At 47.4% G+C, this 142,140-nt stretch overlaps 6 protein-coding genes and 1 non-coding gene across 9 annotated transcripts; 2 read left to right on the top strand and 5 right to left on the bottom strand.

Annotated features, from left to right (window-relative positions):
• Positions 1–15,430: 15,430 nt before the first annotated feature.
• LOC115321803 (glutaminyl-peptide cyclotransferase-like) lies at positions 15,431–26,012 on the bottom strand. The gene is made up of 8 exons (XM_029982074.4): positions 25,896–26,012; positions 23,697–23,849; positions 23,063–23,221; positions 22,114–22,224; positions 19,318–19,503; positions 18,918–19,017; positions 18,228–18,350; positions 15,431–15,671 (listed from the first exon to the last, which is right to left on the bottom strand). The coding sequence occupies exons 1-8, from the start codon at positions 26,010–26,012 to the stop codon at positions 15,526–15,528; spliced, it is 1,095 nt and encodes a 364-aa protein (XP_029837934.2). The 3' UTR covers positions 15,431–15,525.
• A 12,314-nt stretch (positions 26,013–38,326) lies between these two features.
• On the bottom strand, positions 38,327–69,434 carry LOC8033385 (transcriptional repressor protein YY1). Of its 3 annotated transcripts, none has more exons than XM_029982072.3 (7): positions 68,928–69,433; positions 63,390–63,516; positions 60,550–60,645; positions 59,887–59,944; positions 45,645–45,803; positions 42,830–42,999; positions 38,327–39,735 (listed from the first exon to the last, which is right to left on the bottom strand). In XM_029982072.3, exons 1-7 carry the CDS (start codon positions 69,403–69,405, stop codon positions 39,666–39,668), a joined length of 1,158 nt encoding a protein of 385 aa, XP_029837932.1. In that variant the 5' UTR covers positions 69,406–69,433; the 3' UTR covers positions 38,327–39,665. The 3 variants fall into 3 exon arrangements, with proteins under 3 accessions (XP_029837932.1, XP_029837933.1, XP_040061668.1); XM_029982073.3 differs by having other exon boundaries at positions 63,390–63,510; XM_040205734.2 differs by lacking the exon at positions 38,327–39,735 and having other exon boundaries at positions 42,826–42,999; positions 68,928–69,434.
• A 297-nt stretch (positions 69,435–69,731) lies between these two features.
• On the top strand, positions 69,732–87,709 carry LOC8033384 (sphingolipid delta(4)-desaturase DES1). The gene is made up of 5 exons (XM_002403931.5): positions 69,732–69,928; positions 76,231–76,553; positions 77,039–77,246; positions 79,044–79,255; positions 82,597–87,709. Exons 1-5 carry the CDS (start codon positions 69,847–69,849, stop codon positions 82,825–82,827), a joined length of 1,056 nt encoding a protein of 351 aa, XP_002403975.2. The 5' UTR covers positions 69,732–69,846; the 3' UTR covers positions 82,828–87,709.
• On the bottom strand, positions 87,689–113,309 carry LOC8033380 (kanadaptin). Its single transcript, XM_029982076.4, has 14 exons — positions 112,518–113,309; positions 103,442–103,578; positions 101,626–101,791; positions 100,263–100,382; positions 100,086–100,146; positions 98,838–98,980; positions 97,613–97,770; positions 96,462–96,534; positions 95,247–95,436; positions 94,514–94,613; positions 92,089–92,338; positions 91,156–91,235; positions 89,992–90,061; positions 87,689–87,807 (listed from the first exon to the last, which is right to left on the bottom strand). Exons 1-14 carry the CDS (start codon positions 113,140–113,142, stop codon positions 87,758–87,760), a joined length of 2,223 nt encoding a protein of 740 aa, XP_029837936.2. The 5' UTR covers positions 113,143–113,309; the 3' UTR covers positions 87,689–87,757.
• Positions 113,310–114,198: 889 nt separating this feature from the next.
• On the bottom strand, positions 114,199–119,551 carry LOC115321809. The gene is made up of 6 exons (XM_029982091.3): positions 119,469–119,551; positions 118,972–119,057; positions 117,957–118,038; positions 117,078–117,251; positions 116,146–116,256; positions 114,199–115,124 (listed from the first exon to the last, which is right to left on the bottom strand). The coding sequence occupies exons 1-6, from the start codon at positions 119,484–119,486 to the stop codon at positions 114,927–114,929; spliced, it is 669 nt and encodes a 222-aa protein (XP_029837951.2). The 5' UTR covers positions 119,487–119,551; the 3' UTR covers positions 114,199–114,926.
• A 3,644-nt stretch (positions 119,552–123,195) lies between these two features.
• Trnap-ggg lies at positions 123,196–123,269 on the top strand. The gene has a single exon. It is a non-coding gene; the product is annotated as a tRNA-Pro (tRNA).
• A 9,479-nt stretch (positions 123,270–132,748) lies between these two features.
• On the bottom strand, positions 132,749–135,147 carry LOC8033378. The gene is made up of 2 exons (XM_029982088.4): positions 134,639–135,147; positions 132,749–133,087 (listed from the first exon to the last, which is right to left on the bottom strand). The coding sequence occupies exons 1-2, from the start codon at positions 134,963–134,965 to the stop codon at positions 132,749–132,751; spliced, it is 666 nt and encodes a 221-aa protein (XP_029837948.2). The 5' UTR covers positions 134,966–135,147.
• Between the last annotated feature and the right edge of the window lie 6,993 nt (positions 135,148–142,140).

Raw genomic sequence — 142,140 nt, 5'->3', positions numbered from 1 at the left:
AATGCAATGATATTTTTGCTCATCATGTTCATAGATATCATGGCGTTAATTTGGAAGAGTTAAAAACATCTAAGATAGCAATTTTTTTTTTAAAATTGATTTGCAAAAGTATGCATATTTAGTAAAATGCCTCCATTTAAGCGTTTCTCGTAAACTTTTCTTGCTAATCAGGACAACAATATTTATAGTCAGATAGAGGACAACACGCTAGCAAAGTTTGAAAATCCGGGCTTGAATAAATGCGGAGAAAAAAAAAAGTTAAAACTTAGGCAGTATGGCTCAATGTGCCGTCGTCTGTGCGATTTTCTATTTCAAAATAACGACGTCAATACGTCGTGATAAATAATTTAGGTCAACCATCCCCATAGGGGCCAGTAGCCACAGCACATTTTGGGGGAGAGCTGCCTGAAATGCCAATTTTGCGAAATCCACAAACAACGCTTCAGATTGAGCAGGTGTTTCTGACTTTTTTTCTTGAAGGCAAGTTTGCTTTTTCCTAAAACAAAGACCGGTTCCGTTTTTCGGGGCATTGAGGCAGCAAGTTGCATTTTTCTGGTCAAAATTAAAAACTGTCACCGCGGACACGGTCGGCCGTTCTTATCTGAAGACGGAGTCGTCTTAGAGAAAACTGCCGCGGCATAACATAACACAACTGCGTGTATATTTGACAAACAAATATCAGTAAGCTAGGTGGCGTCTGTACGTTTTATTTATGTAGAATACGCATGCACCATCACATTTTATTGCGTTCTTTTAGTGGGTAGAGGAAAATCGGACCCTTCACGTAACATATTTTAGTAGCTTTACTTTTTCGAGTACAAAAGAGGGATCTTAGTAGTCGAGGAGAAGTAATCAAACTTAGGAACGACTATAGAGACACGACAAGAAATGTAGAAACGAAAACTGGTGGTCAGTCAAGTGCAAAACAAGCACCCAGGAGACTTTATTCACATTGCGCGGTCGCATTTTAATATTGCAATTATGAAATTCATCTAAATTTGGAAAATAGACGCAAGTGGAAACGTTCTCAATTGAAAGAACGCATGTTCTTCCTGTCCTCACTCAGAATACTGTAGCGGGACTTCGTCCTTCCTCCAAAACACCAACACAGTGAAGACGATAACGAGTTGATGTTTGAAATGCCTGTGCATAGAATGATAACATCATGTCCCTTGATTGCAGATTAGCGCAGTCTTCAGGCACGAAACCGCCCAAGTTGAAGCACTGGAGGCGGTCACAAACTGGAGTCGATAAGACTGTTTGCCGAGCCGACCAAGTCTTGCGCTAGAATGTATAAATAGCAGATTGGTTAAAAGCAGAGTCAATAATTATGTTCAACGCAGGACACCAAGTAACAGTTGCGAGCTTTCATGAAAATTTCAAACTAGCTAATGATAGCGACGTACTTCGTCCCTCGAACACATCCGAATCTGGAAGCAATCTGTTTACAATAGATGTTATACGTTTATTCAGTGTGTGGTTCGCACCAACCTGAAGTACACAAAGTGACTCTGAGTTGATCGTGGCAATCGCACGATTTTGATCAAGTGAAAATGTACATCACTTGCGACAGAAATCATAACTGAGTGGAGACGTCATAAAAAAAAGTTCTTACCTCTTGATTTTGCTTCTCTTCGGGAAGGCTAGCCGACTGACATATCGCGACTGAAAAGTCTAGGCCTTCTCAACCAATAACGACCAAAACAAAGCGGTCGTGCGCGAACAGCCGTCACCGCCGGACGGACAACATATCGGCGTTCAGAGTTCTGCGAATCCTCCGGAGAAGTCACTCCCCGCGAACATTCACCGACCGCACTCAACACCCCTCTAGCCCCTCAGGGCGACTGCCGACCGCGGCCCGCCCGCCGCCGCCGCCGTGAGCGACTCGGCACGAGCCTCACAAACCCGCCAATCCGCTGTGAGCATCGAATGCGACGTCATCACGTGTCGTTTACGTCACCCTACCGAAGGAGACGTGAAGCGCCGTCCGCGAATTCCTCGGGGCACGGAAGCACTGTGAAGGCTGTCACTAGCGGCGTTTTGGTTGCGTTTCGACTACACTGAAGGAAATGCAACTGTAACGAACCAAAATGTGGTTTACGTTCTTTCCCGAGGAGTTTTAAGGGACACGAGCTCTCATTTCGCTGCTAGACCCAGATACGTTACGCACTCATTCGCCTCGGAGGGAGAGCGCCTTTTCACGCCTTCGACGCGCGCGCCATCTGGAATCTTGAAAAGTTCCTATCGGAGATGAAAATCGAGGAGCGCTCCCTCTTAAGCGAGACGATTAGGTCATTAAAGAGCCCAGCCACATGGCTGAACATGAACCGCTGACAGCCGCAAAGCATGTACACACGACCCGGTTCGCGACATTTAAACCATATTACCAGCATTACAGCCGTACCGAAATAAGGGTACTCACATAAGCCTTGGCGAAACAGCAAACCTGACGAAGAAAGACAAATGAAGAAGTTTCCGATTAGAACTTAAAACTCCGCAAGGAGGCGACCGGAACCGAACGAACAAAAAAGAAAGAAAGCGCCAGCACGTGCGCAAGGGGAGGTTAAAGTGCAAGAGAAGGAGAAGGCAGTTCCTGTCTCGCTGACGGTTTTTTGTTTCGTTGTTGTTTTTGTTTTATTTTTTTTTGGGGGGGGAGGGGGAAGGGTTAGTTTCTTCTAGCGTCCAAGCAAAGCCACGTTTCTAAAAAGAAAAAAAAAAAGGAAACAAAATGCTATGCTATGCATGCGCCATTCGCTTGCGCGGGGAAAGGGTATTGTTCTGCTGTGGGGTGGGCTTGGCTTCTCTTTTCGTCCTTGGGAGTGCGCTACGGGCGTTCGGGATTGCGGGACAGACTGCTTGCGCGTGCGTGTGTATGTGTGCGTGCGCCAGCGCGTGGACAAGGGAGGTTAAAGTGCAAGAGAAGGTAACGGAGAGGGCAGTTCCTGTCTCGCTGACAGCGTTTTTTTATGTCGTTTTTGTTGCCGCTGTTGTTGTTTGTTTCTTTGTTCGTTTGTTTGGTTTAGGCGTCTGAGCAAAACCACGCTCTTACAAATGTATGCTATGCGTCCTAATCGAGTGGCCGTGGCTATGCATACGCCCACCCGTTTGTCCTTGCACGGGGAAAGGGCGTTGTTCCGCAGTGTGGGGGGCTCGGCTGGCTTGGCGTGCCTTTTTGTCCGGCCTTGGGAGCGTGCTACGGGCGTGCGGTACTGCGGGACGGGCTGCTTGCGCGTGCGTGTGTATGTGCGCGTGAGGCTAAGAAGTTGCTCTGTCACTGCGCGTCCGTGCGCGCTGGCCTGGTTCGCCCAGATGTTTCGTGTTTTTGCCGGGGGCGAGGCGGGCGAGGGTGTCGGCCTTCGTTCGGGGACGGTCGCTCTCAGAGCGGGAATTAAGAAGGAAATCCTGATAAGTGATAACCCACGAACGACGCGAACACTTTACGTTAGACAATTTTGACCCCTAAATTCTTCGTTTCCCCAGCACAAAAAAAAAAAAAAAAAAAAGCCCGCGAGTTTTTTTTTTTTTTTTTTTTCACAACACTCGGAGAGCCATTCACCGCATTTAACGGAGACAGCTCAGCGAATGACGATGCCGACACACATGTTTAGACCAAAAAACGCCGTCTGGGTTTAGTCAAAAAACGCGACATCGTCATTCGCTGAGCTGCCTCCGTAAGTTGCGATGATTGGCTCTCCGAGAGTTGTACGGGAAAGTAGACGCACGGGCTTTTTATAGAGTGCAGGACTTAACCAGGCTGTTCTGGTTCGCTGCTTAGGTTTTGTTTCTGGTTATTCCGAGAGATAATTTTTACTACGATTGCTCTAACCCGATACTAAGGCAGGAGAGAAAAAAAAAATGTTCACAGCATTATAGAAATGTACTGTAAAAGAACTTGTTGTTGGGCTAGTTGGTGTTGACTGTATTGAACCGTGGTTAAAGGCGCTAAAAAAAAAAAAAAGACCTAAGATAGAAGACGTGTTTGTCTTCTATCCTGTGTACGTCTTTTTTCAGCGCTTTTAACCATGGCTCAATACATCATAGAAAAATATACAGGAACAGACAACATTTCGCTTCCCCAAAGAGGAGATTGGAAAGATGTGGCCTGTCGTCCTGCCTTCTTCGCGTGTGATCACTGATATCTTGTAACCGATGACTTCGGCCCCGGAGGCGGCATGTTAGATGGAACGTAATTTGGCCGAACGAGAGTAGGCCTCCTGCGTTGCCCTGGAGCCGCTGCGAAAAGCGACTTGTTTGCAGCTAATGGGTAGAGGCAGTTCGACGACGGAGCCATAGAGTGCCCGGTCGCAGATTTGGAGCTCGAGGATCTTGCTTTGTATATACGCTCGCACTACATGTTCACAAAAAGTTTGTTTTTCCTTAAAGAATTCCTCGTAAAATTCGACAAGTTTGCGCTTGATACCTTCTTGTTGAGTAAACCACCGATTTTCCCTTTCGGACGGCCGTGATTTTATTCGTTATTGCTCGCTCGCGCTTTTTTTACTTAAAAAAAAAAAAAAATTCGTCGGTTCTTCGTTTGGTTTCAAAGTTTACACCCTGCAGCGGATAATTGCGCCTTTATATTCTTCTTCTTATTTGGCCAATAGCAGACGTTTTCGTGTCTTTATGTCATCGCCAAACAAACCCGGTGTCTGGATTCCAGCACGAATAAGCGTCTTCAAGGTCCTCGTTAAAAGTTTTTTTTCTGCCCGCTTTATATTCGGCTTTTCTTGTTCCCATTGAAATAAGCTTCATTTTAATTTCTGCTTTCAGCAGCTCCCAGTTCGCCGCGTTCTTCTCCTGTCTTTCGGCTAGCTTTATAATGAGCTCTTCCACGTTGTCCTGGGGCCCTAAACTCGCCGAACACAAAGTTGGAGCCCAAAGTTCGCGGAGCGCGCTGATTGGACGCCGGCGAAAAAAGTGCCAAGTCATCGTCAGGATAGTCCAATCGGTGCGCTCCGTGAACTTCGGCCAGAACTTTGGGTTTGACGAGTTTAGCGCCCCTGGAGCAGAGATTCGAGAAGTTTCCACGGTTACCAACATGAGTCATGTTGCATTGGTTCCGTCCTACCGAACCGCGCTTCGACTAGCGCGGAGAAAACGACAGGTTCCGAGTGATAAAAGGTGACAAATCACGCCAAAGGTCCGTTCACACCCTTGCAACCGAGTACTACTGAGAGAGACCAGACCGGTTTTTAAGCCTCTTGCGACTTCTTAGGACCAGCTCCGCTGCATAGCATCCGGTCCTAAGAAATCGCAAAAAGGCTTAAAAACCGGTCTGGTCTCTCTCGGTCGAAGTCGGTCGCAAGAGTGTGAACGGGCCTTAAGCCTCTTGCGATATCTTAGGACCAGCTCCGCTGCACCGCATCCGGTCCTAAGAAGTCGCAAAAGGCTTAGAAACCGGCCTGGTCTCTCTTGGTCTTACTCGGTCGCAAGAGTGTGAACGGGCCTTAACTCTCTCGACGCATAGACACGATCTAAACGCGAGTGACATTTCCCTTGTCAGTGTGCGTAGCCGGGCTCCGAAACATTCGCTGCAGCAGTTACATCTTGCAAGTCATACTCTCTGAGAAAGAATTCCTAAGTGGCCCAAGGCTCGAATCTTGTTTCAAACCACGCGAGCAGTCTTTGGCGTTTGGAATGCGGAGAGCAAGTCGTCTGCTTCGTGCGCAGGAGTTGCGGTTACGTCAGAGGCGACACCGAGCTCTGGTTGGATTTAGTGTTGAAGATAGTGGGCAGACATCAACGCCATACTTCGTCTCACCAAATACCGTGGAAGCCAATACTGGCAACTCCCGCGGAAAACGGGCGAAAAGTGATCGCAGCGCCCCTGGCGAGCTCGGAGTCTCCGCTGGCAGACAAATTCTCCAAAATGCATTGGTTTTGCCTATCTCCGTGCGAGGTGACCAACGAAAAAAAATTGTCACGGACATTCGCTGCTTTGAAAGTTAAAAAATGGCTGCCAGCTCATGAGTGAAGGACATTCTCTTCGCGTGGGAAAGATGTTACAGCTTTCTGGGTGCAATTTCGGAGTTCTCCCGAAGAAAACATTCTGTCACAACTTATGTAAGCCAAGCAAAACACGAATGTATGCCTTCGCGCTGTTTCGTGAAAAGGGGAAATGTACAAACATTTCAGAACATATATCTTCGTTTCAACTTTATTGTTCTTATCGGTTATTCGCTTTGTCGTTGCCATTCCCATTTCTCATGAGTGTCTTGCTTATAACCGTTTCGTCGAACAGGCGAGCTGGCTAATCCCGTTAAGATCGTCTCCGGATGAAGAAGCAGAAGTCAATTTCGAACGACGTACGTTACGGCGATGTCAGTATGCTCCGAAAGAAGGCGTTGTGTATATGCAAATCTGACGCGATTATAGATTAACAAAAGACGAAAAAAGCAGACTTCTCGCGCTTGCAAAGAAAGAAGGGGAGAGCGTCGTAGCCCCGCGAAAAAAGATGATTTTAGTCACGTTATTTACAGTGCACAAATTCCGATTGTTAGCGCGGAGACGACCAACATCTTCTGCTTCGCTGCTTCTTTACTTCTACGATAAAGGCCGACACCCGTTGAACCGTCTCCCCTCTTTCCATTTTTGAGTCTTCTTTTATATTTTTGAGGCGACGCCACTCTGCCGCCTTATTTCTTCCTCCTGCTTATATGTTGTGGTACATATTTTTGTTTGCTTTTTGCTTTTTTTTTTTTTTTTTTGCCCGACGTGTAAACCATTGCGTATTCTTGCTTTGTTTGGCTTAGTTTTTACTCCCTTTCCTTCGCTTCGGCGCTTACTACCCCCGGTTCGTCTGCGCTAGGCCCGGGCATTTTGAGGGCCGTCTGCAACTTTGCTGTTGTTGTTGTTGTTTTCTTCCACTGTCGTCTGCGATAACCTCCCAGTTTCGCCTTCGATTGAGTTTCTAATCCAAAATCGTCATACGTGCTTTTTGGTATTTATTAAATATATTAAGAAGCGTAAGCTCGTTACCCATTTTTATTCGAATTTTATTTGCGTACTCCGACCGGCACGTCTGCTACGGGTCATCGTTTGTTGATCAACCGGCCGCATTCAAGAACAAGTTTGTGCGATGTGGTGCCTACCATTGAAAGAACAAGTTTGTGCGATGTGGTGGAAAATCTTTCTTCTGCTTCCTACGTCAACCTACGGACACCTACGTCAACAAGTACTTGAATGCACTTTTAAACTGCTTCGTCAAGCGAGCGAACGAACAACCCGCCAAAGTCACTGGAAAAAGAAATTCGAAAGCAAAAAAAGGTTACTCACTGCTAGCACATATAGAAGATTGCTGCCTGCGACCAAAACATTTCTGCGACTCTTTTTTACCGGACAGTGTGAGCTGCACTGCGTTATTTATTTCCCCTGTTTTGTTTTTAGTTCGAACCTACGCCGCGAAAGCAAATAAAGAATTAAACAACAAGCAGCTGAAAAAGAAAAAAAAAAGGGTCGCTTTCTTCTTTTTTTATTAGTTTCGTCTGTTGCTTCCGCTTTGTTTGTCGTGAACTCAACACCGGTGGCGACCACCAGCTATTCATTTGCTGCTTTCCATTTTTCTTTCTTTTGTTCTATAAGCGCCGCAACGATCGTCGTCGTTGAAATAGTTTTTTGCTAGCTTCTTTGTTTTATTCGCCGTTGTTCGCTTCTCTTTCCCGTTTCTTCTTATTTTCGTCGGGAATGGCGACACCATTTTTTCTGCAAAGTTCGGTAAGTGTTTGCACGTTCATTTTATCCTTACTTTTTGTTTTGTTTTTATGCTCCAGCAGCTCGTGCGCCTGCTCCGGTAATATTAACATGTCGTTTTTGCATGTTTTAACGATTACGACGTAGTTCGAGTAGCTAGACGCCTTTTTTCCGCTTCCCAGACGCGTTTCAGACGCGTGTGATCCCCTGAGAGGCGTTTGAGACCGCTATATAAACTGCTCTATCTTTGTTTCTGCGCGCGTTGTTATTCGATTGTCGTTGCAGTTGCGATCAGTGGATTCCGCTTTGCAAGCGAACTGACCGTAATAAATTGTTTCTGCTAATAGGGTGACGATACGGGGCTCGTAAAGCTCGAGGACGTCGGGGAGCCTATACTTTTCCATTGCGACGAATGCTTCCGTAGACTCCGAGTCCGCTAGAGGCGCCACTGTCACGTTCGCCGCCGCTCCTATGTGTTTTCGGAGGAGTTTCCAGTATTGGCGAAGCTATATCGTATTTGGTCTCACCCTACGATAGCTCTGGTTGGATTTAGTGTTGAAGATAGTGGGCAGACATCAACGCCATACTTCGTCTCACCCTACGATAGCTCTGGTTGGATTTAGTGTTGAAGATAGTGGGCAGACATCAACGCCATACTTCGTCTCACCCTACGATAGCTCTGGTTGGATTTAGTGTTGAAGATAGTGGGCAGACATCAACGCCATACTTCGTCTCACCCTACGATGGACTAAAGGCAAAAGCTACGAGCCTCCAGATCCAATCACGAGGCACTTAGAAATTGCGTGGTATTTTGCTTCAACGCACGTATCGGTGCCCGCGTCTTGAATTACTGATGGGGATGGGCGGACAGCGGCTCGAATCGAAGAACACTGAGTGACTCAACAATTTGACATTGCCAAGAAAGCCTCGACATACAGGCTCTTTGCTGTGTCGCAGCTATAGAAATGATGCAGAGCTTTTAGATTCGGAGCCTGATTCGTCGACCCCTAATCAATGTTAACGTGTCATAGTTTAGCGTGGAACGCTATTGGACCTGGCGGCTCGCGGCTTTGGCCTTTAGTCCATCGTAGGATGAGACAAAGTATAGATGCCTCGAGGTGTACCCACTATCTGTTTTCAATCAGCCAATGAGAGCTCGGCGTTCTTACATCATCGCAAGTCCTATGCAAGAAGCAGACGAACTTGTGCTCCGCATACAATTAAAATTCCCGCCGATTATCACTTTTGCTGAGCTGTTTCAGTTATGTATTGCTCTAAGTTTTCAAAAAATGGTTTTCTTTCCGCGGGTTCGTTGGGAGCCTGCACTGACACTACTGTCAATGCTTTGCGGACAAGAATTTCCGTGCCAGGGCTCAAAAAGACTCTCAAAGAACTTTGTCGCGTGCAGCGTGCTCGACATGTACGGGCTTTGTTTCCTGTAATAAGACAACATCAGCTCGCTCGGCGTGTTTAGGAGCCACTGTTTACTCAGTTTAATTGTCCGGCTTCGGACAATTATACTAACGCAATGTTGCGTTACAACTTTGAGTTTGGACACTGTGTGAAAGAAATCTCAAGACTCAAAGTCATCCAATAAATACGAAGCCGGCTGTCCGGCTTCGTAATTATCTCTGCCAGCTCTAGAAGCCACTGTTCGTGGCGCCGGTTGAGACACCCATAGCAGTCTCGTCGTATAGTCCCCACTGTTTCCACCGCGCTCTTTTGCCGACGTCTTTCTGTTCTGCAGCACCTTGCCACGGCTGCAGTCTGATGTTTCGTCTCCCTTCGCAGCGCTGGTCTAGACGAGTGTTTCTGGCGACTGTCCAGGCGTGTGTGACGACGTGCCCGCTTGTTCCGACCTGCTGGTGTCATGCTGCTGCCAAAGCACCTATGTCGGAGGTTTTGCCCCACTAACGGTGGCTTCGGCCTCTTCTTCATTCATAATGAGATCTAAAGAGAGATTCCCACGAGTATCGTCAGTGACCGAGGTGTACGTTTGCACGCAGTCCTCCGTGAAGTGCCCGAACCTCTGACACGAATCGCAGCGCGGCACCCGTCGGCATACGTGCCCAGTTTTTTGGGCCCTCAACCATATCAGAGCCATATACCTGGAACGATGACCAGCGCGTTTGCGTTGAGGACCCGCAGCTTGTGGGGCAGCCGGTCCGTCGTCACACCGTCCCTGAGCGTCAGGTGTATGTGGTCGATTCGACACCGCTGAAACCTTCTTCGCGCCAGGACTCCCTTCCTTTCCACTCAGGGGCGGATTTAGAGGGGGGTCCGGATGTCCTGACACCCCTTTTGATTTCTGCATCTGTAAAATTGAGGGCGTGAAACGAGGGAGAGGGGGAGGGGGTTCCTAAACAAATGGTACGCTGGCCAACACCTGACCCCCCCCCCCCCCCCCCCCCCCCAGGAAATTCCTGCATCCGCCCCTGTTTCCACTCCTTCCACCCTGCCCCCGAAGGGCTCCAGGGACTTCCGCACGATATCGTCCGGAACCTGATTGGGCAGTGTAGTTTGAGCCGAATTTCGACCTTGTTCGGGTCCAGATACCAGGCAGCGCCGGCTCTTCACCTAGCGTTCGTTCAGTTCCAGCAGCGGGTTCTTCGAAGCCTGGGTATGAAATGTGACCACACAGAAATGGTTCATGTGGTACGGCCCACATGCCTTGAGCGGTCCTGCAGAAAGCTTGAAGTCTAGAGACCCGTTTTGAAATCCGCAATCCTGTACGGCCTCTCGGCAACGTCAAATTGAAGAAATGGGGCGTTCAAAAAGTCAACGTCCCTTGGTAGCGTAGGGCAGGCAGAACAATGGGATAATGCTGGGCCACGTGAGCAGCAGCAAAACCGCGGCCCGAAGGAGCCGTTATTGCAGCTCCATCGGAGCCGGCCATCCTTACATCCGTGCTCTGCAAGCGCCAGAAACAGAATCCCGCTACGGACTAGGACGCTCCCGACTAGGCCACGCAAACTCGCTTGCACGGCTTGGGTTTTATATTGCAACCGGGACGACATCCACGAGTTGTGTAGAACAATTACTCGGACCATAGCATAATCACCCCCCTTGCCTCGTGTGTGTGTAAGCGGGTGTGTGTCTGTGTGTGTACGCGTGTCTGTGTATGTGTGTGGATGTGCCTGTGGGTGTTGTCTGTGTGTCTTCCTTTACCTTTTTGTCTAGTCTAGTCTTTGCTCTTCATAACGCCGTCCGGTTGGTGAAGGGGGCACAATTTGTGAATGGGCGCAATGGCTTTCCCTCCTCGCCTGCACACCAAACGGCACCCCAAACTTTTAAGTGCAATAAAGTAGTATCACTATCACTATCAATATAAGCGCGCCAGCATGCACAGACGTGGTGGGCGCTGTGAAAGGCCTTTGTCTGCAGGCTTCGCTCCAACCCCCCCCCCCCCCCCCCCCTTTTTTTCCGGGACGGGTGTGCGACTTATACTTCTGTCAGATAGGCATTTTATAAAGGCCTTCAGAACAAGCTCCTTTATAAAATCGGCGAACCAGCGCACGCCGTAGAGCGCGTGCGCACTCAACATCGCGAGCAGATTCCCTGATTTCATAAAGGAGCTTAGTGAACAGAACCTTTAGAACACCGTCTGACAGGGGTATTAGCATATCATCAACTAACGCGTGACCACCAGGTCTCGGCCACTGTTGACTGGCGACAACGCCCGGCGCCGTGTTGGTGTTGAGACGCACCTGAACAAGGAGGATAACAGCGCATGAAGGCGTATCAACGATGTCGTCATCAAAAAACAAAGATATATCATAAAGCACTTTATTTTTATCGCTTATGCTGATAGAGTGGGCAGGGGGGGCTATGTTGCACGTTTTGGACTCCCAGGAGACTAGGGAGAGGGAAGTGACGTCAACGATACAGCAAACGCAGATTGGATGTTGACAGAAGAAAACAAAATCAACATCCAATCTGCATTTGCTGCGTTGTTGACGTCACTTCCTTCTTCCTAGTCTCCTGGGAGTCCAAAAAGCGCAACATAGCACCCCAGGACACTCCTCGAGCGGGCCGTTCTATGTTGCGCCACGTGACTAGCTTCACCAGTCCAGCGCTCCCCGGAGAAAGCCGCTCGCTCGCGCGCTATAGAAAAGTGTGATTAGGACATACATCGTCAGTGAGCACACCCTTGCAGCAGCTAGCTACTGCATTTTAAAAGGTCTTTTTTCCCCACATGTAGAGACTTCTGGCAGCAAACTCTACATCCAGTGCCAACGAAGCGGCAGTTCCAAGTGTTCGAGCCCAGCCCAAATTCATTTTCCAACACATCCAGCTCACACGCAGACGACCTTGACCTTGTGGCGCCGTGTCACTCTTGGGCCGCCACCGTTGTTGTGGAGTCCGGATCAAGGAGTGAAAGGATTCCGAAGTCAAGAGCTGATCCCTGAAGGTCCAAAACGCGTGAGGCCACACTTCTCCACCATATGAAGCGGAAGGTGAAGTCCGGCAGTCCGTTTTCTCTCTGGACACCACCAGGCAAATACCACGGCTTTGTTCCTCACCTCCGCCGCTTTTCCTTGACGTTAGTCCTCATCAGAGTTGACGTCACACGGCACCTGTCAATGGTGTGCTTGTTGCCAGTCCATCTGTTCTGCCGCGCCGCCTTCGTATACTTCCCTTTCCCGTTTTCGAAGCAGCGGATCCTTCAGCGATGGACCAACGGCCAACAGAGCGTATGATCTCCGGAGCCACGTGAGGAGCACCCTCTAGGCCTCCTTGAAGAACAAAAGCGGACTTCGCTGAAGGCCTCCGCTGCTTTACCTTTCCCCCCGGCAAGAAAAACGCACGGAGGCGGATCGCCGCACTTAATATGGCGGAGAAGTGTCGCTTCACGTAGACTTCACGCGTTCTTGAGGTGACCGGTTCGGACAGCCTTTTAGACGTCCCGGCATCCTCGCTGAAAGGTACAAATACCGGTGGCTTCTCTAGCGGAAAAAGCACTTTACTCTGTTTATTGTTCGAGCAATGATGTTTGTAAAAAGCGTGCGAGCAGCCTTCCGCGATCGCCGCCAGCTGATAGAGTGGGCAGGACGACACCCCTCGAGCGGGCCGTTCCATGTTGCGCCACGTGACTAGCTTAGTTACCGCGAATGGCACCAGTCTAGCGCTCCCCGGAGAAAGCCGCACGCTAGCGCGTTATAGACAAGTGTGATTAACACTGTACATACTTCTGTAAATATGTTAAGTATGGAAAGTACAGTATGGCCCTCCCCATAGGCGTAGACTTCGGGGGGGGGGGGGGGGGGGGCATCGGGGCTCGTGCACCCCCTAATAAAATTCGAGGGGGGGGGGGGGGGCTCTGCCCCCCCCCCCTTGTGCTTGGGCCATGATCCTAACCGAGACGCTGTTTACGTGCCATGTAACGAGCTTCTAGTAACGGGTATAACTAAACAAAATGTCGCCCATGTCGCCAACTTGCCTTTAGTGACAAAATACATGGGAAGTAGAATCCCAGCAAGCTTTCGTTAGCTTCAATGTCCAGTTCTGGCGAAAAGATAACGCTCAGCCCTCCACCCCCCTCCTTTTCCAGAGAACTTCTCAGCCTCAGCCTCCTGGGAACAGTTCGAAGTGTATGTCGGCCATTTCTTATAAATCTGTACTACCAGTTAATCACGATAGCAACATTGTTAATACACTATTTCAAAAACATAGCACCGTGATGTAGTGTTTAAAAAAATAACGAGATTTCTGAAACCTTTTATTCGCCGTCATGCTTTTCTTTCAAAATTCTTTCATCATGGAGCGTAACAAAACCTTTGTGTTGTTGTTTGATGATAAACATAAAATTAAAATTATCCTGCAACGAAGCCCGTAGCCATCCCATCCTATTCCATCAATCTAGCCGGCGGCCGAGCGAGGTGGAGTGGTTGACGATGTAATAGAAACGTTTCAACTGCCTCTCTTCCCTATTTTATACAATCTCTATGGTTCATAGCTTTTACGGTTACAAAAACATAACCTCTCCTTTCTCTAAAGCACAAATTGCATGGCCCAAACTGGAAACCAGAAGAGTGACTTTTGTCGTGACCCGAATGTACAATGACTTGTTGCCCTGAATCAACCTTGACGGGATAAGCTTTAAGTCCCCTCTTGACAACGGTTCGAGATTTGAAAGATAATGAAGGTTGCATTTTCCCAAGACAATTTACCCTGTGCTAAACCAATTGTAATAAAAAAAAAAATCTCTTCTTTTTTCTTGAGGGGGGGGGGGGGATTCCGAGTCAAGAGGTCCAACGAGTCAAAAGATCCATTATTGGACCTTCTGACTCGTTGAACTTCTTGACTCGTTGGACCTCTTGACCCACATTGGATCTCCTGACTCGTGTTTGGCGAGTCAAAAGACCCAACGAGTCGAAAAATCCATTATTGGACTTTTTGACTCGTTTGACCTCTTGACTCCCTGTCCGATCCCCGGGAAAGGGGCGGATGGGCTGAGAAGAGCAGGAAAAGAAAGGAAAGCAAAACTACGATGAATGACGGCTTTCGGGTAACAAGGAGGGGCGTTACGGTCATTGCACTGCAGCGGGGTGGGATCCCGCGACTAGTAACAAAGCAACAAAAAAAAAAAAAAAGAGGGAGATGAGAGAAGAGGTACAGTGGGCCTTGGGGACGAGACGTTTTGGGATCTTGATTGGCTGGCTGTGTCACGGCGTTGTGCGTTTTCCATTTCAATCGGCTGGTTGCCCACGCCATCTCTTCGTGCGGTATGATTGCGACCAGTCCTGCCTGGCAGATGCCGGCGGCGACAGATGCATTAAAGGGATGGTGAACCGAAATTTGGTTTTGAAAAAAACAATGCAGGAGGTGTAGGCGGGACGCTACAATCCCTACAACACTACTCGCAAGGCGATATCTCGAATGGACGACCGTATTTTTGGAAAAAGAGGTCGAGATTGAACCAGGCCGACGAGGCCCGTGACGTCAAGATACCGTGTTCCCTCCTCTCTTTGCTTCGCTCCCTGAAGGCCGCGAGGCGGAGAAGACGCGAGGCCGTTCCCTCTCCTTCTCAGAGAAACTTCACGTCAACATTCCTGCAAATGCGCCTCCTTTTTTTGAAAAATACGGTCATTCGTTCAAGATATCGCTGTATGAGTGATGTTTTGGTGTTTGTAGCATCCCGTTGCACGCTTTTGCCGCGTGTTTTGGGAAATTGAAATTTCGGTTCAGCATCCCTTTCAGGCGGTTAGCCGCGCTACACACGTGTTTTTGCAGCCGGCTCAAGCTAACAGCAAGGGGCCGTAAGAGACGGCGGGAATCCCGCCCGGGAAGGACGTATACATAATGTTCTTTGGGTTTACTAGACTGCTTCTAAAGCGTTTTCCTACATTCCACCGCTGCCTCTTGAGTACTCGAATGCGGGTTCTACGACGAAACAATCAGTCAAGTCTCGAGCAAAACTCGCACTTCATTCCCGAAAAACGACGGGGAACCTGTTCTCAGATTTCTCGCATGCATGCTGCATGTTATATAGTCTATGGGTGCGGCGGGCTGCCTCGCTTTGCTGGCGGAGCATTGTTTCCTAGCCATAAGCAAGAGAAGTTAATTTACTTACACTGCAAAGTCTGCACGAAAAAAAAAAAGAAAAAAACTTTCAGTGGGACAATCCGGATTATATGGAACTCGCAAGAGTTAAAGAATATGAGAATGTCCAAGGTCTAAACGGAATCCCAAAATAAATATGAGGATAACGCATCGGCCCATCAAGTACATTCACTGCAGCTTGTTCTGTGTTGTTTTAATTTGGCTTTGTTTCTCTGTGCTCAAAACATCAAAAAGAGAGGGGTTCTAAAAAGACTCCGATGCTGTTGTCTTCGATCAAAGTTTGAGGTATTCCGCGATGAACGCCGCGAAAATCTTGTTCAGGTTGGTGATGACTGCGTGATCCAGAATGTCTCCGTTGTCCTTTACGGTGTGCCACTCTGGCGGGAACGGGAACGTGATGAGATGCAGGATGGGCACGTCTGCGTCCAGACAAACAAAAGAAGGGCATAAATGAAGGAACTGTTGCATCAAGTATAGACTTGGGAAAAAGACGTACAAATCAGTTACGCTTTTTTTTCTTTTTACTTCTATGAAATCGAAACGTACACATGAAGCATATTTCTGTACGATTTAAACCTCTGAAATCTACTTTTAGTAGACTTCTAACGTGCTTTGTGTATAGTGTTGTGTTAAAACTTTAAATTGGGCTAGTTTAGGGGTGGCCAAGCTGCGGTTCGCGAGCCGCATGCGGCTCTTTGCGTGTTAAAGTGCGGCTCGCGGCTCCCTCCCTTACAAAAAATTTATATCAGGCCAGATCTGAAGATTTCAGATATGGCCATATCAAAAATTGGCCACATATAACCTGATATGGTATATCTGCCAGATATAGCCTCATAATGCCAGATATAGGCTATATCTGGCAGATATACCATATCAGGTTATATGGGGCCAATTTTTGATACCCCTGGCCAGGTATGGAAATCCCAGATCTGGCCAGGCATTTTAAAAGGACACAAGCCTGAAATCAGCACTTTATATCTTTTTATTGTCTACAGTTCTCCCAAGTGCCCCGGCCCGCACTCGAGGAATTATGGGAACGATGATGCTTTAGCTCCCTAGTGATCGCTAGTTCAGAGCGATTCCATGGTTACACAGTTTCGAGTGTAATTCGTAGTCACCCTGAACAAGCGTTCCACCGGGCTCAAGTACCTGTCATATCACTTTTAAATTTTCTCGTAAATGGCAGCGTTTATGATACTGTGCATTTTGTCCAACCTTCAACCAGGCTGAGCCGCCGAAATCTCTTACCATATTATCATTCTCGTGGTTGTTGTTTTAGCAGGAATTACTTAAAACCCGAAAAATCACAACCCAAACCTGAATTTAGCTCGGATTCAGCGGAGCTTTTCATGACATTTTTAGCGTTTCTAACTTAATATTATCGTCTTTAAAGCTGTACGAGAATGATAATAATCTAAGAGATATGTCTGCAGCCCATCCAGGTTGAAGGTTGGACGGAATGCACAGTACTGACATTGGCGGGACATTTTAAAAGTGGTATGACAGGTACTTGGATTCTGTATGACACTTGTTCAGGGTGACTCCAAATTACACTCAAATCTGTGTAACCATAGAATTGGTCGAAATTTTCGATCACTGAGCAGCTGAACAAACACCGTCCCCATGATTCCTCAACTACGGGCCGAGGCGCTTGGGGGATTTAGCAAATTGTCTATTCGGCCGTAATGTTAACACTTTGAAATAATTAAGCTACATTGAAATCCTCGTGAAAACTAACACAAATAATCTGAAACTTAAGCTTGTCAAAACTGAAGTTTTTGATTATTTGTGCTAATATTTAGCTCGCGAACAATGAGTCATTCACAGTTTGCTAACAAAGAAATTTTTAAACTTTTTTTAACTTCTAATATATTGAAAACCGGCCGCTAGATAAGTCTGTATACACGCCAGATAAGTCTGTATATGCGCCATATCAGGCTGTATATACGCCAGATAAAGCTGTATATAAGCCGCATATAATCATATAATGTTTGATATGGCCAGATATGACCCAGATATAAGATTTCCATACGGGCTCCCTTCCCCCCCACACCCCGCACTTCCCCAAAAAGAGAAATGGAACGTGTTTTAAATCGAAAGGCAGTTTGCGGTTTGTTAGTCTAGTGCCAAGGTGCTGCGTGCCCATGCCGGAGCAGAAACGGCGTAACCGCAGCGACGTTTCGGCATGGTGACGTTTCGGCACCGTGCCGAATTTCGTGATCCCCGTGAGGTCCCGTGACCCCCGTGACGTTTCGTGACCCCTGTGAGGTCTTGAGGGTCACGCGACGTCACGAGGGTCACGTGACTTCACGGTTACGCCGACGGCGACGGCGTAACCGTGAGGAGGGCGGGGTAGCAGGCAGAATGAGGAGGTGAGGAGGAGGGGCATACCCTCCCCTCAATACCCTTCCCTCTTCCTCCTCGAGAGCTGCGCTCTAATTCGGCGCTACTGGAAGTTTTAAACGACTTTCATATATTTTTTGAAGATTGGCTTTAGAAGAAAAATTAAATTGTCTTGTCAAACTCCCCACACGCCGTCACATTGTACATTGAACGCTACATTGTTTTCGTTTGTCTTTTTTTTTTTTTTTTTGTCGGAGAGCATTCCCTGTATAGTTACTACATGCCTCTGCAGATATGAAACTCCCCTTGCTGACAAATGGAGACGACGTGAAAGTTAGTTCGAGCGTGGGTTTCTTCGTCAGATTCGGCAAACCTTCGTACTTTTTTTTTTTTTTTTACAAGTTCGACTTCAATAGTGTTGCCCGACTTCCACATCAAAATTTCCGATCCTGGAGAAAAAATAACTTAAGTTGTAGAAGGGTTTGTTTTCAATTTCAAAAGAATAATTCTCATAGTCTTCAGAATGTATACAATTTTAAGCTACTGACAACTATATATTCGGTGGATGGGTTGCACCGAATATTCGAAAAGGCGATTCGACAAGGGAGTTCGCCGGGTGTCTCAAGACTTACTTTTTTTAAGAAACGGAATGTGGTCGTCTTGGATGTTTCCGAGAGCTGGCGAGTTGGTGAAGTAAGATGTCTTCTGCTGAGACCCTGATACCTCCAGAAGGCTCGCGTCGTTCAGTCGCTTTTCTTCAAGTGCGGCGAAGAGAGGAAAAAAGACGCTTCACTTTAATGTCGCAAATAAGCGCATTCGTCATTTTTGTCTCAACAACACACAGGGTGTTTCTCCTAGCGAGGAAAGCGTAAAATGCGAGAAAATACGCGTATGAAAAAAAAACAAATGCTACAACCAAGTGCTCATTACAAAACCAGTGTGTTTTTAGTTCAATTTAGCGATCTGTTTGATAATTTGCATTCTTTCTGCGCAGCGTTTGAAACAGTCGACGACGTACTTTTCTTGACAGCTATACGAAAAGTCATCCAACTTAACTTTTTAAATATAATAAAACAGGCAGTACTTCTGACGCGGGGATTTAGTAGTCAAGATTTTCTTTGTACGTAATCCACATTTCTCGAACATTTTACAATACAACATCATTACAGAAGTCTTCGTACTAATTACAGTGATGAGTATAAGGAATTAGATGAGCCTCGTTTTTCATAAGCAATTTGTAATTAGAAAGATTGTTTGTAGACACAGATTTGCTTCTCTTTACCGGCGTGAATGGAGCTCCAAAATATTTGAAAACAACTTACCAATGTCAGAAAGCCTCAGGAATAAAGGCTTCGTGTTTTCAAAGTAGCTATAGAATGTAGGACCGGAAGCACCCAGCAGGTCAAGCAACGCCATCGACTCCTGCACCAAAATAATGTTTCGTAAGCGTACCGTGATGGTCTAATACACGCTAAAAAAAAATTTACCAGGACATATACTAAAACTTTCACTTTCAAAACGACACCTGCGAAAGCACGACGCAACTATCGAATGCATAAGGCGAAGAATCGATATGTTGGCACCTGCCCTACACTTTGCGGCGCACTGCAGGCATTGCGTTGTGCAGTTGGCGGAGCTCGCGGGGGCGTAGGTTTTATGGCAGTTGGCCATAAAACCTACGCCTTCTCCCCCAGATCTTCAACCATGGCACAAAAGGCTCACCATGCGGTCGAGCTGGTGCGTGACCGGGTGCTGCGCGACACAGCCGTCCAAGGTCTCCTGAGAAACCCTCTCCTTGGCCCATTTCTCGGCGAGGTGCCTGGAGCCGTACAGGGAATCGGTCGAGGTCCACTCAACCAGCGCCTCTTCCCCGTCGAAGAAAATCAGCTGCACCGTCACACCGTCCTTCTGCGAGGAAATTCAGCTCTTAGGCTTCATTGGGGAGGAAGGCCGAAAATCACACGAGCTCGCTCGTGCTGAAAAAAACCGGCGAGCACAGAATGAGCGAGGCTGATGAGGGCGAGTCGGGCCTAGCGCAAAACGGCCACGTCATGTCATAATGTCATGACGCCACGGGGCATCGCGCAGCGTGACGCCATACCACACGTCACAGAGTCACGTGATAACGTGGCGTCAGGTGACATTATGATTTCACGTTACTCGATAACGTCGCATGACTCCGTGACGTCGCACGACGTCATGGTATCCTGACGTCACGTGATCTAGTCACGTCACGCGTTTTGTAAGCTATGATGTAACGGTGTAACATGTCGTTCAAATCTAAAAGTCAAATCAAAGTTGTTGTTTTTTCCTGGGATTGGGTCAATAAAACACATTCTCCGTTAAAATTAATAGTGTTGTTTGTGTGGGCTTAGACAGCTGGAATTGAGGTTGAAACAATCCCAATAGGCGTCTGGTGTATTTGCTGTAAACAGTGGTGCACCGGCCCGTGGGGGGGGGGGGGGGGGGGGATTTGGGGGTTCGATTTCGCCCCCCCCCCCCCCTTCTCCCCCAGAGCTCTTGTTTTGTTTTGCTTTTTACACCAAGGATTCGTAGAGTGAGAAAAAAAAATGCCCGAAAGGGCCCTTAGGGCAAATAAATAAATAAATAAATAAATAAGTAATTAAAATAGGTATTTCTGCCTCACGGGTTAGAGCTCTTCCAAAATTAAGCCTGCTCACTTCTTTCGCTATCATCATCGGGGTGTTGGACATTTGTGAGAACTAGTGCCACTAAATAAGCTAAGCTTCAGGGTAAAGACACTTACCCATCTTGTGGCTTAATATCATGTTTGCCAGTTATCTGAAGCTTTATCTGAAATCACAGGAAACGCTTTTCCGCCCTCCACAAATGTTCAAACAGTTCGCGACAGAGCGGAGCGATGACATATGAGCTTCCCCACACCGAATCTAATGCTGAGGAAGTCGCACATTTGAACCATGACGATCGGCAGTCGCGTCTGCTCTGCACAAGCACCAGAATGATGGCGCCCACAACAATATCGAGGAACAGAGTGCCGATACTCTAAGCGTAGCTCATTTAGTGACTCTAGTGAGGGCATGCTACACCTCATTATGGCTAGTCAGCATAAATGCATAGTGCTTTGTTTTGTAGGAAGAAAAAAATTATCCCATGGGTGCCATGAAAATAATGCACAGCAGGGTGAATTCCTTCGATTAAAATATAAGCAGCTTTAAACTTTTAACAATTTTTCTTTTTTTACTTGGAAACGATTCTACGCTAAGCCTTTTTGTTAAAAATCATCAAATGGCATACTGGGCCATTGTTTCGTCTATAAAAAAAATGCAAGAAAAGGTCCAATAGAAAGCAAGCTAAATTGACTTAGATATCCTCTCCAGTTTGTCAAAATAAACACGGTAGTGACCCAAAAATCATTTGTTGTTTACACGCGATCGCAGTATATAGGAAATGCAGGTTTTTGTTTCTATGCTCCTTTACTTAGTAAACCACATTTGATACTTTTACTAAACAAATGCACTACCTTCCTGTGTACCCATGTACACCGAAATTTGTTTAAAAAGTCGATTTAGCACTCGATTTAAGAGTTTCGCAGCATTCAAATGCTCCCTGTATATTTCGTATGCTTCATTTTTATTCAATAAATGTTCATTATAAACATTTGAGACCTGCTAATTTGGAACAAGAAAGTGAGGTGTTTGTTTTAATAAGTGTTGCGGGGACAAATAGGCGGGTGCAGTGAAAGTTCCAAGTATTTGTATTTTATTTAATAAATTAAAACATTGTATAGATATAAATTCTTACTCAATAGGAGCTCTTGAAGTTCTAGGTTTCGAATATCTTCTGATAAAAGTCACCTCTGATCTCCGCTCTTATTTTTCGTCGGTAGTCACCTATAGCTTAATTAAAACTTGTTGTTGGCCTAGTTGGCTGGTTGTCCGTGTCTACTCGCTTGTAATTGTCCCCTGTGTCGCGCAAAAAACCTCTATACTGCACCTATAGCTTGCGTGTATTCCTTCTGCACTTTTACCTCCTTGGACATGACAGGCCATAACAAAGAAAAACAAAAAAAAAAACACACACTATATAAAACAAGCAGGCTGATTTGCTGTGTTTGATCGTACAAACGCGTATATTAATTATATGAATTTCAATCATGACATAACAGCGCGTCGCTGTTGTATCATGCGTTTTTTTTATTATATCGCCTCCTGAAATCCGCAAAAATAATGTTGTTTGTTTTTGATCACGTCCCACCGGTGAAAACAGAGAGAGGAAGAGAAAGATTTTCAGGGCGTGCTTAAAGTTGCGAGCTCAGAGTAACTGAATATGTTCTGCCGTGGGAATACGGCGAAGCGAGTGCGCGCGGTGAGCTATCTGTTTGCGCGTCACCGTGGTTTTGGGTGGAACCCTAGGATAATATATGCTGAGAATATTTTTTTTTCTACTTCGGTACTTGCCGTGAGCGAATCGGCCTTTTAGCGAATAGCGGAGGCGCGGGCCACCCGATTTACTCACCAAAGGATGTCATGTACCTACCCTGAGCCTCTGTTCCGTCAGGTTTGTTTGCAGTACCCTCGCAATGTGAACGAGCTGAGCACAAGGCACGGCAGAATCAACGGCACCAAGGAACTCTCCCCCTTCGTGGATCTTTGAATAAACAAAAGAAAGGAGAATTATTATCGCGTTTAATATTGCATCAAACCGACTAGAATGTCTATAAAAAAGGAAAAGAAATGTGCAATGAATGACGACCTCATGCATCTGAAGTTAGAATTTTAAAGCTCTTCAAAGAGGCAATAAAAGCAGGTTATTGTTCGTCTGTTAGGAATATTCTTGCCCTCCTGCAAAACTACCCATGACAAGAATTAGTCATTAATAACAGTTTTGGCAGGAATCTATAGTATAGAATGGTAACGCGGTCGTTCAAACCCGCTCAGGGCTTGGAATAAGGAGAGATAATAGAGATCATACTCTTTCGCAGCGTTCATCTATTTAAGGTGATACATTGTGCACGTACTTACTTTGGTGGTTGCAAATTACTTATGCGCGATTCAGTTAGGCTCTGTCTGTTGAAATTTGGAAGCGTCACTGCCGTATTCCGCGGCTTCGTATTTGTATTTTTATTCCCAAATACAACCTTATCCTTACCACTATCCTTATCCTTATGAGGGCACATATGAACCCACCAAGGGCCATACATTTAAAGGTCCTCCTGATAAAAAGCAGCCAATAATCAGTGTATCAGTTTCCAAATCTTCACCATTGCACATTCTATATACGCTTACATAGTTGGCTTATTTCCAGAACACGTCATGACCACTATAGGCTCCATAACGGCTCCACTAAGCCATTAGTAGACCACCAACTGCCACTAAAGTGCCAACACTCGTAATGCGTTGGCAACATGGTACTGAACCATCCTAAATCCCTCCTTTTCGGTAGTAATGTCAGTACATAGCCTACTACCGTGGGCTGCCTGAGATACCTTGGAATCGTAGTGGCAGGCGAGGACCAGACGGTAGCAGGCGTCGGGATTGTGGGTCGCGATCACGTTCGAGAAATTCCTGGCTCCGAGAGGGGTGTTGTCGCCGAAGGAGTCCAGTTCCACGTTCCAGCCCAGGTTTTTCAGTGTGTTAGCTATATACTGCAAAGTGAAACGAGCAATGACATCCAAAAGGCCCTAACGTCCTCTTGACATATGCAGTCGAGATTATGTTAAATGACATGCAGCAGGGGCTAAAGTCATCTTGAAATACGCGGTTGAGAAGATGCTAAATGAGAACTACGTGTCATATGACATGTCATTTACATAATTTTTTTATGATTATTCGTGTTTATTAGACAAGCCATTAATTATTTTTCATGGGAAGTTTAGCACTATTGGATGCAGTCTGGTAACGATGTGCGTACGGACTGGCATGTCAGCTGACTATAGATGGGGGCAATACCACAATGGGTTTCCGCAATTCACTCTAAATTAAACGAATATACCAGAAATTGACATCTTATTCGATAGCTGCGATGTTGAATAAGACAAAAAAAGCCAGGAATGGATTACGTCCCATAGACACCCAACACTATCAAAACATCGTATTCCTTCTTTCTTTTTTTATACTCACCTTTCTGACTTTGAGGTTGCCGGGGCTTCCCACAGTACGCGGAATGAGAATCTCCTTCAGCGTTGTGTTGAACTGGTCACGGGTCTCGGTGAAAGCAGTGCTCAGATGAACGAGTTTTTCCAGGGGGAGTGACTTCAAATCTCTGCGCCATTCCTAACGAAACCACGACGACAGGAATTCATGTGGTGGAGATACTGTCAACTAAGGACAGGAATGTTAGCCTCGAACGTTTACTAATGATTGCAGGCTACCGACAGCTTTATATCAGGTCCCCGAAAGCAATACACTGAAACATAAGCCGTGGTCACTGACTATGCAAGAATGGTGGCGAAGAAGCTTCAGCTGTCCCACCTCCAGAGCGAGCTTCTATACCTTCGATAATGCTTCAGCGTCTCGTACACGTCGAGCGCTCACGTCCAGCCAAAGCACGGCGTGGAGCAAAGTCTCCTCTATACTCACAAAGCCTGACAGTTCGACGACAAAGACCTAGAGTGCCCGCGGTCGCAGATTTGGAGCGCTAGGATCTGGTAGCACAGAGCATCAAAAATCCATTTCTCGGGGAACCTGGATATCAGCGCACAGCGTTTGCAGAGGCGAGGACCCGAAACACACTTGTCCGCTCGGGAGAAGCGTGTTTCGGCGTCTCGCCGCAGAGGGGCGCCAGTCACGTGGCTCGCCTCTCATCCGTTGTCTGCCGCCCCACCTTTTCCATTTCGGCGCTCGCTTCCCGTGGCAATCTGCCAGGGTTTGTCAGTACTTTAGGAGGCTATGCGTGGAGGGATGGAGCGCGTGCTGGAGGCCGGGCGCTCGAAAGACACAACCCTACCGTTCTCACTCTGTCACTGATGCGGAGAGCAAGTCGTCTGCTTGTTGCGCACGAGCTGCCGTGACGTCAGAACGACGCCGACCTCTGATTGGTTCTAATTGGAAGGAATGCGGGTATACCTCAATGCTAGATGCCTTGAAGTCTGCCCACTATTTTTTTCCCCAACCAGCAAATAACAGTTCGGCGTTCTGACAACCCTGTGCAAGAAGCAGACGAACTTACGCTCCGCATAGTTTCGATATTTTTTTATGAAACAAAGCGCATTTCATATTCCATTTATTGATTCATTTTATGGGTACCTTTCTGGCTCGTACAGGGCATTGAGCAAAGCCGGGTTCGCACTGCTCATACAGCATACAAAGAGACAGCCTGCCAACACGAGTTACCGCGGTATCCGGTTCGAATGCCGCAATTGCCAAGTTTCCTCCTTGAACGCACGGATCTCGTGGTGACTGCATTCGAACCTGTACGCAAACCGTCTTTTGTTATACGACGTGCATAAGCAGTGTGACCCCGGCTTAAGGTGAAATTTAAAACACGTGTATTTAAGATACCCAAAAGCAGAAAACCACAATGCGCGAAACCAACGACGAGGCACCACTAACCACCATTCAATATTTCCTCCCTGCGTGCTAGTGAACACCCCAACATCACCTAGATAATCACAAGGCCTCCGCACCGTGATCGCACCGTGATCGCACCGTCATCACAGTCGGATCGATCGAGGCCTGAGATTGGGCACGAGTGCTGCGTCAGTGCTCGGCCGGGGCTCCTGTCCAATCAGCGCGTCGAAGGCCGGACTCGAGACCAATAGCCGAGTTAGCGCGATTCGACTGTGATGACGTTTCATAGAGGGAGAGGAGGGCATGCGGAGGCTTTGATTATTCTAGGTGGTGTTGGAACAGCCACGGTCACCGAGAACTTAAAAAAACGCGGGGGTGTGGCAAGTCTCTGGCATCTTATTACCGCTCAGCAGCCAATAGGATTATGGCATCAACCGAAGAAGCATTAGCATTACACTCTAAAATAAGTCTGTGCGTCTATTTTTACGCACAACACTCGGAGAACCAATCAGCGCAACTTACGGAGGCAGCTCAGCGAATGACGATGCCGAAACATCTGTTTAGACCAAAAAACGCAGACTGAATTGTGACATTAAGCAATGCAAGCGTGACGTTTTGCATTGCTTAATGTCTCAACTAAGACTGCGTTTTTTTGTTTTTTCTTTTTTTTCTTTTTTGTCTAAACATATATTTCGGCATTGTCATTCGCTGAGCTGCCTCCGTAAGTTCCACTGATTGACTCTCCGAGTGTTGTGCGTGGAAGTAGACGCACAGACTTCTTCTATAGAGTGTAATATAAGACGCGCTCACCTGGGCTTCGACGTCTGGGTAGAGGTGCCTCAGGATGGAATTTTTGTGCCAGTTAAACGCCACACATTGAGCCGCGAGAACGACGAGCAGCAGCCACGCAGCATTCCAGAATTTCATCATGAGTTCAGCTGCAGCTCCTTAACGGTGAGTTAATTGTTGGCCAAGAGCTGTGAGCACGTTCCCGAAGGACGCGCACCTGCGCGATTACAAACAATAACGTCGCGCCCCAGCTCCAAGGAACGTTCTTTGAAAACATAAATGTGGTTATACTTATAATATGCGCAATTGAAAAAGTTACGGAGGTATTGTGTGGAAGGCCGCAAGCTGTCACCCATCCTGCTCGTGGCACAGCCGATATTTATATTTTAAAAAAGGGTGTCGCCCTAAGGCATTTACTCATTTCAATTTTCCCTTATTCTTTTTTTTTTTCTGATATGATGTATAAAACTGTTTACTTCCTATGTGTGCAGAGTTTTTCGTCTCGCTACTTATGAGTTTGCGGAAGGTTCGTACTTTCATTTGTATAATATACCTCTGTAAATTGTACGGGCAGAAACATGGACCAATGGTCACTTCATTTTCTAAAGCATCGTTTTTTTTTTTTTTCTTTCTTTCTTTCGTACTTAATTTGTGTCCGAAATTTCGTAAAAGATTCGGATTTGAAAGTTCATTCTTTGTCACTCTTTTGAAGCCTGTTCGATAGATTTTATTTTCGTTTTAAGATGTTTTGTTCTGTGCGTAAGTTTTTTTAGAAATGTCTGTTGACAAACGTGTAGGGAACCGAAGCCCCTAAGCAATCACGAACGTTTTGTATGCCCTTATGTAAGGGGCACGACTGAACGCGTGGCTTCATAACGCGCTGCACCATTTTCTTTCACAACACTGGACAACCTATGTGAAGTGGAGTGTAATCAGGCGCCAATTCTTTTAATCGATTGCGTACGTTGCGGAGCCGGAGAGTACATCGAAGAATGACTGGTACTGCTACGATTATCACGTTGACTCATGTTTGTCTAGCGACTTTTGAAGTGCTCATGTTTCTGACAGAGCTCGTGAAGGTCACCAAGGCCTTTGATGAATGTCACCAAGGTCCGGCTGGCACTCCTAGCCGAGAGTGAAATCTTGGAGCGTGAAAGTTCACTCATACAAAATTTTAGATCATACTAGTTGTCCCATTAATCTTTATTAACAAAACAAATAAATCTCAAAGGCAGTCGAGGCTAGTTTCACTTAAAGAACACACCGTCCACTCTCCCCGACGTAGTTTCTGTCACATGTGAGTAGGATCCAATACATCAAACCCAGTATCCAGTGACACTAATTACACCCACACTGGGTGTAATTACACCCATTCCTGGAGCACCGCAGCTTCCACCACGCTTTTCTTTTTCCGCACGAGCGACGTCGCAACAGCGAATTCGGAAGTAAAATCGCTCCATGTGAATAGGGCATGAGACACCCGAAGAATACAGAAAGAATTTCCACCTGAAACATTCATGAGTTTATTACTTTATTATTTATTTCAATACCTTCAGGGCTCGCAGAGGGGTGTGTCTAAAAACAAGCCCATATTCAAGAACACACACACACAAAAAAAAAAAAAAAGAACAAAGGCGTACAATGCATTATTGCTGGAAAGTAAAAAATAGTTCGGTCGAATATGTTTTAGCAAAAGTGATTAATCGATGCGACTCTAAAGAAATCAATTGATGGTATATTTACTACAGATGCGGGAAGGTGGTTCTAATCAGAGGACGTTCTCGGAATGAAACAGTCAATGTACGCTGGGGCTTCGCAGCGAGTTATGCCTACTTTAAAGTGATGATCGACGCGCTCCGAAATAAAGGATGGTTTGAGAAATAGTGTGTCCTTCAGTGAGGCGTTAGAATGATAAATTTTGTAAAAGAGACATATACGTGATATTTTTTCGGCGTAATGAAAAAAAGAAGTAATGAGAGAGTGGTTTTCAGTGATGAGGCACTAGCCGTGTGATAATAGTTACAGAATATGAAACGTGCTGCACGATTTTGCATGGCTTCGATGTCATTCACGAACGTTGTTTGACCGGGGTCCCAGATTGCTGTGGTATACTCACGTTTTGAGCGAATGAGTGCTTTGTATAAAATTAGTTTTAAAGACATAGGGACTCAAAAAAAGTTTACCTTGAGATAGCCAAGCATTGAATTAGTATTGGCGATAACGCGATCAGTTTGAGCTTTCTATGACATGTTAATACGTACACCAATATATCTATAAGAAGACACAAACTGCTGAGGAGGGTTACAAACTGAGTACTATAATGGGCACGTGTTTCCACGAGCCACTTTCTTAGCTTTAGATTTGTTAGTATTAAGAGACATTTGCCACACGTTACACCATTCGCATACCGCACAAAGGTCACCTTGATGAAGTGCGGTATCAGATTGGCTAGTAATTTCACGGCAGATTACACAGTTGTCGCCGAATAAACTAATAAATGAGAACACACACATTGGCATGTCATTAATTTAAATAAGAAAGAATAGAGGCCCTGGAACGGACCCTTGGAAAACATTAGAAGTAACAGGTCTGAGACTATAGAATTAGCTTCATTGGTAGTAAGAAACTGCGAACGGCCAGTTAGGAAACATCTAATCTATGTCAAAACATTGTGTTCCATTTAAGTTTACTATAGCATACAAAAAAGGAGTTCGTGAAAAACTTTGTCGAACGCTTTGCAAAAGTTAGGGAAGACACAATCAACCCGAGATCCACGGTCAAGAATGGAAAGTAGATCATCAGTGAAAGTTAGAAGTTGAATTTCGCAGGACAGTGATTTAAAAATACCATGCTGTAAAAGTAAAAAAAAAAGAAAAAAGAAGAAGAAATTCGAACTAAAAAAAAAATTAACGCTGGGAGAGTAAATGATATGTTCTAAAAGTCGACAAGTGCGCTGGTTGAGGAATTGGCTAACAATGAGGCCAGCTTCGCGTTATCTGAAACATCTCTCTTAAAAGTTGACAAAACACGGCTCGACTTAGCAAAATAAAAAATTAAGTAAAAGTTTCCTCCCCTGCATGAAATACTCTTAAGTCACTGGATGCACAGAAAGTAGCGCCCAAGCACCTCGTATGGTCGCCATTTTGGTTCACGGAATTAGCAGTCTCGCGTTCGAAGCATTCGTTTTGCTTCAAATAACTGTAAAAAAAAAAAAAAAAGCGTAGTTCTACTTTTTACCTTATGCCGATCGAATCTCGATCAAATATTAATGAGGAACGCTTACAGTACGTGACGTTCCATAGGGATCTTGGTACGACTGGTTTAGAACAACCTTCTCGGACCTTTGAAGATTTGAATGGACCAAAATGGCGTTTGGGGGCCACGGCAACGGACATCGATTAGCTAATCGCCTTGCGAGGTTTTGGTCGTATGTATGTTAGTATCTGTTTGTGTCCGAGATACAGTGATTTTACAGTACCCCCCCCCCCCCCCCCTTCTCCCAATTGCTTTTTGCTGTATGACCTTCTACATGGGAGGCGAAACGTTTAATTAAAGAGCTTCTTTCGTTAAGTCAAGCCGTTTTTCTTTCCTTTTTTTATCACGTGTTCACCCGGTATCCCTGCATTCCAACAACCGTGCAACCAATCCGGTTACTCACCTCCAATGTTGTAGTATTTCCGCTGATACCGACGAACCAACCGTCTCGTGGGGCTGTGTTGTCTTCAAAAGCCGACCTTTTATGTACGCTGGAGTCTAGGACCCTGACGTCGTTCGTTACAGTACAAGCAAGCGACTAAGAGTGGTAGTCAAAGCAGTGCACTTGTCTTTTTTTTTTTTTTCTTTTTTTCGAATGCGCCTGCAGTGCAACGAAAGCAGCAAGACTGCCTGCTGCCGCTGCTGTGAGAGTTTGAAGAACGCTGACCGCCAGATAAAGGATAGGGATATCGTGAACTTATGGTCAGCGGTTTCCCTCACCCTCGCTCTTGTGGCATGACCTCAACACACACCACCTAAAAGAATCGAAGCTTGTGAAAAGCCTCCTCACATTCAGGTGATGTCTTCACAGTATAGGACGGCACCTTACAGCACCGAGCTTCGTACGGCGGCGTGCTGTCCTGTACATGATACATCACCACTGCGCGTTGAAGACCCCAGGCTATAGCACTGGCTAACATTCCTCGCCTACAGCGTAAACCAGTGCCTGCGCACGATCTCACTATATGATGACGTCAAAATTCTTGTGCTTGGTGGCTATAGCGGAGGCCTTTGGCTAACTGGAAAATGAGTTACGTCACGACACGTTGCAGCTGCGTGCACCACATCGCGGGACAAGAATAAAAACGTTCGTACGTCGCTCGGTGACTGACAGGTATGCACTTTTTCTCCAGGTGGCCAAGGAGCTTACCCTGTATCGTTTTCAGGAGTGGGCCAGTACTTAGAATACAACTCTATTTGCACCCAGCATTGAATCACATTTACGAAATATTTTTGTCGATTGTATTTAAATGCTGAAAAATTAATATTTCATATACCATTGTGATAAAAGAAAACTACTCCACGCCGTCTTCTTCGTGACGTGATGGTTTGAGCACGACGAACAAGCAAAAAAAAAAAAGGAAATTTATGGGCTTGTTTGTTTATTTTTTTGTTTTTTTTTTTTCACTCTAGAACTAGTTGACTGTGAGCTGAATTCATCACATTAGATTACAATTTATAATTATTTAAGAGTCATGTTAAATGTTTTCTCATCCTTCCCTTTAAGTATTTAGGTCGATGATTTTAACAATTTTCAGATAATTACATTACTGAAAGTTCTTTTCTTTTTTTTTTTTCAGGGTTATTTAAATTATATTTTGCCTCTAGGTAGCCGAGTTTCCTTCTCATACACGATGTCATGGGAGCTGCGGCCATCCGGCAATACAGTTCCGAGAGGACACGTGGCTGTCTCTGAAAGCTCGCATTGGGTCGCAGGAGTCGTACCTTTTGTCTGCGAAGTTATACGTGGAACGGAGGATACGGTAAACAACTTGGTTTTCTTAAAGACTTCCGTTTCGACAATTTCGCGATTTGGAAATAATTACGAACAGTATGTCCCGCGAATAATTCGCCCCCATGGTAACGAGTCGACTACACCACAGATCATGAAAATTTGTGCCGGGGAAATAATTTCGAAACTGGTTGATTTCCAGGTTGCACGTGCAGCAATGCAATCTCAACACAGCACGTCGAAGTCAGTTTGATCGCAAGCTATGGCTCGAAAATAAACAAATAAAAAAATTCGCATAGCTTCCCTAACCGTCCCCCCGCCCCCGGGAGTCGGGACCGCCGCAGATCAATTATCAAATCCTCCCCCCCCCCCCCCAGACGAAAGAAAATCCTGAGTGCGCCAATAGATAACAATATGCACTATTTATGACGCAGGACACTAAGCACGATATACATGGGAACGCAAAGGTATTTTAACATGGTTACACAGACATGAAACAGAGGACTACGAATACCAAAGATGGCGATGACAACGTAAAAAAAACAGTATGACGTCACAACCCGCGTTTTGCTGTATACTTTTCATTGCACTTTTGATGCGCGTCGCAGCTCCTTTACCACGTAAAGCTCGTATTGCAGAAAAGCCGGCGTCGGTGGCATGCGCTAAAATTTAGGATTGGTCGATAGGGGCATGGCGTCGTAACCTCCACACGGGAATTTCAAACAACCCACAACACTAAAGTAAAACGTGATGTCACGCGTGGAGTGAACGTGTTTAAAAACATGATATGTAAGGCGAATTCACCTTTTAAAGTAATTAATTTGCATTAAAAAATCGAAGAATTTCAGGCGGAATTTGAGCCCACGACTCTTCCGTTGCAACTCAAGAAGGTGGGCGAGGGAAAAGGAGGTCGGGGAGGAGGAAGCAGACGGAACGCTAAAGAGAGGAGGAGGTTTCCCCCTCTCTTCTCCAGCGTTCCGTCTGGTTCCTCCTCCCCGGCCTTTATTTCTCTCACCCTACCTTCTTGAGTTGATATAATTGCGTGCGACTCCAGCGAACTACAGGGGGCGCGCTGGTCAGGCAAAATGGCGGACGAAAGGAGGTCGTTTTCGTCGTTCAGCACGCGGACCACCGTACATTTTTTGCACTGCAGCGTAAAGTTTGCGTTACATATGAACGGAAAGCGATTTTTTTACGGTAAAAACCTTCTTCTAGTCAGTGCGTAGGAATGAGAGGGCGGTAGCCTAAAAATAATTACTGGAAACGATGTATGCTTCTATGCTGCCTACGAGAAGCAAGCAGCGATAAACAAACCAGAGTCGAAACTGTCGAAATCATAGTTATTATAATGTACGCTAGAGGTTTAACTGGCGCTAGTGTGCTGCGGCAAATTGAAGCAGAAAGCAACCAGTCGGAAATTGACTTCCGGTAATGCATATCTATGGGAAAAAACGAGTGCATTTTGTCCCTGCGCTCGATTATAAGAGCGTATGTCATGAATAATGCGTACGTGCTAGGCACATTGAAACATTTCTTAGTCACGCAGACGAAATAACTGGTCAGTTACAGCGTTTTTATTTGAAATTCGTGACATGAAAAACGGTGCTAAAACCGCTTCGTACACGTATTTTCGTGCACTGTCGGACACTGTTAACGCGAACACGGCGTCGGCGCTTTCTAGCATGGGGGATATATGTGCAAAACGAACGAAAGACGTGGAAAAGCAATAGAGACGGCACAGAACTACGCAGAAACACTGTATAAGTAACTCCTTGTGCATGCAGACGATCGAAATAAATAATAAATAAGTACTGCTTTATTCTTTGAACCTTCTTCTCATGAATACGTGCGAATATGTTTGTTCTGCCTTCAGAACATTACCCGCACGCTCGAAATCATTGAAAATAGAAGCCGGAGAACAGGTGCCCGATGAAAAGCTGCCCGGCATAGGAAATAATAAAAAGACACACCTTTCATAACCCACGTACTTCATTTTTTTACGTTTCGAATGTTTTTTTAACCACTCGTAAAGATGCACGACGGAGTTACGTTCATATAGTGACAGGACGGTCATATATTAGCAATATATAAGCACCATCGGAGTGCTGGCGAACTTTGAGCACACTGTACATTCCTTTCGATTGTTAATTTGCTTAGAATCGTCACTCGTTTTTACATGCTTGCCATGGTACAGGGGTTTTGGCCTGAAATATAGCGAAGTTTAAAATCGTTCAGTGTTAAAGAAAAAATGCTGTAACTAAAGCAATTACACAATTACAATGTTAATAAAGGTACATACTATTCGGTGCGACTCAAATAACCAAAGTCATTTATGTTAGCAAAATTAGACTGGTTGCTGTCTGGTTCAATTTGCCTCCCGGAAGTCGCATAACACTAGACATTATAACTCTATGGTCGAAACGACCTCCTCTTGAGCCTCTCGGCGTTGCCGCTACGCGGCGTCGATTTCAACAGGTGTTGCAAGAAGTGATGTGTGAAATGAAGGTTTGTGTGAAATATTGGTTTTGGCATAACCTTTATTAGCCGTTTACATAATAGCTATTTTAAATTCAGAGATGATAAATGGCGTGGCGCGAAGTGTAACGCCTGTGTATTTCAAAAATGTACTCAATTTGGGTAGCTATAAAGACGCCTTTATTTGGGTTGTAACTTTAGGTTGTAAGTTTTTCTTTATTTTTTTTTTTTCAAGCGCAGTTTGATTCATTTAGAGATTGAGCTATCACATTTTTTTATGTCTAAAAAATCTTTTCTTCTGCTCAACAACTTTGGTCAAACTCAAACAAAACCCCTCCCATCTGGACTGGAATTTTTTCGTCGTGCGATGAGGAAGTTTTCCTTTCACTGCTCACGTTGGAGGTCAACCAATCAAATCGCTCGGGGAACCTAACGGAAAACGCGAATTCGGAGAAGCCGCTGCTAAATACTGCTCCCAAGAAATTTTGGCGGTATCTTTCACGTAGGAGGAATGACATTTCCAAATTGGTTAATGATGGTGAGCCAGTAGTTGAAAAAGTTGAAATAGCCAACACGTTTAATAATTTCTTTTTCTACGGTATTTTCAAGCGACGATGGTGTGTCACCATGTTCAATGAATACTCTGATATTCCAGCGATCGATGATGTACTTTTGTCTTATAAATGAATTTTTTCGCTACTACTTAACGGTGACCCCTCCAAGTCAGAAGGACCTGACGAAGTCCCAAACTCATTTTTGAAGAGATATGCTGAATAGTCTGCCATATACCTCAAAAATTTTCAGGTATGATTGCTTTCTGCTTCTATTCCAGACGATTGGAAAATGGCTAAAGTTGTTCCAATCCTGAAGTCGGGTGATGTGTACGATGTACCGAACAATCGGTCGATTTCAATAACCTCCAAGCTGCTGCACACTTCTTCAACACAGTTTCGAAGCATATAAACACCTTTTATCTAATCATTCCATACTCAATAATAGGCAACACGGATTTAGAAAGGGCCTGTCCACTGTGACGCAGCTAACTGATGTCGTACATTATTTTTCACGCGTTTTAGACGCTAAAGGTCAGGCAGATGTCGTCTTTCTAGACTTCAAGAAAGCCTTCGATAAGGTAAGCCATCAGAAGTTAATAATCAAATTACAATTGATTAAAAAACAGCTCATGCTTGCGTGGATTGATTCCCTTTTAAATAAGCGTAGTTTGTTAGTATTCAGAACACGCACTTTGACGTGTGTGACGTGACATCAGAGGCAAGGATCCGTGTTGGGGCCATTACTGTTTTTAATATTTATAAACGACTTATTATGTGATGAAGATGTGCACGCTAGAGTGTTCGCAGACGATTGTTAAGTATTTGCTGAAGTCCAGACGGTATCCGATCAAGAGCTAAATCGTTCTTTGGCCAAACTAGGTGAATGGTGTGCCACGTGGCAAATGTCTTTGTGCATGACCGACACCCACAAACGTCAACCGCTAGTGATTCCTTATAACCTTAATAGTACATTGTTACCTCGTGTGGAAGGATATAAATACCTAGGCGTCACTATAGCAAACGATTTTAGATGGAATACGCACGTCCGTAATATAGTTAAAAAGGCTAATAGGGTTTTTTTTTTACGCAGATCCCTTAGACATGCGTCCGTTGAAATGAAGCTTTTAACGTATAAAACGTTGGTGAGACCCTTACTTTAATATGCTTCAGAAGTATGCGACCCTTACGTCATCTATCTTGAACAGGAAGTGGAAAGTGTTCAACGCCTTGCCCTGTGCGCTTTACATTTTCTAGATACCACCGACTTCAGTCCCCCACACAGCTTTGTTCTCAAGCCTATGACTCTCAAACTAAGCGTCTAAAACTTCTTTTTTATAGAGATCTTACTAACCTTTTTTATATCGACACAGCATTACATGTTAGACCTCACCAGCCCAGAATTTCAAGAAATAAGCACAGTAGGCATCTACAAGAATACAGATACAATAAAGAGTGTTATAAAAATTAGTTGTTTTCTTTTCACGCACAATACGCGAATGGAATGCACTGCCCGAAAATGTTGTCTTGCAGCCAAGCTCAGGATTTTTTGTCTACATTGAGCGCGGTTCCTGAAATTTAGATATGTATGTACGAATCCAAGTGACTTTGTTTTACCCCTGCATATTTTGTTTAAAGTGTTCTTTTCCCACTCCTCTAAGAGCCCTAAACACAGGACTAATAGTATGCGAGATAAATAATAGTCACTAATTGCGTCTACTAAAAAGAAAAAAAAGAAAAGAAAAACATACGCACACTGAAGTGTCCAAAAAATAAACGATTGGAAACGTTTTCGGAATAATTGAAATGCCACGTAAAAAAATGCAACATCTGCTTCTTTAAAAAAAAAAAGTATAAGGTTATTTTTAATTTCGATTTTTCTTTTACTCCTACATGGATCAGCGCTGCTTCTGGTGACGAAATTTACTACGACGGAAACCCCCGAAATTTTCGGATGAATAAGTAGTTTATCTAAGGATGTGAAAAGACGGTGAGAGTGCAGGCGAGCTGGTGGTAGCTAATCATGTCGTATTACACCTGAGACTGCGGTGGAAGAAATCGGAAGAACTTTCAGTAAAGGAACAGACACAGAGAACGTCTCAAAACTGAAGACGTTCTCTGTGTCTGTTCCTTCTACTGAAAGTTCTTCCGATTTCTTCCACCGCAGTCTCAGGTGTAATACGACATGATTATCTAAGGATCGTGGTTACAGGGAGTCAAAACTTTCCGACAACATCCCTCGCGAGTTCTGAAAACTAATGACTGAAATCTGTAAGAATTTCCACCCAAAATGAAGAGATAAATGGTGAAAATTATGGAGTGGGAAATCCTTAAAAATGCGACAGCAAAATTAAAACAAAAATACTACGAATTAACCTGCTACAGACAACGCGAGACGGGAGCTTGTACCGCAGATCGCGGAAACAGTAGCGAGTTTTAGTAGACCGTGTTTCCCGCTCCGCTAAGCCCCTCCGCTAGCCGGAACTCTACAGCCAAGGCCATCGGCGCGCAGGCGCAGTGGCGGTTTCTTCGTAGCGGAGGGCTAGCGGAGGGGGAAACACGGTCTACTAAAACTCCCTAATAGAGTTTTAGGGAACCGTTTTTTGCACATCCGGTACGGTAACGATAGGCCCTCCGGTACGAACTGCGCATGCGAGCCTTCTGTGGAAGCGCATGCGCAGTTCGTACCGGAGGACCCATTGTACCGTATCGGATGGGCAAAACGGTTCCCTGAAACTCTCTAGTAACTTCGCGTTCCACGGTGTCATAGACAACATAGACAAGCGGAAATTCGCTACGAGCTCCTGTGTCACGGGAATTATATCGCAGGAGGCGGACGCAGCAGGTTCGCGCTTCACGGTGCCATAAACAGGCCGCAATTCGCTTCGAACTTGCACGTCACGGGAACCGATATCGCGCGCGCACAAAAAAAGCGGGAACTTGCTACTAGAGAGTTTTAGTAGATCGTTCCCATGACTCCGATAACGATATCCCGATACTTCGCCACCGCCTCCCTTGCGCATGCATAGTATCGTTATCGGGGCTATCGGAGGTATCGGAACGATCTACTAAAACTCTCTATTAACTCCCACACGTACAGGTGGCGCATATCGTGCGTTTCATGCAATTCAAGTTGGCCGTCGCGTGATCTCTAACGGGGGAGTGGGCGACGCTTCGGAATTGATACGTTACGAATATCCAGCCCAAAAAACGAGATGGGCGATCTCTCGGGGGCCGGCGTTCATATCGGGTTTTATGGGCTTACTTTTTAAAAATGTTGCTTTTAAAGTAAATCGTAACTTGAAGGTTGCGTCCACCCATCATGCACTAAAAATGAGGCGAATAGTCGATGTATACATACCTTCCGGAGGCAGAGACGACAAAGAACTTTTAGAGAAGTGAGTCGCACGGGGATCCTAGATTTCTACGTTGTTGTTGTTTATTTTGTAATAAAGAAAATAAATATAGTGAAAAGGAAGGAAACGGAAACGCGTAGGACGAAAGGTTAGTCTCCCGTAAGCGGGGTCAGCTTTTTCGTCCTACAGGAAGAGGGAGAGGGGGAAAAGATATAGGTAGAAATGGTTAAAAAAAAAAAAAAAAAACTGTACATTGGCCCTTAGACAGGGCGCATAAAAGAGTTAGGGCGAGTTCTCGATGTCGTGATTTGCGCTGATCAGGCTGTTATTTTTCAAAGTCGAGAAGAGAGTCCTGCCTCATCCACGAAGTCAAGCACCGCCTGGAGTGCAGCGGTCCGCTTGGCCCGTAGTCCTCTCGGGAATAGGAGTTCTTGTGTAGTGCTAGCATTACGAGATTTAGATACTTCAATACTGGCTGGAACAATATCTTAGGTCCCACTGTCACATGCCACATTTTATGCAGAATTCAGTACCAGTCAGGGCCGTAACCGGGGGGGGGGGGGGGGGGGGGGGGGGGGTTAGGGGGTTCTGACGCCCCCCCGAAATTTTTTTCTGGGTACGGCCCTGGTCGGTGCACTTGCACCCAGCCGATTTTAATCTCCACCTCTGCGCACGCGCAGTGGCGCCGGTCGGCTACCGGGTACCAAACCGGGACCGGTTTGCTGTAACTCTCCTTTATATACCACCGATGCACGATTCATAGGCGAAAATAAGACAATAGACACTTTCAAAATGGCCGCCGTTGGCCCCGAAAACCCCACCCCCGAAATTTTTTTCTGGGTACGGCCCTGGTACCAGTGCAATACTTTTAGCTGCTGTTCCCGGTAACTTTTACTGGAACAGCAGTAGCAGTAAGAGCTAAACAAACAACTAAAGAACTGCCTTACAATATGCAGCACCAGTTCAGCAGTGGTTTTATTCCCTTTGTTGCACTGTTTACAGGGCAGATTCACATTTTGCAGCTACTTAAGTACACTCCACACAAAGCAGTTCACCCCGAGTAAGCACGCCGGACAACGAGGCTATCCACAATAGAAAGTTATCTTTATTCTCTTGTCGAACAAAGCAATCTGTACAGCAAACGAACGGATGTGTCTTTTCACACAAACAAAACGCAAGGAGAAAGGGGACAGCCACTGCACAGTGCAGCTAGTACAAAAGACAAGTGTGATGAATGCTGAACAAGCACTACAAAGAATAATATGTACAAGCCCGATACGTGCGTCGTTTTTTTTTCTTCTCGGGAGGGCAACGCTCTCGCACCATTCTGCCAAACAAGGGCGACACTGCTGTCTCGGTCGTCAGTACGGTATATTACAGGGATGGACCAAGGGACGCAGTTGGTGGTCGGGCATGATTTCGATCGTGACTGGCCTTAATTCTTTGAAGTTTAACTGCTCAGATTAAGTGTTGTTGAAATTCAAGCACTAGGGACGAGGCCTGACGCCCTCGACTCAGTTCAGTCTCTCAGAGACGCTTCCACAGCCGCAACTCGTAAATCTGGCTGACGCCAAAAAACCCGCTTTGACGTCCGCCGGCCTTACGGCCAATCAAATGTCTCGTACGACGGTAACGGGTGGAGAGGGACACCTAAGCGAAACGGGCTTCGGAGCATAACTTCATGGTAACTATGTACATTGAGATGCGTCGACGACATGCACACACGCAGACACACATGCTTGCGCAAGGGGTTGATACCAAAGACAAGGAGAGAAAAGAAAAAATCTTTAGATGCAGGAAAAATGGAGGGCGTCTCTTTCTTTTTACAAAAACCACAGCACACGGCTCCATCCCGGACACGCTTCGTGGCTCCCGCCGCTGCCGAAATCAAAGAAGCGGAAACGTGACAGTCGCCGTACGATGGCATCGGTGACATGACTCTCTCCCGGCAACATTGCCAAGACCGAAAAAAGGAAAAAAAAAAAAAAAAAAAAAGATTGTCCACTTCACGAGCAAATCTGGCGTTGTCTTCTTTCCCGAGTTCCTCGCAAGACAAAACTCCACCGGTGGCAGGCCGCGCTTTATTTCAGACGAAAGAAATGAAGCGAGTCTCCGACGTATTCACAGGGGGCGCTCGGTCTCACCGACGTTGCCCCAATCAAACCCCACAATCCGCCGGTCACAAACGAGACGACGGCTCGACCAAATAAGGCTGTTTTCCCCAAGAACGTCGGTGTAGTGGCGACGCCGGGCGCTACTGCGCCAGTTGTTCCCTTCGCTTCCTTAAAAAAAATTTCCGAATTCATTTTAAAAAAAAAGAACCCACAAATAAACAAACAAACAGGGCCATATAAAACAACAAAAACCAAGGGTGAAATCAAAGCGACGTCCCGCGTATGAAGGCTTGTGCAGCGCTGTGTGTTTAGTCCTGGTCAAAGGTGAAGGTCACCTTCTGCGAGTCTATGTCCGACAGCCTCTGGCCTGTGCCGTTTCTGCAAGACACACAAACAAAAAGAAGGGGACAAAAACAAGGCCCGTTGTAGTCTCTCTCTAGCCTCTACGCATCACTAAGATACAGCAGAACAAAACACTCCATGTGCACGCACACCTCTGAGCACCCAATACATAACCCGTAAACTCGCACCTTTGTTTGCGAAATAAATCCAGAGCCTGCCAGTGAGAAGCGGTAAAGGCTGGCCCACGCGAGGAACCCTTTCTGTACCTCCGACGACTTTTTTTTTTTTCGTACAAGAAACAAACAAAAAGGTAGCTATAGTCGGCGACAGGTTAAGAATTCTGCAGATGGCCCACCCAGAGCTTGCACCAAAGGCACAAAGCTCGCGCTGGAGGCAGAGCGCCTACTGAATTCTTAACCTGTCACTGACTTCAGACTGCGTAGGTCTGTTGACAGTCTTTGGGTCGTCATAAAGAGGCCTCCCGTCGCACGGGCACACGACGAGGACGAAGAACAAGAAAGCAGAGACAGAAAGAAAGAGACAAAGATGACCAAAGAGAAGATGCCCAACAGAAAAGACAGAAAGCGGAAAATGTAGCACCAGCCCTTTCGACGGCTGACTTCGCAACTCGTCGCTATACAGCGTAGGGTATTCTCGAGCGCTGCTTGTCCGCATAATAGGTATGCAGAAATTGTGGAATTAACAAATTAAATTAACTTAGTAGGAAGGTGCCCGTCCACATTTCGTCGTAAGTGTATAAGGGGTAGAGTGCCTAAAGCAAGACATCTCTCAAGCAGGCTTCATAGGTGCTACTGTCATTTTGAAAACGCTCAATGAAATTTGAATGTGACACTTTGTAAGGTCCTAGTCTCGAAATTGATAAATTAAAGTAGCCCAGAAGCCTGCAGGCCTTCAAACAATAACTGACATACTAGGGAGGGACTGGCTCATAGCCATGCATCCGTGGGTGGCTCTGATCAACTAAAGATGTGCTTAAACAGGCAAAACGCTTTTATGTAGGGGTGGGGATAGTCGAGGAATTTTGGAGGCTTGGGGAACCCCTGAAGGTACTCTGGGGAAACCGCGGGGAAATCCTGGAGAAAACCCGGGTTTCTAAGAATTCAGTTCGAGAAGCCCCGTAGCTAACGCTACACATTGCTTCATCCGTCTCACGACTCGGGGCCATTCACACAGTGGTATTTGATACAATTGCGAGTTGGCATGCACTGAAGCGACTCATTGCTCAGTTGCCATGGTAACCCACAAAAGTATTCCGACTTAGGCCCCTGCATCGCAGTTCAGTGCCACCATGTGAACGGGCCATCGTACTACGGAAACGGCGCTCGAGAACACCACACAACTGCAAGCTTCGGCGACTCTAAAGCACGAAGCAGGAGGAGAAATGGACATTTAGCAGTGTGTTATCCCGCAAGAAACCCATTTAAAACCCCTTTCCCTCTACACAAACACAAATGGCCACGCTTCCCGCTGCCCCGGATCTTTCCTTTATTCGACAACACACCGTGATGAAGGCAATGCACGCACACTTGCACACTCGCACACACACGCGGGGAGGGAGAGAGGTTCTCATGTACAATGGAAGAGTGAGCTCATAGCATGGGTGACTAGAACAGCCATGGTGGCATTTTCAAAGGGGGGGGGAGCAGAGGAGGATTTTAGAGGGAGAGGGGGCGGCGGCTACAGAGACAGACGCAGCGTGGAGGGTGACGACCTAGGGCCGTCACGGAAAGTCTGATGTCCCTTGGGCGCCGCTAGAAGGGAAGGCAGCAGAGGGCAAAGCGTGAGTGTCTCGCCACGGTGCACCACTTTACAGACTAGGGATTCTTGCACGCGGTGTAAGAACGGTCCCTCCGCCAATTTCTTTGCGAGTCTTTTGTAAATTATTTGCAGCCGTTATCTACTTCTAAGGTGCCCGTACCTATATATAATCGCAGTAACAAGCCCCCATATAATACTGACCACATTAGAGCCACGCTATGTCCAGGGATAACTTTCTATGTCAGTGAAGCTGAAGCTCATACTAACGCGCGAATATGTGAAAAGTTTAAGTCCCGCATGAGTGCTCAATCTCTAACACAGTGGTGAGTATGCACCGCCGTTCTCACCACAGGAAGTTGTCCCAGAGAGTCAAGTTTGTATTAGCCTGTTATTTGCAACCCAAATGCACCATAAAGCTAGCTGTAGCAGAGTATTAAACATTCGAGGCATGTCTATGAATAGGGGCTGCTCTCGCATACCCGGCCATTCCACGGCGTTTACATCAGTTCCACTCAATTTGCACCGGGCGTATAGTAGAACCGAATATCTGTGAGGGAGAACTCCAATTAGCTAAGGCCTGGGCAGGCACGGAATTTAGTCTGCACTATACTTCACAAAACACAGGATAGGCCGCAGAGTCAGAGTGAAGAGAGCACAGCACACGAGACGCAGCAGGAGAAAGAAAAGAAAGAAGACACACAAAAAGCAGTTCTTTAAAGAAAATGCCTCTATAACATTTGATGCATTGACGTAAGTCAGCACAACCGAGCGCAAAACAAAAATTCCCAGAAGCTTCGTGGAGCAAAGTTCAAAGGGATAGCCAAGATTTCATGCACGGGGAAGCCGTCAGTAGCATTGATTGATCAGTTAAAAACACTAGCTAGGTGCCGCAAGCCGTTGTTCATCTCGTACGTCTCAGCCACACCCGCTCATCCAACCTCACCTCCATGGTTCACGAACGGCATTGCTCTGCATGCTGGGCGGACGGTTAGTGCTGCCAATGTAGCATGCTAAAACATCCACGCCACTAATTGCCTCTTATTGGTTTTGACATGTCTGCAGTAAAACTCTGGGATGCTTTACACATTTGCATCGAGCGCGACCCGCTACGCCGCAATCGTTTGTGTCCGCTTGCAACGAGGGAAAACACTCTGGTACACTGGCGCCATCTATCATCAGTCCCAACAGGTTGCAGGGCGGTCGGTCCCACGGAGATGCAAATGCGTGAACCAGCGTTCGTGGTGTTCTGCCCGTTCGTTTCTTGCAGCTCACTCCCATCGCAGTCCCCTCCCCGCAAGACAGCTAGCACCAAGAAATAAAAAGTAAAAAAGAAGGAAGAGAGAGAACTCACTTGGCCTTGGCGTGGGTGAGGATGTGCGACTTGAGGTTGGTGGACTGGGCAAACTTCTTGTTGCAGCCGTCAAACGGACAGACGTACGGCCGGTCTCCCGTGTGGATGCGGACGTGGGTGCGCAGGTTGAAGTCCAGCGAGAAACGCTTTCCGCAGCCTTCGAACGTGCACTGTGGGGAGATGGGGAGCGCATCTCAACGATGTGCACATCCTCCCCAGAACCTCCTACCGAAATTAATTCGCGGGACAAGGTCGTTGTACCACTCGACGAGACAAGAGGCACTGGGTGGCAGCCTGACAGTAGGAGTCCCTTTTCCCACGACTGAATCAACCAGACAATCCCTGCAAACGCTGGTTCATGCATTTGCGTTTTACCGTGATCAGCTGTACCAAAACTGCTCGTGACTGCTTAGCAGAAAGAGGACGCGCTGGCGCCGTGTATTGGGCGGCCATGGCAGACCCCTGTTCTCCTTATATTTTGTGCATCCTTGTTTCGCCACGCACTGGAAATAATTTCGAAGACGTTATAAGAGACCTTTGCTCGTAGAGAATGTGTAGATTCGATCTCGCAAATACTGCAGAACTTTTGGTCTGGTCGTACGGATCGGAAGACTTCCAAAACTATTTGAGAGAAGTGTGTTCTTTCGTCATGAGCGGTTAGAAGCGCTTGCACTGCGTTCGGCCTCAGTTAAACGCGGATGCGTGAACCAGCCTCGACTCATTTCCCCATAAGTGAATATTTTCACCTTCTGCGAATGAGTATACAATGAAAGCGAGGAGTCGTTTGGGTCCCGGTTGTGGCACAAAGGGTGATCTAACTAAACCCCAAAACAAAGACTACTACTAGTTTCATTATCTCAAGGTATGATCAAATCACCAATGTACAGTAGAACCTCGTTGATACGTTCTTGGTTGATACGTTTTCCTGTCCGTTGCGTTCAAAAACGCCGGTCCCGTTTTACTTCCATAGAGATACATGTATTAGTTTCCTGCCTGTTACGTTTGCTTTCCCGGTTGTTACGTCCAAAAGTGCCGGAATCGCGGCGCCTCGGCGCTCCGGCGCGCCGTGCGCCAAGGTGCCACGCCGGCTTCGAAGCGAAGCGAAGCAGAGCCGAATCACGCAGCGCGGATCGCGCGGCCGCGCGGGCGCCCTCCTTCCCTTTACTCCTTTCCCCCTCTTTCCCGGTCTCCTCACTGGGCTTTGCTGAGCTCTGCGAAAACGCTCGTTCTCTCTTGCTCTTTCTTTTCATCTGTCCTCTCTCTCCGGCGCGAGTTGTTTACGCGCCGCACGCACGCCGCGACGGCTGCACTTCCAGTTTCTGTTCCGCTCGACAGCTCGACTGCGTGAACAGTGCCGTTTCTGAGTGCGTGCGCGTTGACGACGGCCATGACATCCCGAAAGAGAAAAGCACTCTCTTTTAAAGAGAAGTTTGACATACTTCGCACGGTGGATCGAAATCCCAGCCGGAAGAGGTCTGAGGTCGCAAGAGAGCTTGGACTCGCGCCGTCAACTTTAAACAGTATCGTCGCGAGACGAAAGGAGATCGAGGCGAAGGCTCCTTTCTACCAACCAGGCTTTAAACAGGCTCGGGGGGCAAAACACGCAAAGTTAGAGGAGGCCCTGTTGGTATGGTTCAAACAAGCCCGGGCATCTTGTGTCAACATCGACGGAGGCATTCTGCGAGAGAAGGCGCAAGAGATTGCTGATCGTTCGGATATCGAGCATAGCGGACATTGTGGCCGACCTCACTACTGCCGACAACGAAGAAAGTGATGAAGAAGACGAACAAAAAAACCAACGATTACGCTGCACCCACGTTTGCGGACGCGATCGCTGCGTTGGACACCTTGCGCCGCTACGTAAACGTTCATGACTGCGCGGAGAGTGAGAGGGGACTGCGGCTTGTGGAGAAACGACTTTTACTGCATACCATTAATTCGAAGCGGCAGGTGGATATTACGCGTTTTTGTGAACCTGTCTGAGTCCAAAAGAGTTCGGTAAGTGCATAAAATAAACCATTGCATAAGAGCTGCTTTCTATCTTATATAGAGTGCCTTTAAGTGCGGTATCGGTTGCTGCGCTTTCCCGGTTGATACGCTTTTTTTCCGCGGTCCCCTGAAAAACGTATCAACGAGGTTCTACTGTACTTTTGCCACGGCAAAGTTATAATCGAGACGTTGCGGCTCACGCTCAAAAAGTGCTGACCCATTCTCCGTAAGACACCAAGCAGAGGCAAGTTCCGGAAGCGACGTATGAAGACGATATTACAGACACGCTTACGGAGACTGTTTCACAAATGGATTTGCGGAGACGGTTTTACGGAACGTAGACGGGTTTTTTGGAAACGGGTTGACGGAGACAGGTTTAAAGAGACAGGTTTATGAAGATGGGCACAGTCTCTTTCCATGCAGTCGACGCTCCCTCAAATCGTGGAACTTCCAGTACGGGGGAAAACATTGTTTTGTTCGTGCCAGGCAACTGCAAAGCGTTCAGGTTTTATCGCGACTGTCGATCCTTCTTGTTTTGCCCCCTTTAAAATCTTTTTTGCTCGTTCCAAGTTGTAACATTTCATTGATTTTTTTTTTTTTTCTGTTTCCCCATACCAGACAAGTAAATTACGCAACCGAGAACGAGGTTAAACAGGAAAGGCCTGCACAAAGAGGGGATTTATGGAGACGGTTGTACGAAGACAGTTTTAGAGACGGAGGACGACGAAGACGGCTTTACGGACACGGGACGACGAAGGCAGTTTTTGTGGAAACGGTCCTGCGGAGGCGAGTCTACACCAACGGCCGTCGAAAGACTGATTCTAACCTGGAAGGGCTTCTCCCCCGTATGCACCAGCTGATGCCTCTTGAGCTTGGAGCTCTCCACAAAGGCCTTGCCACACTCGGCACACACGTGCACCCGGGGCCCGTGCGTGTGCAGGTGCTTGCGCATCGCCGAGTTGTCCCGGAACATCTTGCTGCAGCCCTGCAAGAGAGCACACAAACGGACGTCACGTCTCTGCCCGGTTCGTAACGTGACCGACCCGAGCGCACGGGAAAACGTCCAGACACCGACGAAAGGAGGAAACGCGAAGGGGGAAGTGGTTTCCAAAAAATCTCGGGGACGGTTCGGCATAGGCTGCGCTCCCGATCGACGCTCCCGTGCCGTGGACAAAGACATAATTTCGCGAAACTTGGGCCTTAATTACGGCTATCAAAAAAAAAATGATTTGGGGGTTAATTTTTGGGGTTTGTTGGTATATACTGAAAAATGCGGAACCCCAGTCGTAACAAGCGTTTTTCGTGTTTACCGAAAAACATCGGCAAAGTTTTCGCGGCAAGTAGAACTGAAGGAGAGTAGACTTCTACGTTTGCTTCTTTGCCCGATAGACCCCTTTTCGAAATGCGCGCCATCTAGTGGCTGGTGCGCCAATTATCCGAGTTTGCCGTTGTTTGGGCACGCACTTCGACCCGAGCACATACTCGATGCGAGGGTTGCGTTGAAGAGGAGCTCGCTTCGGCCCGCATTGAAAACAAGCGCTGCATCAGCAATCGGCGAGGACTCGGATCCAATCGCACGCTCCGTGCCCAAGCAATCGCCAATGTTTATTTATTTATTTATTTCAGTACCTTCAAGGCCCAGGGGGCGTTACAGAAGGGAGTGGTGGAAAACATAAAAACGAACAACAGGTAGTTAACCCAGAAATTTAACAGAGAATGAAAAACGCAGACAACGCAGGTTATTGAGAAAGTACATAACACTCAATGGCGGATCTGAAAGTGAAATCGTCGGTAGTCGTTGCAATGGAAGCAGGCAGGTGGTTCCATTCGTTACTAATCCTTGGGATAAATGAATCGAAAAACAAGTTAGTGCAACAATGTGGCACGTCTACTTTGTTATGGTGGTCTGAACGAGATGAGACGTACGATGGCTCTGAAAAAAGTTCGGTTTTGAGGTGCGGGTTATAATGATATATTTTATGAAATAGCGTGAGTTGCAATATATTCTGCACAGAGAAAGGTTCAAGGTTGCCTTCATAGAGGATATGCTAGATGAACGGGAGTCGTTTTGACAAGACAAAACGCGCGCTGCGATTCTGTATCGATTCTAAGTTATTAATAAGAAATTCCAGGTCTGGGTCCCACACCGAAGATGCATACTCCAGTTTAGAGCGGACGAGTTTTGGGGAGGAGAAGCTTTAAAGGGGTAGGGAAACGAAATTTCAGCGCTCATTTTTTAGCTTTAATGTGTTGCATGTTGCACCCTAACCTCAAAAACACCAGTCTTCCGTTGAAAAGCAAAAGAAAACTAATTTTAAAGTAAATAAACAATCTTTCAATGTGCACCTGGTGGATGCATGCGGAGCCTATTTGGGAGGTAGTCTAGCAACGTTGTGGAATCTGCTACGTAGTCGTGACGTAGCAGATTCCTTCGGAGCAGCGCCGCTCTTTGGCATTTCAACGTTTTCCTTCTTAGCTTTCCTCCTGAACTCAAAAATCGCGCACTGTACCAAACGGTCCAAGAAGACGGAAAGGAAGGAGTCCCCCCTTTCTGGGACCCTCGTTCGTGCAACCGGAAACAGCCATTCTCCTCCTAGAAGATTAGCCCGCCGCTCAAAACTCGAACAAAAGTTGCTTTCCCCACCCCGTTCAGCCCCAAGCTGACAGTGTTGTGGAAGCTACGTGCTCCTTGGGCCAGCCACACGCTCGTCACCCCACGGGTACTCCGAACGGCTAGGTTGTAACGCGCTGACGCTACTGACAGCACCACAATGCTGACAATGCCACCAAGGGCAAAGCTGATAATCACGCCAGCCTTGCTACGTCATGAATGCGGGGAATCTTTTCTTTCTGTTTTTGTTTGCGCCGGATATCCCATGACGCATCGCGCTCTCCGCTCGCTTCTCTTCGAGCGCTTGCTCGAGTGCACCGTTTGGAACGAAAAATATAGCCAATCGTTCAAAATACAAACGTGCGATTATCATTTACGGTTATTATCCGTCATGCTTGACTGATTTCCGAACAAAATCGGAATATTTCAATTTTTGTTTCCGTACCCCTTTAAAGATGATGGTGCCATAGAAAAGTTACGACGCAAATATCCAAGCATACGGTTAGCGTTATTTACTATATGTTTGACATGCATTTGCCAAGACAGATTAGCTGTTATGTGAACCCCTAGGTATTTGTATGACGTTACTTGTTCAAGTGTACTGCCTGAAAGTTGACAATCGAAAATGCTGCCACAAACGGTCTGGTGTGTAATTCTCATTACTTTACACTTGTTAGCATTCAGACACATTTTGCAGATATCACACCAATTAGAGATTTTGTTATGGTCAGACTGAAGCACATAGGAATCGGAACTAGTAGAAATGACTCGAAAAATGACACAGTCGTCAGCAAACAACTTGATGGATGAGTCGACAGAGTTAGGAAGGTCATTAATGTAGATGAGAAAGAGAAGAGGGCCAAGCACAGACCCTTGTGGCACACCTGAAGTAACGGGGGACGAGGATGATTTGAAGCCGTTAGCAACTACAAATGGGGCTCTGTTAGACAAGGAACTTTCAATCCATGCGAGAATGTTAGGGCCAATATTTAATCTGCTTAATTTCAAACAGAGTAGCTGATGAGATACAACGTCGAAAGCTTTAGAAAAGTCCAGAAATATGCAGTCAACATGAGATTCATTATCTAAAGCAGCAAAAAGTTAATGTGTAAATGAAATGGGTTGTGTCTCACAGGAGAACGTCTTACGAAAGCCGTGCTGGCATGATGTAAAAAATGCATTACTCTCAAGGAAACTAACAAGGTTAGAATAAATTATATGCTCTAGGATTTTACAAGGAACACTAGTTAAAGATATCGGTCTGTAATTAAGGGGAGAATGCAAAGTTCCTGATTTAAACGAGGGTACCACCTTGCCCACCTTCCAATCGCCGGGCACAGTACAGGTATCTAGGGACTGTGAAAAAAGTTTCGACAAAATTATGGAGGAGTATACTTCGGTCTTCTGCAGAAACTTTGAGTTAAAATCATCAGGTTCAGATGACAAAGAAACTTTTAAATTTCGGATGAAATGCATCACACCAACCCAGTCAATAAGCACAGAATCCATAGGAGAAAAGCTCGAATCAGCAACATCAGGAAGACAAACGGAGGGTAGATTCAAGAACGACTTTGCAAACACTTCATTAAACACAGAGCAGCATTCAGACTGAGGAAGGGTCACACCATTGTTGTCGTCTAGGTATATCTTATTCTGTTTCGGACCACCAACGATGTCCCAGAACTTTTTAGTGTCGTTTATCAGTAACGAAGGAAGTGTGTTATTAAAGAAAACCCTCTTAGCTTCTTTCACTGCGCTTTTAAAAAGAGCTGTAAATTGACGATAAGCACAAACTGTAAATTGACGATAAGCACACCAGTTGACATGACTCTGACTTTGTTTGGTTTTGCGGTATAATCGCATTTGCTTATTTGAAAGACGCTTTAATGGAACGTTGAACCAAGCGGCTAGATGCCTGCATGAGATTACGCGTAATGGTATGTATTTTTGTACTAAATAATTCACCTTGTCCCAAAAGATATTCCAATTAGTGTCGATAGTATGTTCCGAAAACTCCAGCATGTATTCATCTAAAAACGCTTCAAGCTCTCTGCTTATGGATCGATAGTCGGCCATGTTGTAGTCCCTAATATATTTTGGTTTACTGACTGAACGATGAACAGATCCTTTAAGAGTGAAATTAATAAAGCAATGATCACTTAGACCAGGCAAGTAGGTTATTGAGTTACCAAGTCAGGAGATGTTGTCAAAATGAGATCAAGAATATTGGCACTCGATGATGAAGTTTGTGTAGGTTCTGTTACCATTTGGGAAAAATTAAAATCAGAGCAAAGGTTTACAAATGCCGTGGATTCACTATGTGACTCGGAAACAACCGGGCATGAATCATTCCAAAGTATTTTCGGAAAGTTGAAGTACCTAACAAAAAAAATTAGGCGAATGAGGGTACCTTACGACTATATTAATTAACACGTCATGAAGGTCATTACAAAACGTGGAGGATGCGTTTGGTGGCCGATAACAGGCGCAGAAAATCACGTCACGGTGGTTAATACGTATACCTGCGCAGACCACCTCTGAACACGAAACAATGGGGACATAAAAAAGATTGTATATGATCAGCAATACTGATTGGGACACCTTTTTCTAATCTAGTACCCATACCTCGGCGAAGTCACTCACGAACTCGCTCACTCACACTCACTCACGCTCACCGCGTCATGGTGAAGGGCTGTGAATGACTTCGTGAACTCGGACCAAGTCGTGATGTGAAGGGGATGTGACTTCGTGAATGCGGAAGGAGTCGTGATGTGAATGGGCGTGACTCCGTGAACGCGAAAGAACCCGTGATGTGAAGGGGGTGTGACTTCGTGAACGCGGAAGGAGTCGTGATGTGAACAGGCGTGACTCCGTGAACTCGGAAGAAGCCGTGATGTGAAGGGGGTGTGACTTCGTGAACACGGAACGAGTCGTGATGCGAAGGGGAGTGACTTCATGAACTCGGAAGGAGCCGCGATGTGACGGGGAGTGACCTCGTGAACTCTGACGCACCCGTGATGCAGTGGTGAAGGACTTCGTGACTCTGGTGTATACGTGATGTGATGGTGAATGAATTCGTGAACTGAATTTGTGATGTGATGGGGACTGAGTTCGTGAACTAGGAGTCAGGACTCAGGAGATGTTGGTATGGATTTGCTTGCGTGTGCGTACTCTTGGCGACTGATAGCCGACTTGACATTTGGTAGTGTCTGCAGCATGTTGGTGCCCTTACACGCACAAACATGCTGTGGCGGTTAGTATAGAGTGTAGACGGAGTAGAAACTTGGAAGGAACTTCTGTTAGAGGCCAGAACGAGATTCGTAGGGGTGGTCTGGTAACGTTTGGGGGAAGCAACTGCAGGGGCGTTTGCTTTGGAGGACTTTGAGAGAGGATGTGACATTTTGCGTGTGCGACTGTGCGCGGCTTAAGCGCGAAATCGGAAATGGGGAGGGGACTGTGTATTGCAGACGAAGCGGCACCAGCGCTTCCCAGATGGGGATTGGGGGGGAGGGGGGGGGGGGGGATGTTTGGACCGGCACAGACTCAGCGGCGACTCCAACGAGTTTGGCGAGCCTCCGCTCTTCTGCCCCGATACTGCGGGCGTGCGTACCCGCGTCGCGTAGTACACGTGCAGCTTAGCGAACGTTACGGGGGGCTTTGTCTGTGCGCGGCAGACGTTTGAGCCTCCTGCATGGCCGTGGGGTTCCGTTTACGCGGCGCGGCTTGGCGGCTCCTCCTTTCGGTGTGTGTGTCTGTGTGTGTCATTGTGTGTGGGGGGCCGGGGAAGGTGTCGTTTTGCCACTGTGCTATTCTGCCACGGGAGGGTTTCTCTTCGCGTTGATTGCATCTGCGTGCGTCAGTGCGCCCATATTTTTGTCTTTTGTAAGCGCGTGCGTGCGCGCACCCCTCAAGGAAACACAAATAAAACCGTCTTCCCGGAGCTTCTACGCGAGTACTGGTGTGACCCTAACCGAGTATACAATGTTTGTTTTCTCGCTCTCGCTTAATAGTGCTTACAGATATTCTGATGCTGGTAATATGCGGCATACGCTCGTTTTTATCCGTCCACACGAAAAAGCGTGCGCCGGATTTGATCTGTTTCGGCCGCTTCCGGATTTTTTCAAACGCTATTTAGCATCTAAGATCTCGGGAAGGCTTGACTCTATTCTAGAAAAATCACGGAAGTTTACGGGCTTTATCCATATGCCAGAGAATTATGATAATTTTAAAAATGTGAGGAAGCAGCCGATTGGCATCACGGTTTGTCGCCCACGTTTCCTAACAAGCGCGCGGACGTGTCCGTTGCAATAACAGGCAGAGAGAATTTTACGCGCTCTCAGGCGTTTAGGTGGGGGGCTTCGCTTGCTGTTGCCGATAATAGGTTTCATCACAGTCGTGCATATGCCTGAGTTCTTGAATTCTAGGAATACGAACAGAGTTCTTCGATCTCCGTTGAACGTGAATATTGACTAAAGAGGTTTTTGTTTCTGTTTATTTGAGCAAAAGTCAGCTACTGGCACGATACTTGTCTGTAAAAGCCGGACCCCATCAGAAAATATGCGACGAACACGTGGCGAAACTCAATCCACTAAGCAGCCTAGCCTTACTCCGTGATCAGCGCTTCGAACGCGAAGGCGGAGTACGAGTGTTCAAAGATTCTTGATAAAATGACATAAATCTTTTCCAAGGGGGGAGACAGATAGTCCGTCCCCATTTCTGAATTTATCTATTTTTTTATGCTAGCTAGTTTTGCATACGAACCATATCGGCCACATTTTGCTGGAGTGCTTTTCATTTGAAATCGAGACCACTCTTCTTACAAAAGCGCTTAGACATTCGTCTCCTCGTTATTTTCCTGAGCAAGTGACACATTCAAAGGTCTGCTGAGTTTTTTCAACAGCGTCGGAGCGATACGAATGGCTCTCACTTCGATCGGAAGTGAGAGCCCATCACACAGGACCACAAGCAAACCGTGATTGCGTTGTCATCACCGTCATCCTTCTGTTGCAAGCAGGCTACCAATGAAAAACAAGGTGCGCGGTCGAGGTCGAAGTCAAATTCGAAGTAAGTGTTGATACGACGTGCAAGTAGGGGTACCAACACGTGTCTTCCGCGCTTGCGAACGTTATCGTGACCCATTAAAAAGAAGTAAATACGAAGAATATCACAACAATCAGCGGGAAATATAAAGGGCGCGCACAGAACGCGCGAAGACGAGACAGAAAAGCGCGCGCCGTCATTGGTCAAAACGAGGTGTAAATAGCGGTACGTCAGAGCGTCTGAGGGGTAAACAAACACACGAGGTGCGCAAAGAGCTGAATAAGCCTCTTATTTTTAAAACATGGAAAACTATTGAACCGGGCTTGCCGCGTTCCTTTAAACTTTTTTCATGCACGTCGCTGTGCTGTTCTGGGGCACGTATCGTCGGTTCACTCAAAGAGCTTTTACTTTCCCACGCTCTTTAGAGCCTGGCATTGCACCTTTTTGTCAGATGAGCCGGCGATGTCCAGTTTTTCTGACAGGCTGTGTTCCCCGTCTAGAAGTGTGGAGAGCTGTTTACCCGTCCCCCATCTTGCATTTACCACCAGACCTTGTTCCAGAATGACCCTTCTTTTGTAACAAAAACAAAATTAAGAACCTGCCTCTATTCATCTCAAAGACTATGTTTGATATTCGCTGGCTGAAGGCGTCCTCACTGGCCCTGTCTGCTTGAAGAAATCACCGGTTATCAAGGGGAGCTGAGGGAGCGAAGACGACCTCTGTTTCCCTTCCCTTCGAGGTTAGTTTGCTTGCTTCTCCTTGCTAACGTCGTCTTTAATTTCACTAGAAAAACGATAAACGGTAGGGAGTCCTTGTAGACGGTTTTTGTGCTCGGTAACGATACCCAATAACGGTACTATGCATGCACAAAGACGACAGAGGAGTATCGGGTATCCTTACAGGAATTATTGGAACAACACACAAAACTCCCTAGTTTCTTAGACGTGTAAAGGAAGTATAAGCACTTACTTAATTCGTCCCCATCACGCTCGTTTGTGATTTGTGCTTTTGTGCTTCAAGCTTGGGGTATACGTAAGGTATACATACACGATATACGTTCCACTTGTCACTGGATTATTCCACAAACACGTACAAATTACGGTCGTCAGATGCTTCGTTTTAACTTGCCTTCTTTATTAAATAATCTAAATGTTGATTAGCACTTGCAAGTCACAGTATGTTCTATTTTTTTTGCTGTACCGCTCTTACAGTGTTTTGTTCGCAAAATTGAGACGCACTTCCAATGTGATTATCTATTTTTGTTATGACGTGCCCCTGTTGCAATGCTAAGTTTTTTGTAGGGGGCGCAGACCCTTAGTCAAGCCTTTTATAGGCTTTTTGTCTGCGCCCCCAACATCTGTGCGATGTTGAATAAAGATTTGATTGATTGATTGATTGATTGGGTAAGCTTTTGTGTTTCAAGCTTGAGGCAACCTGTAGGTACAAAGTTTGACCTTGCCAAGTGTACGGAAAAGTTCGCTGTTCGGGTTTTTCCTTACGTCCTTTGTCGACTCGTTGTGACCTGTTCTTTTTTGTTACGGGTTACGTGTGGAGTCTGTCGGTTTTGGTTTTAAGGAGCCTTTTGGCTTTTGTATTGAGGAGCATCTCTGTTACGCCCGACGCGCCACCACCGCGCCGTGACGTAACAGATATGAGTTCATGTATAGGCGAATATGTCGCCGAAATTATGTTCTGGCTATACACGAACCAACGAACTCATCTCTGTTACGTCACGGCGCGATGGTCGCGCGTCGGGCGCACTTCCGGTCTGGGGCTGAAGGCGGAAGTCCCTATGTGAGACGTGTATTCTAGGGTTGTATTAAAAAAAAACCTGACAAAAACTTGCCTTCTCGTCAAAACGCCGCGACTGGGGCTGCACCAAAAGAGTCGAGAAAGGCTTGAAGATCAGTTTTCATGTGCTCGATTCGTCCGAGAACGTGGATATGTGCCGTGAAAATGGAAAGCCAGTCGCCGTCGGACCACGATTGCTTGGGCGGGAAGCAGTTTGGGTTAAATTCACGGATACTTGTTGTCATCAGATTTATTTGTTTTGTTCCGTCATGAAAGCGGGAATACCGCCAAGTTGTTGGGACCGCCTGCATGCGGACGTTCAGTGCGTCTTCAAGATCGAACGGCCGCCTGATGCTCGAACTGTCGTCTGCTCTTTCAAACGCTTCTGCTCGTCGTCTGCTCTTTTAGACGACACCGGCCCGTGGACCAAATGTTGGCCCGGTAGTTGCGATAAGAAGTGAGTGCAGGCCTCAAAATACTTAAGTTTGAAAATTGGTAAGCAGGCTCGATGTAAACAGTGGATACAAGGAGATGTTGATCGCTGTTACCAGTGACCATCAACAACTTGTTATGCCTCATTCACTTGGTCCGATTCTGCTTGCGATTTTCAGTATCGATGTTGAACATCTCAGCTACGGTTCGCGCTGTTGTAACCCGAGCGACGTCATGACTGAAAATTGCGACCGAAATTTCATCATGCGAATCAGGCTTTAGCGTAACCTCTGCGGCGTCCACGCGGAATGAATCGCCGCATGTCACATTATTCACGCGAAGTTTTGTGGTATAGCGAGCCTCAGTAATTTTGCTGAGGCTGCTTAAGTAGTCGGGCATTGCCCAGGAAGACGTACAATCAACAATTCCAACGCAGAAACCTGCGTTGGACTCACACCACCGCCGACAACAACGCAATTCAATGGTTTGTTTATCGGCGACGCGGCGAGCTTCTTGCCCACACCCCATCGCGCATGCGCGGCGCCGGTGGCGTCGGCTAGGAGCGCTCCAGTTTGTTTGTAAACATGAGTTGGTGTATAAAATATAGTGGAAAAATGATGTGAAATGAGGTGCCATTGAGCACCACGTTTTACATGCTCACGTCACGTCATGTGAGTATAACGTTAGGAAATTCATTTTTAAAGGGGCGATGCAACGATTTTTGTATTTTGCGCAAATACCGCTTAGGACGGATCCCTGACGTTAATGACCTGTAAATTACCCGTTCGTTTTTCACCACACGCAATCGAAGTGGTAGAAAAAATTAAGAAAAACGAGCAAAGTTCACCCCTCAACTCGCAGCCAGAACAAGCGGCCACGTGATCTGGAGCCGATTATATGCCGCCAGTGTTGATCATAGCCACGCGCTGGGGTTGGCAAGGCACAGGAGACGCGCTGCGTTCCAGACATTGTTATGGTTCGGCTGTTTTCGTCATTGCAGCGCTTGGACACAGGACATACCCGAATGCTTCTCGAGCTATCGATTATCACGAGCCCAAATCGAGTGCCGACGCAATGCTCGGGTCCAATCTATGAGCCGCATTCACATATCGTCACTGCGCGGTACTGCTACCGCCCAGCTACGTCATCAGCTTTTTCGAAGGAGAGATCGAATGAAAACGCTCGGTTTTGTCCTCGAAATTACGGCGCAACAAAGGAGTTTCTTGGCCAGTGGTGTTGCGTGTGAGTATCCTTGAGAACCACTAGTGCCAGTAAGCTCGTGTAAAGTGAAAAACATTCCAATTGAATATCGTTGCACCGCCCCTTTAAGTCTAGATACTTTAGACCTTGTCATTCGCAGTTTTCTCCGTTGGTAGCAGCCGCCTGCATTACTGGTGTTCTCGCGGAAAGTGGCGCACTAGCTCCCAATCAATCGCACAGCGCGTGCCATCCTGACTGAAAGCAATGTCAAGGGGTGAAACTAGAAGACCCTGTCCTTTAATAAAACGCTTCATAGAGATTCCCGCTTCAAGAACTTGCGTCCCATCAAGTCTCCGAGTCTATTATATTCGCGAGCACCGCCCGGTCGGACTTTAGCAAATGATTGACTCTTTGTCCAACAGATGTTTAGTCGAACTGTGGTAAAGTTTGAAGGTAGGCCAGTCGGTGCTGACACGTGTGACGTCACTGTTCCTCGCGCATACGCAGCACGGCTCGCCAGAAGCCACGCGAAACTGCTCAACCTCGGCCAGTGTAAACTACGCTACAAAATAAACTCCTAAAAACACGCTCCGATTCTATTCAAACATGAACTCCGAAAACACAGTACGCTACATCTAATAGGAGTCTATGCGCAGCCAAACCCCGGCGTAAAACAACGAGCGCGAGGCGCGCGTGAGTCGCGCGCCTCGCCTCGGTTCAAAGCTGAGAAAAGTGGAGTCGAGCACCATCATTAGTTATCTCGACTGCATTTCGCTCAAAGTAGGTTGAGCGACACGAACACGCTCAGAAGTAAACATATTGCTTTGAGGTGAATGATCCAATGAGTGGTTTAATTAATGATGAGGTGTACTCTGACCAACGGGTTCGAATAAAACACAGATTTCATTGCTTCGGCAAGGTGCAAACCTCTTAAAGAGGCGACCTCTTTAAGAGGTTTTTCAGGCGAGGCACTTACTTTTTTTATTTATTTGTTTAACTGACATACTCTCAGGGCCATCAGCATTACAGAGGTGAGCGGGAGTTAGAAGAGAACAGAACAAAGCTGTACACTTTGGAGCTCAGTCTGAGCTGTATAGATTATTTACGGCAATATTTAAACATATAGTAAGTGGCAATTGTGGCAACAGATGTGGGGAGGTAGTTCCAGTCCACTGAAATTTTTGGGAATGGATGACTCTTGTTTTGGAATGTCTACTTATATATATATATATATATATATATATATGATGAAATCCGTGACAAAATATTAGACGGGTGATTCAGCGGTCGGCTGTGAAGTACTGCGTTATTATGGTATCTCTTATGAAAGTGACATCAACGCGCTATTTTACGACGTAAAGTGAGGCAGGCAACGATAGGCTGGTTGCCATGGATCATAATTATTAAGATAAAATACACAGAACAATTTTGTACTGATCGAACGACGGTTTAGCGAGCGAAACCTGGCCCACGGCGTTTCATCGAATGCCACTTTAGCGAATGGCGGCGTTCATTTGACCGAATAGATAAAATGAAGGACGCCGCTGTCCTGTTTTCGAGCTTGCCGAACCTTTGGCGATGGACGCTCGAACTTGAGTTCATATTATTTTCCCCAAACTATACCGAAGCACCCCTTGCTATCGTTCTGAACAGACCGCCTGGCGCGGTCTGTTTGGATGCCCAGTTTGCCGCCCCTACAAATGCCTAAACGTCGACTCGCGTATGTGATCTCTATTCGCTAAACTCTAATGCGCTAAAACGTCTTCGTTCATATAATATGGACTCGTATTAATGTTTGTAAGATGTTTCACAAAAATCGTGCACGCAGGTTCGTGTCTGTCTCTCCTTTTTGCCCCCTCGGCGAGCGGTCGTTGGCAAAAATATAAGCGCCTTCTTTTTTTTTTTCGTAGAAAAAACCGTCCGCAACAAAAGATAAAAAAAAAAAAGAAAAAAAAAGGACAGGTTAGAAGGTTTTGAGGTGGGGTCCACTCCAGAATCACAACGCCGACAACCAGGCGAAGTCTAGGGAGCCTTCATGTGCGCTTTGCTAGAGTGATGCCACCCTTTGTAATACCGCTCGCCCACAAACCAGCAGCCATTTTGGTTCTGGGCATCCGTGGGGCTAATAACTCTCCCGGAAACAAGCACCTTATCTCACAAGTTCGGAGCAGGGAAGTCAAGAAGCCGCTCGCTCTCCACAGCATGCGCGCTCGATGAAGAAAGCGCGAAACAAAACGAAAATAAAAGAAACGGGACAACAAAACTAAAACCAGAGGGAACAAGCTAAACAAAGAAAATGACAAGTGCAGGGTGCGTCGCCCGGCCCAGCCCAATACCCCCCCCCCCACACACACACACTGACACACACATCTGGAGTCGTCAGCGCCGCTGCGAAAGAACTTCGAGGATGGCTGAGAGCCGGAGGCAGTGGCGGTGGCCGCGGCTGCAGGGGCCGACGCCGCTTTCCGTGACCTCGGTGACTCGGTGAATGGCTGTGACTCGGTGAATGACTGTGACTCGGTGAAGGGCCGTGAAGTCGAACCGGTCGAACGACTCCATGAACGGGATCAGTTCACGGACGTGAGGGGAACGACTTGCTGAACTCGATGAGCTCGTGATGGGATGGTGAGCGACTTCGTGAATTCAGAGTTGGCGGTGATGGGATGGGGAATGCTTCATGAACTCTGTCGGATTCGTGATGTGACGGTGAGCGACTTTGTGAATTCAGAGCTGGCGGTGATGGGATGGGGAATGCTTCATGAACTCTATAGGATTCGTGATGTGACGGTGAAGTACTTCGTGAACTTGACGGATTTGTGAAGTGACGGTGAATGACTTTGTGAGTTCAGAGATTGAGGTGACGTGATGGGGATGAGTTTGTTATCCGGTTGAACTCCGTGATGCGAATGGCCGTGACTTTTGGACGTTGGTGTACTTTGTGATGTGAAGGGCCGTGAATATTAGACATCGGTGTACTCTGTGATGTGAAGGGCTGTGACGTTTGGACGTCGGTGTACTTTGTGATGTGAAAGGCCGTGACTTTTAGACGTCGGTGTACTCTGTGATGTGAAAGGCTGTGACTTTTGGACGTCGATGTACTTTGTGATGTGAAGGGCTGTGACTTTTGGATGTTGCTGTAATTAGTGATGTGATGGTGAGTGAGTGGGTTCGGAAATGCCGACCTATGCTAGTACCGCGATCCCAGCGATAGATACTAAACAACTTTTCACACTCAAACACTTCATTGTTAGAAACCTTGGCAGGTAACTACGTTTCTGTTAGTATGACGACATCAGCACAACAAGTACCAATAAGGGACAACAAGTCACCACGCTTGTTTACAATGTTGCTCGATGTTCTCTTCCAAATGGTCCAATTTTTTTAATGCGATTAGCTTTCCTTAGGACCTTCAGGCCACTCCGAGGTACGCTTCCGGCCCTTTATTTGCCGCGCTAAAATTAGCGGAGAAAATGACGCCGCATGGACGCCGCGTGGCTCAATGTTGCGTGACCTATACGCAAAGTCGGGCTCTCCGCCAGATTTGGCGGGAAGGTCGGCGTCACATGACATCGACATCGATCCAGCTTCCCCGGTAAATTTGGCGGAGAAATTGAATACACACATATTCGGTTGCCCCGCCATACTCGGCGAAAAAGATTGACGTCGCACGATTTGACGTCACGTCATCTACGCACAATTCAGCTTCCCCGCTAAATTTAGCGGAGAAAACATTGTCTCACGGCTTGGTGTCACATGACCTACGCGCAAATTCAGTTTAATCGCTAGCGGAAAAATCAACAAGTGATTGGCCGTGGTTCCCTCAATTATGCCTGCGGTCAATCGCTCAATTAGACAAAAACACAGTTGGCTCTGCCTGAAATTTTTCCACAGACTTCCTGCGCCACGGGCGCGTTCAAACGGGCGAACTTCGTGTTTGCATACAAATCGGCCGAGCGGGTGGAAGCGTGGAGCACCCCTCGAAATTTTTACTCACTTTGTGTGGGCACGCTATCGTTCTGGCAACGTCGTCGCTCTGCTTCCTCGGCTTCATCCTACGAGAAAAAGAGGTTGCCTGAATGAGCGAGGGTGTGCCCTCTTGCACAACTGCCACGCCAATTAGATGACGAGAAAAAATAAAGGTTGAAGCAAAAGAAGAGCTGTCAAATCGACATAGAAAGTGCCGTCAGCCAACTGGAGGAGATCCCACGAATTTGACAGAATGAAAGCAACAAATTTAATGAAGGAGTCTGTTAAAGTAACAAACAAAGCGAGCACTGGAGACATTGCCACATATTTCACAGCAAAAGCGGCTAAATTAACAGACAAGCCCATTAAAGTGACGAAGAATGCAAATTTGAGAGAATGAATGCAGCAACATCAACAGAGAAGTCAGTTAAAGTAAGGGAGAAAACAATCCAGTCGCGGGAGTCGGAGACAAAGCCAAAAATCTGACGGAACGAACAGTTAAAGTAACGGACTAGTCCGTTTAATAAGTGACAGAAAGCCGTCCAGTCACAGGCACGAGCTCGTGAGGCTAGCAGGCGGCAACCGCGCACGCTTGTTTCAAGCCCTGGCGCGAGGACGCACGGGGGGAAAGGCAGACGCCGGCCAAAGGAAGGGAGACCTCGCCTCGCCCAGGAATGTTTGGCCCACTGACCTCTGGGAGGAGCTGCCCTTGCCCTTCTCTGGGGAGTAGACGCTGGTGCACTGCACCTGCTCCCACCACTGCTTCATGCCGTTGTCCGGCGCCGAGCTGCAAACACAAGCGCCAAACCCTGACGCGAGGGGCTCAGCCGGCGGCAACAGACGCACCAGCGTGCACCGATTACACACGTGCCGTCCCTCCAACTTACGCGCAATTTGCCGAGCGGCGAGAACGAACAACGCTTTTCTTAGAAACTGCCAAGGACACGGCTACGGTCGGGCCTTGCTCGTCAGACGCTCGGTCAGCCGAATTCCTACTTGGTTTGTGACCGTTTCGGTAGGAAACAACATCGCAGTTGTTTCCTACCGAAAAAGAAACCGAGCTCCGCGAATGCAAGGCTCGGCTGGTTCCCTTTGCAGTCGTCGACGGAACATTTGGAAGCAGCGAACCGATGCTAGGTAAGCCTCTCTTCCCACCTACCTTCTTTTAGGAGAAAGGGAGAGGGAGAGGGGGCGGTCTGGCCACTAACCCTAATAATTCTACTCTGCGCGGGGGAAAGGAAAATATTACTCTCGAAACTCCCGGTTAAAGCGCAAACCTCACCGCATCGCAAATCTTATCATGACCTAAAGCAAAAACATGTCTAGGTCGTCGTGGGGGCCCCCCCTTAATGCAGTGTGCTCGTCGATTGTTAATGCTGCACCTTCCGCAACCCCCAATTTTCTATTGCGTCTCCTGATCTACCGTCAATGCCAAGCAAACAAGATCCTGAGCATGCGAAGAGTCCACGGCACCAAGACATGAAATGAGCAGGAGGCTACAGGAAGTACAAAAAAAAAAAAAAAAACATAAACGAGAATGAGACTATAGGGTACAAATTTCTGATGAATCTGACCCGGGCACCAACAAGTTTTGCTCTTAGTGTCTGGGTTGTCTTTCTTTCAGTCTGCCTATGGGTTTTGTTATATTTCTCATAACGCCAAGGCACTGACGTTTTAGGTTTTGACTGGGCCCGGAAAAACAAAGTCACACGGCATAGTGGTTAGGTAAAGTTACAAAAGGCCACTAAAAGAATCCTTGGCTCCATGCCATTACTACATCAATAGCTTAAATGTTCAATGAAAAAAAAAAAAAAGGCCTTCATTTGCATTAATATATTTGTCACTACATCAAACGCCTGTAACTCACACTTCAGGTACTCGAAACTTATTGAAGTTTTACTTAAGCAAAAGTAAGTTGTGATAAGCAATGGACATACTTATGTAGTAAAGAGGATAACCTAACACTAAGAAAAAGCTACTATGTAATAGCACTATACATATCGGGTTTTTTCACATAACGTCAATCTGCCATTTTGCTGTTAGAGTGAGTGAGTGAGAAAATGTTTTACTGGTCAGAAAACGAAAAAATAAAGAGGCTCAATGAAATTTATAAGTTTTCATGTACTACCGATTTGAGCGCGTCATGTGAATTTTCGGAATACTCGCCTTCAGCACGCGCCAGACAGACAGCTCGTGACAAAATGGTGGAAAAAATTACTTCGGTGAAAACGCCCAATAGTAGAGGAACCATTTTGGTAAGTGTGTAGTGCTTGTAAAGCTATTTAGGATGCTGAAACTATTTTATAGGGTGTTTTTACGTGGCACATATCACCAGCCATTCTGTTGGTGGATGGTAGCACGTTGGAACTATCAGTTTCGGTGCACATTGGGACGTTCACTTCCCACACGTGCCAGACAGCTCGCAATAACAAAAGGGTAGATGAAATTATGTCAATAAAAAACAAAAGGGGCATTGTTATAGGCCCGAGAGGTTATAGTTCCAAAGTATTGGTCAAGAAAAGTAACAAAAACAAAAATACAAAAAAAAAGACGAGCATGTTAGGGATGGTCAGAATATATAAAAAGAATAAACAAACAAGACAAGTCATTTACCATGAAGTCATCAAGTCACTCACCATGGTAATGTCACCCTTTCCTGCCTTTTCTTTCCTCAGCACCACTTTCTATCCCCCACCCCCCATACCTTGCAGTCCTTCAACTTTAGAGCTCCCAGTGATGCATTTCTGGATATCATTAAATGTTGTTGCTAGTCGAAAGAGGCAGACATGACATCTCTTGCTTTGTTTGGTTATTCTCACTACAGTCATCGAAGAACAAGAAGTGCAGGACACCTCCTTTGGATGCCTGACCTCCGGCACATGTTCTTTGCTTTCCCTCGTGCTTTGGCTGAGCACGCATGCTCAGAGCATTAACTCATGTGGCACACATGGAGCGTTGGACTGCTTAGCATGGCTCATAGCACCCGTCCGCCGTAAGGACTGGCTCACGCATTTATGTCCGAGCGTGACCGACTGCGTCCAAATCGCTCTGGACTGCTTACGACGTGATAATAACGGACAGGCACCACCTGTTGGACAGCAACGGTTCATTTCCGGTCTGCATATATTTGCTCCTTTTTTTACGCGCTGTTCTTTGACTATGGGCTTGAAACAATTTTGACATTTTTCACGGAGAGTGCTGATTTGACCTAGCATATACTGCACTATTTTTTATCTAGTTACGAGCAAGTTTGAAGTGTTTTGGGGATTCCCAATGGATGGCGCCAGTCTCTGACGGTGTGTTTTCTCGTCGTAAGAGGTCACAAACGGTCACAACACGCCCAGTCACACTCGGATGCAAATGCCCGAACTAGCGTTACGGAGAAGCAAAGTATAGAGGCGGGACAACCGACGGAACCCCTCGCAGTTCTTGTCCCGTCGGACGGCGCAGCTCTCGGAACAAAGCGCTCTGGTTCCGAGTTCAGAAAGGGGCATGCTCGAGGGACGGAGAAACGTGCAAGGGACCACTGACTTGGCGAACTCGGCCAGCTGCTTGGGGTCGCTGAGGTCCACGCCGGGGATGCCTCCTGGGGGAATCTTCTTGCCCGTCATGTACTCCGTGTAGTCGGGGTCCGGCTCTGGCGTCGACTCCTCTGCAACTGACAAGGGCGCCAGGGTCACTCCAGACAGCCTGTTCCACCCACCACTCCGACGCGGGAGGGCGGGCACCACGCCCAACGCGGCCCACAAGTGTCCTGGGGCAACTCTGCTTCATTTTAGTTGCCAAGAAAGTGCGACACGGCTCTCCTTATAGTACACCGGCCACCCTTAGGCCGAGTGCGGCAATTGCTGCAAGCACGAGAGCTTGAAATCGGGAACCCTAAACGTTCTTCAGCAGACCGCGCAGGCACATCTCAAAGCCAGGAGTGCGGGCTAGCTCGCGCTTATAGCTTCGGCTGTAGCCTCAGCTTAAAGGGAAACTCCAACCAATATTGTCGAATTGTGGTTTGCGACTGTTTTCAGTTCCGTCAGTGTCCCTAAATACAAAGTGTAATTTTTTCTTTTTTTCGGTATTGTGTGTAGTTTTATAAATATCACGTCTCAAAGTTCGGTTTCGGGCGTCTACAGCTAAACCGAAACTATCTGCAGAGCAGCGGTTCTCAAATGGAGGTCCGCAGACCCTTTGGGGTCCGCAAAAGCATTCTAGGGGTCCACAAAGCCCAGCCTCATCAGTCAAGCCCAGAAATAAAAGTTGTCTTTTCTCAGATTGTGAAGAGACGTTTCAATTTTCGGATGAGTTTTCTCGTGGATATGTCAAAAAGAGAAGTCTACTTCACACTAGCCCTTACTTATATCCATTTATTAAATCACTATCATAACTAACCTATACATTCCCTTCCCCTCACCACAAATGGGGTCCTCCATCATCTCCGCCGATCCACAAGGGGTCCACGACCAATCAATGGCTGAGAACCTCTGTGCTAGAGAATGGCAACACTGATCATCAGCTGTACGACAGCGACGTAACGTCACTGTGGTGCTGTGGTGCGCGGTACAGCGTGTAGAATCAATTGCAGTTCCAATGCTTTGTGATGTCAGGGGAGCGCTGCAGTGTGCGTCGCCCAGTGTTTTTTGACTAAAGGCTAACTTGCCTGCTAAAGATCAGCTGGTCGCATCTTTAAAATCGGTTTTAGCGGAGTATGCGGCAGCGCTTTGACGTAATATTTTGGCTGTGATCATATTTCGTGCCGCTAAAGCGATGCCAGTCATTTATTCTGATTCAGTTTTCGACCAAAGTTGGCATTTAACCCCTCGCTTGCTTATTTTATACTTCGAGGAATGTACTGCGAAATTTTATTTTAAACGGAACATTAGAGGGGCAATGAAGGCAATTTTGGACATCTTTTTGGCGATTGAACTGGGTTCCAGGCACGTCTCAGGCCACGTTGCCCGAATTTCAGCCGAAACCGGCGCTTGTGTGCCGTGCAAATCAATTAAACAGTCGCGATAATAATCGTACTGGGATCGACTGGGGCAACGCCCCGAGAGTTGCGGGAGAAGCGGAGCTCACGTGACCGATGCGGGGCCAAGAAGCGCGATGTCACAAGAGACGCGTCAGCGATTGGTCGAAACAAGAGACGTACGTGCCCTCGGTCAAGTTTTGGTTCGCAATTTTTAGAAATACTATTCTAATTTCCGCTAGAATAACCATGAAAAGTATAAATCGAACCGGAAATGATTACTAAACTGCAAATAAAGCAGCATAATTGTTTTTTTTTTTCTTTGCTACGCTGGACGCGAAACGGCCAACGAGCAACTACGGGCACTTCGGCATGCGGGCCGCTCGTTATCGGCTGGGCGGTCTCCGTCGGGTGATGGTGGAGGCCGCCACACACATACTCCCGTTCCGTTTGTGTTGGGTCACTGAAAGGAAGCTCGAACTCGCTCGCGAGAGCGGCATTGCCGTCCATGTTGACAGATTCGACGAAACGACCGCGCCACTGCGCTGGTATAATTCACCGCGGTAACCAGAGTCTCAATCTCCTAAATACAACCGATACAGACTATTCACACTTCCCTACGTCACTTCCGTTTTCGGAGGCCCAGAAACGAGAATGGAGATTGTTCAGTTTCGGTTTCTTTACTTCTTTCGTAGGCACAGAAATACACATCACAAATGTCTACAAAAAATTGGGCAGCTTGCTATGTTCCCAAGAAGCATAAAAACACCATTTAAAAAAATTAAATAAAATCGTCTTCATTGTTTCTTAAATCAAATTCAAAGAGAAGGTTTTGGTTATCTTTGCTGGCTACAGTGGACCTCCACGCCAAAGTCGGCTTGTTTTAGCGTGAACGCTCACAAGTGACTGCTTTTTTTTTTTTTTTCCAGGCTAAACGGAGCGTTTTCCCTCTGTCGAATAGCAAAACTGCCCAAAGTAACTGGAGCAACAGGAGTAGTTTTGCCATCTGCCAGAGAGTGCACGAAACAAGTGCCGAAACCGAAACGTGAGTCACAGTCGTGGTCGGATTTCATCGTCCGTGAGGGAAGGCACCAGTGACACTCTTCATTAGAGGGCAAAGGGTTAAGGCAAAAGGAGTGTGTGTCACGTTGATGTCACTAAGTAATTACGCTAATATCGGCACCACATCTGCCGACTGTCATGTGGGCGTCGCCATTTTGGTGCATAGAGCAGCGTGGGCACAACTGGCAGTCATTACAACTAAAAAAGGCACCTTCCTGAGCTTCAGATAGAATGTCAGGAAGCCGAGGCAGCACCGTTTTGCTCTGTGACGGACTGTCCTAACATTTCTGGAAGATCAGAAAACATTTTCTCGTGATATCTGTCTCCACTGTCGAGTGGCTCCAGTGTCATCGAGAAAACTCACACATCAAACGTCTGTCCATTACGAAGCAAATAGCTCCAACTCTTAAAATGCAACTCCACTTCATTTTTGTTTTTCAAAAAAATAATGCAGTCCTCTTCACTATCATCTAGAAAGACTACAATATAATATTACAACAAATTCTGGCTAAATTTTTTTAAACAGTCTGGCAAAATTTGCAACTCGCCAAGTTGCCGAAATCGGCTGACTCGAGCGGGCGAATCGAGGAGCAACCAAGAGCGCAGTCAAGGCTACGGCAAAGGGCGTAGCCAATATTAAGCTAAATGTCATCACCATTGCCCCCTTTTGCTTGTTCTTATTTCTCCAAGCAAGTGTAACGGGTGACGTCAGAAACGTTTCCTCTCGGCACAGCGGTGGACACGCGATTGGCGTCACGCACCTACGCAGCGCGCTTCTTGGGAGCTATCCGGCCAGCCCACCGTGGTCCCGCCGTTACCGTCGTCTCCCGTGTCACAACTGCCGTCGTCGTCTCACCGTTTGCGACTTTTATTTTTCTGAATTTCGTCCACACTACGGGCACTAAGTGCGCAGACTAATGTTGCAGTTGTGCAAACATCGTTGACTGTCGTGGACACTAAGACATGGTGAACAGTGCGGTGCAGGCAACATATGCGTCTAGCACACGCCCGCCCCAATCTCACCCGTTGTTGCATAGAGGATCACGCGACATCTTGTACACCGTAATAGCCATGTTCTTGGCGGCCCGAGGTCAATGTAGCCGGATGAAGCCGAAGTTTCGGTTTGGATTTATGCTCATGTTTGAAATTATATTAAAAAATATCCATTCCATTTTTCGCGAAGCAAATGACGTAGTGTCTTTTACTAGGGCTTTTTACAGAGAAATCACTCATTATACCGAAATCTTAGGAAGTGAGCGGAGTTGCCCTTCAAATGTTGTGCGAGAGAGGATAGATAGAAAAGCCAACAACCAAATTGTCACAGGTGACCATAAGATTAACCCCGACAGCCTGTTAAGCTTCTCCAATAAAGCAAACGTTAAAGCTTCACGAAAAAACATAAATAAGCTTCTTTATTACTAGATGGGAAGCAAACGAGCTTCCTGGAGGCCACATTCAGAAGTTTAGTGATTGTTAAGAGCCGACGTCTAATGAAGCAACTTTGCAAGTTTTGTCGCGGAACAGTTAGCATTTCCAATGGCAAGCGTGTCAATGCCAAAATCAGCTGAAGAAATATCATGTAAAATATAAAATATAGCGAAGGTAAACTCCAAATTTCAGGCAATTTAAACTAAAAACACTAAATTTTCAGCAAAAAAAAAAATTATCGTAGATTTTAATGACAAATAAATTCACAGAAACACGGAACCCTACTTGCACTCCTTTTGAATACAAGGCATACCAATCTAGAAACTGGATATAGGTAACAAAAACTCTCCTCCTTCAGAGCACCACATTATGGTGATTTCTCGTCTGTACTTCAATAATCCTGCGAGATCCTTTGAAACAGTGCTCTGGCCCCAATATAAGTCCTCCCATGACAGAGTTTTTAGGAAGGGGAGGTAGAAAACAAATCAGCAAATAGCTGATAAAGATATTTATGCGGATACTCTATTTTTATTCGTCTTTTTTTGTGTTTGTATATACGCGAGAGCGAAAACGCGGTTATTGCCATGATTGCACCCTGTCGTTTCAAAAGAGAGGATAAGAAAATAATCTCCTTTCTTATCGACGAGAGCCAAATTCAGAATGATCACACAACACGCGTGGCCAGTAATAATTCCCAAGTTCTACCGCACTCAGAACAATTTGTATTCAACGCGCTCGTGCTCGAGTGCCTTCCTCGTACACCTCGTACTGTTGTCAGGCGCTCAGCGCTAGCGCGCGCGCAATCCCGTAAAAGGGTTTTCGCTCGTTTGGCTCGTTCAACAGCTACGAGCAACTCCCTCCCCCAACACTCCGCTCTCGTTTTTTTTTTTTTGTTTTTTTCCTTTTCTTGTTTATTGATTTTCTTTCCAATACCTTTATTACGCGCAAGCGCTCAAATACACAGTTCAAACGTGACCCAGTCGAACTTAAGCTACAAAGTTTTAGCGTACTTAAGACATAGAAGCGCAAAAGAAAGCCTCCCTACGAAGGCGACGCGCGGAGAATCGAGGGGTCGACGGGTTTCGCTCGTACTCGTGAACTGCGCTGCGCACCCGACGCCAACCTTGAACGATAAAAGCTGTTTACGCAGGGCCCACACCCCCGAGTCGGGCCCGAATTCTACGCCACGGTCTCTGAGACTACCGTAGTCCTCGATCGAAGCCGTTCGCGTCGGCCAGCGACGGCGCCGAGCGAGCCGACTGCTCCGAAAAGCCTGCTCAAACGCGACGCCGTGCCGTCCAAAGATGGCCGACCTCCGCCATACTCGAAAAGACGCCATATTGTTAGTTCGGGGAACATGGCGGCGCCCATGGAGGATTCATGGCCGGTTTTTCATTCAAAACATTGCCAGAAACTGCCCGAAATGTCCGGGATTCACCCGCACAACGTGCGGCAAACTGGGCCCGTGCCGCGGCACCCCCACCGGCGATGTTGCCTCGGGCGGGGAGACCGCGACAAGGCACCCGCGACGTTCTTCGCGATCCAAGCGGCGCCGATATTTTTGCGGCGATTCGCGGGGACGCTGCTCACTTCTAGTATGATTTCGAAAATGAACCTACCGTCCTCCGTTCCGGACGCCCACATGGTGACGGAAAACTCGCCTTCGAGCGTCTTAATCTGCACCTGTTTTTGTTCCCACTTGCGAGTACTCCGGTCCGTCTCGAATGTGAGTTCGCCGCCGAAGCCTCTCCCCTTGCCGCCTCGCTTCCCTTTGCGGCCGCGTTTGCCGGACGTGCTCGGACTCGTCTCTATCAACACTTCGGGCGTGGGCACTGGGATGTTGTCGTAGCCGGACAGCGCTTCGTGATCGGCGTCGATGCTGCCGACGATCTCCTCTTGCGTTTGGAGTATGATCTCTTCCCTCCCGGGTTCTGGCAGCGGCTGCAAAGCGATCATGGGCTGTCCCTCGACGGATTCGACGGTTGTGACCACGGTCTCGACGGGCATTTCGACGGGGATAGCCTCTATCTCGACTTCTTGGATTTCGGGCTGAATCTCTACCTCGGTAACCACATCCGAGGACGCCATCTTGCCCATCTGCAAAGATGGAGGAAGAACCACGTGACCGCCGTTATCGTGACGTTGTCATGGCGTCAGAGCAACCGTCGGAGCTCAATCTTTTTTTTTATGGATGTGTTTTATCTGTTTCATTGTTTTTTGCTAAGCATTTTTTATGCACGTGTTTGAAGCTATGTGTCGGCTTAACAATATTGTTTGTGTCTCTTTGCATTTTTTTAAAATAAAGTAATAGTTTAACATTTGTGTTATAAGCGTTAATGAAACGCCAAAACCTGAAAAAGAGAAATCATTAAAAACAAACAACAAGACAAAAAGAAGCGTTGACACGCTACGCCATCGCGCGGTGAATATCGTCGGCTTACAGATTTTATTTGCTGCTCATTTTTTGTTCCCTTCGCTTGCCTGTTCGTCAGCTCGTCTGTGCTCGCCGGCTGGTCCGTGCTCGCAGAGGTGTCAAGAATGGGTGCTCACGTTTCGAGAACAGACTTTGAATGGGTGCACGACGACGAGCCACACGCCAGCCGACGGAAAGTGATTCTCAGTGAGTGGATGCCTTTTCTAGACCACAAGCACCTCTCGTCTGGTGTTCGCCGATCCACCGGGCGTGTTCGCAGTGTTCTCGTGCGTTCCGCTCCGTCTCTTCCACCTACTCCTCACGTCCAACCCTTCCGCAACCTCGTTCCGCGTATATCCAGCGCTTATCTACCTCATGCTTTCCCGCGATCTTCACAAAAGAGCGGTGCCGATCCTTGGCCTAAAGCCTTCGCCCGAGGAGTGGTCCCACCTGTGGTCTGTAGACTACCCATGTGGAATAGCTCGTTACAACCGCGTTGCTGTCAATCGATGTGAAAGATAAGGCTGCTACGTCGGTGTCGTAACCGCCACCTAGATGTCGCAAACGTGGTACCCATTAACAGCCGATATTTCGATCAATGGAGCTGTCGTCATAATCAAGCGCCGACACCCTCCGCCGGTATATGGAAATTATTACCAAAATAGATCGCCCAGTCATTTCACCTGTCTATATAATCGATCGTCACCCGAAATGTTACGGTATGGAGTGATAATGAACAGCACCAGTGCTTGATTCCAAGTTCCGTTAAAAAACAGTTGCAGTATGCGGCTGTTAACAGTATATGTTTCCTAATAATAAAGAAAATATTGATCCGGTCTTTGGTTTATCTTAACAATTTGCCTTTGTTTTCTTCTAGAATTGCCAAGAGCGCCTACGTGACTTTAATCGTGTAGTATGCGGAACCGCGCGTTGCGGCCGTTATCTTTTACCCGTAACGCGTGTAAGGTAAGGGCAACCAACCCGTGGGGCTGACACACAACACGTCGGTGCCTTGAGGAAAATTTCTGTACTCTGACGAAAGTGTGTCAAGACGGTCGACCGATGTCTTCAGCTTAGAACACGTACTTTTTTCTTTTTCTTTTTTTGGCCCGTTTTCTTTTTTTTTTTTTTCTTTCTTTTTAGATGGAAGTATTACGCACTTCTCTGACCTTGAATATCTTGACAGCTTCTGTTTCCGGCTTAATTTGTTATATGTTTTCACTTTTAAATGCGTGCCATTATTGTGCGCACACTGCAAGGGCGACCGGTCGAGTACACGCGGCCGTTATCGCGAGTAGCTTCAACTGTTTGTTTTGGGCTTCCGCAGTCGTCCTTTTAAACTCTACTAGATTTGTTATTTATTCTTTGAAGTGGAGAGAAGGAATGGAGCTACAAATCTTGCCGTTCCTTGTAGAGGGTGCCAAGTGTTATGGAACCAGTTTGTGGCACACCTAAGCCAATTTCAGCAAGCCTGTATTAGTGAAGGTCAAATTCTCGCACACCGATGACTTCTTTGGAGCTGTTCGCTCACAGGGGGCCTCACTTTTGTGAGTACAGAAAGGCTGGACCTTTTATAGGACCGAACTTTAATTACACGGCCGAAACTGACTCAAGTTTAATGTACAAAAGGACGCCTGGAAGTTAGAATTTAAGGGGGAGACCGTTTGTTAAAAGTTGCCGAGTTGTATGAAAGCAGAAACTGGTGTTTTGGTTGAAGTTACAATACAGATTGAACAAACATGTACCTTAAAATTTTTTCTGAGAAATATTAAAAAAAAAAAACAAGGATTGAGAAAAGAAAAAAAGATGGTTTAGTTGCGACGTGCATGACTGCCTGTTTTAGTTTTAGGAAAAAGTAGACAGATCCAGCAACTTTCTTTATGGTGGCTTCTCCAAACCCACGTCCGTTCTAAAAGTGATCCAATAGGCTGACCTCTTTGTCAGCATCGTGCCTCCCATGCCAACGTTGTCTCGTGCTTCATTTTGTCCCTAGACAAAACTCTTTCCTTCTAAAGGCCAAAAAGCATTACATGGTGCACTGCACAAACAAAATAAAATACTAAGGTGAATTTGATAAAACAGCAAATTAATTATGCCACACAACTTGCTACCACAAATAACAAGCTCAGTAATGAAAACGATGAGACAATGTAGTGAAAATAAATTAACACAAACACCTAGAAAATAAAAAAAAAGGGAGGCACATTACATTACTTATTTTTTCATGTTGTAATTAACTACTTTTTTTTTTTGTGGCCAAATTTATATTTGTTATTATCTGTGCATAGGCATAGAATAAAGCTAAATATTTTTTAATGTTTCTGAGCACAAAGAAAGTGCACACGAGGTTTTAAGAAAGCCACAAAAAAACAAATGTCTTGAAGTCATCCGCCATCTTGGGCTGGCCGAGACACTTCCTGGAGAGCGTCCAGGTTGTGCATTGGGTTGCGTCGTTGCCCAAGAGTAAACTAGCGACAGTGGGTGGTGACAGCTCGTTAGAACATCACGGCTCTCCAGCATAGAAGCAAGAAAAGCAGACGGCAGCAACGCTCCAGACAGTTGGGTTTCTCAAGCAACGCTACCAGTACCTGTCGTTGCTCCGTTTGCACACAAAGTGTGATCCATTAGGACGTCCAATTTCCTGCATTACTATTTGTGAATGTAATAACATGGAATTTATTCGATTGAAAACAAATTGCCATTTATTCGTTTCTATACTTCTGTGTAGGCTTCGCTCGCATGTCTGTAGCGTGTTATGAATTTGAAATTATAAAGCGCAAGGGACAGACACGGACATGAAGTAGACAGGACAGCGCTATACTCACAACTGGGGTTTTAATAGAAAACTATGGAAGAGAAGAAAGAAGTGATGGAAGTTATGTGGAAGACAAGAAGGACGAAAATAAAAGAATGAAATTAAAGAAGTAGGAGAATAGTAGCAATTGTAGATATAAATTAATACGTTGAAATAAGTGAAGAATAAAAATTACAAAATAAAAAAATTATTATTAAAGGCATTAAAATATGTAACTCTTAACATTATTTCAACACGACTTTGAAGGATGAAGTTTGAGATGATCATCCACCTAACTAGAAGCCTTCTGACACCTCATGTAGTGTGGTGGAGGTATAATAGTGCTTTGTCTGACAAGGACACACGAATTGCACCGATGCAGACATTACCACAAGTCTTGATTGTCCTCACCTCAAAAAAGTTATCTTTACCTTTGATTATGGTACTGTCCAAGGTCTGTCTTTTTGAAGATTGGTGTGCAGTGGCAGTCACAGACGTGTATTAAAAGAAAAATTTAGAAAATATTAATTTTTTAATTTTAATTTTTGTTATTTCTACATAATGATTCATATCTACAATTTCTATGCTTCTCATACTTCTTTAATTTCCTTCTTTTATTTTCGTCCTTTTTGTCTTCCGTATAACGCCTATCGCTTCTCTTTTCTCTTCCATAATTTTCTATTAAAGCACCAGTTGTGAGTATAATGCTGTCCTGTCTACTTCATTTATGTGTCTGTCCCTTGCGCTTTATAATTTAAATATGTTGAACCAACTAGCCCTGCTCAATATTTTAGTGTTATGAATTATGTGAGGAAGCTGATCAGTTATGGTGAAAATCTAGGAAAAAGATTTGAATATAGAAAATTTACATTGAAATTAATCAATGAATGTTTGAATATTCAAATTAATATTCAAATAATTCATTTTTCACTATTATATTTACTTATTCAAATGAACAAGTGAATATTTGTTTTATTTCAAATACTGATGTAGCGGCAAAGGATCCCAGTGATGTAGAAGCTTGCAAAGGGAAAATTGGGTTGTGGTGATCTGTCTGGTAGGAATCGAGCTCGAGTTGATAAAAAAAGCCCGTGGAAGTTTGAGTCCGTCCGTTAAAGTCTACCTATCAAAAACAGGCTTAGGCAGTAGAACTCCATTGTGGTTGTTTCTGAAGACGTAATGACTGGAATATGGCACTTTTATAGACAACATACATTAGGTGGAAATGTGAGGGGCCAGTGCTGAAGTCCATCTTCTTGCCCGGCAGGGATCAGCTTTCTTTGATAAGGACTGTGATGTCTGGGAGATACAGTTGCTTTCTTGCGATAGAGGAGTGCTTGGCTTTGTACAATAAAAACGCTTGGCAGCTTGGGCTGCCAAGCCACGCACTTGCGTTTGTGCGGGACGAGGTGCGTCATGCTCCCTCGTGAGATCACTTGTGATGAGAGAACAGAGTGGCGCCATCTGTCGGGCGGTCCTGAAACACTTCCGAGCCTTTAGCAAGGCTAAAGGCCGGTTCACACACTTGAGACAACTTATGACCTAGTGCCTTAGAGGGACACTGACCAGATATTTGTGCCCTGCAGGGTTTTTATTTGTACATGACATATGAGAGCTTAAGTACCCAGAAAACAGTTTGCAGCTCGAAATTCATTCTCTTTCCGCCCAAAACCCGCCGATCGAGAACTGTCCGGTTTGAGTCGTGTTCACTCTTCTCCCTGGTCGCGTGCCATTTTCTATGGTTTAGACACAACGACCAAACATGATCAAAGTCGTGGGTCATTGAAGGCACACACACAATATTAAAAAAAAAAGAAAAGAAATACGATACCCATTTCTTGTAGCTTCTAAAAAACTGCAAATACCGCGATTGAAAAAAAAAGTAGCAAAGCCACGTGACTTCCGCCAACTCTCTCCTCCTCTATATTTCTTCTTCCTCCCCAGTCCAGTTTCAGTTTCGGTCTCAAATAGTTGCTTTTTTTTACTTTTTTAAAAATATATGTGACGCTGTAGCAAAATATTGATTGGGTAGTCTTTTAACACCATAATCCCCCGGCCAAAAATAAAAAAATAAATTTTGGTGTGTTTCAGTGTTCCTTTAAAACCTCTTAAAATCTATGCGGAGCCCAAATTCGTCTGCTTCTTGCACAGGGGTTGCAATAATCTCAGAACGCCGAGCTCTTATTCGCTGATTGAAAAAAACAGTTGGTAGATTCCAAGGCATCTAGCATTGAGCCACTATCCTTTCAGTCAAAGCCAATAGACCGATCTCACCAAGCGTTTGGCGCTTGCGCAAGGCAGTCATAACTCTAGTTCACAGGAGGCATTCGGCAGTGCACGAGACTGTTCGTGCCCTGCACGCGCAGAGTTCCAGCGAGGTTGCCGCACGCGCAGAAAGACTGAAGTTCCCTCGATGCATTGCGGCAGCGGTAGCGTAGTCAGACTGGCTGGTGAGATCGGTCTATTAAAGCTCAGCATTGTTGTGACGTCACCGCAACTCCTGCACAAGCAGCAGACGATTTGCTCTCCACATTACAATGAGGGAACACACGCGCCATCTTTTGGGCAGCCATGGGACACTCCCATTATCATGTATTTCCTTCTTTTTTTGTGTGTGTGCCATTCTTTCTTTTTTGGCTTGAAAGACTCTTGGCATTGTTATGAACGAATGTTTCTCATAGACGTTTGATCATGCAAATGCCGAAAAAACCTTTGCCCTAGCGAAATGCAGTTCCAGGTCCACCTCGTAGATGGTGCTGGCGTGCCAGTGCATTCTCCCATCACAAGAGATCGCAAGAACTTGATCGTAAACGGGCACAAGTGCGCGTAGGGCCTTGAAGGGGTACTCCGAGGTTTTCTTTGTGGTCCCCGATTTGCTTTAAAAGTTGCTAAACACACCAACAAACATAACTAAAATAGCGTCCCAAATATTAGGCTAAAATTATGTTTTTTCACAAACTTATCGTATTTACTATTTTTGTCCTCAGCGGTTTTTTCAAACGGAAAGTCTTCTATTGGCAATAATGAAAAACTGACGTCAGCAGCAGGCCAAAGGAGGGGGGGGAGGGGGGTCACTCTCTGAACTTTAATTTTGTTCCCAACTGATGACGAGCAGTTTCGTGGTATCGATTACATGCTTTGGAAGCCCGCGCAGCAACACAAAACAAATGCTCGGCATAGTCTATTTGTTTAACTGCAAAGTGAGTGGCGGCAAACCGGCTGCCTAGAACGCGACAGTACAACTTGCGCCATCTAGGGGCAAAAACATTGCCTGGAAGATAGCACACTGACTCTGCTACCATCCTCTCCACTCTTCTTTTCCCTTTCGACTTTTCTTTTTTTTTTTCGCTCATCGGTCACACTTCTCGCTTATTCGTTCGCTCAGACGCCCGGAGCACGTTACAGTAGCCGAGGCTACAGCTGCGCCGGCCTGGCCTCACTAGGTAACACGAGCCACCACCCGATTCACCAGAGTAAACAGGAAGATCTTGAACAGCCACATTTTCTTCTTTCCTAACGGTCAGAAAATTTAATCGAAATACTCGGGGGAAAGCCTGGAAAAGTCGGGGAGTTTGGGAAAGGCAATGTGGTAGACACCCCCAAGAGCGACGAGGCACCATTCAATTCAAACAATTATTTATGTGCCTTTCGTACTTGCAAACAAAACGGGCGAACGACACGTCTAATCTCTTTGCCCCCGTTGTGGTCCACGCAGAGAAGTATCCGGAGATCCGGCAGCTGATGCGGCCGGATCCCTGGTTCAAGTGGCAGGTGACGGCCATGGTGTTCACCCAGTTCCTCATGTTCTTCCTGCTGAGGAACGCCAGCTGGCCCACCCTCCTCCTCGCGGCCTACTTCTTCGGCGGCGTCATTAACCATGCCCTCATGCTGGCCCTCCATGAGATTGCCCACAACCAAGCCTTTGGACACGGCGTGTTTCTCCCCAACCGGCTCTTCGGCATCTTTGCAAACCTGCCCGTGGGCCTGCCGGCGTCGATATCCTTCCGCAAGTACCACCTGGAGCACCATCGGTACCAGGTGGGTGATGTCCCAATTCTTCCGAGCGAGGCCAACAAAAAATCCGAAAAGTGCTCGCCATTGGCGACATGCGCAGCCAAAAGCGTCGTTGCGTTCAACTTTCCGCAATTGGCTGAACCCTCACAACGATGCCTTAAAACGGATTAATTCTGCTTTCGTCGACGGAAGTAAGGGTAACGTCGTAGAGTCGACGTCAGAAGTGTTGGTTTCGGGATGCGACCACTCCGCGCTTTTTATTACGCGCGCTGACGACTCTCAACTCGTGACGCCACGGCGGAGCAAATCCCGGTAGTTACATCATGTAAAGAAGCGTAAGAGGGCACCGCCAAAAACTCTCGGCTCAGTCGTCGCCAGCCAGAAGAGAAAGGCAGGAAGGTCTTCCAGTTGCCTTTCTAAGCTACGAGAACCCTTCGGGATCTCCCGAGCTTAGGGTGTGCACGTGCAGCCAGAATGCGGCGCCGACATGGGGCGTTCCCACCTCGCAGGGCATACCGAGCAAGGACGCGGACTTGCCGACAGAGCTGGAGGCGAAGCTGTTCTGCTACACGGGCACCAAGCTGCTCTGGATCATCCTGCAGCCCTTCTTCTACGCCTTGCGCCCGGTGCTTGTCTACCCCAAGCCGGTCACCGGCCTGGAGGTGGTCAATTTCCTTGTCCAGCTGGCCTTCGACGTCCTCATCTACAAGTTCTGCGGTGAGCCCACTCCCCAAATGACTCCACTACTAGATCTCCGCAGTGTCTTGCAACGAGTGCGACGCCGAGAAGAAGTGTCTGCTGCTTTGCAGCATCTCTCAATGAGCTTCCATACGTTTGCCGCTCGCGGCGGGTAGGGGACACTCCGACAACGACGTCTCGCAGCCGGTTCGAGACACCAATCTACGCTTCTGGCCACGACATAGGCCAAAGGCAGGTTCACGCATTTGCATTTGAGTGTGCTCGGGTCCGTTGCGTTTCGTTTCAACCGCCTAATTGCCGGCATGCTGCCGTCATCTATTTGGCAGCCCTGGAACACATCCGACCTGCGTATACATTGTTGTAATTTTTGTTGCGTCGCACTTTTACCGTGGGCTCGAAATACTTTTAGCGCCGTTGCCGGGGGCTTTTTCTCACTGAGCGTCCTTAGGTCTGATCTCACAAATATGGCAAAACCTTCAGTCTAGTGGCGCGAGGGTCGGATGTGTTCTAGGGCTCCCAGTAGAATGGTGCCAGTGTGTTCAGCGGTTAAAGGAAATGCAACATACACAAAGCACGCACAAATGTAAATATGCAAACCAGTCTTAACACAAAGCCTTCAATAGGAAGAGAAGCGAATAGAGTCATCGGTTGCCTTGGGTCGTTATCGCGGCGTAAAAAAAGGGCCAACCTGCCGCACGAATGGTTGCCCGTTAGCAGACGATGCCAAAGGTGGCGCCACCTGCTATTCTCTGTTTCACCTTACAATAGAACGCAGTAAGTGCTACGAACCATCTCAGCCAATACAGCGGTTCAAATGCATCACATGACTATGTTCGGCTGCGACCTTTGCAAAGGTCCCGTGACACTCGCGCGGCGTTGGATTAGCTTTGATGGCTCGTAGCGTCCGCTGTGGTCCATCGAAAGCCAAAACGAAGTGTAGCTTCCACATTGCGAAGCTGCGACCAATTTATGAGGGAAAATTGGCTAGAAGCTGCACCAACAAGTAGTAATGAGCCGATTGGCTCATTCAAGAAGTTACTGTAAAAAAATATGGCTTAACAATACTTGACGTTTGCCAGTCGTGTCGACGTAGGTGCGAGACTGAGACAGTGTGTGGTATACAGCAAGCAAGTTTGTCTGCTTCTAACACAGAAAGTGGCACCACGGCACTGATTTGCAATTGGAGGATACAGTGGGAATGCGGAGCGCAAGTTCGTCTGCTTCTTGCACAGGTTTTACGGTGGCGCCAAAACGCCGAGCTCTATTTGGCTCCGATTGGAAGGATAGTGGGTAGACCTCAAGGCAGCTAGCATTGAGGTCTGCCAACTATACTTCCAATCAGAGCCAATCAGAGCTCTCCGTTCAGACGTCAATGGCAACCCCTGCGCAAGAAGCGGATGAAATTGCGCTCCGCATACAAACGTGGGACCGTCTGCTACTGTACAAACGGCTGCCTTGATTTTCTGTGCCGTCGTCAGGAAACCGCCGGTGCTTTATGAACGAGGATTCGGCTTTCCACAACGGGAAAGGGAGATACGTCGAAGGATACGTCATTTTGAACAACTAAAAACCACGTGGGGGGCACTACGTTAAACAAAGAACTCACGACCGAGGCACGGTTTGTCTGCCCCCTAAAGGGATGCCGTCTGCCTTGCCGCGCACACGATCAATTCCTCACTTTTTTCGTGCCTAACCTCTCGTACGTAGACGAATGCATTTCGGTAAACTCAGTCGCTGTACGTAGGCATGCACGGTTTGCCATGCTTTCGCTCTTTAAGACAAGTTAATGCGTGTCTTTGCGTGTGGCGGGTGCAGGTGGCAGGGTGCTCTTCTACATGATTGGGGGCTCCCTGATGGCCATGGGACTGCACCCGGTGGCGGGCCACTTTGTCTCGGAGCACTACATGTTCAAGAAGGGCTACGAGACCTACTCATACTACGGCTGCCTCAACTGGGTCACCTTCAACGTGGGCTACCATATGGAGCACCACGACTTCCCCGGTGTGCCCGGCTCCAAGCTTCCCCTGGTGAGTGAGCATGCTCGTCCTCCACATGATTGCCCCCGCTCTGTGATCCAGATCGTTCTGTCTTCGAAGCGATCGCGAAACATTCCCTTTCGCTTCGGCTGTGATGCCTGGAACACACCTTCCGCCGGTGCATTTAGCGTCCTATCCCATCCATGCGCTGAAAGTGCCGTTGCCAATGTAGCAGTTTTCCCGCCAAATTTAGCGCTTTTCTGAGTTATCCGGCGGGAGAAGCTGTCGTTTTGCGATTGGCGGGAATTTCGGCGGTTTTCGGGTCGTGTTGGCGTAATTTCCAGCTGTCTAAAACATTCTCCGGTTTAACATTTGATAGAAAATAGCTTAATTTCAGTGGTAAGTTGGAGTCGTGGGGTCTTCATTTTTGCTCACTCTCGACAAAAGTATTGTCGCGAGCGTCGACAAGATTGTCGATGCTCGGGAAGGTATTACGGGGGCAAGCCTCAAAGCACGGTGTAGAAAAGGCCATTTTCAGCCCATGCCTTAAATTTAGCAGTTTCTAGCGGTTTCACGGGGTTCCTTTGGCAACATTTGAGGATGCAGTAGACATACCAGTCGAGGACGCGTCGCAGGCATTTTACTTCAGCTAACTAGCCCCCGGGAACGGGGGCTAGTTACCCGAAGCTGTACCGCACCGTCCTCAGCTAAATTTAGAGGGCTCGTGTCTTTATAAATCTATTGGACCTTGGCGCTTGACACGGTCACGTGGCCAGTTTCTCCCAATTTTAGGAAGCATTTCGCACTTCGGCACCCTCATTGTGTGACTATGAGTGCCTCTTTCCACATTCGAGGAAGCAACTTGATAAAAAGAATTTACTGTCTCCCTGGCATTTCCTAAAGGCGTTCTAAATAAAGTGCGATCCACTTATCACGATACCACATGACTATGTACTGCTTATAATGATCAGTTTCTAGTCCAGACACAGCAATTATCGGTTATAACGATTGGATTTTGGGGTTTTCTCACTATCGCTATCAGTGAATTGCACTGTAGGTAGACTGCATTTAAGATGCCTTTGCTCGAGTCTACCCTAAACCACAGTCTGTTTACGCTCATTATATATTGCACCAGAAGGGCGGTCCCTGAACCGGTGCTTGGATTGACGGGCGGCCGCTGCGTGATGGCGACTAACTTACTGTAGCTGCCGGACCCACCGCGCTCATTTTGCAGCTGCATCCTTTGTTGGTCCCCTTCCAGCTTGCTGTGCCAGCCATTGTCACTCCTGCGCCGCTTCAGTGATGCAGGAGACTCTCATTAATTCACACTCGAGGAAGTCACGAATTTTGTCTGAATTATCAAAAGTTTGAATGATCAGAAATTTACCTAAATATGATGCAAGACAGAACTATAATTTACCGTATGAATGGCTACACATACAAAGCAGATATTTGATGATTTCTTCTACATAGGGCTACTGATCATAAGCAGGTATGCCACATATGAAACGTTTGTAAAATGTATGACATAAGTTTATTTATCCCTCAAAAATGTTCTTTATCGTGGACTGCTTAGACAGCACATGACAACTCAAAACAAAAGTGTTAAACTACTTCTATACCAGTCGTTATTTTGTTCTCATCTGAACAGGACAGCCACAGGATCGAAACATCAGAAAATACATCTCTTGCAAAAAAAACTCTCTAAGAATCACCTGCCATGTCAATTATGGCTTTCACACAGGAACTCTTTTTCGCAATCGCAATGCCATGACAATCTTCACATTCTACAACTTTAAGTTATGCATCAAATATGAAGTAGAATGCAGAGAAAACAGACTGTTCCATCTCTCTAGCATCACCGCAGAAAAGAAGCTCAATTTATTCAACTCGTAATTCTGAACCCTGCTTCATTGAAAACTCACACTCCAATTATGGTCTTCAGAGAATCAAAATAAATTTCCCCAAGTTACTAAATAGCTTAATCTTAAACCACATAGGAACAATAACTCTTTCACCCAAAGACTTACGGTTTTATTTCTTGTGTAACGAGTGATATAGTTACACTAGAGTTGCTTTTGTATAGTATTTACTGTTTTGCTTGATTTTTTTGGTTTTGTATTCACTGTTCTCTTCATTAAATAATATTGTATAACTTTTTTTTTTCAATATGTATAAAAATGTGTAACCTGCGCGTGTACTCGCATTGCCGCTGCTGCTGAAACTTTTCTGGTGCTGGGAAGCCGCCAAGCTGTACATGCAGCTTTTTTTTTCCCAGCCCCCACCATTGTGAAAAAATGGTAAATAAACAAACATTGAATTGAACATTGAAAAGTAGCAAAAATAAACAAACGGTTCTGATTAGAAACATGCCGAGCGTCGTAAAAAACCGCTGAATCTGTCGATTTGAGAGGGACTTGGAGCGCGGTGGATCGCAAAAGTAGCCTCTCGTGCAGAACCAGCAAGGCTACCGGGGCAATAACGCACCCACACCGGTTCTTCCCTCTTTTATCATAGCCTCAGCCTCGTGCCTGTTGCAGTGATGCTCAGCAAGTTTCGAATTTGAACCATATATCTATTTTTACTAATTGAAAACTTAATTAACAAATTAGTTTATTATTCAACTTATTGCAACGTGTAGACCCCCTATATTATTTCCCGTTAGCCACATAACTCGCCCAAACAAAGCACATCAGTGTAGCTTCTTTGGCTTTTTTCAATAAATCTGTTAAGCTTAAAAAGAGATGTCCTGTATATGGACGTCTCTTTTGCTGCGACGCTTAGACACTGCACGCGTCGCAGCAGCTGGGCAAAGTCCTCTCCTCGCATCGGTTGCAAGCGTTGCCACCAGGTGACTCTTCGATAATCGGCTAGTGGTAGCCTGTCGCGGGCCCGGTTTTTCATGCTTCTCTATATGCGAGCTCGTCTTTAAAGTTTTTCTTTGGGCGTGCCATATCACGTAGAACTTGGCACTTGCTCTATGCGTGTTGCTTGGACAGCGCTCCTTCATTCGCCCAGTTTCGTGCCTCAATGGCGGCAAGAGCAGTTTTACAAACGCATCGAAGCGGAATGATCTCTGGCACCGCGTTCGAGCCAGCGTCCGTCCTGGTAAGAGCAGGTGCGCCGAGCGGAAAACGCACGTGCACACGACGCTTCGTTTCTTTCTTTTTCCTCAGTTGCGCCGTCTGGGCGGGGCAACTTCCTTCTCAGCTGCGTAACCCATGGGAATAGGCTACTCAGGCGCGCCAGTAAAACTATGTGGTCAATCGCGTCGCGGCGTTCGTTGTGCTGCGCATTCAGACCCACACGTATACCTTACACCGTGATCCAGGCAGAGCATGGTCCACCGGCGAAGACCGTCAGCTAAAGGAGTGCCGCCTTCTCTGTTGCAGGTGAAGAAGATAGCGGGGGAGTTCTACGACGACCTCCCCCAGCACAACTCGTGGGTCCAGGTGCTGTACGACTTCATCATGGACCCCGACATCGGGCCGTACGCACGCATCAAGCGGAGGGAAGCCGTCGCGCACGGCACCAACGGAGCGCCCCCGTCTTCCGGCGCCGGAGACAGCACCGAAGCGATTGCCGAGAGGCTCTTTGCCTCTGGCTTCGAGAAGCAGGACTGAGGCCGAGAGACTCCGGGGGCGTCTTTTTGTTTTTTCGTCGCCCTTAGTTAGAGACGGAATGTATGCGGGATCGGCCGAACCACCGTGCTCACTGGCAAGGGATTTGAGTCAACCGTGGTTGGCGCCGGGTCAGGAACACGGTGGAAACTCCGGCTGCAGCACGCGCTCTTTGCTTTCTGCCAGGCTTTCACTTTGAGTGTGATGAAGTGTTAGCAAAGGTGCTTGCGTTGGAGGCGGAGCATATACTGGGATCCTAACCCGTCACTGACTATAGGACACAGTGTGTGTGTCCGAGGAAATAGTAAAAGCAGTAAGGATAAACTACTTGGAGAGAGACTCGCAACTCTTTTAAAGGGCAACTCCGGTGGGAAATGAAACCAATATGAACGACCGGCGTCGCTTTAGCGGCACGAAACAGGATTACAGTCGTAATGTTACATCGGGGTGAAGCCGCATGTTCCTCAAAACCGATTTTCAAGGTGCGACCGGCTGCTCTTTAGCGGGTGGCATGCGGGTTAGCCGTGAGTCGAGCAACACTGGGCGACACGTACCGAAGCACCGCTGTGATGTCGCGTCGCTGCCATACAGCTGATGATCAGTGTTGCCGTCCCTCTCGACCAGATGGTTTCAGTTTTGCAATAGACGCCCAAAATCAAACTTTAAGCCGCAATATTTTGTTAAATCTACGCGGAATATGGAAAAAAAAAAATTATAACTTGTAATTCGGGGACACTGCCCATCTGAAAACAATCGTAATCACAGGTTACAAAATATTGACCAGAGTTGCCCTTTCACAAGCAACAACGGTGCAAGTCTCCGTCTCTGCAAGTGTTTTCTTCTTTACGTTTTTACTATGACCAGCGTCAAATTTGTTGTATGAGGATTTAGGCTGTGGGGAATGAGCCTGCCTTTCACAAGGCTTTCATCATCTCCAGTATTGATGAGCAATTTGGCCGGTGCAGTACGATACTGCTAACTCTAAAGTGGAACTCAACCAAATCTTTTTAAAGTCCTCCGCATCAATTTGATTTCACTTCATAAACTGTCAGCCACTCTAATTTATAAAAACAATTTATTTTTGCATGCTGTTTTCTTTTATTTATCATGTAATGTTTAGTGGACAACTTCGCTTTACTAGCAACGCTGGTAAATATACTCGTTCCCTAGGCATCGATGTCATCAGCGGGGCGGCAGTAAAGTCGAAGTTAGGGATGTGGTATTTTTAACTGGACACTTCATGGCACTGTTGGCACAAACGCGACATCGGCGCTTTGTCGCATTTTGCCGAGACTCAATGTTGACAGGCATTTAGCTTTTACGGCAGTCATTTGATTCTAAGAAAAAAAAAAAGTTACTTTTCTGCACTATGTGGCAAAATCGGTAACATGGAATGTATTGTTTGTCACTTTGCGGTGACGCTGCAGGTGAACTTGTTACTCGTCTTTTGCCTTGATGGCACGAGCATCGTCGTGCTCAGTATCTCTAAAAGAAAGCCCTGCCAAAGCTAGCGCCCCGACAGGAGAAGAACGCAAAGTTTGCGCCTCTTGCGGTAGTCGCACGTCCCATCTTTGACACTGCTATTTGTGATGACGCGGCAAAGCCGCTTTTTCCATGCGCGCTCTTTGCGCAGTCGATTCGGCGAAGAATGGACAACCGGAGGTACCCCAATTCGAGTGCTTCCACGCTTCATTCGGTGTCTTCTTATAGTGGTAAAATTTTCTGTGATGCTCGTGCACTACAGGAATGCGTGTTGCAGGGATGTGCATTACAGGAATGTGTGGTAGAGGATTACAAATGGCAGGATGCCGCTGGGAGCCAGCCCTACAACACATTCCGTGTTATAACTGGCAATCGCGGTGTCTGTGCTGTGCTAACAGTGTCTTGCCGTATAATGTCGCAACAGATTTACAGGCACTGAGACGCCATAAATGGTTTCTACTTTTTCATTACCCCCGCTTTCCTCGACTGCTTATTAGTGGAGGACTCTACTCGGTACAGCATTTTCTGGTTTACCATACTTGTGGCTTCGTAGAAGTTAGTAACTCTAAGTTATGTGCGTTTTGCTACGACGCAGAGTCGTGCCGTCGCGTGCAAGTGGAAGGAAGTCGGAGAGTTCCGACAGAGTGAGAGTTTGTGGGCGTCGTCGCGACCCTTCGGCAAAGACGACTCGTAGAAGAATGGCGCTCGTGGAAAGCTTGGGCAGTGTGTGTTCCGAGTGTGTGAGTACTCACTTCAGACATCGAGTAGATAGTATCCCATGAAAGTGTCCCATCTGCCAAGAACGAGTTGTGAATGTGGCTGAAAGAGAACCTGGGGTGGCCGCCAAACATGGTGCCCCTCCGCTCGTGTTGGGAATGGACTAGTTTGCGTGATGCTGTGAGTATGAATTGCATACGAATGTACAGGAAGTGACGAGCCAGTTTTGTCTGGTACAAAAGGCCAGGGTGCTAGCAAAGGTTGTCGCGCGATGTCGAGATCTAGGAAAGGTATTTTTCATTATATTAGATTTGTGGTTTCTGTCAGTTAGTTTTTTTCATACATTTTACACCTGTCTGGCATTTCGTTGAAACGGACCTTTACTACGTTTTTTCACGTGAATCCGGTAACTGTAAAGGGACCATGAAGCATTTTTTCTTCATTTTGCTAAACACCGTCTAGTCGTAAAAAGCTTCTTGTGAAAATGAATTTTTAAAAGATTGGCAGCCACCTTTGTCCTTAAACTTATCATTCATCAAATGCAGTATTAAAAAAAACCTAAAAAGGAAAAACTTTTTGGTTTTTTTAAGAGAGCTATTGTATAAATGTGTTTAGAAGACTGTAAACGGTCGTGATCATTTTCCTGTTGATTTTGGTGGGGAATTGGACGTCGCACGAGCACGTCACGGTGTCGAGTCGCGGCGTCATGCGACACCAATTTACCCGCTAAATTCAGCAGGCAAGTGCACGGACGAACGGACAGATGTACGAAGTTCTGGGGTGTCATTAAAAAGCATTCCCCGCTTCGGATAGTCCCCGTTTGCGGAATTTTACGGTGGAAAAAAAAGTTTCTAGTTCCTCGTCCTCGTGGGCGATACTTCAGTCGTGTCCCACTATACTCGTTGTCACATCAAGGAAAAAAGGAAGTTTTGCATATTATTTGTGCGAAGGAATTTTTACAAGATTTGGTCACCGAAAAAAAAGCAATGCTTTTGGCGTTTGGAACGCGTACAACTCGATAAAATAACATAAAGCTAATCTAAGCTGCACCTAGATATACTGTAAAACCCTTAATGTCCCCGAATTCCGCGAATTGAGAAATTCGCGAAATTTAAGGGCCCGCGACAATTCCTGTCTTTAAGGGGCGATACAACAATTTTTGTACTTTGCGCAAATACTGCTTGAAACGGATCCCTGATGTTAATGACCCATGAAACACGCGTTTGTTTTTCACCCCACGCAATAGAAGTTCCAGAAAAAAATTAAAGAAAAACGAGCACCGTTCACCCCCTCAACTCGCAGCAAGAACAAGCGGCCACGTGATCTGGAGCCGATTATATGCCGCCAATATTGATCATAGCCACGCGCTAGGATTGGCAAAGCACAGGACATGCGCCGAGTTTCAGACATTGTTATGGCTCGGCTATTGTCGTCGTTGCAGCGATCGGACACTGGCCACTACCCGAATGCATGTCGAGGCATCGATTGTCACGAGCCCAGATTGAATGTGTACGCAGTCTTCGCGTCCACTGTGTGAGCAGCATTTGAATATTGTCACAGCTGAGATCGCAAAGCTCGATGACGCATTCCTGGGGATCGTACTGTTGCCATTGTCCCCACAGCTCCGTCATCAAATTTCGCGAAGGAGCAAAAGGCGGTTTTGGAAGGAGAGATTAAAAGAAAAGTTCCGCTTTCATCCTTTGAATTCCGCCGCGATGAAGACGCTTCTTGGTCAGTGGTGTTGCGTTCGAGTATTCTTGGGTTCCACTAGTGCCAGGAGGCTGGTGTAAAGTAAATATTTCTACTAAATGTCGTTGCACAGCCCCTTTAAGTTTCAATGCAGGCATCTGGAATTTGCGAAATTTAATAGCTGTGATGATGTACTCTTTGACCGATTCGCGAAAAATTGCAGCCGCAATATTAAATGGTTCTACAGTATCTTCATTCGACGCTTGAAGGAGGAAATTCTTGATGTTCCCGAGAGGAGCCAGAGACTTTTAACGTGATCGCATTAACGAGCTCACGTCGCAGAGAAGCCGGCGTCGGTGGCATGCGCTAAAATCCACGATTGGTCGATAGGGTCATGACATCGCAGCCACATGACCTCGCGAGAGAAGTTCAAACAACCCACAAAGCTCGCGTCAAATGCGACGTCATTCATGGAATGGAAGTGATTAAAAAACGTGATATTTAATGTGAATTAAAGGCACATCTCAAATGATTTCACTTTATAAAGTAATTCACTTGCCCTAAAGAAAAATTTAAGATTTTTTAGGTGGGATTCGAACCCACGACTTTTAATTTGTGGGTTTGAATCCCACAAAAAATTCCTCTTGTAATTCTCACTGCGGGTCTTGATGTGAATACGAGTATAGGCGACGAGCAGTTAGTAAAACTCGTGCCGAATATCATTTCATGGTCCCGTTAACACATGTCGGAACTTTTCTGGAACGTGCGCTAAAGGTCTAAACGGTCGCTACGAGCACAATCGCGAGCCTACGGCACATTAATCCCATCTCCCAAAATACACCCGGTATCCCGTAAGCCCGGCAATACGACTTTCTCCTAATGCCAGTTGTGTCCGTTGCATCCTCCACGTGGTCTTGTAAATATTTGTACAGCTTGTCTGAAAAGACTTGTCGAAGAAACTCGGACCGCAATAAAGAACGATTGGTGACACTTTTAATTGCTTTTGTGGTTGTGTTAACTATATACAGGGACTGCTGCGCCGAGCTCAGTATCCATACTTGAGGTTCAGGTGGGTCTTCCCATCTCCCGATTGTCCTGCCGAAAAAACAAGTTTTTGGTGAAACGGTTTTCACTGAAATGGTTGAGATGCTGTTGCGATGTGTCTTTATAAGGGGGAGGACATTGCCTGGAAAGGTCTACTCTTTAAACTGCCATGTTTCCTCACATAATGAACACACCTTTTCCCCGAAAAATGTATGCATACTTGGGGGAGGGGGGGGGGGGGGAGTGGGGAGTAATATTGTGTATTTACACGTTTTGCATAGATGTCTGTTTAGATGCCGATCTTTGTTGACATCAATGCATCTGATGGACAAAACATCTCCGGGGGGCTAAGCGATTCCTTGACCACAGCTTCGTTGGCTGGGCGTGCCGCTGATTACTCCCACAAGAGAGAGAGAGAGAGACCTCCGACTTGAAGTTATAACGCGTGCGTTTGCTATCATGCTTGGCTTGGCTTCGCTCGACTTGACCTGGCTGGGTCGGACGCAGTTCAAGACTCGCAGAGCCAGAAAAACAAAATGGGAATGCATTCATTATGCACACGGAAAAAAAAAAAAAAAAAAAAAAAATTATGATTCTTGTAGGAGGGTGCATTCATTATGCGAGTAAATACGGTACTTCATCAATCTGAAAGAACTGCATGTGCAAAGTTTCAGCTCTATAAATAAATCCGGGGGGGACTAATGAGGAATTGCATGTCCCGCCACAAAGTAAAAAGAGTTCAGAAATTCTGTTTTTAAATAGTTCTGATAAATGACTGTTTTATCTGGCAAAATACCTACTAGAAACCTATAGCAGCTTACCACAAAAAGAAGTGGCACAAATTTCAATTGTGCTTCAGCATACCTGCCAACTCTTCCTAATTTTTCGTGTGTATGAATTGGAACTTATTTTACAAATCTTGCTTCAAATGTTACAAAAAAAAAACTGTTTTTATTTATTTATATTTTTTTGTAAATCTGTTATTGGCAGTATCTTGCACCGCCACAAGAGGGCAATAGGTACCGTTCACGGCAGCGTCGTGGTTTTTACTCTCCGTCTATTCGGTGGCCACAGACTGAAAACCAATCCAAACCTCAAAGCCTTTGTTCATGTGTTCGGCGGCGCACGTTGGTTCAGCGTGTTCAAACGTTGGGCCTCGTTGTTTCGGCCGGTTTCAAGGCGAGAAGTACGGCGTCTGTGTTTATTGCACGTGTAACCATAGCATTCCCCTGGTCGCTGTGGCTTCACGGGGCAATGGCGAACTTCAAACTTTCAGGTGTTCCTGAATTCCTACACGTCGGAATTTCCGTGCTTCGTGCCGCCGAAAAAGCGAGAGAAGTTTGGATTCTGTAGCACGTGCACGTGTGATGTAAGCGTTTCGCACGGTGGCCAGGCCGACATGAAGCTGCACATCGCTTCGCGTAACCCCCCCCCCCAGCGGCCGTGGGACTTATACGAATTTGAAAGTCCACAGGTTGGCAGGTATGCTTCTGCAAGGAAAAACTTTTCACATGTTTAGCAGGCTTTTTTTTTTTATTCCTAATATTTGTAGTAAAGATATAAGAACAATCAGAATCCAAGTTCATAGCAACTGGCTCCATAATATTTTAGTTAATAAACAACCATATCAAGGTCTCTAGCTAGCTTCTTACTGAAACTATAGTTTCCTAGATGTGAAATCTGCTGCCAAAGAATTAAACTGATAAATGTGTTTGAAAGCTCAACAAGTTCAGTTTTAGGTGGTATGCTGAAAATAAGAAATTTTGTAAAAAAAAAACAACAAATGCTTCAGTCGCAGGAATCGAACATTCTGACAGCATTCCTCGGGAGTTCCGCAAGCCCCAATCTACACGGCGGGACCACGAAACCAGGGCATCACCACCTGCCACGATTGGCCAGCTCCACATCGCTGACCAATCCCAGAAGGCAGCCATGTCCCGGTGCCTTGGTCTTGCTTGGTACTGCCGTGTAGATTAAAACCCTCGGCATAACTACCGTAAAATATCAAGGGAGTGCCAATCCCACTTTCACTGAAAACTGGGTTAATCTAGGCATAAACGTCTGTCCGGCAAGATCAGACGCTTAACGTATGATTTGCAGAATTCCGAAGTTTATGAAATGTTAATAGTGGGGGTACTTGAACAAAGCGGGCGCTTCTGCAGTACTTTACGATATGCATTTTTCCAGAAACTCGACTTATGAAAGAGAATTGCAGTTTTGCAGCACCGTTTTTACCTTCTGGGGGCAGCCAGCCGACGTAGTCCTCTGCTTTCTCCGTGCAGGACTTCCTTGCTTCCTTTTTCTTCTGCAAAAATATTGGGCGTCTGCTGTAACCACCCGACTGCCATCGAGGCTTTCTCGCTGGCGTTGCCTTCGGGAATTAATGGGCACCGCTTGTTCGAACCATTGTCAATAAGCCCCTTTAGAAAACTGGCCCTCCAAAGATCCTGCGCAGTGGCGACGATGAAACACGACGTAGACGTTTTGGAAGTATACTCTGTCTTGTCCTATGACAGTCTACGGCCGGAGAACGGGCCGCAAGCTGCTTCGAAACTGTTACTCTGACACTTTGTATCGAAGCGACGCAGTGACACGTATCCTGCCCGTGACTGGAGCTGGCGGCCCGTAGTTTATTATAGGACAAGGCGAAACACAGAAAAGCCATAAACTCAGCTTTTGCATTTTATGTAGTTTCTTCTGTTGTGTAGTACATACATACTATGTTAACACTTCCTACGATACTGTCTCTAATTTTTGAGAAGACGGCGGCCGAGATAGCTCGGAAATGTTTCGAGCCAGGTCCTTTGTCTGTTTGCCTTTCTGAGCCGTCGCGATTGCCGATTGCGCCCGCCCCGCGCCGGGCACGAAAATGGCGGTTCCTACCAGAAAATCGGGGAACGAAGCACAGACCCTCCAAGCATAGCTAATGAGTGGCTCCAGGTGAGACCAAGTCTATAGACAATTTTCGTTTCCTTTTGTTCTCAGTCACATGGGTTCCGTGTCTGCTATGTGGGACGAAAAAATAACGGAACATTTCGACCTGGAATATGCGAGAAAATGTAGGCAAGGCAAAACAAAAATGCGTGACAATCGCGCATTTTTTGTTAACATTTTCCAGCAATGTGGAGAGATCAAAATGTTTTAACGCACACCAGAAGTGACGACACTCAAGATGGCTGCGCTGTTGTGGAAAAGATGTACTATAGAAATGCTACAAATTCTGGCTCTTTGTCATGCTGCATAGTTTTTGTTATCATGCAGTGTGTCCACAAAAAGGGTTTTTATCAATTTGGTTTCTTGTCGACATGAAGGTGATTATAATAATAGAGGTCTTCATTATTATTACAATTACTAATATTACTATTATTATTTTATTATCAAGAAGTCAAGAGAGCCCACCTTTTTTTCGCTGGCTTTCTTGGAACTCTCTTGGTCTTTCTTTACAAACTCGAGCACGCTGCTTGGAGGTCTTGCGGGGCCTGAAATAAGATGAGTAATGCTTCGTTGCAGTCGTCTGATCTACTGAACTTCAACTCCTCCATCAAAGGTGGTCTCTTGTCGAGCAAAAACCCACAGAAAAGAATCCCGGTGCCAAACATGCTTTTCTTCTAGGGAAGTAACGTAACGAAAACCAAAACTGTACCCGTCCTCGCAATAATGCGGTTGCACACTGCGACGTAAGGCAGGTTTTGATAACTGACTGGAGTTGTTCACTTTGGTCTTTTATGATGTCCTACTTTTAAACTAACAAACAAAATGCTTCGTAAAAATTTTTTTTTATTCCCTGCCTCGTATTTCCTGTTTTTAACTATGCTCTGGCTCCGAGTCGAAGCTGAAAAATTTATGGCCTCTAGAGCGAACCAGCTGCAGCCAATACCAGATCAGACACCAAAGGACACCACCGCTTATCTGTATTAATATGCTCTAATGCAGTTAGAGGCTCTCAATGACCTTACTGCCCTTATACATTGCCTTCCTTTTTTGTAGGCATAAGGTGATGGCTCTCATCCAACCCTAGAAAATTGACACAAAATTGCCAGACAATGGACATTATTAAATGATCGACTAAAATAAGGACTTCACAAATGCACATGCAAAGTGCCACTTGTTTTAGGTGCTTGCTTTAGAAATATTACTGCTGCACATGTCGGCACATGCAGCACGTGTAGCTACGCTCGTATCTTGCTCCTTGGTGCTGGGGTGATTTTTTAAAAAGGACGACTGGGTCGGGAAAAGACAACTGCAGGATACGGTGGCTTGCTACGTCTTGCAGCGTGCTTTACGTCGCAAGCTTTCATTTCAGACGGTGTGAATTCCCATTGCGCTACTCACCTATGACTGCGGGCTTGTCGTCCTCGTCCATGGCATCTCCCGTTTCGGCTACGGATTCGGATTCCGTGCAGGCTGTCTGGTCGTCTTTGCTTCCCGACTCGGCAGGTTGTTGTGGTTGACTTTGCTCACCGCCCTCTTTTCCAGCAGCGGCATCGCCATCGTCGTCGTCATCCTCCTCTTCTTCTTCCTCAACCACGTTGTCTTGTCCAAGTTGGAACGGAGTCACCATGGTTGGCGTGGAAACTGGAGTCTAAACCGAGATCGAAACCCCAACTCAGCAATATTGATGAAACATCTATTACTATAGTATAACCTTAGTCCCTATAGCTTCATAATTTTGAATACCGTATTTACTCGAATGTAACGCGACCACGATTGTAACGCAAGAAATCAATTTTCACAGCGCAAAAAAAAATAAAAAAAAGAATATGAATTGTAACGCGAGTAAAGTGAGGGAAAAAAGTACCTTTATTTGTTGCACATAGTGGCCAACACCTGCCAGTTTCTAAAAATAAAATGAACTTTGCTCACTCGACGCTTTCGCCATCGGTGATCAAGTGCTCCCCCCAAATTTCACTCGTCGCTTTCTCCCGCGGTATCCCCAACTCTCGAGCTATGTCTCGGGCTTTCCATTGTATCAGCCCGATGCTGACCCCCAAGAGGCGGTTTTCCTGCTCAATTACGAACACCGCCACTTTTTTTTCTAGTTGTGTGTGACGGCCACAACGAGGTCTGCGGAAGCCTTTTCGGCCGGGCTCACACTTGAAGAGCGCTTCACGCTGGAGCCTCCACCCACAGATAGTCGATTCTGTCACATCTAGCCGTCGAGCCGCGGCAGAGTTTCCGATTTACTCAGCCATCAGAATTGCACTTCTTTTAAGGCAGGCATCGTACTGAGCTCGTCGCATTGCCACTTGCTCGAGTCATAAGTCGCGGAAGCACAAAATAGCAGCTTGTAAAACACGGGCACACGGGTGCAATGAGTCGCAAACAAGAATTGGATTAGATTGGATGTTGCCAGCGTGTATATGTTGCCAGCACAAGATTGAAAGATCGCGAGATTTGTCGTAGCCATTTTAAAGAGTCTGTGTCGCGACACCGCCAAGGCAGATTTTGAGGCGTTTCGATTATAACGCGAACTTCAAATTAGGTGAGGGAAATTATGAAAAAAACTCGCGTTACATTTGAGTAAATACGGTAATCGATATACATAGAATCGGCAGCTTATGTAAGACGCTGTGGAATCTTCCTAACAGCCAATTAGGGTCAATGTGCAAAACAGTTTTCTGTGTGGCAGAAAATTTTTTCCTCCTCGACCGAAAAAAGAAGATCTGGGAGCTGATCCCTGCAGAAAGGAGGAGAGGTGTCCTCCTTTCTAGCTCCAAGTGGAGCTGCAAGTACTGTGAAGCAATCCTTTTTATAGCAATGTACACAGTTGGGCACGTTGGCATAGATTGAACATAGTTACAGTTGTGCACAAAAGGACTGGGACAGAGAAGAGGAACACATAGACAAACAAGCGCACACTCGCAACTCATGTATTGAGGAAAGATGAAAAGAAAGAGGTACAGAAAGCAGAATCAGCTCGAGCATTGGCCGCGCAGGCTCGAAGGCCTGCAAGCTTGAGGGGACACGTAAAATTAACCACACGTAGAAGAATTTAAAAAAGGCCATTTCCTCCTTTGTTAATGAAACAGACGGAAAGCTGGCGCATCGCACTCCCCATGCTGAGGATAATAAAAGCTTCAAAAATCTCTCTGGTATGTTTTTCCCAATATCTGCCTATTATCTTTGTTTTTGCTGCGTCGTGTGGTTTGTAGCAGGTGCCCCGGTGTTTATCACTCATTTTTGATAAAGTTTTGCTCTGGCATCCTCAAAGATAGCCCACCCCACATTTTTCACCATTCATCTCTTCATTTTGGGTGGGCGCTCTTTCGGAACTCTACGGTAGTTCTATAAATATCACGTCTCAAAGTTCGTTCCCGGCATCTATGGCAAAACTGAAACTAACTGTTAGAGGGGTAGGAACACTGATCATCGGCCGTATGGCCGCGATGCGATGTCGCCGTAATGCTGCAGTACAGGGTGCAACCAATCAACCGCAGCTACACCGCGACATGACGTCACGAGGGTGCTGCGCCAGTGTTCCAAAACTAAAAGCTAACCCGCTTGCTGCCTGCTAAAGAGCAGCTGGTTGCACCCTGAAAATCTCTTAGTGGAGCATGCGGCTTCACTTCGACGTAATATTTCGGCCGCGATCATACTTTGTGCCACTAAAGCGATACTTGTAATTTATTTTGGTTTCGTTTTCGACTGGAGTTCCACTTCAAGTAACTCCTCGGTTGTTCTACGTTGTTCGGCTAGTTGCCCGCTCCCACTGTGCGTACGAGTTCGCACCAACATCGGACGAAAGGGAAACGCTCACCGGTTTCTTTCTGCGCGACGGATGACCCTTCATGCTTCCCGTCATCGGCAGCAGCTTCTTGGCCGCCGCGTCGCTCTTGCTCTGGGACTTGAGCAAAGCGCTGAAAACGGTCAAAAGGAAAGTTTGTCAAACAGACCGTAGCAGCTGAGCCGTCGACCTGTACGCCTGGAACGCGTCTGCCACCGTTTACCGCGTCCCCATTTGCAGTCCCTCAATTTTCGCCCAACAACGTCGTAAAAGTGTCACGCCATTGGCGGCACGGCGGCAGTGGCAGATGCAGCAGACGCTCATTCCGACGCAAGTCACTCTGCGGCCAGACGGTCGACGGAAACCAAAGCCATGCGTCTGCTCGCCTTTTTCGCCGGCGTTTCTTTGATTCGTCGTCGCCAAGATCGCGACGTTTGACAGCGCGACGCGTCGGCTGCCGTGACGCCATTCGTCACGACTTCAACACCGCCTTCAACGCACAGGCAGTGCGGGAAGCCAAACGAGTCGGGTGAAGACGCATTTCGGGCAACGTATGGACCAGAAAGGTAGGAAGCTTCCGGAGGCGACACGACGCCCCGAGGGTGACCAAAACAGTCGTTGGCGCCAAGTCGGCTCTCCTTTTCGTCCAACAGCATCTCTCGGCTTTGGTCGTCGTTAAAAGCCTGTCCCTCCACACTACCGGCTTCACCTCTAGGTGGCGTCGTGTCGCCTCCGGAAGCTTCCTACCACTGTAGTGGTGACGCACCTTGTGAGGGGAGGCAGGTGGGTGGGCTTGGCGACATTGGCCAGCCGGACGAGCCGGGTCCGCTCCTGCAGCAGGGTCGCCAGCTCCTGGCGCAGCTTGGAGCGCTGGCTCTTGTCCGCCAGCGTCTTGGACTTGAGCGAGCTCATAAAGGCCTCCAGGGAGTCCTCCACGTCCTCTTCCGCCTCCTTCGCTGCTCGACAGAGTGGGGAGGGGGGGGGGGGGGGGGGCGACGTTTACGGGCCATTGAAGCCCCCTTCATGCACCAGTATTTGACTATGATTCGCCGCGATGCAAGTGCAAGGCGAGGATGGTCCACACGGTTGCGTTCGAGCACGTTGGGGTGTGTCGCTTCTTTTGGTCACCGATGACGTGAGAATGGCCTGCCTCCGGCACGCGCGCATTGCCTTTGGTTGCAATTTGGCTCCACACCCCAGGCTCGCAGGACACTGGAGCCTTATTGAAGGTAGGAAGCTCAAGCTGGAGGCGGGAAAACTGAAGCACCTCCCTGGCCATTCTCGTCTTGCCATTGACTACAGTAATGGCATACGACGAGAGAATGTTGGTGAGACTAGACTTGAGAGTGTGTCCAACTGCTCGATCGAGATCATGCCGTTTATGGGCCGCAGTTGCAGAACGAGCTGCGAGCAGACGAAAGCGTTGATAGTTTGGAAGCGTCTACGAGCTTTGTGCGGTCCCTCCATATCCGCGAAGCCGCTCGATTTCCTTCACTAAGAACAGGCAGAAACATATTGAAAAAGTGCAAACGAGACTGGGAAATCACGATCGCTTCGCCATAGCTGCTATTTCGTTATAACCGACATCGTCATAAACGGTTGCAGCGGTATCCTTTTAATCCAAGCCAAGTAGAGCTCGGCGTCGTACAGACGTCACCGCAACTCCCACCAACGTTGAGTCCTACGCAGAAGGCAGACGACTCGCTCTCCGCATTAACCCAAATAAACCTGTCACTTTCAAATTAATATTTCAATACGGATTGGACCGAAGCATTTTCTTAAAATATATCCGGCCAAAACTTAAAAGTGCCTGTAAATTTACAAAAACACAATTTCAGAAACGCGTTTTTATTTTCAATTATATTGTACCTTGAAGAACCACATCTTCCTCTTGAATGAAGAGCACTTTGAGTACTGCTTCGAGTCCCCTCGGAAAGTGGGCAGCTGTCTCGACCACCTAAACTGGAGGGAGCGTCCTCACCTGCTTGCTTGCTACTCTCCAGCTTGGCTTGCACCTTGGCAACTTCCTCTTCGACCGCCCTCAGCTTTTCAACCTTCAAAGCAAAGACTAGAATCAGCGGGCAGAGAATCACCGTGCAAGGGTAGACCATACTCTAAACATCAGTCTTTGAGAAGTGTGAAAATTTTGTTTCAACCAATTTGTTGCCGGATCAATGCGCAAGCACCTTGCTGCCACGCCAACTCAGAAATGAATATCGCCGTGGGGTGCGATTGCAGCGACGTCGCTGCTGGCTGGAAGGGTGTAGGCAACACTTGGCTCTGAACATTGCTTCGGTGGTGCCGGAATAAAGCCACTGAACCATTACATTAACCCGTTACTGCTGCATTCGAGTACTACTACAGCACGTGATATGTGTGAATCACTCTGGTACAACGGTAGTAAGATTCGCTCCTCGCGGCTTGATGGATGGATGAATGAATGAATGAATGTTAATAATTGTACAATTGATGGATGAATGGAAGAATGAATGAATGATGGTAATGGCTGTTCCTCATGTGTACACAATCTATGTACACCTGCATAATGACTAACATTGTATTGAAGTACAAAAATGTATTCTTCATTGTTTCTCTTTTTGTGCGTATGCATGAATTTTAAATTTCTTCATTATGTGTACACAATCTATGTGCCCCCCCCTGCATAATGCCTAATGGCCCAGTGCATATTTGCATAAATGTAAATAAATAATGGGCAATAACTTGCGCCACCTATCCTCAAAACCGAATTGCACTATTCCTCCTTCCCACCCTACGGAGCCGATTTTCTTCCCCCCTGCATTTTTGTAACTGTCATCAGACAGTGTGGAAAATCGCCGGGATGACCTTTGGGGGATCTCGATAATGACAGAAGGTTGCTCGAATCGCTGTCCGAATTCCAGGAAGGTCAGAATTGGGCACACACAACATTTATAGACCCTTTCTTTCATAGTCCTCTACATCAGAGCTTTAAATATGTCTATTTGTAGTCAGGCCAGTCTGTCTGACAATGACGACAAAGTGGTGAGATAAGACATTAGGTATTCCACCTGGCTCAGCTGCGACCGCCTTGAACACGAATGACGGAAGCTGCAAACACCACAAGGTGACCTAACATGAGAGGAGGCACGGTACCAGGGTGTCATAGGTGTCCACGGTGTCCTCCCGCTTGACCATCTTCTTGCGCATCTCCCGCTTCTTCTCGATGGTGCCCGTCCGGTCCAGAAAGGTGTCCTCGTCGCTGTCGTAGAAGTCGTTCTCCTCCCAGTTCTTCTCCTTGCGTTTGCGGCCCTCTGGACAACCGAGACGTCATCGACAGATGTTGAGGACGGGTGCAAACCTCACGTTTACACTTGAAACATTGGTCACGCAAGCAACCTTCTTGTTTACATTAATCTCTCGCGCGCCTTATAGACCTCTTCCGTTCACCCTCTTCCACAGCCACATAGTAGTTCATGCATTCGACATGAAAGACAAAAAAAAACAAAAAGAAAGATATCACAATTTGGAACAAGTAAAAAAAACTATACAAGAGGCAAAGCAAGAAAGATTGGCGGTTGCCATAAAAACACGAACACCTTTGAGTCGCGTGATGAAGGCAAAAAGGTGTTTTTCTCCATACTGGAACTTCCGCAAATCAAGACGACGAAGCCCGCGTGCAAGAGGTTTACACTGGGGCACAATCTGATGATTCAGTTTACACGAGAATGTGGCTTCTGGGTTAACGCAGGATGTAGGCCTGCGAATCACTGGTTGGAGAGACTATTGCAGGGTCTGGGCATAGACTGGATTATTAGAAAGTGGCTCTGTATTCAGCATGTCAACACTCTGTATTTATTATATACTCCGTTTGAGCACAGCTCAGCGAAGGGCAAACGCTACGCCCCTCCAATCCGAGACACACGAGGCGTCCGACAGCTCTCCACATGTCACATGTGTGTCGTTTGCAGACGGATGCCGTAAATAGGAAAAGCAGATTCTTGTTTTCCTACTTTTTATTTGGGTAAGTTTATTCTTTCGAATTTAGATATCCAGAGCGCACCAGCCACGGTCACTTCCGCAGTAAACCGTAGCACCGCACGTTAAAATGGCGATTCATGCAGTCCTTTCGAAGGACCAGCGTGCCACCAGATCTATGTTGTGTATAACGCCAAATGTAGAGCAACATTCGGCACAGAGGTGCTAAATGTTTCTCTAGTTGCAGACAGGATGAGGAACGGCAGGGCAACTGTAATTTTATCTTTCTCCCTTATTGTCCCTCCGAGGTAACGGGACTCAACATTTCGACCTGTGGGACGAGCGACCAAAAGATGAGCGTTGCATGCGACAAAAAAGTGAGCCGTCGACCGTCGGGGCTCACCGTGGCAGGACTTGCGGAGCTCTCCGTGCTGGTCGAGGATCCGACAGGCCTCGAGGGCGCACGCCACAACTGCCTCTTTCTTCTTTCCCTTGACGGACGCCTCGGCAATCACTGACATCCCATTCGGCGAGTCTATGGGAAGTCTGCAGACAAGAAAAGCCGGCCGTCGTTCCACCCGTCTTGTGTCCCGAAGCTCGGAACGAGCCACAAGAAACAAAGAGGTCTTGTCGGACATGTTGGTAAACTCGATCTCGAGACTGTATGGCGAGCAAGTTTGTCTCCGTTTCTTGCGCAGACGGTACAGTGACATCACAGCAACGAGCTCTGATTGCATTATAGTGAGCAGAGACAAGTAAATGCAAAGGCTAGCTGCCCTCGTCTCTGCCCACTATAGCCTACCGTGCAGGAAGCAGACAATGAACTTGCTCGAACCGAACAGGTTCGTCATCTGCTCCCTGAGCAAAGCGAGGCAGCGGTGTCAAGGTCAGGCCTTCGGAAACAGAACTTCAGCGCCTTCTGCTGGTCCCAGCAATGGCTGTCTGAACTCTCCTCGGCTTTCGTAAATTCACCGATTCTCTATGAACGAGGGCTTGGCCTTCAAAAAAGTGGAAAGCAATCAGTTCAAAGGATATGTTGTCTCTATCAACCAACAACTAGCAGACGCGCAGAACCCTCGGACAAGATAAGTGGGAACGTTCCGAACAGATGCTCTGAACAATGTTGTCAAATGTGGCATTTAGTGAATGATACCCATATGCAAGAATGCTACCTTCTTCCCTCTCTCTTGAAAGGGGTTATGTTTCTTTTTATGCCTTCTTTTCTGTCCTTGCACCTTCTCTGTTTGTCTCTCCCCTCACAACCCCCTTTCGTGACTCAGCTGTGTTCTAATGCCCGTTTGAAAAGAGACACATGTTAGTTGTCTTGCCAAGAGATGGCGCCGAATGCCCACAAGCGTGCCGTATTCCGACACACTCACATCTTGGCGCACTGTGTGTTGCGCTCCCCAATTAACCACGATACATGCGTCGTCCAGAGTAAAATAATGCAAACAAAAAATTTCTCGGCTCCATTTCTTTCACCACAACAAGAACCGATTAGGACGGTGCGCTTTTCCAACCCGTATGCCCAAACTCTTTGTCAACCAAATCGCACTATCTTAAATCTTCAATGTCCAACGTACCACAGCGTCAATCAAGCAACTCGTCGAAACTTTGCAAACAAAAGGATGTCCAAACCAAATTGACTTACTCGATGGTGCACACAAAGTGGCTGTATCCTTTCTCCTCAACGTGGTACTGCATATCGTACCCTGCGAGACAAAACAAACATGTGTCGTTGGGTTCCAGCGGAAAAATGTGAATTCGTACTTCGAGACCACGGTAAGGAGTCTGCATTCCTTTCGATCGGCCCTGCGGGTTATCTCACCTTCCCGTTCAAACCAGCCCCTCAGCGTCTTCTTGGGATCGTCCAGGTACAGGTCTTCGTTGGCGGCCGAGAGAGCAAACGGATTCTCCGTCGACGGGTCTTCGTCTTCGGCGTCATCACCTGCAACACAAAGCAATGTGTCGGCTTTAAGGTCAGGTGTCGCCAAGATCACGGGGCGGCACTATGAGACCAAAAGGAAACTGTGAGATGCAGTGTGTTCTCATGCCCTGTACATCACATTTCCATTCTGAGCATTTCGGAGCCACATACATTCAAGACTGTTCAAAGACGTGGGTTCTCACAAATATCCCAAGGAGTACCTCAAGCAGCCAGATCCCCTCAATCATTCCAAGCCCTAAGTAAAGTCTGTGTGGCTCATAGTTATGCACGACTATCGGCCACAGACGTGCTCCACATTATGTGCATTATTGTTTACAAAGTCTGCTCGTACACTGTTTTATGGCAAGCCTAGGAGGAAGAAGGTACTCAGCTCTCCTCCAAGGACGTTAAGTGTTCCCTTGCCCTAAGTATATCCGAGTAGTGCAACTAAAACTTGGGTAAAACGAGTTTCTAACTAAAGAAGCTTCGTGTCCGCCAAGGGATCTTGGAGAAAAAAGGGGGACTATAACAGATCAGTTTTAGTGCCCGTGGCACTGGAAGCTGGGAATGAATGTTACGTGATCGCATGTTCAGGAAAGTACTTGTACCTTTTATTCTTGCAATGTAACAGAGGAATGCCTACAACAAAGTGCAAGCTTTTGTTTTGTCACAAACACATAGCCTTCCCCTGTCAAAGTGGTTCTAGAGAGAAGGCACTTCTCAATTTCGTTTCCGTTGTTCATATGCAAGGTAGGAAGCAAAATGAGAAGTGCATTCCCTATTGGGATCATGGAGCCAAATTAAATTACCATATTTTCCGGTAATTAGGTTGCATTTTATTTTCCCGAAAATTTCAACCGGCACAATTTATATGCGTAATTTTTTATAGGCACGAGTCTTAACTGCACGTAATGTAGACCATATGAAAATTTCTGACAAGAAAGGAATGCCATAGCCCCTCCCCCTTCCAATTCCCTTGCAATGGCTTGCACTTCTGACGGTCTGAAGATGGCGGCTGCCAGCACTGCACCGACCTTAAAAAAAATGCAACTTATAAACAACTTTTTTTTTTTTTTTGCGGGAGAATGGTTTTTTATGGGGGTGCAACTTACGTAACAGTGTGACTCATCGACCAGAAACGACAACAAAACTTGTTTTCTGACCCCTTCAATTTGTCGGTCATGCGACTCCCACAAGAGCGCATCCACAACCATAAGGCACAGCAAAAAAGGGTATCATAGAAGCTCCGAGTGCAGGGACTGACCCATCCCCCAGTCGATGCCCGCCTGCTCTTCTTTGGCGGCGTCTGCTTCTGCCTGTGCCTTAGCTTTGGCCTCCCTCTCCCTGGCCTCCTCCTCCCGCTGCTTCCGAAGGGCCTTGAGCTCCGTGACCGTCAGCGGACACTCCTCTTCCTGGTCCTCCGCCGGACCCTGAGAGAACAGAAGGGTCATTCGGAAGACGACAACTGATTTTACTGGGCCTGCTGCACAAGCAGAGCAATGTCTTTGCCTCTGAAGTTGCTTTGTTGCCATTTAGTAAGGCCTTCAACATTATTTTAGACAGCTTAATGCTTGTTAAATCATTTGAGGCACTTTTAACTTACATACAGCCTTTACACTATATGCTTTGTTTCAAAGCTGTAAAGTGACGAATTGGAAATGTTTAAGTTAATACCATTAGTTAGGTACTCAAGAACATTCCTTATATTGTAATACATTTCTGGTAGTGTAACTTAGATATATACTTCTCGGCACTCAAACTCACCAGTAAAAATCGGCTGATTCCAGGTTTTGGGCCATTTAGACGAGGCCACAGGGAAAGATGTGGATGAAACTTGATGTGTCCCACATAACCGTTATGTTGTCTTATCTTCCACTATAATAATGTGTACAACCCTTAACTACTTCTTTAACCCATTCGCTACCAAAGCCAGGGAATCGCCAGACGTGCTGCCAGGGGCCATATTGACAAAGCCGGCAATTCGCCGGTCTGCATGAATTTCTGTTTTAACCCCTTAAGTGCCACATTTTTTCCCCCCAAAAGTACCCTAAAATGCCATATTGTTTTTATTTTGAATTTTTATTCTTCTAGTATTACACATATAATTTGAAAAGTTTCTTACAAAAAAGTCAGCGGAGGCGGAAAAAATATTTGCCAACTAATACGAGTGCTGCCATCTACCGATCAGTGCCGCGAAACTACACGGACGAGCCTTGTTCGTCCATGGAATTGAGGGCTACCGAAAATACCACCGGATGAGTTGAGCTCGTCCATGGCATTTTTAGCCCAAAAATGGCCGACGAGCTCGGCTCGTCCAAGGCACTTAAGGGGTTAAAGAGCCATTCATAGATGGCGCTCTATGTAGACTTGGGTAGTGTAGTTGGATACATTGCCAACAGATGGCGAGGGTCGTTCTGTTCGCTGTGTTTGAGCTTGTTCTTTTGTGTGTCGTCTTTCCTGCCTGATCGCTGCCTGTTTGGGGAAGATGGTAGCGTCCAGCGTACGGCGTGGCCTTTCTGACGATGAAATCATAGATATCCTCTTCGACAGCGATGATGACGGGACGTCTGGTGAGGATAGTGAGTTTTCGGAGCCTTCTGTCGATGACGGGAGCGATTCCCACAGCAGTTCTGAGTACGAATCACGACAAGACCGCACTGATTGTGCGATGCCTAAGCGACAGAGGAAGAATCATACGAGGAAGAATCTGTGAGTGCCTACTGATTTAAAGACTTGAACGACCCACTTAAGCATGTAAATAGACAAGTTTTTTTGTCTTCTGCATTGAGTTCTACTGTAAAAGCTTATTATACGAGTAAAACAGTCACGCCTAGTGAGGTCCTGTTTTAGGGGAACAACATGCAGTACGGACAGCCTGGCAGCGCGCGACGCGTGCAGCAGCGAAGGGGTTAAGCCAATTTACAATCTGGTGCAGCAATCAGGAGATACCGAAGAGCCACTTAAAATTGTGTCATCCGTTTGGGAATGTGATTAGGTACACCAAACATGAGAGAAGGACACAATGTAAACTTCTACAATAACAATCAAACACAACTGCAAGCTTTCATTGAAATGCGAACCTCGAGGATGAATGTCCGTGAGCTGCCGCCAAACTTGACCATATGGCCCACGTTGAGGCGCTTGTAGGACTTAGCGTGGATCTGTTCCTTGTTAACAAAAGTACCATGGGTACTGCCCAGGTCGTAGACATAAAACCCTGCAAGGAGCAAGACCCCAAACAAACATGTAAACACTTGTAAATTGTTTAACATACTTTCAGTTATGCACATAAAATTTACGTTTCACAGTGGTCAGCTCCACATGTGGAGCCTTTTAAATGTCATAGCATTCACTTTGTGTTGCTCTGAAACTATCCGTTGGTCATTTAGAACCCATATTTTTTTCACAGCAGTCAATTATTGCTACAGTTGCTACAGAGCCTTAAAGGGCCCTGCAATCATATTGTCACGGGTGGTGAGTCGTGACCAATAAACAAGAAATAAACAGAAATAAATAAACGTTTAATGTGGCGAACTTGTGCCAAAAATAAAGAAGGAAACAGAAGAAAGCAGAGCGTCGCGGGCGTCGAAGTCGGCGTGTCAGCAGAATCGAGCGCTGGGGCGAGACTGACTCGAAAAGGTCGCGGGCGGCCTCTTATCTAGAGTGCGTCGCTATCTCGAAGATTCGGCGAAAGCGGCTCGAGCGTCGCGTGATCGGGCGAGAATGAACACGCACTTTCTAGAAAACAAAAGCAGGAATAAATGATAGAAGTTACATGCGGTACATGAATAAACGAGAACTTTCTGGAGGTCCGTGACCGAGCGTTGCTTTCTCAGCCCTGGGCGCGGCATTATCCCCCCCTTTAAAAGTGCATCGTCCCGATGCAGCACAAAAACGGAAAACAAAAAACAAAAGGACAGCAGAATTGCTAGCCGGAGTTCACAGTCCACAGTTCGCTCGTCGACGAGAGTGGAGAGTCCTATCGTTCGTAATACGGCTTCAGCCGGACGACATGCACCACCTCGGGTCGCGGCTGACGTCTTGCAGATGGGCGCGTTCCGTCGGGTAGAACTTCGTAGTTCAGATCGCCGAGGCGTCGGATGATCTTGTAGGGCCCAAAGTAGCGCTTCAGGAGTTTTTCGCTGAGACCGCGACGACGAATCGGCGTCCACACCCAAACTCTGTCTCCGGGCTGGAAGTGGACGTCGCGGCGACGAAGATTATACCGGCGAGCGTCGACATGTTGCTGGTCTTGAATTCGTAGTCTGACTAGCTGGCGGACCTCTTCTGCCCGTTGAGCAACCACCTGGGCGTCATCGCTCCCGTCGTTGACTGACTCGTGCGGCAGCATAGAGTCTAGCATAGTCGTCACCGCCCGGCCATACACCAGCTGGAAGGGCGTCACTCCTGTGGTCTCTTGCACTGCTGTGTTGTAGGCGAACGTGACGTAGGGCAGCACTTCGTCCCAGGTCTTGTGCTCCACGTCGACGTACATAGAGACCATGTCGGCGATTGTTTTGTTGAGCCGCTCCGTCAACCCGTTGGTCTGCGGATGGTATGCCGTTGTTCGACGGTGTTCCGTGTGGCTTAAACGCAGGATCTCTTGGGTCAACTGTGCCATAAACGATGACCCTCGGTCTGTGATCAGTACTTCGGGGGCGCCATGGCGGAGGACGATGGACTCGATGAAGAACTTGGCGACTTCGACAGCAGTCCCCGAAGGAAGGGCTTTCGTCTCGGCGTAACGAGTAAGATAATCGGTGGCGACGATTATCCAGCGGTTCCCCATCGTCGACGGTGGAAAAGGACCCAGCAAATCCATTCCAATTTGCTGGAAGGGCTTGGTTGGCGGCAGTGTTGCGGAATGGGCATCTCCATTCCATTCCAATTCCATTCCGGGGAATTAGAGTTTTCGATAATTCCATTCCTTTCAACTCCTAGGAATGGGGACACTGGGCTCATTCCCACTCCTGGAATGGCTCTAATTCCTAAACGTTAAAAGTGTCACTTAACAGCTGCATTGCGTTGCAGGGTTGGGTACAAATATTCAAAAATGTATTTGGAAATACAAATACTGGGATAGATGAAAATAGTTGCTACAATAGTGATACTCAAGTCTCAAATATATCTGTAAAAATGTATCGCGATTCGTATCGGAAATACATTTTAAAAGGAGGCAAAAAGTCTTTGGAAATACAAATACAAGAATACATTTTAGGGAGCGCAGAAATACAAATACTGATAATGCAATACATTTTCCAAATTTCTTTGAGACGCCAACTGAGATGAGGCTTTAAGCTTGAAGTGGAAGTTTTTTGTTGTCCCGAAATTACTTTCCTGCAGGCTTGGCACTTCGCCTTGAAGGTAGTGGTTCCGGACGAAGAGTCTTCGATTGGTTCAAACAACGTTCCATCAAGGATTGACCGCGCTCCCTTCCCTGGCAGCCTGTCTGTCTCACCAGTTTTGCGAAAAGATCTCGACCTCTAAACAAATTTCATCAAAACACCACCACGTCCCTGTCCAATAAGAGCGCCCCTGTCAGCACTGATCACTTGACGTCACGGTGCGATGAACTAGTATTGCTAGTATTCTTGTATCTGTAGGTGTTGCCTTGAACATGAAACTTTACCCACGCTGCTGTATGAAAGGACAGTACGTACTTTCGTTGTAGGTGACCTCGTGGAAGGCCGTGCAGGAAGTTGCATTGGGAATTTTAAAAAAAGTGGACCACGTGAAGCATGCTGAAGCACATGTCTTATCTTCTGTTACGGTTGAAAATTCGATACGTTGGCATCCCTGCTGTGACGGTCATACCTGCCGACCCTCCGCCTCCAGCGCATGAATGGCAGTCCTCAAGTTTCGCCTAGCATCAATCAAACAGAGACCTCGTGGATTGCGAGCTGAGATAGCCGGCACAGGTGCGAGCCCTCCGAGAAACAGCGCGCTCTAGACGAGTCGCAGGTGTACGAAGTCTGGGTCCGCACAGCGAGGCCACGTCTGGCCTCGTTCCTGGGTATCGGATCACCAGAGCTGTGGGTCACGTTCACGTCGGCTGATGACGTACCCTTGAGCCGTGCAATATTACAGGCGCAGACGCATTCGGATTACTGTTGAACTTCACTAGTGAAAGGCCCCACCGCCGCCCCCCTTTGTTCTTTGCTTTGACGCTTTTTTATTGCATTCTTTTTGCGTAGAAGTCTGTTAGGGCCTTACGCGGGTTCGCAGTTTCCCGCTCATTTTATTTCTGAACAACTGACTCGCTGACTGGCTTGAAATAGCTGAACGTAAATAAATAAATAAATAAAAAAATATTAAGTACATGGCCCCATTCCATTCTCATTCCATTCCGGGCAAAAAGCACCTAATTCCATTCCCATTCCATTCCCTTCAACATTGCCGCCATTCCATTCCCATTCCATTCCGAGGTCGAGAAAATGCGGAATGATTCCGGAATCACTCCAACTCCGGAGTGGCAACTCCGCAACAGTGGTTGGCGGGGTAATCGGCTGAAGGAGACCTGCTGGCTTTGACGGTGGTTTCTTGCGTCGCTGGCACTCATGGCACGATCGTGTGTAGAGATGGACGGTCTTCGGAAGCTTTGGCCAGTAGTACTTGTCACGAATCCGGGCAAGGGTCCTGCTGTAGCCGAGATGTCCGGCCGTTGGGTCGTCGTGGCACGCTTGAAAAATTTCTTCTCGGAGGCTGGCGGGGACAACCAGTAGCCAGGGGGTTTCGCTGGTTCCGAAATTCTTTCTGAAGAGCACGCCTCGCCGCAGGACAAAGCTCGGTAGGTCCCGAGAAAAGACCCGTGGGACAGAGCCTCCTCGACCTTCGAGGCTGTCGATCACGGAGCTAAGTTCCGCGTCGTCGCGTTGCAGTGCCCTCATGTCGGTAGCGTCAACTGCGCCTAGAAAACGGGCGTCGTCATCGTCGTCCGCGCCGGAGATTGGAGGTTCGACTGGAGCCCTAGACAAACAGTCAGCGTCATTATGCTTGCGGCCGGACTTATGCACAATGGTTACGTCGAATTCCTGCAGTCGAAGGCTCCAGCGGGCGAGGCGTCCGGACGGATCCTTGAGGTTTGCGAGCCAGCAGAGGGCGTGGTGGTCTGTGACCACGCGAAACGGGATCCCGTACAAGTACGGGCGGAACTTGGTTATCGCCCAGACGACAGCAAGACATTCTTTGTCGGTCGTTGAATAATTTTGTTCTGCCTTAGACAGCGCCCGGCTTGCGTAAGCGATTACTCTCTCTGCCCCTTCTTGTCGCTGAACGAGTACCGCACCGAGACCGGTATTGCTGGCGTCCGTGTGGATTTCAGTCTCCGCCGACTGGTCAAAATGTCCGAGGATAGGGGGCGACTGGAGCCTTCGCTTGAGTTCGTCGAACGCTTGCTCTTGCTCCTCTCCCCACTGGAACTGCACGTCGTCTTTCGTCAGATGCGTCAGCGGTGCAGAAATTTGCGCAAAATCACGAACGAAACGTCTGTAATAGGCGCACAGCCCAAGGAATCTTCGAACGGTCTTCTTGTCCGATGGCTTCGGGAACTCGGCGACAGCGGACGTCTTGGCGGGATCAGGGCTTACACCCTGAGCACTCACGACGTGGCCCAAGAATTTGAGCTCATCATAGGCGAACCGACACTTGGAAGGCTTGAGGGTCAGCCCAGCAGCTTTGAAGGCCTGTAGAACGGCTCGCAGTCGTCTCAGGTGCTCGTCGAATTCGCTTGCGAAGACCACAACATCGTCGAGGTAGACGAGACTGCTTTGCCATTTCAAGCCGGCAAGGACGGTGTCCATAACGCGCTGGAAGGTTGCCGGCGCTGTGCACAGCCCGAATGGCATTACTTTAAACTCATACAGTCCGTCCGGCGTGACGAAGGCCGTCTTCTCACGATCTCGTTCGTCGACCTCAATCTGCCAGTACCCGCTCTTCAAGTCCATCGACGAAAAGTATCGGGCGTGGCGTAGTCGGTCCAGGGTGTCGTCGATGCGTGGCAGTGGGTAGACGTCCTTTTTTGTTACGGCGTTCAGTCGGCGATAGTCCACGCAGAACCGAAGAGTCCCGTCTTTCTTTTTCACCAGGACTACCGGTGAAGCCCACGGACTGCTTGAGGGCTGGATAATGTCGTCGTCAAGCATTTCTTGTACCTGCTGCTGGATGGCTTCCCTTTCTTTCACGGAGACCCTGTACGGCGGCCGATGCACAGGGAGTGCGTCGTCATCAGTAATTATCCGATGTTTCGCAACCGTCGTTTGGCGCACTTTCGACGACGTGGAGAAGCACTCACTGAACTCGGCGAGAAGGTCACGAAGTTGTCGTCGTTGTGGGGCTGGGAGGGATGGGTCGATGTCGAGCTCTGAGGACGTGATTGTCTTGTTCTGCGTCGGAGAGGCGTCTTCTGAGATCACGGCGATCGCGGCTGAGTCTTCGATTTCCTCGACGTAGCCCACAGTTGTACCCTTTGTAAGGTGCTGCGACTCTTGCCGGAAATTGGTGACAAGGGCTACTGTACGCCCGTCCTGGAGCTCGGTTACGGCTCTTGCAATGCCAATCCCTCGTCCGAGGAGAAGTTGGACGCTTCCTTCCAGCAGTGCTACACCGCAGGTGGCTCCTTCGGTCCCGACGGGCACAAATACACTCGACAGCGGTGGCAGGTTTACGTGGCTGGCGAGGACTCGCACTGCAGCTAACGTCGGTTTGGTATTTTCCACCGATGGGGCAGGCTTCCGAAGCGTCAGCTTGTTCTCCGCAAGGTCGATGATGGCGCCGTATTCACACAGGAAGTCCATTCCGAGAATGACGTCCCTCGAACAGTCTTGCAGAACGACGAACTTCACAGGGCATGTTTCGCCGTGAATCTCGACGCGAGCGGTGCATCTCCCGACTGGTGTAATGAGGTGTCCTCCGGCGGTTCTTATTCGTGGTCCATCCCACGGCGTCATGACTTTTCGAAGGCGGCGGGAGAGCCTCCCACTCAAGACTGAGTAGTCTGCTCCGGTGTCCACGAGTGCGGATGCGTCGTGGCCGTCGATGACGACGTTTAGGGTATTGGACACCACTGGAGCGGCGTCGTTTTGGTCTCTGGTGGCGTTCGAGTGGGGGCCCCCCGACGTTCGTGGAGGATCTTGGCGTCGGTCGTCTTCGGCAACTCCACCTCCAGGGGTTGCCGCGCCTAGTTTCCCCGGCGAGGAGCGAGGGGGGACAGGCTTTCACGTCGCGGTCGGTGCATCGGCGAAGCTGGACGTCGAGGTGACGGCGACCGGAACTCTCGGGGGGACGCAGGCTCGGGGGACTGAGGTCGTCGCAGGTACTCGTCGATCTCGATAGGGCGTTCACCATGACGGGGGCGCGGGTCGTTCGGGTGGAACCCGCGTAGCCCGAGTCGTCGGTATGGGCATCGGCGGTAGGTGTGGTCCGCTTCCCCGCAATGGAAGCACAGAGGGCGTCGGTCGGGCGTTCGCCACAGGTCAGTCTTGCGGGGTGCGCGAGGCTCCGGGCAGGCGTACTGGACCTGGTCGTCGTGGCGTCGGTCGTGCTGCGGCGCAGGAGACTGACGTCGGGGCGGCGTGACATAGGTGCGGCGAGGAGGCGGTGGCCGTCGGGCCACTGCGGCGTAGGTCAGGGCGGGCTCTTCGGGTGGTGCTACGCAGGCAGGAGCCTCCGGTTGAATTGCCCGCTGGACTTCTTCGCGCACCACTTCGGCGATCGACAGCTCAGCCGGCTGGTTGGCAGCAGGCAGCAGCTTCCGGAGCTCCTCCCGGACGATGTCGCGGACGATTTCCCGAAGGCCGTCGACACCGGTGGCGTTCAGGTCTAGTCGGCAAGATGCGGCGGTTCGAGGAGCAGGCACGCCGGCGAGTCGATGGTAATGGCTTGCTCGGGCCGACAGCGCTCGCTCGATGTTAGTGGCTTCAGCCACAAAACCGTCGACGGTTGTCGGGGGATGGCGGACAAGGCCCCCAAAAATTTCAGCCTTCACGCCACGCATGAGGACGCGGAGCTTCTTCTCATCGGCTGCCTCCGGATCGGCTCGGGCACATAGGCGCATGACATCCTCTACGAAGCTAGTCACGCTTTCGTTGGGGCCCTGCACCCTTGTTTGGAGAAGGTCCTCCGCTCGCTGCCGACGGTGGTGGTTGAGGAACGTTCGCTTCAACTCCGCGGCGCAGGACTCCCACGTAGTGAAGGACGCTTCGTGGTTTTCAAACCAATGCCTCGCAGTTCCTTCAAGCGCGAAGTAGATATTGTGGAGGTATTGTTCAGTCGTCCATCCGTTGTGGCGGGCTACACGTTCGTAGTGTTGCAGCCAGTCTTCAACGTCCTCGTGGACGTCTCCGTGGAAAGGCGTTGGAGTCCTGGGTGCGATCGGCAGGTACACAACGGCAGAAGCGGCCGGGGTCTGCGCCTGGTTGGCCATCGTCGTCTTCGGCTTGGTCGTGGGTGGCAGAAGTCCGTGTTCCGGGGGTAGACCTCGGATGCGGCGACTTGACCGGGTCTCGATCTGGTCTTCGTCGGGTCCTCCGGAGCTGGGGTTTGGACTTGTACTGCAGGAACTCGGAGGGCTGCGCTGCACGGACATGCGGTACCCCGCACCTCCACCAGAATGTCACGGGTGGTGAGTCGTGACCAATAAACAAGAAATAAACAGAAATAAATAAACGTTTAATGTGGCGAACTTGTGCCAAAAAATAAAGAAGGAAACAGAAGAAAGCAGAGCGTCGCGGGCGTCGAAGTCGGCGTGTCAGCAGAATCGAGCGCTGGGGCGAGACTGACTCGAAAAGGTCGCGGGCGGCCTCTTATCTAGAGTGCGTCGCTATCTCGAAGATTCGGCGAAAGCGGCTCGAGCGTCGCGTGATCGGGCGAGAATGAACACGCACTTTCTAGAAAACAAAAGCAGGAATAAATGATAGAAGTTACATGCGGTACATGAATAAACGAGAACTTTCTGGAGGTCCGTGACCGAGCGTTGCTTTCTCAGCCCTGGGCGCGGCGATATTTAAGCGTCCACCTTTTTAGCGGTTTCCACCTCTCTTGGGGTTCGGGCAAGCCAGCGGGCACGGAGAGAGTTCTAAATATCAGTGCATCATATGTTAACCGGACGACGCGGAAACCTCCTCCACCGACAGGTGGAGGAGGTTTCCTTAAATCAGCAACGGCTGTCGTCTACCCAGTTAAGCGAATCCTAAGCTAACAGTACACAGAGAGCTGGTCAAAAATTGAGTCCGTTGAAACCAGTGGCCGGGATGATCTAGTCAGTTAATGCGTCGCCCCAGACAGGAGAAGGTTGCGGGTTCAATCCCCGCTCCTGGCCCAATTTTTCGGAAGCTCTTTTCCTTTCCCTAACTTTAATGCAATAAATTCAATAATCACCTTCTCCCCTCTTCATTCATTATATATATAAATATATATATATAAACTAAAATTTCGGGGAGTGTTCTAACAGCTAAACACCCACCCCTGACTACGCACAGAAAGCTGTCAACAAAATATCGCAAGATCTGTCAATGAAACGGACGCAGGCAGCTTTAATGACCGCTGAGCCTAGCATTATGTTTGGACGGAGCATTGAAATGTATAGACCTAACCCTCCTCTCCCCTCTCCCTCCCCCTCCTCCTCCCCCCTTGTGAACCTAGGGAAGGTGGAGATTTGGACGTAACACTATAGATCTGCTGAGTCACTGTGCTGTGGGCACATGCGCAGCGTCTGATCTACTGCATAGGGAATCAACGGCACTTGCTCAGAAGGCGCTCCACAGCACAGCAGACAAAGATGGCAGCACGCAAACAACGATTCTTGCAGAAGTCTACACTCGGCGACAGGTAAAGAGTAAAGTAGAGGCGCCTCCCACATCTTTTCACTCGAACGCTGGAGAGGAGGCGACCTCCAGCATTCGCTCTGCTAAAGTGGAAAGAGGTGGGAGGAGCTTCCACTTCACTCTTAAGCTGCGACCGATTAGGCACTTCATTTAAAGAAACAACTTTTGATGAAATGTCGCAGTGTAGGTGAAATGATATGCCGACGAAACTTTGTTCGACGAGCTAATTCCACCGTTTCACGGGATAGTTGGTAAGCCTACTTCACAGGTGTTTCTACTACTGTTCCCTTTGTCGTGGCAGATCATCGATATTTTGGCAAGCAAATTAAGACGATACCTGACTTGCTCTTTTCTTCCACGGCAGCTCTGAACTGCACCACGGCGTGGTACCTGGACACCGAGGGGTGCTCCATCACGACATCGCAGTCCTCTTTGCGACCCACGACTAGAAACGGCTTGTCCAATGCCACGGACGCTTGGATCACCCCGTTCTTGATCACCTGAAAACTGTATTCACGGTCGGGCACACCGCTCCAAGGCGGCTCGGTGTACGGAACACCCGCGCACGTTGACACCAAGGTTTCGGACGAGCGCGATACTGGCGATACACCCGGATCAGGGCCTGAACCGTGATCTGGAAGGTTGCCGGGTTCTTGCCCTGGTTCAGGGCTGTCGGAGGGCTGAGGTAGGTCAATGCACTGAGCCAATGGCTTCGCGCCAGATTTTAGAAACTTTTGCTTGCCAGGTCGGGGCCCGATCAACAGCGGCATCTTGAAGGGGACGCGCTGAGGATCGGGATTGGACGAGGATACCTCTGAGCCGTCATCGGGGTCTGGTGTAAGTTCGGGTTTGGGTTCAGGTATGGCTTCGGATTCACCGAGCGCAGTCGACGATGTGACCCCAACATCGTCGGCGCATGGGCCGTCCGTCGTGGTTGAGACTTCGGTGTCCATCACGCTCATCGTGAAGCTCGAGTTGCTGATTGTGCAAGTAATTCCAGTTTGATCGCATATGTTCACCGGCGAGCTGGGTCCATTAATTAATAGAGTAACTGGTTCATGAGCGAAACGTGAAGGCGACGAACAACGAAAGCGAGAAAACTTGCACTAGAAGCGGCCATTTTGCTGTTGACCATGGCACATGGCTGCCAGATGCTATTTTGATTTCGCCGTTTCGTTTCGTTCTGTACTCCGTACGCTAGCGGCCTATCGGCGGATCTGACGATATGCTTATTTACTAATTAAGGCGCTTGCAGGATTTTGCGGTCGTCCCGTCTAATGCATATGAGCGGAGTAGGATGTATTCCCCCTAGTAAAGTATTTGGGGAGTCTCTTCTGGTTCGCTTCTAACAAATCTTCCAATGACGTGCCTAGGGAGTAGGAGAGGGAGGACGCTGGTGGTAACTGCATCCGAAACCGCCGACACCCGGTAGAACAGATTGGCTCTCTGACCACAACAGTATGCAGACCGTTACGAGGTTGAAATTTTCATCCTTCGCCGAGTCGGAACCTAATGTGTACAAATCGGTGTTGTAAGCGCACTAGTTTTTTTTCTTCTTTTTAATCATTTTGTACAAATGTATATGTATATATTGTAAGAGTGCATAGGTCGGGTGTTGTGGACACGCTATACTTCGTTTCAGCTTCGGTCCAGACGCAGATAAAGCTACAAGCGCGAGCTCCGGGCTTTCAGCATCCCTGCCAAGCACGCGCGCTCGTGCAGTGCAAGCACTGTTCTGGGCCACATGCTCGCGCTTGTAGCATCCGCTGCGTCTGGACCGAAGCTGAAACGAAGTATAGTGCATGGGCGTCAGCCTTTTCCCAACACCAGCACGCCTGTACATTTGTACCTGTCAAGTGCAATAAATATCAATATCAATACTAACACATTTCGTCGAAATTCCACCGAAATCAGAGAAATCGCTGCTGTCGATACGACCGCAGCGATTTCGGCATATCATTTCTTCAAACGCGTTTGCGGTGAACGTAAACCTGAATAAGTGAAGAAATAACGAAGAAACTAAATGCATCAACAGTAATTTTGCAACGCACATATAAGGCAACCAATTGTCAGAGCAAACATTTATTGCCAAAAATTGCACTGATACATACATATTTAGAATGTGTGCCTTGTGGGCATATAGATGTATATAAACTTCACACGGGTTGCGTTAGATTGGAATCTATAACAACTATTGCAAGATAAAGATAAATAACACACCTTTATCTACGCCATTAGGAACAGTGGCATCACTAGGGAAGGGCGAGGGGGTAGGGGGGGGGGAGTATTGGACTGGGTGCCGCTGACCCTAGTGATGCCGCCGATTAGGAAATATTTTTAAGAAAAAATATCGCTACAAAACAACAAGGACACATATTCAAATATATGACCATGCATCTATAGGCACATTTTGAAGCAATATAAATGCTTTGTTACATGACTAGAAACCCTAAAAAAAAAAAAAAAGGTTTGAGCCCTTATATATATTAAGCTTTTAAAAGGTATATACACAACTCCTTAGTTGCATATACAGTGGAGAAGGCAAGTAGCAACTATCACAGCCCACTAAGTAGTAAACACCTTGCAAACACACTATAGCACCTCGTCAATCCAAAAAAAAAAATTATCAAAAACAACCAAGACGACACGCTGTTGTAGAAAACCTCCATGAAAGGAACAATTTAAGAGTGGACAAAATTTAAGACAAGAAATTAGATCAGTCAATACGATGATGAATGTGCGGACATCACAGCAACACTTGTTCCCCCACAGAGGTGACCGTACCGTCCGTCGACACCACAAACACCTCGGGAGAGATTAGAAGGGGCACAGGCAGTTCCGGGTCGCAGACAACGTCGACGTACGACGTCTGCACAACCTCCGTCTGACATTTTGGAGCATCCTGCGACGGACCGGCCACCGTCCAATCCTCTTGGGATATTCCCTGCAATACGGTTGGCATCTAACGTCAGGCGTTGAGTGGGCCTTTTGGTGCTTCGTTTTTAAAGATGTTGATCCTGTGCAGAGTGCAAGTTCGTCTGCTTCTTTTGCAAGAGCTTGCGGTGACGTCAGAAGGACGTCAAGCTCTGATTGGCTTTGATCGGAAGCGTAGTGGGCAGACCTTAATGCTAGATGCCTTGGGAAGAAAACTGTGAACCCACAGTTTTCTTCCCAATCAGCCAATAGGAGATGTGCTTTCTTATATCATCGCAACCCCTGTGCAAGGAGACAAACTTGCGCTCCGCATAATACTGCGACCATCATTTTAAAAAAAAAAAACCTGAAAGAACACCTTCGGGCAGTGCAGCTGTGGAACCCAGAGGTTCCAAGCCCGTAAAGCAAATACTGTAAAAGACTTAATTTTCGCGAATCGGGCCAAAGCTGAAAATTTGAAATTATTCGCGCGTCATAATTTTCGCGAATTGAGCGTAGCTTCCGTAGCGTTCACATATTGCCCGAATCATTCGCGGGACTTATTTTTTGCGAATTGTAGGCGATTCGCGAAAATTAGGTCCTCGCAAAATTTTTGTCATTTACAGTATGTGAAAGCATTTTCGAGATGAACACCCGAAGGCAGATCCAAGCAAGTGCGTGGTGCTATGTGTGAGTGGTGTCGTCAACCAGACGGTTTTTGTCGTTCTCCCGTGTGCATACAAAAAAGAAACAAGATTTTTTTTTTTTCGGCTTAAATATTTTTCTTGAAAAATGCGCACGATAAACGCCATGCCTAAAGACACCGCCGTGAAAAGTTACAATGCACTTCGTTTGTTGGTTCATTTATATGAATGTCTTTACGCTTAAATATTCTCAGGCGGACACACCAGAAGCCATTGGGGCCAACTAACTTCCCCGGCGTCTAAACACGCACATGAATGCACACAACACAAGTACAAACTATCTGAAGAAGAGAAAAAAACATTATTAAAACGAGCTCACTGGGCGCGATTCAAAGAAAGTTTCCTCACGTATATCTCCCATTCGCCGGCGTCGTCCCTAAGGCCTTCGGTCATTAGCGCGATCTCCATGTCGGGGACGACCGCAGCATCCTCCAGGGCCTTGATAGCAGAGTCCAGCTCCTGAGGGACAGCGAGTCGCGAGGTGAGCTCGGACAAGCACAAGGAGCCCAGTTTCATTGAGAGCAAGATGAAGAAAAAACAATTGACAGAGACAAAAAAATGAGATGTTTACAACTCCTTGTAATGCGGAATTAGAGTGCAGCTCTTAAAGAGGAGGGGAGGGTATGGCAAGGAGGGCATGCCTCTCCCCTCCCATACCCTCTCTTCCTACTCCATCCTCCTCTCATTAACCTCCCCTCCCTCGTGACGTCACTCGTAAGAGTCGTGACCTTAACAAGTGATGGTCACGTAAAGGTCGTTACCTTCACGAGTGACCTTTGTGACGTCATTATGGGAAATGTCCCATAATGCAACGTGCGGTCACGCCGCTGAAGCCAGAAAGGGGCGCCTAAGAGATGCGCTCTATAAGAGACAAAACTTGCGAGCTTGCGACGTCAGAGTCACAACTGACTTCACGAGGTTACATGTGGCGTGCGCTCAGCCACTTGCAACACAATCTGGTTTCTCCGGGATCATCGGACGTGACCGAGCTGCAGTCGTGCTGCTAGTGCATCGTATGAATAAGTGTACACTGTAGGCTCGTTCGATTTACCTGCACCGTTGCAGGAAAGTGCAGAGCAGTGTACTTCCGGTGTCTGTACCGAGGTACAAACGGAAGTACACCGCCCTACACCAAATGTATGAAGCACACATGCTTCGAAAGTCTGCTCGAGGCACGTCCGCAAGGCTACTCCCTCGTCGTGTTTTCGGCAAACGCCGCGTCGTTTGTACGACGTGCGAGCGGTGCGATTTTGGAGCAAAGGGTCGTGCGGTATGCGCACCTTGGGTGGTACCTCCCAGCTGCAACTGTTTACGGCGAGACCCTGCCGTTGACCGTCGTCGTTCGTGAGCAGATTGCAGCGGGGCGGGATGGGAAGTGGCCGCGCACTGCACTCAGCCTGGATGCTGCGTTCAAGGTGCCGGAGGTAGCAGAGGGTTTGCTTGAATTTGGCAGCCTGGAGGAAGAGGCACACAAACGGGGGGGGGGGGGGGGGAGTTTGCAGTTTGGGTAAAGCACGGAACCGGAAACTGATTGCGTCTCGTCAAGAGAGATCGTGTTTATTTATTGATCGGTGCAATGTACCACGGCGTTTCTTTTCTGAAGCGTTATCGTAAGAAAACCGAAAATGAAAAAAAAAGAGAAGGAAACGACCATATGAGTTTTGTGTCGAGAATTAGATGAAGTGTTGCTTATAATAGCAAATACATAACAATTAAGAGTGGCAATAATGGCTCGTTAGAACATTGTGGCTATTACAACGACAAGCAAATTTGTTCCGACCGGCGACACTGCACGTTTATAACATACACGGCAGAACATGTGATGCTCTGCCATATATGTTCTCTATATTTACCCTGTTCAGGGTAAGTCGTGTGAATTTGTATATAGGACTGTATATATTACAACAGCCGTTATTATGTCTTGACTGCCAGTTCAAAAAATCTACGACCTATGTGTCTCGTCTGTTTCCCTTCCTTGCGTCTTTCCTTGTATATTCGTCAACGATACCAGAAAGCTTTGCATTTTTGCATGCAAACATTGTACAGAATACAGAATTAAAATGTCCATCCATGTATGTGCCCTTGTGTTTTATCGCTAGAGGGACTGGCTTTGTGCTTTCTATTCGCAATACTTTATAGCCAAGACCATGTTGACCCACCTTGCTGCTTTTCCCTTCGTGGTTGAGGGGTACCATCTCAAAAAGTGTGGCCAGCTGCGCCATGACTCGCCTGTGCCTTGCCCTGACAAGTAGAAAACAACAATAGCGAACATTCACTTGAACCGGAAGAGCCGGTGTACTGACCGCAACACTGTCTGGCTATAGCATATGTTATCCTGGATAACACAGTTTTGGATAATTCATTACATTTCATTTATTATCGCTTAAAGGCCCCGCCAGGGGCATTACATAAGGGGGGGGGGGGGGGGCAATACAAAGAAGCACACAAGTAGAACTTTTATACAATAAAAAGGTACACAGTTTTGTACCTTTTAAGTACCTTATAAATTCTTTGTCTGTTAAATAGGTTGTCACTCAGAGTAAAACAAAAAGTATGTGACCATTTGACTAAATCTAATATTCGCTGCCACCTGCCATCTATGAAAATAACTGATGCACCCCGATTACCCCCAAAACAATGCATACAATTAAAAAAAAAAACAGAGGCCCGGCTTCGTATAGGGGAATGAAAGGGAATCATAAAAGATTACGTTAAAAAGTACTTGTACTTTACTTTGAAAGTACATTGTATTTACAGTACTTCACTTTAAATACCCGGTGTACTTACTAAATTACTTGAAGTACATATAACCTCTCTTTTATTTTGTACTTCAACTACTTTTTATGTGGTAATTTTTGAAGGTGGGCTAGTCGGTGATGCATTGTAAACATAGAAATAAAACAGCGCAAACGAACACAAGGACAAGTAGAAGAAGGGACACAGACACAGCGCTGTTTGTGTCTGTGTCCTACTTCTACTTGTCCTTGCGTTCGTTTGTGCTGTTTTATTTCTATGTTTACAATACTTTTTATGTGTATACTAATTACCCCAGCCTGTCCATAGAATGCACTGCAGTTACCATAGCAGCTATCCTTAAAACGGCGGCATGTCGAGCAACGGGAGGCGAGCCGAGTTCCGTAACTGAGTTGATCCTGGAAATGTCTGCATACTTACCTTTCTTTTTGGGAGTGAAGTAACTTCTTCATTTGTTCCTTGTCTGGAGAAGACGGCACCCTCTGATCGCAGTGTCGCCTTCGATGCTGCAAAAAAAGAATAAAGGAAATAAAATTACATGTCGGACTGACGTGTTTTTACCGAGGTTTGCCTGTTCTGTCTTTCTTTGTTCTTGAAACGCCAATCATGTTGACCCTCACTGCTCTAACTTAGATAGTCACTATTGTGACTTCCGATATCTAGTGTCACTGATGCTTGCCCTAAACTCAATTTTTAGAACCAATATCTATTTTTGTGTCGCTGATAACCGAAACTGAAAGAATGGCGCGAAGTGACGTCCGAAAAAAAAATAAAAAACGTGCCTAGGCTTGGCGGCATACCCGGCGCGGCCGTCAGCGTGGCAGACTTCATTCAGTGTGTACGTTAAACGCCAATTTGAAAAGATTTGTTATCTAAATAAGATGAAGGTTACTCTGGAAAAAGACGGAGAACATTACCTTTCTTTGCGGCTTCATCGTAGATCGTCTGCTCTTGCTCTGCTCCAGATTTCCCGCGATTAAAGAGAGTTGGCACCGCCACACCACCTAGCGTCCACGCAGCCACTCTGACCCAACCTTTGCACCTTAAATACAGTCGCTCGCCTTTTCTCACTGAATATCTTCACTAAATTCTTTTATAAATAGTATACCGCATACTAATTTGTATTTTATAAGATATTTGGTTTAGTTTGCCCATTTTTGCCACTTTTGAAATCGCCTCGAAGAGCGCATTATCCACCAGAAGCCACATTGCGGTAGAGACCAAACAAACATGGATCCTTTGGGTGAGTTTCTCATCTCCTGAATTTCCAGATTTCGCCTAACATATGTAAATTGTCGGTAGTGGCGAACCAACCAGGTGGGCACAAATAACCCGGCGCGACTACGCCCGCCCGCTTCCCTAGATACCAGCCTGCGTTCGGCCAAGGATCGAGAAAACCATCGACGTTCGACAGTGTTTTCTTCGGTTGGCGAAGTCGGCCGAGAGACGCTATCCAAGAGTGTTTCTCGCTTATCCTCTGAGATAACGGCATTTGCGAAGAAAAGGCCGTTTCTATTGCGTAATTTTAGCGTTGTCCTCTGGAGATTTCAGGCGCCGCTTCTGTACCCTTTTATAGACGCCGAAATCGCGGGCGTTGGGCGGAATCGTCGGCTGTGCTACCCCCTCAAGCTGTATCGCGTTTCACGAACGTTCTTGACAGAAGTGGGCTGTTGGATTACCGCACACACCTCGCTAAACACAGATTTTTTAAGAAAAGAAAGAAAGTAACGCTTTTGGTTAATGTAACCGTGAAATGACAAACTACTTTTCTTTAAGCGCGTAAAAAAAAATGTCTACTTTTCTTCGAAGCAACGTATACGCTTCTATTAAAAACACCTGTACCATCGTATCATTCGAGTAAAATATTTTTGACATATTGAGTTATCGAGTACCAAATTACCGGCCCAGAAAAAGAGGAAGGCACTTGTCAAACGCGAAGTTACTGAACAACGTTCGGGATCGCTACAAGGGACCGAAGTTGATCTGTTCTTTACGTTTTTATCGAATAACTATTATTAAGATTGCATTGTTGGTGTTATACGCCAGACCAGTAGCTTACGTGGCAAAACAAATAAATATATTTTTTATAGCAAATGAAAAAAGATCAGGTGTCACTGGTCGAATTCTTGATCAACTTCGCACACGCCTCCGGGTTTTGGGGGCTTTAGTGAACAGCTGCTTGCATGTCAAAACTGTCACTCTATGATGAGTCAGTAAATATAGAACGAGTAAATATAGAAGAGAAAGAGCGGTTTCATGCTTGAGCATGGAATCGCTTGGAATCGGAATTGACGGCTGGATACTTCGCGTTATTACTTGTTCCCTATATTACAAACGCATCGGTCCACTGGCCTATTTTTTCAGCCTATATAACTATGAAGTGTCTGTTCCAAAAATATGAATTAGTTGTCTGTTCTAAGCCTGTCAGATTAAGGAAAAATAAAGCGTGACAACAATTCAAGAAAGTGTTAAACGATATATGTATCTATTCAGAGACTTGGGGCGAACAAACTAAAGGACAAACACTTATAACATGATTAACATCCCTAACTGAGCTCGAGTTGGGTACGTTGTTTGCTATATTTTTTTTTTCCATCCTATTCTGGGTCAGTTACAGATAACAACTCTGATAGGTGTTACCCATGTGAGACGTTACAGTCTCTCGTGTCCCAAACAAACAAACAAACCAGAAACGCGACGTGTTAATTATACAACCCTTCGATACACAGGTAATGCATTTACATAATACGAAAGCGTTGTTCGCGCCGCCCGTCGTCTGTTACGGTTACTTCACTTCGCGCTACCCGGCCGTGGTGCCTACAGTGGCCCTGTTGGTCGCCGCGCGTTCCGCCTGACCGACAGCCCGCAAGTCCCTCCCACTTGATATACGTGACACGAACTGCGATTAGCGTGATTGAGCCAATTCCGGAATGGGATCGCTTCCGCTTCCACCGTCCTCGTCTGCTACTGGCGTTATTCGCGATCGCATTATGTCACATTCGCGTATGAGTCTTTTATTTGCCTCGTGGTTGTACTTTTTCTTCCTTTTGTCTGTTGTGTTGTCAGAATTTTTCAGTGCGTGACAAACAAAGGCATTCTCTTCGCGGCGGCGTGGAGATCTGAAAGTCTGAAAGGCTTTGACGTTCTCCTTTTTTCTTTTTTTACACAAAATATATTCCTTGGTCTAAATGCTTTGAGCCCATCTGCCTCATCACAATGCGGGATTGCCGATACTACGATTTGAATTCGTCGCTGCGGGTGTCTTGTGTAATAAAAAAAAGTATACTACTTTCTCTTCGCGTGGGTTACATCCGGAAGTTCGTTGCAGATCGTCGCAAGAGGGTGTGTCCACGTTAGATCGTGCAACGATGGCTCAATTTATTTTTTTATATTTATATTTATGTAAAAAAATATATTTTTAAGCCACGTTCCTGTGAGGATCATTCAGCTATATGCGAACGCCGTAGCTAATTTTCTTGGAGGTATAAAATTTCGCAACTCGAGTCGCGGAGGCTGGCGAGGTTTCGCTAATGTATTTTGCAGATTCGTCTATTTCACTCCGAAGTACGCACGTAGGAACCATTTTTTTTCTACTTATCTTATAAAGAGTTTACGACGTGTACACGAAATATTAAAAAAAAATGGCAATAAATTATTTCTATGCGAAACATTTTCGAAACGCGTTTTAGAAACACAATTACAAATTGTTTACCAACAAACTATTTCGTATAAAACGACGCAAAATATACCAAAATGATAATCTTTAAATGCATTTTACGAATATATAAGAGAAATATGCTTAGCCATTATTTTAATTCTGTTTTGATGCAAAAACGCAGCTCATTTTTCGAAACGTAACATATCTTCAAGTTAATAATAATAACAAAAAAAACCTTAATCGTTTAATGACTTGAACTAACTTGTAATGCGAAGGTTTGTTGTACATTGAATACAACAAACCTTCGCTCAAATTGAGTGAAGGTTATACGTTGGATAAACGAAAGCGGTAGTTCCTACGTCCGTGGTCCCCGCAAGCTCTATTTACCGTCGCTCGATTCGTCAGCTAGTCCGAAGAAGTATGGAACTTAAACTTCGGACTCCATTCCTAGGTCGGACCACGGCTCGCTCGTATTGCCCATGATAGCACGCTTTGTACTATGAGACGAATCAAACGATTTCAAAAGCGCAAGTCACTGGGCCTTTTCTGTTTAGGATTGGTTCAATCGATGATGGAACCGTACAAAATCACGACGAACATCATAATGATGATAAATCAATTAATGCAAAGGTGTAAGCGAGCTGGACAAGAATGACGTAAATAATCCCCGGGAAAGGGGAACAACGGGGGCAATAGGACACACAGAAATCTCCAAACACAGCTAAATGACTGGAGCGCGACTGAAAAAAAAAAAAAAAAAAAAAAAAAAAAAAATCCGCTTGGTTTTGGTATCGAACCAGGGACCTCTCCATTTCTAGTGGAGCGCTTCCAGGAGTCAGACGTCAGTAGAGAAAACGGGTTTTATCAGCTGCCACCAGTCTAACACCAACACGGGTGAACGGCCTGCATTTTAAGGCCCTTCGTCCTTGTTGGTGTTAGACTGGTGGCAACTGATAAAACCCGTTTGCTCAACTGACATGTCAAACCCCTGGTTAGCTCAGTTGGTAGAGCGCCCCCACTGGGAATGGAGAGGTCCCTGGTTCGATACCAGGACCAGGCGGATTTTTTCTGAAAAGACGGTGAGAGTGCAGGCGAGCTGGTGGTAGCTAATCATGTCGTATTACACCTGAGACTGCGGTGGAAGAAATCGGAAGAACTTTCAGTAGAAGGAACAGACACAGAGAACGTCTCAATAGATTTCTGCTAACATCGGAGCCACCGAAGATCCAATGCATACACCATCTCTTTGAACATATTTCTGCCCATTATATTCAACAACTGTTGCTTGAAGGTACAAATCAAGAAGTGAAAGGAAACTGTCGACGGCGATGCCCGTCCTGGACTGAAAGTTTACCAGGTTTAACTCTAGCACCTGCCGAACTCTTTGCATCAAGCGCACTTTCTCAAGCGAATAGTATAGATCCTTAATGTCCATTGACATTACAGTGCATCGTCTTCCATGAAAGCCCTCTAGAACATCAATTAGTGCCTCTGAATTTCTCAGTGAAAGACTCCCCCCCCCAGTTGAATTACATTCAACCCTCTTTGCAAAAATTTCGAGACGCTACACTGCCACGTTCCGAGTTCGTTGATTACTGTGCGAAAAGGTATATCCGGTTTGTGATCTGTCAAAAAAAATTTTAGACTTAACGAAGACCTTGTTTGGTTAGGTACTTGTTTTGCCAAATTATCCATCTCATCTTCCTTGAAGATTTCAACAATATTCTTCTTAATTTTCTTAATGTTCCCTTTCCATTCAATGAAGAGTGCGCTGAGGGCTTCGTCTGCCTTTCTTCCGAACACTGTCTCGGGAAGTACACCGAACATACCACTTTTGTCAGTCTGCAGCAGACGCAGCGATCCCCTTTCTAGTTCCTTCACGGCAGCGCTTATGACACGAAAATCTCTCTTTTCAGTTTGAAAGCTATCATTCATCAGTTTGTCCATTCTATCAACAGCACAATCCACGAACGTGGCTCTTTCATCATGACCCGTCACTTTCGAAATAGTCTGAATTGCGGAAAACACATCTACCCTTGAAGGTTTCACGTTCATGCAGAACTTTGGGCCATTCCCCAGGATTTTTTCTGTCGCGCACCCGTTTTTGCGTTTGTCCTTTGTCCCCCTTCTCTAGGTATTATTATCGTCACCATGATAATGCGCTTTTTGGCGTTGTCTGATTAGTTCAATCAGCTCGCAGCATCGGCTGCGCTCAAGTGAAGCATAGGGCCATTATTCGAGTCAAATATATGGTTGTTGGGTTGGGTGCTATGAATGACGCATGCGGCCACAAACCGAATGTTATATCGGTGATTTCATCTAATCGTTCCCAATAGAGTACCGCGATGTCGCTATCACGAAATCTACGCCGCTGAGAAGTCTCTAAGTGTAGATGGAAAGGCACGCGCTGCTTGGATGGATTAAGACGCGATCTTATCGTTGAGCTTCTGAGCGTGCCTACGTGGGGATTGTAAAACGGGGATACCTGCTGAAAGTAGGTTAGTTCTCGGCGTACTTATCAGCGTGTGTAGGGGACTCGCGGACCGGACGACACCGACCGAGAAAAGGCAAATGAATAACCGCCCTGAATAGTCGTCGTCCTAATTATTCTAGATAATCGAAGCGTTGTGATGCAATTTATAGATCTCAGCGATTGGGAAGTCGGTATCGTCACGGTGATAAAAGGCTTTACCGATTTGCGAGGCAAACATTTTCAGATTTATATCGGTGGAATGGATACACCCGGGAAAAGAATCGAACGCGACGACCTCTTCTCGTTAAAGTTGCAGAACCCGAACCACTGTTTCGTGCGCGAGAGGCATATGCGTAGGTAAGTCGTCGAATAAAAGTGCGTAACGACTTAATAGCATTAAGCATAGAAAATTTGCCGAGAAGTTGGAATTCTTAACTCCTTGCCTGACTGTACCGAATACGACCGACGTGCACTGCACCGTTAGACTTATAAAGCCTAAAGCTCGTTTTGGCACACAAAAAAGAAAGAAAACTTGTCTTGGTTATTTTTGACGAACTTTAACGATATCACGTTGCGTGAGTCATATGACGTGACGCTGAGGACGTCACTAAAGGGGGAGGGTATGGGCACATTTCGTGTTAGACTCACTTTGTAAATGTTCGCCAGCCTCGGCTTTATTTTTGCGAACTGGGCAGTCATAGCTGACTTGTACACCAATTCGTGTTAATGACGTCACTTGCTGGCTGCGGCACTGCTGCTCGAGTGGCGCCAAAGCAGACAATCCACTCGCAAAAAACAAACAAGAAAAAAAAAAGATTTTTTTATTTTGCATGCGCTGCTTGCAGCTTTCATGAGCCAAACTTGTCTATTTATGTGTATCGCTCGGTCTCGCACACACACGCGTAACAAACAATTGTTAAACCAAAAAAAAACGCGGTTGCGTTTGGGTAATTTTGTAGGTGAAATATAGTACCAGCTACTTTTTGTTCCCTTTTCTCTTAATGGGTCGTAGATATATTTTATTGCTATTGTTATTTTTACATCGGCCTTGTTAAGCTACACCTGCCGTTTGGGTGGTGCTTTGGTGGCCGGCCTGGTTCGACGTCGTAGAGACAGCAGAGACCTTGAAATTGAGTGCGGCTTTTGAGTCGACAATAGCCATTCGCGCCGAGAAGTATGGTGCCCGCTTTACTGGCAGATCCTTATAGAGGGCGTAGCCCTAAAAGTGGATATGCTTCGGGTTATTTCATCGTAGCTGTGCCTGCTTAGCGGACGGCGTTGCGACGAATGGTGTTCCTAGAACGCGTTCCTTTTAGGAGAAACGCCGCCGTTGCATCTTGCATCGGTGGAGCTTGAACGGGAATACGCGTTACTTTTTCGAGAACAACAAAAGAGACACAGTTCCTTTTTATTTATTTATTTGTCTATTTTTCCACGATGTTACCCGAATTCACTAGGCATTTAGGCCGTTTATGCTCGACTATTTTCAACCTCCGACCTTCGAGGGATGGAGCATTGCCCGAGAAATAGACGAAAGCAAAGAAACTGGAACCAATTTGATCGTGGCGACATGACACGTAGTTTGAGGTGCACATTTTCACTCCCTCTCTTTATTTGACCTACGGGTTACGCAGCGCGACATTTCATTAAAATACGCAAATAATAAGGTTAACGTAACGAGACGTTCCGATGTTAGAAACATATCGGGAACCCGTTCTCTTTGGAACCACCGGAACTTGTAACGGGAACTCGATCCAAGATTGAGAGGGAACGGGGAACGTGCATAGTCTATAGATCAACTCATGTTTACAAACAAACCGGAGCGCCCCTAGCGAACGCCACCGGCGCCGCGCATGCGCGATAGAGTGTGGGCAAGAAGCTCGCCGTCGCCCATATAAGCAAACCATTGAAATTCGATGTTGTCGCCGTTGGTGTGAGTCCCCGTGCTCTTTTTTCGTGTTGAGATTGTTGATTTATACGTCTTCCTGGCAATTTCGGACTACTTTAGCGGCCTCAGCTAAATGAACGAGGCTCGTTACACCGCAAAACTTGGCGTGGATGTAACATGCGGCGATTCATTCCACGCGGACGCCGGAGAATGGCCGCTATAAGCCTGATTCGCATGATGGTCGACGTCGATACTGAAAATCGCAAGCAGAATCGGACCAAGTGAATAAAAAATAACAAGTGGATGATGGCCACTAGTAGCAATGATCAACATCTCCTTGTATCTGCTGTGTACACAGAGCCTGCTTATCCCAACCGACCTTCAAACTTAAAACTCCTTTGAGGCTTTCACTTATGTCTTATTGCTATTACCGAGCCAACATTTGGTCTACGAGCCGGTGTCGTCTGAAAGAGCAGACGACAAGCAGAAAGGTTTGAAAGAGCAGACGACAGTTCGAACGATCAGGTGGCCGTTTCAACTTGGAAGACGCACTGAACGTAGTCCGTAGGTGGTCCGTGCAACTTGACGGTTTTCCCGCGTTCATGTTGGAACAAAGCAAATAAATCTGATGACCACAAGTATCCCTGTATTCAACCCCAGGTGCTTCCCGCCTAAGCAATCGTGGTCCGACGACGTCTGGTTTTTCTGTTTCACGGCACCTACCCCCGTTCTCGGACGAACCAATCACATAAAAACTGACCTTCAAACCTTTCCTTGCGCTTTGAATACAGCCCCAGTCGAGGCGTTTTGACGAAAAGGCAGGATTTTGTCTGGTTTCTTTCAAAACATCAGAAGAATGCTCGTCCTGCAGGGTGACTTCCGCCCACAGCCCCAGACCGGAAGTGCGCCCGACGCGTCACCACCGCGCCGTGAAGTAGCAGAGCTTATTCGCTCCTTCTTTGTTTTGCACCAAACTTAGTGGCGCCATCTATTGGGTAGTCCCGACACACTTCCGGTTCGCGTATATTTCCTAATGTTTTACTCATCATTCTTTTATCTTAAGTGTAAATTAAGTCTGACAGGGCTCTCAGTGGCCATCTCCAGAAGATAACGTGTATATACTTATTTGATTTCGCAAATACTGCGAAACCCGCCGTCTATTATAGTTCAGAACCGAAAGTGGTTGGGGGATATTTGCACACCTGCGCCGCTACGTCTCAACTCAACCAAGAAAGCGTAATTACGCATAGAGTCATCACGCTCTTTTGCCCGAACGTCTTGCGGACGCCGCCATTTTGTTAGAGCGGGCAGAAGTGACGTCAGTGGCGCGATTCGAAACTGATTTCTTGAGTTTCGAACACGGGGAAGTTCAGGCGATGTCGTTTTGCTCTGACGAGGACTGAAGGACGGAAAGCGTCTATGAGCAGTTCCGTAATACGCCTGTTACACGGGCACACTTAACCGCGGTTAACTCAGCTTAAAGGAGCAATGCAACAATTTTTGTACTTTGCGCAAATACCGCTTAAAACGGATCCCTAACGTTAATGACCTATGAAACACGCGTTCGTTTTTCACCCCACGCAATAGAAGTCCCAGAAAAAAATTAAAGAAAAACGAGCAGCGTTCACTCCCTCAACTCGCAGCCAGAACAAGCGGCCACGTGATCTGGAGCCGATTATATGCCACCAATGTTCATCATAGCCACGCGCTGGGGTTGGCACAGCACAGGACACGCGCTGAGTTCCAGACATTGTTATGGCTCGGCTGTTGTCGTCGTTGCAGCGATTGGACACGGGTCACAACCCGAATGCTTCTCGAGCTAGCAATTGTCACGAGCCCAAGTCGAGTGCCCACGCAATACTCGGGTCCAATCTATGAACCGCATTCAAATATCGTCACTTGGGTGTACTGCGATCCCCGAGTTACGTCACCAAATTTTGCAAAGGAGAGATTGAATGAAAATGATCGCTTTTGTCCTTGAAATTACACCGCAACAAAGGAGTTTCTTGGCCAATGGAGTTGCGTGTGAGTATCCTTGAGTCCCAGGTGTGCCAGTAAGCTCGTGTAGAGAAAAAAACATTCCAATTGAATATCGTTGCACAGCTCCTTTAACTGCTGCTGCGCGGCACCGCAGATACCGCACTATACTCTCGGACAGCTATTGCATAAGATGTGAAGAGCGCGCGTGCACTGCTTCGATGGATGCTCAAGATGCTCGAGCGCACATTCGCCCATAGCTTTGACTGCATAGCCGCAGAATGTCGTCGGCAAGTATTGTGCGCTAACTGTGGCTTAGCTTAACTGCAGTTAAGTGTGCCCGTGTAACAAGGGTATAACTGAGCTAATCTAATAACGTTGGTTCCAGGCATCATAGTTACCGTGGCTGTACAACATGCATCGCGACGCGGGGCTACTCGCTGTCAAGTGGTCAGGTGGTTTGGTTCAACCGTAGTCTCGGATGTAGTGCGCTTTGTTCGGGGGCGTCGCACGTTGGGACAAGAAAGAAAATGTATTCACTCGCGAAGAAAGTGCGAGCGGCGTGACAATTTTATGACGCTTCACCGAACGGCAGCTGCGCGCGCGCCCGCGCGTGCGCTTCGTTGTTTTGGGGGGGAGGATCGTTGGTACTCCGCTTATTGCCACTCCGTTTATAGACAGCCACATTGCGCTTATTGTGAAACGAAAAAAAAAAGAAAGGAAGAAAATTTATTCTTTCACACTCTGCAGCGTATTTATGCAGCAATCTTTATGCAGTAATTTTTCGATTTGCGGGCAAAACCGAAATGGTGCCCCTCGGGGATGATGATGATAGCGTTTGTACCCAACTATAAACTATTCGCTGGACTGAGGTCCAGCGAACTCGGAGCGCACACTAGTTGGGTACAAACGTTATCATCATCGTGGCGTCCTTTAACCATCACCGTCGACATTGTCAGTATGAAATTGCGCTTCTGTCGTTGGAAGCAATTAATCCCACTAAAGGCGCCGTGGTGGGCCAGTTGTGGAAGGCCGATTGCGTTATTTTGTTCTCTGGTCGTAAGGGCTGCGGTCACCAGCGGCTCCAACCAATACCACCTAGTGGCCAAGGCCTTTCCCGCCACACGTCATCACTAGTGTATCCACGCAGCGAGCTTGCGTCAGCGTCGTCGACCGGGCGTCTTGCGGCGTCTCACAAGCACGCCAAGGCAGACGGATCGGAGGGTCACTAATGATGACGTCATGCGTAGGCCTTGTCTTCCAGGTGGCCTTTGACCTCGCACAGATCGAGGGGCTGTCGAAGGTAATGTTGGCCGGTGGTTGGTGTTCGTCCCAAAACGCACGTGAAGAAAAAAAAAAAAAAGGAAAAACGAATAACATCAGTTCGGTTTGATGTTTGAAGAAAATGGCCAACGTTCGGGAAGACGTGGTCTTCCCGAACGCCGGCTCACCCCTCAGCTGACTTTGAGGTGGGAGCTAGGAGCTCGGCGGGCCAATCAACCGTCTCCCTCTCATTATCGGACCCCGTGCCTGTCTGTGTACGGGGCGAAAGCGTGATCCCGTGGCGAAAGATCGACTGGTCGAACGAGCACGTACTGTCCGATTATGGGTGAGCGGAGGCTCGAAGCCGCATGGCACAAAGGCCGTCGCGGGCACCGCGGCGAATCGCATGGAAAGACCGGAATCCACGTCTTGCGGAAGCTGTAGGGGGGTTTCGGTGGCTTGTTTGGATGAGGGCTAAAAAGAAAAAGGATTTTGTGTTGTATAACTGGGCACCATCACGAGCCCCGCGTAGGGGTATGCGGTGTGGAGAACTGAAGCGTCTCCGGTTCTTCAGGATGTGCAACGCGGACACACGAACCACGCGGAAGTTGTTTGATCTCGTGGATCGCCGCGTGGAAGAAAACGGAACTTTGCGGACCGTAGTGAGCCGATGCGGATTCGTTGTGGACGGATGCGAGGAAAAGAAAATTGCATAAGTAAATGTATGTATAAAAAAAAAAAAAAAAAGGCAAGCGCGATAACAACAATGATTTAGCGGACCGGGGATGTACGAGAACGAAGAATACTGACGTACGAGTAAACGAACGGGGGTGATGACTTTCTGGATTTTGCTCTTTTTGCATCGTTCTCGTTCCCGGTGGGCTTGCAACGGAAATAACAAAAAAAAACGTGCTCCGTTCTTTTTTTTTTTTTTTTTTTTAATTTTAGCTGGAGCCTGGAGCACAGTGAATGAAGTTTGGAGCCTCGGACATTACTAAATCCGATCCTGCGTAGTGTCGTCGTATAGCAGCCTCCAACAAAGCCCTTTGCGTGCTCTGGGCAGGCGAAATATCAGACGCCACGCATGCGTGAACAGCCCAGTGACTTGGCGTTTTTCGCCTGTGTGATAAGCGAAGGAAAGCGTAGGACTCCTCAAATGTCTAGTCTTCTCACGATGGGCCAAGGCTCGAAGCGCGTGAGGAAAGTGGCTCGGGAAACAGGACACAGAGAACGCTCTGGTTGAAACAGTTGACTGTCAGTGGAGGCCACCAGATTTAGGAGCATTTTCTCTTACATGCAGGTGGAAAGTAATTGTGTTATGTGTATACTCATACAGCCGGAAGTTACTCATCCCCAATGGTCGTCTGGTGTTTCAGCTGTAGATGAGAAATTTAGCTAGTGCAGTACAACCGCTGGCCTGCTTGGGTCTTTGACGTGCACCACGCAGGAATGATACACGACCTCACGAAAGTGCGATGCTTATCCAGATCGAAACGAGCAGGGGTGTGGATTGAACCTGCAGGATTCCTGGGTCCCCATGCGAGTAGGTATGCAGAAAGTGACAAGGCAACGTGCTTGTCTCTTTCTGTCAGCTGTTCGAGGGATAATAGATGTATATACTGCACCAGCGCTTACGCTCCGAGTCTTACTGGCGGCGAGGTGTTACACTGGCGCCCTCTTAGGGTTCTATACCCACCGTGACGTCATAAGAATTTGCATCAATACATGGCTTGCGCGGAACGTCATCTTTGCACGCTGGCGGTCATCGAACAAAGGCGGTAATGCGTAGCGTATGCTGCAGAAGCTGCGCTCTCAGCAACAAGGACATCACAACGCATGGCTGCTATTGGGATTTCAATGCAAGCCTACGTGTACGGTTGTAATCATGATGACTCAGCCCATGCTACAAGCGCGAGCTTATAACACCGGCTGCTTGTCCCTGCCAAGCAAGCGCGCTCGTGCAGTGCAAGCTCTGTCCTGGGCACGGTGGTCCTGGGCCACATGCTCGCGCTTGCATCGCTGCGTCTATTAGCGGCGAGATGTTTTGGTGGCGCCCTCCTATGGTTCCCCCTTGTTACGTCATTACCTTGCTAACAACAAGTTCGATGGTGTTCGTAAATAGCACGGTGGAAGCTTGAAATCATTGAGGTCTTAAAGCAACACTGCCAACACCGTCAAGATTAAAGTTCTTTCATTCCTCTTATTTCCGTCGATGATAAATCCCCTTTCCTACGTCATAGTCAGCGTTCGGCCAATCGTGGAAGGCCGACCACAGCGACGCTTTCGGTCGCGCACGGGGCTAATAGACCACCGTGGTCTAGACTTAAGCTGCAACGAAGCAGTTGCGAGCGACAAGTTCATTGGTGCATCCAAAGAGCACAGCCGAAACTGGTGGTCACAATGCGTTCAACGGCAACGCCGTCAACGTTAACGTTGTGGCAAGAATGCGCGTGCACACCTTTGATCTGTGCTCGAAGTGCGGCCCGTAGGTTTGGCTTCGCATTGTACCGGAGTGCGGTCGTGTATCGATACTGCGTGATGCACGTTAAAGAGCCGAGGCCACGGTGGCCGAGGCTAAAGGTTGTACTGCACTGACTAAATTGCTCATCTACAGCTGAGACACAATTCGCCCGTTGGGGCAGACTAAGTTCCGGCTGCATGAACATACCCACAACCTTTTTTTTTCTTCTTTTAGCTTTGGCTTCAATATTGCGAGCTCCTGACGAAAATGCAGCTACCAGCGCTCTTTTTTTGCCACTCTAACGCAGCGGTTATCAAAGCGAGAGACAAAACCTGGGGAGGGAATGCTTGCTCTTGCAATCACGTTCACTCTTCGCATAATCAGTGAACTGTTATGACAGTGGCGACGTTTATTTGGAGTCAGAGGCCCCTAATTTTCTTTTTGGCCTTGGCGTTTCGGTGAGCTACAGCTGCCGACTTAGCAGGCCTGCTTGTTGACGCACGCGACCTTCTCGATGTTCTCTTGCTGCTTCTCGGCCTTCTCGACGCTCTCCTCGGCGTTGCCCACCTCCTCAACGTTCCTCTTGAGCGTGCTCCCGCTGGTGCTCGTCTTGGTGGCCTCGTTTTCCCTCCGCGTCTGGACCCTCTTGGCGACCGCGGTCTCCATCAGGTTGCGCTTCTTGATGACCTGTCCCTTGGCGAGCAACTTCTGCATGTACGCGCCGTCGTAGGCGTTGGTCTCCTGCAGTGCCTCCTTGAGGGCCTGGCTCTCGGCGAGCTTTCGCACCTCGCTGCCCTCGAGCTTGTGCTGGTACACCTGGGAAGGAAGCGTGCAGAGATTGCGGCCATGGGTTAGGGTTGAGGGCGACGAAGACCCTGATGTCACGTGTCACAGGGGGGAGAGGAGTAGACGAGGGAGTGCGGAGACGTCAGGGCGCCGGGCTCTGCTTGGAAGGATTAGTGGGTAAACAAGGTGTTGGACAAAATGCTCGACAAAAGTATTTTAGTTAAGTTACTAAATACCTGCTTCATAAAGTATTTAAAATACTACTCTAGTTGCTTTCACTGTAAAGTATCTTGAGTAGAGTACAAATACTTAGAAATGTAATTCAATTACCTTGAAGATGCTTCCGCATTGCGTAATTTGTATCGACGTCAGTGACAACGGCAATTATACCGTTGCGCAAATCTGGTTTACCATAATGCTTTATTAGCACGCAACACAAAACGGCAAAAAACAAAAAAAAAAACAAAAAAAAAAACATCGTAGGGCTATTTTATGCACCAAGCAAAACAAAAGTGTATTTTTTTTTTTGCGTGTGTGTGTCCACTTCTCTTTTTTTTTTTCTTTTTGTTATTTTCTTGACACTCAAGTCTGGCTTGTTGTTCAAAGTCGTGTCCCGGTCTGCGTTGCGCCTCAGTGTGGCAATCTTTACTTTCATAAAAATCAGCCCCTATGTTTGAGGATTTTTTGGGGGGAAACTCTAGGAAACAAAAGGCGCCTTTGGGAAGGCGAGCAGTAAGCCTTCATTGTACGAACCTCGGACTGAAATATGATTCACACAATCGGCAAAAAAGCGGTGTTTTCACGAGCTCAATCTAAGTCACCGTAGCTTATCGGAGCTAGCAACAGGATTTGGTTGCTCGAAAGAATGTTCACGTTTGCTCGTACCACGCCCACGCCACTTCCTACCCAAAAACTCGGAAAATGGCGGAATGTCAAACATGTATTTAAGATAATGGGTACAAGAAACTCGGAAATGTAATTAAAATACAGTATCAAAGACTGCAGTATCAAAAGTATTTGCAAGATACCAAGATACTTCTAAAAGTATTTCAAATACAGTATCTTGAGTAGGGTATTTGAGATAGGCACAAGTCTGGGTAAACATGAAGCCACCTGCCTTTGTCTCCATTCCACTCGTCGAACGCGGAACGCCGGCGTCTGGCTCTCGCATTCGAACGAGTGGAGTGGAGATAAAGGCAGCTAGCTTCATGTCTACCCACTAATCCTTCCAAGCAGAGCCCGGCGTTCTGACATCCCGGATGGATGGATGGATGGATGGATGGTAATGGCTATACCCTTTCTAACGGGCGGCAGCTTGCGCCACCTAGCCTAACCCCCCCCCCCCCCCCCCCTCGTCTCCTCCACTCCCTCATTTTCTCGGCGCATTTCTACTTTTTACTGAGAAAGAAACAAAGGGGTGAGGCGAAATTATGCTGCAGAAGGTCACCAGCAAGGTCCTCCATAATGGCCCTCGATGGGACGTCAGTGCGAACCAAGCGTAGACGTCAGTAGGACATTCGTGAGACGACCTCTCGAGGACGTCTTTAGAACCACGCGTGTCCCGTCTCTCGGGGCGCTCACCTTGTCGTTGTCGATGTTCTCCTCGTCCAACATCTTGCGGACGTCCATCGTGACGCTGCTGGACTCGTCCCGGTCGAACTGGCGGTCGGCGGGCCCTCCGGGCAGGAGCTGCCCGGTCCGACCCGCGGTGCACACCTTGGTCAGCATGGGCTCGTAGTTGGCCAGCATGGGCTGGGCGATGGACTGCGGCTCGATGACCTTGAGCTCGGCGCCGTGCTGGATGCATTCGGCGGCCAGGTCCGGATTTTCGTCCACGAGCTCGGCCTTGGAGGTGGCCCTGGTCAGGGTCGTCGTGGTGACGTTCACCTCGGTCGTCGACGTCGTCATGGCTGGATGCTGGGCGGGCGGTGGGGCGACGAGGGCTGCTGATGGTCGTTCGACGGAGGTCCCCCGGGGGCTCGAGTTCGCTCTGCTCCGAACCCGATCGCCGACTGTGAGCACAAGCGGGGCTGGAGCGCGGGCCGGGGTTCGTTGCTGGTGGCGGGCGCCGGCAGAGCGTGCTCCGGAGCGGGCCTCGTCGTCGTCGTCGTCTGTTCCGCCGGTTGTCGGCGGAGACGAGACCAGTTTATGAGGAATTGAATTCTTACTGAAGCTATATATTTTCTATCTCACAAATGTCTGCAGTAAAGTCAAAGGCACGCAGAATGCTTTTGTTTGTACGAGAGCTCGTGCATGTATGAGGCACTTTTCCCACAGCCACGCACTCGTGCCCATGGCTTTGTCTGTACTGCAGAAGTTTGCGAAATGTCTGCAACGGTTGCGTTCGCTTGCGACCGAAACGACCGTAACGTCCAAAACATCGCGACAACCGTGACTCGTGGATCGCTTTGCGAAGCTACCCCTTACATCGCTTGTCATGCTGTGTACAGCGAACACTTGTCCCGGTAACTTCGTCGTTATGGTCGTTTCGGTTTCATGCGAAAGCAACCAGCGCAGATGTGTAAACCATCCTTACGTCTGAGTGAATCTTCGAAAGTGAAGCGTGGGACAGTCGAACAAAGTTGGCCGGCTGCCAAGCACTTGCGCCGCGAGCTCCGCAGGCCACACCACAAAAAGGTGGCCAAGAGTGAGAAAGAGCTTTGACGGGGTTTAAGAAGACTTCGCCCGTTGCAAAACCTTCCTAAACAAAATGTGTACGTATTTAGATAAATTTAAATAAAGTAACGGTACAAAAGGGGGACATAGACACCGCGTTTCGTGCCTGGAAGGCTGGGACTGCAGCATGGTGTAAGATATTCTTACGATGGAGTTAGCGTCCTCCGCGTTGATCTTACGCGTAAGATGGTTTGATCGATAGATTGAGACAGACACGTAGCCAGGGGGGAGGCCCATGAGGCCCGGGCCCCCCTCGAAATCTTCCATTTTGCTGTTTTACCTCGGTATCGTTCCTGGATCGTGTTTTCACCATGTCTTCCTTTATGGTGCCCTCGATTTCCGCCTGATGACGTTACAGAAGTGTCTCATTCCGTTGCCTGCTGTGATCCTGCCAGTGGCGCGTACAGCAGCAGCGGTTGAATGCGGCAGATGCCTGTTCTGCTGTTGGTCTCCCTCCCACTTTACAGTTCACGGACGCTTTAGCATTGAGGAGTTGAGACGTTGCAATAACTAATAACGCTTTCCGTTTGTTTTTTTTTTTGTCGATTTTGTACGATTAGTTGCTAGAGGCGCGACATCTGACAGCGTGATTTGCTGGCTCCTGTGACGTCATTTGTTTCCGCTTCGCAACGTTGCCACTAACGTTCGTTGCCCACTTTGGGACCACTCGTGCCCGACGTCATCGTATCGCTGGGGGTCATTCCACCTTGTTCTTGCCGCGTGAAATTAATTTAATGGCGAGAAATGTGCGTCGCGAAAGGTATACGCTCTCAGTGGCGAGGCCAGCACACAATGGCTGTTTTCCAAAATTTGCTCGATCCGACTTCGGAGTAAAGGTTTCGTACCGCGGCGCTTGAAAACTTGCTCGCGCTTACTCGTTGACGTCAGAACTCGCGTTCCAGAAACGGGTTGTTTACTCCGGAGTAATTACTTACGCTACCCTTCTCCGATCGGTGGCTAACTTCGGAAGTTGGGAAGCTCACCCTTGAAAGCCAAACCGCTCGCGTCCACCGAGACCAAACTAAATACGGTAACAGCGCCACCCTTTAGCGACCAGTCAAAACATGAAAGTTCATTTATATTGCTACTGCGAAATGGCAATGCAAGATGGCGCTACCGGCCCTTGCGCGACTCGACCTGAACCGATACGGGCAGACGTGCAGTTCCCGGGATGACCGCTGCGGGAGAAATGGCGGCGTCGCGATCGCCATTAGTTCGGTTTTCGAGTACGGATCGAAGCCACTTTTTCAAAGCAAGCACTATGGCCGTACGCAGTAGTAGCCTGTCACTCAAAATGCGTGCTTCGACAGCACTGTGCTTGACTGTGTTGAGAGGACGCGAGTCCCTCCTCGCCTCCTCTCCAGCGATCGCTCTGCTAAAGTGAGAAGAATGAAGGACTTCGCTGGAGAAGCTTGCCCTCCGGCGCGTTGATTGGCTCTCTGGAAGCGTAGCTTTCGCCGTCTGCCAAGTTGCGATGAGACGGTGCTCCAGTGAGCTTTGTCTTTCTCTCTCGTTTTCCTTCTTTCAGCCCTTCTTTCTGCTTCTCATCACTGAACGACTCGGAGAAGCCGCGTAGAAGAAAAGGAAGGCGAGAGCGTGAAGTGAAAGTAACGAAGGCGGAAGTGGCGGCTTCCCCTCGGGACCTCCCCGTGCTCTAAAACGAGCCGTTTGTAGGACGTTCGGAGAACAGGGCCGGAAGGGAGGGGAACGGGGGGCTTGACGCTTGGGCGGCTTTTTCGTTGCGGAACAAAGCGACGACGAGGACGAGTTCGGCCGCCGGTGTGCCACACACCACTGGTGCGGCGGCGTTTCTTCTGAAGAAGCGGCGACTGCGCCGACGATGACGCAATTAACGGCATCTCCCCCCTCCTCTCAAGAGTCGTCCTTTGGGGCTCCTGTGGTTGGTTCGTTGACCTTTCCGGAGAAGCTTCGCCGTCTTGGCCGGGATCTAAGCGCGAGTCGACGTTTTACTGTGTGCGGAGGGCTAGGGGCAGGTGTGGCCCTCGCTTTACTTCTTCTCCGAGCTGCCTGCCGAGCGCGGTCCCGCACTTTATTCCTCGTTCGTCCCTATCACCGCTATGGTGTACCTTCTGCAAGTAAAGCCCCTTGATAAAAGCGTTTTTTACAAGTACCGCCAACCATTGTTGTGGAAGCGCGCGAGACGCGTGCCATGAGCGGGAGCTCCGCCGCCATTCGCTTCCAAGGCCCGCTCATTTCAGTGCTGCGCCGCCATTTGCTTCCAAGGGCCGCTCGAGACATGGGCCTCGTGCACTCGCGCATTTGACGCTACTTGCAAGACAAACGCAAACACATCGAGGGGCTTTATCTGCAAGCTGGCAGCAGCGCCACAATGGCAAAGACTAGTTAATAGGCTCGCGCCAGCTTGCAGTGGCTGCTACATCAATCGTCCGAGTCGACCAGTGCTCGATCACCTACTCTGAGCATTTATTGAACGCAAGGGCTGCGTCAGCATTCGGCACGCACTCGGCTCGGCTCCGCGTCAGCGTTCGGCGCGCACTCGGCTCGGTTGCTGCGTCAGCGGTCGGCGAGGATTCGGATCCAATCACGTGCCTCGTGTCCAAGAAACGGCGACTGCCCCACCCGTTTCGGTCTGGATGAGCATCGATCGTACCGGCGTGCGGTCGTGTATCACTACTGCGTGGTGCACGTTAAAGACCCCAGGCTAGCGGTTGTACCGCACTGGCTAAATTGCTCATCTACAGCTGGGAGACTCGTCGCAACTTTAATGGCTGACCAACTACACGGTGTATAAATATCCCCATAACCCAATTTGCTATTTTTTGCTCCTCGATGAACTTTCGAAAAGGGATTGGGTTCTACATAAAACAAAAATACCAATTTTTTTTCTTCTAAATTTAAGGGGAGTGGTTGTTATGGGGTGCTTTTGTCTCGGATGCCCAAGAACACCTTGAAGTGTTTATACCGTCGGATGCTGGTGAGAGTTGAAGGCTTCTTGCTTCTTCTTGTGGCGGACGGTACCGCCGAATTCACAAACCTCACTCCAATTGAGGCGCCCCTCCACTTCCTCAAGGAAGGCGCGAGGGCTGGCGCTGGGGTCAATCGCGACGACGAATAGGCGACCTAGGCTGCTTATCCGTCGTCGCGTACGGGTGACTTATTCAGTGGATGTAAAGGCTTGTTTGCTCAGGCCCGTTTTCTTACGTTACGTTACGAAAGCTTACGCTACAAGTCACCTCGGGGGACGTCTGCGCTTGCTTTAAGCGTGGCCACCGGTTCGAGGAGATTGCCTGGCACGCGACATTCGGAGACACGAACGTTTCAAGTGCTACCATAGCCTCCTTGTGGTGCTACTATAAGGGTGCCATTAACACGAATGTGGAGAGTTGGCTATCGAGTTCGTTGACCTCTGTAGCTTCGTCGTCGTCAACGCGTCGTCTCGGCGCCAAGTCGTGTAAAGTCGGGGCACGTGACGTGTCGTGCGTCGCTTTTTGACCCTAGCCGAGCCAAGACGAGCCAAGCACGAGGTCGCGTCTCCGGGATCGGCCAGTGGCCCTCGAGCGATTTTGAATGGAGGTCCCTTGTCTGGTCCGAGTTGCAATGCATCGTCGTTGTGAGGGCGGAGAGACGGTGCGCAGAACCGCAGCCACCCCTCTCTTGAGAAATCGCGCCTCGCATCCGCCTGTCACAAGTCGTATACGTCGCGTGACCCCTTGGGCTGTGCACGCGCGCCCGAAGCGAGGGTTGGATTCTTTATTTGTTTACCCGTGTCCGAAGCAACTGCGCCTTCTCAAAACGAGACATACGAAACGGGAATTCTCCCCCTCCCCTCGTTTTTGTTAGTTTTCGTCTGTTTCAGTTGCAACGCGATGTCTGGCCATCTCGTACCCGGATTGAAGCGCGCACTGTAGTCGGTGAGAGGTTAAGAAGACAGATGGATGTTTTGATAATACTTCGTCGTCGTACGCGCAGCGAAAGTTTGGTGGAGGGCGACGAGGGGGTGTAGGGGGCTTATCGAAGATCGAAATATTGGCTCCGCGATCTTCACGGAGCATACGTTTAAAGTCTTGTACCCATCTACTGCGAACTGCTCCTATGTCTCCGATGAAAGAAGGCTTAATACTTCTCCAAGGAGAATGACCCCTTTTTTAGAGAGCGAATATGTGTGTGTGTGTCTGTGTGAAGGGGGCGGGGGGGGGGGGGGGGTTGCGTGGTTGTTTTGTTCCAGAAAATGTACAAAATATAAGGCGAGGAAACGGCGTGAACACCTTAAAAAGAAGAAAGAACTCGGGTAAGCTGAGTGAGGCCCGTAAAATATACAAAAAAGAAAAACGTTAAAAAAATTGTTATTTTCTTCGCTTGTCTCGATTCGCGGGCATTGGGACGTGTAAGTGTGGAGGCGGGTGCGCTCAAGCAAACAACGTGCACCTTCTCTTTTATTTTTATTATTTTTAGACGCCTGGAGAAGGAATTTTTTTTTATATCTTCCCAACGGCTGCGAAAAGAAACGTGCGCCTCCTTGTGGGGCGCGTGAAGTTCAACTTTTTTCACGTCTCCTCTCAACCAATTACAAACTCCGTTTATTTGTGCTCGTTTCATTTTTTACACTTTTTTTTTTTTTGCTAATGTACAGTTTTAATTTTTTATTTGCTGTTATTGTATATGCGCTTTCCTTGCTTCTGGGGTTATGATCGTTATACGGAACCTTATACATATATGGACTTTATGCCTGTATACCATTTTCTCCGCATCTTGCGGGTGTTTAGGTCTGTTATTTTCGGGTTGATCACAATAATAATAATAATAATAATAATGTACACGCTTCAAGCATGACCACATTCTCCTGGTAGCAAGCCAAGTTCTGAAGCAGTTAAAACAGCGTTTTACCGAAATTATTTTAATTTTAATGCCATGGATGTCTTTTTTAAACGAGGTTGATAAACCTTCGTTTAGAAAAGAAGAATGTTATTTCCTGATCAAGGATAAAATGTCGTCCAGCGTTGACCGTAAAAACAAAGATGCACGCCAGCGCACGTTTAAAAAACTGACGCCATTTTCTCGTTTTATGCGTGTGCGCGTATTCGTGGTGACGTTATGAACTATACTTGACTTATATATATATATATATATATATATATATATATATATATATATATATATATATATATATATATATATATATATATATATATATTTGTAAAGAAATAAGAAAGAAAGAGTTATCGTTCACTGCAGATATAGACCAATGGCTGAAATCCTAGACGTCAGCGATAAAAACGTAAAATAATAATCTCGAACACAGGCTGTTGTGAAGAAAAAAACTGCTCATAACACTAGTTTTTTTTTTTTTTTTTTTTTTTGCATTTGCTTTTTAGCGCATTTTTGTTGTTCTTGGAGCTTCGTGAGTATGCATTTAGGACGTTCTTGCACTTCGACCTGTGCGAAGGTTTCTACAAGAAAACGGGGACTCCCGAATGGCACAGCCCCTCCTCTGTGTCATATGGTGTCAGCATAAACAAACATGGCGGCACCCATGGAACAGAGCAGACAGCGGTCTATCTCGTATGCGCAAATCCTTTTGGTGCGTTCGTCTTACAAGTATGAAACAAGTGCTCCAATGGGCGAGGCACGTCCCTTGCTGTCCTGGGATGCAAATGGCGGCGCACTCGAGCGTGGTGGTTATGACTATAAAGGTGTCGCGAACTTTTGTCGTACCCCGATTTTGACGTCGAACCTCAAGGTTTGACCGGTTCGCCGACCTTACACGAATATGTTGAATTTCGGGAAACAAATAATTTACAAAGTAGTTTATTTTATAGTTTATAAAATGGTTACCAATGTTTACAACACATAAAGTCTTAAAATTGGTGCTTTTATTTGGTTTCGTTGGTTAGTAATGTGAACCAGTGATGCCAATACACCCAACAAATATCGCACTTTTCCTCCGCCGGGTGGAGTTAACTGTTTTTCAACTTTTGCTCATGCGCACAAAAGTCGAACTTCAGTCGAACTTTTGTCGAACATCACTTTGGAGGTTCGAAAAATCGAACTTGGGCAGGTTCGCGACATTCCTATTGCAGTCATGACGTCGTTCCATGGAGGCAGAGGAGGCTGTTTGGAGGCTTTGATTATTTCGGTTGGTGGCGACCAACCTCAGCGTCCCCCCCCCCCCCCCCCTCCCCCAAACACACACACACACACACACAAAGTTATTGCGGTTATTTTTACAAAAATGATCAATCAGTTTGAATGGAATTTCTAATGTATTCTTATAGAATACATAAGGAACTCAATATAAGCTCATCGATAATTTTTTTAACGGTAGTGTCTTGCAGCGTTCTCACAACGAATGCGACAGTAGCACGCCGTGACGCAAAGACGGACGCGTCTACCGCGTTGCGGCACATCTGCCGCTTGTGGGAACGGTC

This window comes from Ixodes scapularis, unplaced genomic scaffold (genome assembly GCF_016920785.2).
Source record: "Ixodes scapularis isolate PalLabHiFi unplaced genomic scaffold, ASM1692078v2 PGA_scaffold10__122_contigs__length_95168666, whole genome shotgun sequence".
Lineage (NCBI taxonomy): Eukaryota > Metazoa > Arthropoda > Arachnida > Ixodida > Ixodidae > Ixodes > Ixodes scapularis.
This window is presented reverse-complemented; position numbering and strand designations above follow the sequence as displayed.

Coding starts and splice junctions, on each gene's coding strand:
- LOC115321809 (XM_029982091.3), bottom strand. Junction 117,252..117,956: donor ACGAAGGGAAAAGCAGCAAG/GTGGGTCAACAT, acceptor CTCTTCCTCCAG/GCTGCCAAATTCAAGCAAAC. Junction 116,257..117,077: donor GCTGGGAGGTACCACCCAAG/GTGCGCATACCG, acceptor GCTGTCCCTCAG/GAGCTGGACTCTGCTATCAA.
- LOC115321803 (XM_029982074.4), bottom strand. CDS start 26,012: ATGAAATTCTGGAATGCTGCGTGGCTGCTGCTCGTCGTTCTCGCGGCT. Junction 19,018..19,317: donor CGCACCAGCTCGACCGCATG/GTGAGCCTTTTG, acceptor ATTTTGGTGCAG/GAGTCGATGGCGTTGCTTGA. Junction 15,672..18,227: donor CATTCCGTTTCTTAAAAAAA/GTAAGTCTTGAG, acceptor GTCTGGACGCAG/ACGTGCCCATCCTGCATCTC.
- LOC8033385 (XM_029982072.3), bottom strand. CDS start 69,405: ATGGGCAAGATGGCGTCCTCGGATGTGGTTACCGAGGTAGAGATTCAG. Junction 59,945..60,549: donor AAGGGCAGCTCCTCCCAGAG/GTCAGTGGGCCA, acceptor TTTTTCTCGTAG/GATGAAGCCGAGGAAGCAGA. Junction 43,000..45,644: donor CGGGGGAGAAGCCCTTCCAG/GTTAGAATCAGT, acceptor ATCTCCCCACAG/TGCACGTTCGAAGGCTGCGG.
- LOC8033380 (XM_029982076.4), bottom strand. CDS start 113,142: ATGAGCGTGATGGACACCGAAGTCTCAACCACGACGGACGGCCCATGC. Junction 94,614..95,246: donor CACCTGCCTCCCCTCACAAG/GTGCGTCACCAC, acceptor GACCGTTTTCAG/CGCTTTGCTCAAGTCCCAGA. Junction 87,808..89,991: donor CGGCTGGCTGCCCCCAGAAG/GTAAAAACGGTG, acceptor TTTTTTCGGCAG/GACAATCGGGAGATGGGAAG.
- LOC8033378 (XM_029982088.4), bottom strand. CDS start 134,965: ATGACGACGTCGACGACCGAGGTGAACGTCACCACGACGACCCTGACC. Junction 133,088..134,638: donor AGAACATCGACAACGACAAG/GTGAGCGCCCCG, acceptor CTTCCTTCCCAG/GTGTACCAGCACAAGCTCGA.
- LOC8033384 (XM_002403931.5), top strand. CDS start 69,847: ATGGGTGCTCACGTTTCGAGAACAGACTTTGAATGGGTGCACGACGAC. Junction 69,929..76,230: donor CCGACGGAAAGTGATTCTCA/GTGAGTGGATGC, acceptor TGGTCCACGCAG/AGAAGTATCCGGAGATCCGG. Junction 77,247..79,043: donor CCTCATCTACAAGTTCTGCG/GTGAGCCCACTC, acceptor TGGCGGGTGCAG/GTGGCAGGGTGCTCTTCTAC.